Consider the following 144,179-nt stretch of genomic DNA (forward strand, 5'->3'; position numbering starts at 1 on the left):
AAAAATAATATACGTAATAAAAAGTTTAATTTGATTCTCAATCAATAAATATTCTCCATAATTAAAATCTTATACTAAAAATACATTATCCAGGCACATGAAAGTAGAAGAAAAAAGTGTGTTTATGTGCCTTTATACTCATAATAAACAAAGATCTATCTGCTCTTACTTACTCTCCTCTATCTATTTCTCTCCTTTTCTCTCCCTCCCTTTCTCTATATCCCCACTCCCTTCATCTCTCCATCTCTACATCTATCTCCCCTCTCTATCTCTAGTGATGTCTCCCTCTCTCTATCCATCCATCTCTCTCCCTCCCTCCATGCCTCTCCCTCTTCCTAGACCTCTATATCTGTCTAATTCCCTCTTTATTTCTCTATCTCTTTGTCTCCATCTTCTTCTATCTCTCCCTCTATATTTATCTTCTCATCTCTCCATCTTTTTACTTATTTCTGTATATAACTTCCTATCTTTATCTTTCTATTTAGATATCCCCTCTCTTTTTTATCTTTTTCTTTACCTCTCTTATCCATATCCCTCTCCTTATTCAACTCCATCTCTATATCCATTTCCTTACCCACCCTCTCTTGCTCTTCCCACATCTATCTCTCCCTCTTTATATCCCCATCTCTCCCTATCACAAACAAAACATGATTTTGTTGGTAACGGAGCCTTATTATGGTTTGGTATGTTCTTGACCTTTGATTTGATTGTATGTTGTCTAAAATCCTTGACATCATTAGTAAAAGATTTATCAACATACTTGTGCCTGCTTTTTAGTTTCATGATTAAGAGAATGGGTTGTTAACTTTCTATAAAACCCAAGTTTTGATGTATGATGCTTTACTTTGTATCCTCAAACTAGAAGGGATTTGTGTATTGACATAAAAGAGAGATGGTACAACAATGAGACAAACAATGAGATTTTGTTTTCATGAGTGTTGGATCACTTAAGTATGCTAAATCATATCATCTAATGATAGGATTGTATTTATGATATCCTATCAAAATAGTATGAAACAAGATGGAAAAATGTGAGGGTATCACTTTTGACCTTTACTAATATCATTGTTAGATATTGAAGTTAAAGTATATATATTCATAAATGAGTAATTACATTTTAAAAAACAAATAAATAAAATAGATATAAATAGGTAGGCTATTATAGTCTGATGAAACATACACACAAATCATTAGAAGGGAATTTTGTTAGATATTATAGATGCAATTTAAACTATTAATCTGTCTTCTCTCATCATCTCTTATCTCCATCTCTTTATCTCTTGGTCTCTCCATCTCTTTGTATCTATCTATATCTTTATCTCCATTTCCCTCTCTCAATATGTTTGTTTATCTCTCTATCTCCCTCTTCCCTGTTTGTATGTTTTTTATGTCTTATTCTATTTTTTTCCCTATCTCCTTACCCCCCCCCCCTCTCTCTCTCTCTCTCTCTCTCTCTCTCTCTCTCTCTCTCTCTCTCTCTCTCTCTCTCTCTCTCTCCTCTACTTGTGTCTCTCTCTCTCATTTGCCTATCTCTCCCTTTCTCTCCCTCCCAGTCTCTGTCGCTCCCCATCTCTCCCTATCCCCCTATCTATCTATTTATCTCTACCTCTCTCCCTTTCTCTTCCCATGTATATCTCTCTCATTCTCTTTCCATAAATCTATATCTCTCCCCCTTTCTTTCGCCCTCTCTTTATCTGCCCTCTCTCTATCTCTCCCTCTCTCTATTTCTATCTGTCTATCTCTATTTCTCTCTATTTTTCTATCTCTTGATCTATATCTCTATCCCTATCTCTTCTTCTCACCCTCTCTATATCTCATTATCTCTATCTCTCTATCACTCTATCTCGCCATATTTATCTAGCTTTGTCTCTCCCTCTCCCTCTTAGTCGATACTCTCTATCTCTATCTCCCTATCTCTATATTTTTATCTCTCCCTTTCCCTCTACCTCTTCCTCTCTCCTTCCATCTTCATCTCAATCTCTATCTTTAAACATCTCTCTCTCTCTCACACACACACACAAATTTGCCTCTTTATTTTTATCTCTCCATATTTCATCTTCCATCTCTTACTATCTTGTTATCACCATCTCTTTCTATCCCCCACCTCTCTCTTCTACAAACAACATGCACATTTGTATGAAAAAAGACCAAATGTTTTCTTAATTGACCGTCCACACCTCTTCGTGTACCCATTGTACACCTTGAGATGCAATTGCTAGTGTTCATTTCTATGTGAGGTCTTTTTTTGGCATGTTGTGTTTGATATGTGTATCGAACGTACAAGAAATAACATTAAAACGATAGGAGGTAATATGGTAAAATAATTATTTCGGCAGACGTAAAGAAGAGAGAAACCTTGCAATTGGCGGCGCCCTAACAGATGGACTGTTCAGACACGAATAGAGGCCCCCATTGATGTGATGTGATTTGGCAGATGCCTTTGTGTATTGGGCATCTTCTCCTCCTTTTTCAAATTTGTTAAAAAGTATTACGGTGGCGATTACCCATTATTAGAATGTTTACCGTATTTTAATACTGTTCTTAGTTTACTGAAACATGTCATATAAACGAGAAAGTTAATTGAAATATAACTCATAATGGATAACATATGCGTCTGCATCAGGAGCAGGAGAAGGCAGAGGATGACCACCAAGGAAATTTTTTTAATAAAGAAGATCAGAGACATCCCAATTGGACGGCACATTTCAGCTTACAATGAAAAGGTAAGATAGAAATGACAGACGGCGCAGTTTCCATTTACTTTCAAAAAATTGAAGTGATCAGCGCACAAAAGGGTTCCTGAAAACTCTCATAGCTATTGCCACTGTGCTTAAATAGTCTATATATTCTGCTTTTTGCTTGGTCTGAACAGAATTATGGGCTGTTCAATACGAGTAAGATAGATTTTTTCAAACTAAAGATCGGTTGGGTAATAGAAACTTACATTTTTACAGTCGTCTCAGCACAACTAACTTGTCTGAGAAAAACAAATATAGCTGGAAGACACAGAATACGTTTCACGTACAATACATAAATACTACCATTATTTTTACTAGCAGAAACTGAAATTCATACTTTACTACGTCCTAATCATATTTTATTGCCTTTTTGTTGTTTGATAATTGAATTTTATTGCACTTATGACACAAGATGAATTTTATTGCCTTTAATGATTCCCATTAAGACTCCTTAAAAGTTACACAAATTTACAAACCTGAAAGATGGAGATTCAAACCAGAGAGTTTGGAGTGCATTCCATAGAACTCAATTGCATGCACAGCTTCCGTACAATATTTCTGACTAAGGAAGTTTAACTTCAATCTCTTCCATTGACATTTTAAGTGCAAAGTCAAAGGGAAGCAGATCGTATTAAACTATCATCTCGTAAACGAAAATGGAAATTTCTTGGCATTTCAGAAAGTATACTGAAGCATCCTTTTCATGGAGGATGGAGACAGAAATTGAGATAACCAAGTGAGTGCAGTGCAGAAAAGAGACGTATGAGAAATGAATATGCCCAAGTAGGCAGTCCACTGGATTTAGCTATTCCTCCATTTCCAAATAAAATACTCCTGTCCGAGGAATCACTTAATATAGAAAGTGGTCTGCAGGGCAATCATTTGGTCAATTAGGTTGCTTCTTTCCGTTTTCTGTTTGCAGTCACTCTCCTTACAAACCAACAAAGTTGGTAATTGCTGGTGGGCATCTTTACTCTTCATTCTTCTCCATCTATAAATTCAATAGCACTCTATTAGAGCTTACATAATAAAATGCTTGTGTCTTACAAGTGGGAAACATGGAGAAAGCCTGTTTGAAGCAGGAGCAACAGCTCAAGAAAGGGCCTTGGACGGTAGAGGAGGATCAGAAGCTTGTTTCTTACATTCGTAAGCATGGCCATTCCAGTGGCACCTGCTTCCCATGCAAGCAGGTAAATCGTTTATAGTTCATGTAGCATTCAAAAGAGTGTTTCTAAATAGAATGTATGCTTCGGATCTATCATAAGGAAGAAGATAATGAAGAATTGGATTGCGAAAAAATTCTGAACACTATCCTCTTGCAATTCAACTCTTCACTATCCTCTTTCTAATGATAGATAATTCAGCGTATCGATTAAAAAACATAGGCCAATTATTTCCAAAGCAATCTTCATTCTTCACTATCCTCTTGCAATTCAACTCTTCACTATCCTCTTTCTAATGATAGATAATTCAGCGTATCGATTAAAAAACATAGGCCAATTATTTCCAAAGCAATCTTGTGAAGAGAACAAACTTGTTTAAATGTAGCATTCATTCATCTAAGTTTCAAGTATTTTTTTAGTTAGGGACTGAATTTTTTGGAATATTAAGGACACGTTATAGTTGGGAGCAGGATTACAGAGATGTGGGAAAAGCTGCAGACTACGCTGGACCAACTACCTGAGGCCCGATATTAAACGAGGAAATTTTTCTTGGGAAGAAGATCAAACAATAGTAGAGCTCCATGCCCTACTGGGAAACAAGTAATTCACACAACCATTTCCATTGTATGTGAATGACTGCTTTATAAGTTACGTAGTGATAAACGGTTTTTAGTTGTAAATTTTTTTTCAACATTTTTCATCTATTTTGTGATTCATCATTAGAATGATATGTTCAGGTGGTCTACAATAGCTGCCCATCTGAAAGGAAGGACAGACAACGAGATCAAGAACCACTGGAATACTCGACTGAAAAGGAATTTGCTACGAATGGGAATCGACCCCATGACTCACATACATCTTTCACAACACCCTGCCTCTTCACTCAACTATAGTTACATTGCCTATCCCAGGCTAAGGCTTGAGAGTGAAGCCCACTATCTCAACCAGAGTGCTGCTCACAATACCAATATTAACCTACACTATAATATGCTAACATCTGCACGAGCTTCTATAGCATCTCCCTATGTACAACAGTACCACTATTTTGGAGCGCCCCAACTTAATGCCTTAAGATCAGATGAACATTTGCTCCAAAGCCTTGCACCTCAAAATGAGCACAACATATACTCTTCTCCATTGCACATGTGTGAGATAAAGAGTTCTTCTACTTATGAGTGCTTCAACTAACAGAAAGAAATGGCTACCATCTTCAACAGTGAAAACAATAACAACGTGGTGGAGGATGATAGAGTAAGGATGCCGATGCTTAATCCCCATGTCAATATGCCTTCACTGTCAGGAGATTCTAGCATTTTGGATACACTTCCCCCATTTACTTGTCCTAATGGCTATCAAGGTCCTCTCTTGTTAGAGGACAACAATGCTCATACAGATGCTAGTGGTGGATTCATAAGAGGGATTTCAGAAGGGTCAAAGAGTAATCGCAATGATTTAACTTCCCTCTAAATCTAGTTGGCGCAACATCTGTATTTCAGATTGGCTTTATTCTTCACTTCATTCTTACGCACAAGGCTGACGTGTTAGATAGTTCTTATTCGCAATGGTGATTCTAGTTTGTTGAAGACTGGTTATGTTTATAGTGATGTGTGGTAAACTATGTAATATGTAATGTATACTTTTTGACGTGATTGTTGAATAAAATCTAATGTGTGTTGGAATGAAATCCAGAAGTGATGGGGTTTCTAATTAAATAGTATAATTTAATCTGTATATATTATTTTTTATGGTTTAATATTTTGTTGTTGAATAAAATCCAATGTGTGTTGGAATGAAATCTAGAAGTGATGGAGTTTCTAATTAAATAGTATAATTTAATCTGTATATATTATTTTTTATGGTTTAATATTTTTTAACAAAACATGTTTGTTCATTTATAAATTTTTGTTGGTGTAAATAATTATTCATTTTGGATATTATTACACCTTACTTAAGTTTACTTAGAAAATGCATTTCATAGTAGTTTGGGTATGAGACACTTGGGTGTTTGTGCCACATTGGGATAGTGTGTGTAGGAGAATTTTCACCTTTTATGGTGTGATCTTGTTGTTACACTCCACATTGAGTGGGTGATCCACCTCATGTGGAACATTATATTGTTTCTCCTACCTACCCACACCTATTTCCTACCTACCCTTGTTTCTTATTGAGCCACATGTCATGTTTGTGTGCTCACATATCCATATAGCCTTGCCTATATAAGCAGGCTCATATTCATTGTATAAAAAATATCGCTTGATGATCCAGTTGATCAGTATTTTCATCTTGATAGAATACAGTTTATTTCTATCATATATTTTATCTCTCTTATTTGTGCTTTCTATTGCCTCTTGATCTTGGCAAAATCTCACATGGTATCAGAGTTGGTCCATGTCTCACATGGTATCAGAGTCATTAGAGTGTCATTGGTTTGCTAATTGAGAGAAATTTGATGCTATTTGGGGTTTGCATTTTGGATCTTTCTATTGCAAATTTTTATTGAAGCTTGATGGGTCAAATATGAGGTCACCATTGGATTGAAAAGATCCAAGAAAAGCAGTTTTGCCTTTTGTTTCATCCAAATCGGACTTCGGAGGCCAAATCTAGAGGCATTTGAAGTTTGACGTTGCGGCGGAAATTTTCCAGAAATTATAATTTTGCAGGCATTTTTCAAATAGCGATATCTCACTCATCCGGACTCGTTTTTTCGAGCAATTTTTTTTGTTTTGGGGTAGAATTTTGTGATCTATACAATGGTGTAGAATTTTCTGATTTTCGAATACAAGTTTTTCAGAAATCGCGAAATCCTGATTTTTTACAACTTTGGAGGCTTCGTTTGGGCTCATATGGACTCCTTTTCAGGTGCCATTTTTTTTTTAAAGTGCATATTTTTTCATCTACTTTCATAATCTGCCATCTATTTGCAGTGATTTTAAGTAGAAATTGTACTTTCAATATTTGGTCATTATTGACATATTTGGTACTTGCATTTTGCTTGAATCTCAGTTTAGATCACTAGCAGTATTTGTTGAAGTCTTTTAGATCTCATTTTGAGAAGTTGTAAATTGAAATCAGAAGTCCACTTTGTCTTGTTTTGCAAGTGGCCCATTGTATACGCACTAAGTATAAAGTGCCAAAATCACCATTTTGGGGGGATTTCTTAATTGAGTATTTTGGGGGGGTGTCTTGTGTGATTGTGCCTCTCTATCTTGTGTTTTTTTGTTTTGGTGCTATGGGTTCTCCTAAATTTCCACTTTTAACTCCTCATAATTATGCATCATGGAAAATTAAGGCATGGAGTAAACTAATGGAAAAATGACTCATTCATTATGTAAATGAAACTATTACAGCACCACCTGATCCTAAGGCTGATCCTAATGCTCAAATTGAATGGCTTACTAAAAATGCTATGGCACTTGGAACACTTAGAAAGTATGTTTTAGATGACCTCATTTTTCACATTGATAAGTGTACAACAATTAAAGAGGCTTGGGATATTTTTAAGAAATTGTATGGTCAAGTTGATGAGATTAAGGGCTACAAGCTTGATAGTGAACTCACAACTTTGGATCCCAAGGATTTTGATACTGTAGTCACATAAATCTATCCAGTTTAATTAAATGAATATTTTCTATTTATTTGAATAAAAATCCACTAAGCCATCTGTTAATTGAATTAATATTTAATTAATTCATCTTCAAACATTCTCCTATTAATTAAATAAATTATTCAATTTATTTTAATTAATTCATTAAACCAAATTCACAATCAATTAAATGAATAAATACTATTTATTTAATTTAATTCCCCTATTCCTCTTTTAAATAAATTAAAATCAAACATTTATTTAAATCATTATCCCCCCACTTGCATTTTCCTACAAATGCAACTTGCACACACAAATTGAAATAAATTAATTTTATTTTAATAAAATCTTATTTTCCCTCACCCACCAAACCCACTTGCAAATCTAATCCCCTTCTAGGTTCTTCTAACCCCTTCCTAATTAACCTAATCCATCCCCTAATTATTGTCACATTCCTAAACAACTTTAAGTCACTTCTCAAAGACTCCAAAGTATTTGAAAAGCATTTAATGCTTTGTGTGTTCAACAATTTAACCTCCAAAGTTTTCCAAAACCATTAATGGCTCTTACATGACCATTAATGGCTCTTACATAACCATTTATGGTTATTTCAACTTGCACTCATGTGTCTCCTCAAGCATTTATTGCTTTGACCATGTTTATCCCTTTTGTCTTTGCAGGAGAGTTTATCCATTGGATAAAAGCTTTATTCTTTGGATAAAGAGTTTATTCATTCAACTAACCTTGATCTTAACTCCCAAGGCCATGTCAAGCATTTAATGCTTATTCCCTCTCCTCTAAACCTATCTCACATTGATACTTGTCATCCTGGGATTGGGTTGAAAGCCCTCACATGGATCTCAAATCATTCAATCCTGACCCTTGTTGAGATTGTTCAATCTCAACCATCCATTGCTCCATTCTTCCTATAAATAGAGTCCATTTCTTCATAATCCAGATCCTGAAAACTTGTATGCATTTAAGCTATAGACATTTTGAGAGAGCATTTTAGCATAATCCACTAATATCTTGTCATTTTGGTTAAAATAAATCATTTTAGTATCAATAGCATAGTATTAGCTTTTTATTCACATTTAGAGCAAATACTTCAATCTCAAACCTCCATAAGCATCCATAGTGCAAAAAGTTGTTGAGAGCTACACTATTTTGGAACTTGGAGAGGAGAGCAACAAAGGAGAAGAAGTCAAGAGCATGCTAGGAGGCATTCGGAGATGCCTCATCATATTTACCTTCTTAGTTAGATATTTTGTCATGCTTTTGATATCTCTTTTGATATGCTTGTGTAGAAAAGTATTTTGTTTGTGATTTCTGACACTAACAGTTTGTCTTTTCTTCTTGTTTGTGTTTTGTTATCATTGACTAACCTTCCCTTTTTGCAAAGCATCAGATACAATCCAAGATTATGTCACAAAAGCAACTGAGCTAAGAGCAAAGCTAAAGGATTGTGAAATTGACAAAAAGGATGCTCAATTGGTTTATAACTTGTTGGACAAGCTTCCTTCAAAGTATGCAGCCTTTGTATCTAGCTTTCACACCCATAGGTTAGCTCAAGGTTCCTCGTACACTTCTCTTTCATTTGATTCATTCATGGAGATGTTGATACTTGAGCAATCTAAGTTGACCATGACGGGGATTCTCAAATCTTCAAAGTCACAAGCTTTGGTGGCTAACAAAGGGAATCAAAGTAATCAAGGAAAATGCAAGAATCAAAAATAACCTAACTCAAAACCATATCAAGATGGAGCACAATCTTCCTCTCCACAACAAGGTGATTCACCATTCTCGCCTAAGAGGAAATCATATAAGGACAATCTTTTTGTGGATATTGCAAGAAGTCAAGGCATGATGAACATCATTGTTATAAGAAGGATATTGATGAGTTGAAGAATCTTATTGAGAAGAATAGAATCAACCTACCTTCTAGAATGTCTACATCGGCTTCTTCTTCCAAGGATAAAGGAAATGATCACTCTTTTGGGACAGATAAAGGAAAGGGACAAGCTCTTTGTGCTACTACAAGTTATGATTCAAGGAGATGGCTTCTAGATTCAAGGGTTTCTCATCATATGGCATCTTCGCAGTCTATGTTTTCTACATTTGAGCCTTGCCACATGTCGCAGATTTTGATGGGCAATCATACATACATGGATGTGATTGGGAAAGGATCTATTGCCATTGGGGATAACTCCTTCAATGATGTGTTGTGTATACCCCACTTGACAAATAATCTTCTTTCCATCTATCAAATCACACATGGGGCAACTAGGAAAACTATGGAGTTCACACCTGATTCAGTTATCATTAGAGACTTGGAGAGTGGAGCTATCATTGCGACTGGGGTGGTTGATCATGCATCTCGGTTGTACTCTTTTTCAGATTTTGGTCCTATTGATAAGGTTGGTTCTTCCTATGTTGAAGATTCATATTTTGAGGAGAACTTTGGGCATTTGAACTTGGGGATTCTCACATGTGACCCCGTTCTTGAGCCTTACATTTCATCTGCTCCTATTGATATCACACCACCTATTGCACCTGATGATGTAGCTAGTGCAACAGTTTTGCCTTCTTATGATTCAGTGCAGCGAGATATTTCATGTCTTCCAACTTCAGTTGATTGGGATGCCTACTTGACATACATTGCAGGCTTGTTTGTGGACTCCTACATTGCAGATTTGGGAGAAACCATTCATGACATTCATCTTCTCTTTGATGAAGATGATCCTTCTTTGATTGTTGTGAGGGATAACTCTTACCCTCTTGTGCATTCTCTACATGATCAATCTTTAGAGGTTGACATGATTGTGGATACTTTTGTACAACACTTGGAGGAGGTCTCTTTATCTTTTGAGGAGACATATGAGTCTTTGGATATTGTTCTACATTCATTTCCACTAGATCTTGGAGTGCCTTTTTCAGCAGTGTGGCACAGTTTACCACCTTTGGAGGGGGTACCTTTCAACATCGACATGGGGACACTTGAGCAGTTTTCAGAGATTTCTTTCATCATGGGTGTTTTTGCTTCATCTTCCCTTCATGGTTGGGGAGACTTCATGGATACACCTTTGGTTTTGTTTCTTCCTAAGGGGAGGAATGTTGTTCGACGTTCATGGAGCAGTTTCTTCATTCATCTTCAAGCTTCTATCATTGGTGTAGATTCCAGATTGAGGGGGGGCTTCCTACTCTCTCTTTTTCTTCTCTCATATGGGGGGGACTTTTTCCTCACACGGGGTTTTTTCCTTCACATACTTCTATGAGAGTTCTTTGTATCTAGTTTTCATCTCTCTTTTGGGGGAGGGTTTTTTCCCATTGGGTTTTTCTCTCTTTCCCCGCTTTGTGAGAGATTTCCTTGCATTGGTTTTCATGCATTTGCATTTGTACATGGGTACCTAACATGGCCTCATAGCCGGGACCCATCTTGTATTGCTTAGTTGCATTGTAGACTTAAGTGCATTCCCCTAAGTTGCACTTAAGGGGGGGTGTTGGTGTAAATAATTATTCATCTTGGATATTATTACACCTTACTTAAGTTTACTTAGGAAATGCATTTCATAGTAGTTTGGGTATGAGACACTTGGGTGTTTTTGCCACATTGGGATAGTGTGTGTAGGAGAATTTCCACCTTTTATGGTGTGATCTTGTTGTTACACTCCACATTGAGTGGGTGATCCACCTCATGTGGAATATTATATTGTTTCTCCTACCTACCCACACCTATTTCCTACCTACCCTTGTTTCTTATTGAGCCACATGTCATGTTTGTGTGCTCACATATCCATATAGCCTTGCCTATATAAGCAAGCTCATATTCATTGTATAAAAAACATCGCTTGATGATCCAATTGATCAGTATTTTCATCTTGATAGAATACAGTTTATTTCTATCATATATTTTATCTCTCTTATTTGTGGTTTCCATTGCCTCTTGATCTTGGCAAAATCTCACATGGTATCAGAGCTGGTCCATGTCTCACAATTTTTATTATGTTTTGTCTTATAATTTATTTGGTATAATGTTGTAATCATAATATTTGTACATTCATATCATTTATCATGTTTAGTTTTGTGTCTATTTTGAAGAAATATCTTGATACGTATATTTGTGAAATTAATAAATATAATAATCTTGCATGAAGTTAGTTTCATTCCTCTAACATGTTATTCATCTCTATACACATATGTTCATTTACACTTAGCACCTATCCTATCCACACACGCATACTCTTCTATTCATTCACCTTACCTATCCACACACACATACTCTTCTATGCATTCATCTTACCTATCCACTTATGCCATTTAGTTGTACACCTACCTCCATGTATTTATTTGCCTCATTATTTAATCATTTCCTACACTATGACATTTTTGAAGTAGTGGACATTTCCTTTCCTTTACAAAATTTAAAATTCTAATTTTGTCGACTTGCCAAATTAATCTTCTTGTGTTGAGTCGACTAAACATGTATGTTTGGTGTAATTTAATGCTATGTGCTAGTATTTGAAGATATTTAATTGAAATTATTTGACACATCAAGCAATTATTGAAAATCCTTTCATTCTAGAGCATTGAAGGGGCGAGAACTAGAAATACACTTGGATTTGGTGCTTTAAAAGAAGTAAAATATATACGTCATACATCATTGTAGGGATCTTTCTTACTATCTTCAAATCCTTGTACACATTTTTAAGGGTTGATCTAGAAGAACTTGTCTCCTTGCAACAAATAAAAAGCCCTTCCAAGGAACTTTCAAATACCACCACCCCTTATATTAGAAAAAGAAATATAATAGAAAAATATTTATCAAGAGAGTTGCAGAGTAGAATTTCATTATATGTAGGGACATTTTGAACTCAAATGAAAAGTCCACAATTTTGAGCACATCCCAAAGTTGCAAATTTGTCCTCTTAAATAGGGCATGGATCTAGTACAATTTCTAAGTGACTTTTAACTAACAAGGAGAAACCATTTCTAGAGCACATTCAAGTTTGATATAAAAATCTTCCCCATTTGAATGCATGCTCCTTTGTCATGGAATTAAGCACCACCTTCTATAAATACATTTAATTTCCTAAATTAGTTGTTACAAATTGTAATGGTGAAAATTAGGGTTTCACCAAATAAGGTAATAAAACCAATAAAACCACTAATTTTGCTTAAAATGCCATCACATTGAAAGAGGAAGGGACCTAATAGATCTAGGTTTGATCCCTCTAAGGTAAAAATTATGAAATATTGATTAGGTTCCACCTATGTTAGGGTTTGATTCCCTCTTTCTAAGTTGAATTGTAAAAATGTTGAAATTAGGGTAAATGGGTGAATATTGAAGAGATCGGGCATAAACAGTGAGCTACAGTCGTCGTACGGAGACACCAACCTTGATTTGAGTAGAAGATAATCTGGATCTGTTCCCAAAAGTTCGACCTAATTTTTCAAGACCTGGCTACTCCTCACTCTGGTCCTCTAAATTTCTCGCCATCAAAAGGTGAACCTATTCATCTTTGCAAATCATGTCGATCCTCCCAAATGCAACTTTGTACATATTTCCTGCACATAAAAAGAAGGGGGAAATTGTTGGGAATAGGGGTTTTCCTGAGTTAAACCTTGGTTTAGCAATTAACCTAAAATGAATAAACATTGTACACATCTAAAATTGTCCTATCTAATTAAGTATACTGCCTTTTCTTTACCCTCATCAACCTGTTGTGCTAAGAGTGCCCCCAATGCTGTTGAAGTAGCTGATATGTATAGTAATAGAGGTTGATCTGGAACTGGTGGCATCAAAACTGGCAGATTCAGAAGATAATCTTTCAGTGTCTGGAAAGCTCATTGACAATTATCATCCCATTTGAATTTAATGTTTTTGTGTAGCAGGTGCTGAAAAGGATTACATTTATCTGCAAGTTGTGATATGAATCTTCTTATGGACTGAAGTCTCCCTTGCAAAGATCAAAGTTGACTGATATTTCTTGGTGGTTGCATCTCTAGGATGGCCTTGAATTTTGTTGGATCGGCTTCAATTCCTCTTTTTGAGACAATGAATCCCAGGAGCTTCCCAGAGGTTACTCCAAAGACACATTTCTTGGGGTTTTATCTTACTTTACACTTTTCCAACCAATCAAAGACGATTGAAAGTATGTCCAAATGTGTATCTCTATCTATTGATTTGCCCAAGAGGTCATCAACATAATATTCCATAGTAACGTGCATGAGATCATGAAAGATAGTAGTCATGGCTCTTTGATATGTAGCGCTGCATTTTTTAGCCCAAAGGGCATGACATTCTAGCAGAAAGTTCCCCAAGGACAAGTAAATGTCATTTTGTGTTGATCCTCGGATGCGATTTTTATTTGGTTATAACCAGAGAATCCATCCATCAGAGATAACATGGCATGACCTGCTATGAGATCTACAATCAGGTCAATGTTTGGTAATGGAAAGTCATCCTTCGGACAAGCTTTGTTGATATCTCTGAAGTATGTACATATTCTGATGCTACGATCTAGTTTACTGGTAGGCACTAAGTTGGAGATCCATTCAGGATAATCAATTGGGCGTATGAATCTGACATCCAATAATTTTTCAAGATTTGTCTTGACTAATAATGCCACTTATGGATGCATCTTTCTTAATTTTTGTTTCACTAGTTTTGCCTTCGGTTTAACTGTCAAATGATGCATTACCAAATCCGGATCCAATCCAAGCATATTAGCGTATGACCATGCAAAATTGATTTATTGCTCTGTGAAGAATTTAATGAATTTTGATCTTTCTGTCTCCATCAGAGATTGACCCAGGAATATGTTATGTGGACTTTCTTCTATACCAATGTAAATGTTTTGATAGTCTCCTCTACCAACATGGATGACTTTTCCTCATATGATGCTAGGAGAATGTCGAGCCTTCCATCTTCGAGTGCCTCAGAGAGGTTTTTGCCCTCAGATATGTCCTTTCTTTTTACTTTTTTGGGATCAGACAGTGCCACAACATGGTTTTCGCCATAAGACCCTTGATTTGTTTTTATTTTTATATTTTTGCGACTGGAAGGCCCGACACCCTCACCAAAATATGCCACATTGTTGAGTTCTATAGTGTATCCCACTTTATGGTCCCCAGGGGGAAGATCATCTCATATGCCTAGATAATCAATAAAAGCTTCATCATTTCGAAATGTGTCAAACTGTGCAGGTCCTTCATGGTCCCAGTCAATGAGTTGGTGGTGAACAAGGGGAAGGCCTTTGATGTCTTCGAAGTTAGCGGGGCTAAGAGTGAAAATGCAGTTATACTCAGGTGTGTTGAGGTAGTTATCAAGGTCATTGTTGGCACTCTCCTCATTAGTCTCGATCGCGAATGAATCCAAATTATCATCACTAGTAGCACATTCTGGGACAAGTGTTCTCATTCTATGTGATTTTGACCTAGAACCTAGAAGCAAGGACTATGTGGGATCCTCAGGGGTTGTTTCTTGACCAACCTTGAATTTTCTATAAAATTCCTCTTCTTCTGTGGGTTCATCTGGTTCTTTGAATGTCTCGGTGAGTTCATAGTCACTGGAGGATTTGTCTAAATCCCATTCCCATTCATTGGAGTCTGTGGAGTAGCGATTCTCTTGTTGAATTTTGGCAGCTTTGATTTGTAATGCTTCTTCTATCTTTTGAGTGATTACCTTGGAAGAAATGAAACCAAGTCCTTTAGAGCGTTCCTTTTTGAATGTTAATTTAGGTTGTAAAGGTTCAATGATGCCTTCCTTTCTTAAGCCAAGAGAACTTTTGCCATCATACCCAAATTTTTATAGGATCTTGAATCCTTTGCCATACTTTTCACATGGTATGCTGATGTGATCTTGTGTATCATTTTCAAGGTCTTTGTAAAGCATTTTGTATAAGTCTTCTTCTTCCAGTTCACCCCATCTTTGAAAGATAGTAGGGTCCCATTTGAGTATAATGATAGATACCTGCTTATTAGGATGTGGTCTTCCATATTCTTTTGGTGATCTCATAACTTGTTGTAAGCACATGGTTTGATTCAAAGTGTATTCACCCATGCCCTTGTCCTAAGATTTCCCTTTAAGTTCACCTTGTTTTGATGTCGAAGGTTTTAATGATTCAGGATCAATGTATGCAGAAGAAGGGACAGCTTTCCTATTACTTGGAATGTTCGTCTCAATTTTCGGTATCAAGTTATTGCAGTATATGAATGGATTAGGATCACCATTAACGGTTATTTCAACTCTGTCAGGAGGAAACTTAATGTATTGGTGATATGTAGATGGGATTGCCCTCATTTCATGAATCCAAGGACGTCCTAGTAATATATTGTATGTGAGATCCAGGTCTAGGACTTGACAAACCACATCCTTTGTAACTGGCCCAACTCTGAGAGGCAAGGTGACTGTGCCTTTGGATGAACACTCTTCATCATCATATGCCTTGATAGTAATTTTGTTTGTAGAATTCACAGCTTTATTAGAATATCCCAATTGTTTAATAGTGCTCAATGTACAAATGTTCCGACCTACTCCTCCATCTATCAAGACTCGTTTTATTCGATGTTTGTGTATGAAGGCTTCAATGTGTAAAGGTGCATTATGTGGTTGGCTCACAGAGGCGTCATTAGCTTCTGTGAATGTAAGGGAGTGTGGAATGGAAAGATATCCCATCATGGCTTGAAAGTGTTCCACATTCTGATCAATAGGGACAGCAGTGTCTCTTAAGATTTTGTCAAGAATAGCTTTATGTGCGGGGGATATGCGTAAGAGCTCAAGGATTGAGATAAGTGTGGGTGTCTTCCTTAACTGTTCTACAAGGTCATACTCAGGTTTGGTTGATGAGGAAGTAGTGTTTTTAGCTGGAGCACCTTGCAAGGTGAATTTACCTCGACGATTTGTAACATTACATTTAGAGGTAGGTTCAGAAGAAAATCCAATGCCTTTTAGGACAATCTTGGGTCTTTGGGTAGAATTCTTAAGCGTTTTGTCTGTGATGATAATGGTAGAGACATAATTGTCCATCGAAATGTGATTGATAGTGGAATCATAGTTATAGGATGCTCTGGTATAGTTGATCTGATCATTTGTGGCTTTAGCTTTTCCCTTGTCGTGTTTTGGGAATGGTTCCTTAAACACCTCATGTTCTTGATTGGATGACTGTCCTTCAATCTCAATGTCACCTCTATCAATGAGATCTTGTATGATGTTCTTTAGTTGATGGCAATTTCCTATTTTATGACCTTTTCTCTTATGAAATTCACAATATTCATCATCATTCCACCAATTTTGTTTGACCTTTGGCTCATATGGAGGAAAATCTAGAATTGTGATTATCTTGTTTGCCACTAGCTTCTTGAAAACTGACTCAAGTGGTTCTCCCAATGGAGTGTACTTCCTTCGTTTGATTATTCACTTGATTGTTAGAGCTTGATCCTGAAAAAATGATTTTGGGTTGTACTGTATTGGCATCCACAACACCATCATTGACTGTGTTCTTGTTTTTATTCCAAAATCTTGGCTTGTCTTTTCCTTTAAAGTCATCTTTGTTTTCTTTGAATATCTTGATAATACCTTGCTCAATTAGGACTTTCTTTGTCGCTAATCCTTTTTCAATGACGTCCTTGAAGGTGGAAAAACAAGCTTTTCTTAGGTCATAACCAATGTCTTTGTTAACATTCTGAGTGAACATCTCTACCATTTGAATCTGTGGAATTTCACAAGAGCATCTGCTGGCTAAATTCCTCCATATTTGTAAAAATGATGAAAAGGATTCTCCCTCCCTTTTCTTGGTGTTGCACAAAGTAGTGATTGAAATGTGTGTCTCTATGTTGTATGAGAAATGTTGAATAAATGCCTCTGCTAAGTCACCCCATGACTTAATACCAGGTGGAAGTTGGGAGAACCATTCCATAGCTTGATCACCTAAGCTCTATGGGAATAATCTCATCAAATATGTCTCTTCTGCTGCTACCTCAATGCAAGCTGTGAAAAATTGTCTTATGTGTGCCTTAGGATCCCCTTTTCCTCTATACTTATCAAACTTAGGTGTCACAAAGTGTGTAGGAAATGGAGGCATTGGAATGCTTTTGTCAAATGGATAGGGACATATATCTCTCATTGTGTAAGTTGGCTTTGGTATATTTATGTCCTCCATTTTCTTTTGTAAATCCTTAATTTGTTGTTCCAAATTGTTCTTAGGTGGAAACCAACTTCTTGAACCACACCCCATGCCTAAACTAATGTGTGGAGGAGGAGCATGTTGCATATATGGATGGTATTGATCATACACATGTTCATATGGAGGAGGTCTATAATGATGTTGCGTATATGGACCACTTGGTATAGAGTTATGATGAGGAATAGAATATCTGTTTTGTCCATGTATACCATACTCTATAGGAATGTCATGAGTTTGTTCTAGTGTGTTGCCCCCAAATTTGACGCGGGGTTTCCTTGTGTCCAAATTTTGAGCATGCCTTTGGCTATCCAATTGCTTTGGTGGTTGATACTTAGCATTGGTATGTGATTGAGTATATTTTTCTGCATAAGACTTCCATAATGGTCTGCGAAGGTGAGTATCATATGCTTAACCGTGTGTGTATGGGACCTCTGGTTTTTGAAACAAAGATGTTGGTGATTCAGGCACAAGAAGTGGTCCTCTATTTCCTCCACTATTAGGCCTCCTTTGATCCATATTGAGGTGAGGTTGTTGCAAAGGTCGATTTTCCATTATTTGAGATATGTCAAAATCATGAGGGATCTTGGCTCCATTTTGAGCCATCACTTGTAAGAAATATTGTCTATCCCTTCTCATTATTTCCTCAACCAATCTGTTGAAACGGGGATCCATAATGGTGTCTTCCACTTCTATTGAATGTATGGAAAAGTTGTCCATATTGTCATTGTGTGTATCATTGTTGTTTGTAGTGTCCATGTGCTCAACATTTGGAATGTTTCTATAAGCATCCATGTCAGATAATGTAGTATGATCAGAATTGAAAAAGATATCATTGTCATATTCATAGGAACTCATGTTTGCGGACTCTTGAGCCTCTTTAGTTTCTCTCCTAGATTTTTGGGAATGGGTTTCAACCATGAACTAGGTATTGACCAAGATGTGTGAGACTAGATGAAAATGGAAAGATTATGGAAGACCAAGAGTTGGATGGAATGTAAATTAATCTGAGGTGTTCTTGCAATGTCAAAAGTGTAAGACCAAGTATGTATGTAGTGGAGTAGGTGTGGCTTCCAAAGAGATGATGATTTCTCTTGATGAGGTAAGTTGACCTTGACTCTAAGTAAGAGAAAATGAGACCCAAAGGTGAGAGACCTTGATGAGGGACCACTTAGCAAAATGTTCTTGTATGTAGTATGTTGACAAAGTATGATGAGGACAAGCAAGTGACCTTTTGACTCAAGTTTAGACAAATGTGAATGTAATGCAAGGTGTAAAGCAATGATGGACTTTGTGAGACCCAAAGACAGGTTGAATGCTAGATGAAAACCCCAGAGAGATAACCTAGGAAGCTCAATAAGTCTTTAACTGACTGTTCTTGTTTGCTGAATTATGAAAGTTTTCAATCCTGAACACAGACGTGCCTGTATACTTCACAAACGCGCTTAGACGACACAAACGCTATTCTATCAGACACAGATGCATTTCTGAGATGTTGAAAATGCAAAGTTGCTCAAAAGACACAGACGCGTTTTTGCCCTTCACAGACGCGGTTATATGACACAGACGTGGTTTTGTCAGACACAGACGCGTTTCTGAAAACTTTGTGCAATTTTTTCCAATCTGTGAAGTTGTTTTGTTGTGACCAAATCTGAATGTTTGACTTTTTTTTTGTGACAAGAGGACACAATGTTGATGAAGACTCAATGTTTGCAAGTGTTTAGACTCAAAATGATTCCAAAGAAAAGTGTGTTTGTTTAATGTAAAATTGTTTTGCATACACTGGAAGACACAAAAGACACAATGTTTTAATGTTTGATCTTGAATTTTTGAATGTTTAAAATAAGTCAAGCACAATTCTGATGGCTGGCCAAGACAATAGTTGTTGATCCCACATGGAGTTTCCCCCGAGGCTACGCTATTCAGAGCAGATACTTAGATGCTTGGCGCCACTGGCTCCACCCTCAGCACTCACTTCTCAGGGCAGCCAAGCATCAGTCCCCATGAAAACTCCTCGTGGTGAACTTTATATCTCTACTAAGAACCGTATGTGTGTGGGCCGCTACCAGAGGTCCGACCTCCTGCCCCAACTACTAGAAGGATTTTGGCTTCTAAAACAAAAAGGTGCTAGTAAGGGCATCTACTCATGTGGCCATACATGTGACACTTTCAGCTCTGTAAATATAGAAGGCTCCCAGTCGGTAGGGGTTACGCCCTACAAATGATCAAATAAATTTGATCAAACGGGTTTATGGGGAGACATAGTATCGGTATGAACTAATCAGCACACGTTATCCATGGTTTTCACCATGAATACAATTGTTTATAGTGGTTCAGAAGAGGTGGGTTTTTCTCGCTACCACTTGGGTCATTCTCTCCTCACTAGTAGTCCTAATGACCACACGGGGAGATAGGCCCTCTAAAGATTAAATTGGTGAGGGCCTGTCTCCTCGTGTGGTCATGAGGACTACTAGCGAGGAGAGAACGACCCAACTGGTAGCGAGGAAAACCCACCTATTCCGAACCGCTATAAACAATTGTATTCATGGTGAAAACCATGGATAACGTGTGCTGATTAGTTCATACCAACGTTGTGTCTCCCCATAAACCCGTTTGATCAAATTTATTTGATCATTTATAGTGTGTAACCCCTACCGGCTGTGAGCCTTCTGTATTTATAGAGGTAAAAGTGCCACATGTATGGCCACATGAGCGGATGCCCTTACTAGCACCTTTTTGTTTTAGAAGCCAAAATCCTTCTAGTTGTTGGGGCAGGAGGTCAGACCTCTGGTAGAGGCCCACACACATACGGTTCTTAGTAGAGATACAAGGTTCGCCACGAGGAGTTTTTGTGGGGACTGATGCTTGGCTACCCCAAGAAGTGAGTGTCGAGGGTGGAGCTAGTGGGGTCAAGCATCTAAGTATCCGCTCTAAATAGCGTAGCCTCGGGGGAAACTCCATGTGGGATCAACAACTATTGTCTTGGCCAGCCATAAGAATTGTGCTTGACTTATTTTAAACATTCAAACATTCAAGACCAAACATTAAAACATTGTGTCTTTTGTGTCTTCAAGTGCATGCAAAACAATTTTACATCAAACAAACACACTTTTCTTTGGAGTCATTTTGAGTCTAAACACTTGCAAACATTGAGTCTTCATCAACATTGTGTCCTCTTGTTATGAAAAACAGCCAAACATTCAGATTTGGTCACAACAAAACAACTTCACAGATTGGAAAAAATCACACAGTTTTCAGAAACGCATCTGTGTCTGACAAAACCATGTCTGTGTCATATAACCGCGTCTGTGAAGGGCAGAAACGTGTCTATGTCTTTTGAGAAACTTTGCATTTTCAACATCTCAGAAACACGTCTGTGTATGACAGAATAGCGTCTGTGTCGTCTAAGCGCGTCTGTGAAGTATACAGGCACGTCTGTGTTCAGGATTGAAAACTTTCATAATTCAGCAAATAAGAACAGTCAATTTTAGACTTATTGAGCTTCCTAGGTTATCTCTCTGGGGTTTTCATCTAGCATTCAACCTGTCTTTGGGTCTCACAAAGTCCATCATTGCTTTACACCTTGCATTACATTCACATTTGTCTAAACTTGAGTCAAAAGGTCAATTGCTTGTCCTCATCATACTTTGTCAACATACTACATACGAGAACATTTTGCTAAGTGGTCCCTCATCAAGGTCTCTCACCTTTGGGTCTCATTTGGTCTTACTTAGAGACAAGGTCAACTTACCTCATCAAGAGAAACCACCATCTCTTTGGAAGCCACACCTACTCTACTACATACATACTTGGTCTTACACTTTGGAATTTGCAAGAACACCTCAGATTAATTTACATTCCATCCAACTCTTGGTCTTCCATAATCTTTCCATTTTCATCTAGTCTCACACATCTTGGTCAATACCTAGTTCATTGTTGAAACCCGTTCCCAAAAATCTAGGAGAGAAACTAAAGAGGCTCAAGAGTCCGCAAACATGAGTTCCTATGAATATGAAAATGATATCTTTTTCAATTCTGATCATACTACATTACCTGACATAGATGCTTATAGAAACATTCCAAATGTTGAGCACATGGACACTACAAACAATAATGATACACACAATGAAAATATGGACAACTTTTTCATACATTCAATAGAAGTGGAAGACACCATTATGGATCCCCATTTCAACAGATTGGTTGAGGAAATAATGAGAAGGGATAGACAATATTTCTTACAAGTGATGGCACAAAGTGGAGCCAAGATCCCTCATGATTTTGACATGTCTCAAATAATGGAAAATAGACCTTTGCAAAAACCTCACCTCAATATGGATCAAAGGAGGCCTAATAGTGGAGGAAATAGAGGACCACATCTTGTACCTGAATCACCATCATCTTTGTTTCAAAAACCAGAGGTCCCATACACACACGGTCAAGCATATGATACTCACCTTCGCAGACCATTATGGAAGTCTTATGCAGAAAAATATACTCAATCACATACCAATGCTAAGTATCAACCACCAAAGCAATTGGATATCCAAAGGCATGCTCAAAAATTGGACACAAGGAAACCCTGCGTCAAATTTGGGGGCAACACACTAGAACATACTCATGACATTCCTGTAGAGTATGGTATACATGGACAAAACAGATATTATATTCCTCATCATGACTCTATACCAAGTGGTCCATATACGTAGCATCATTATAGACCTCCTCCATATGAACATGTGTATGATCAATACCATCCATATATGCAACATGCTCCTCCTCCGCACATTGGTTCAGGCATGGGGTATGGTTCAAGAAGTCGGTCTCCACCTAAGAACAATTTGGAACAGCAAATTAAGGATTTACAAAAGAAAATGAGGACATAAATACACCAAAGCCAACTTACACAATGAGAGACATATGTCCCTATCCATTTGACAAAAGCATTCCAATGCCTCCATTTCCTACACACTTTGTGACACCTAAGTTTGATAAGTATAGAGGAAAAGGGGATCCTAAGGCACACATAAGACAGTTTTTCACAGCTTGCATTGAGGTAGCAGCAGAAGAGACATATTTGATGAGATTATTCCCACAGAGCTTAGGTGATCAAGCTATGGAATGGTTCTCCCAACTTCCACCTGGTATTAAGTCATGGGGTGACTTAGCAGAGGCATTTATTCAACATTTCTCATACAACATAGAGACACACATATCAGTCACTACTTTGTGCAACACCATGCAAAGGGAGGGAGAATCTTTTTCATCATTTTTACAAAGATGGAGGAATTTAGCCAGCAGATGCTCTTGTGAAATTCCACAGAAACAAATGGTAGAGATGTTCACTCAGAATGTTAACAAAGACATTGGTTATGACCTAAGAAAAGCTTGTTTGTCCACCTTCAAGGACGTCATTGAAAAAGGATTAGCAACAGAGAAAGTCCTAATTGAGCAAGGCATCATCAAGATATTCAAAGAAAACAAAGATGACTTTAAAGGAAAAGACAAGCCAAGATTTTGGAATAAAAACAAGAACACAGTCAATGATGGTGTTGTGGACGCCAACACAATATGACCCAAAATCATTTTTTCGGCATCAAGCTCTAACAATCAAGTGAATAATCAAACGAAGGAAGTACACTCCATTGGGAGAACTACTTGAGTCAGTTTTCAAGAAGCTAGTGGCAAACAAGATAATCACAATTCCAGATTTTCCTCCATATGAGCCAAAGGTCAAACCAAATTGGTGGAATGATGATGAATATTGTGAATTTTATAAGAGCAAAGGTCATAAAAGAGGAAATTTCCATCGACTGAAGAACATCATAGAAGATCTCATTGATAGAGGTGACATTGAGATTGAAGGACACTCATCCAATTAAGAACATGAGATGTTTAAGGAACCATTCCCAAAACATGACAAGGGAAAAGCTAAAGCCACGGATGATCAGATCAACTATACCAGAGCATCCTATAACTATGATTCCACTATCAATCACATTTCAATGGATAATTATGTCTCTACCATTATCATCAAGGACAAAATGCCTGAGAATTCTACCCAAAGACCCAAGATTGTCCTAAAAGGCATTGGATCTTCTTCCGAACCTACCTCTAAATGTAATGTTACAACTCGTCAAGGTAAATTCACTTTGCAAGGTGCTCTAGCTAAAAACACTACTTCCTCATCAACCAAACCTGAGCATGACCTTGTAGAACAGTTAGGGAAGACACCCGCGCTTATCTCAATCCTTGAGCTCTTACACATATCTCTCGCACATAAAGCTATTCTTGACAAAATCTTAAGAGACATTGTTGTCCCTGGTGATCTGAACATGGACCACTTTCAAGCCATGGTGGGATATCTTTCCATTCCACACTCCCTTACATTCACAGAAGTTGATGACGCCTCCATGAGCCAACCACATAATGCACCTTTACACATTGAAGCCTTCATACACAAACATCGAATAAAACGAGTCCTGATAGATGGAGGAGCAGGTCTGAACATTTGTACACTGAACACTATTAAACAATTGGGATATTCTGATAAAGTTATGAATTCTACAAACAAAATTACCATCAAGGCATATGATGATGAAGAGCATTCATCCAAAGGCACAGTCACCTTGCCTCTCAGAGTTGGGCCAGTTACAAAGGATGTGGTTTGTCAAGTCCTAGACTTGGATCTCACATATAATATATTACTAGGACGTCCTTGGATTCATGAAATGAGGGCAATCCCATCTACATATCACCAATGCATTAAGTTTCCTCACAACGGAGTTGAAATAACAGTTAATGGTGATCCCAATCCATTCATATACAGCAATAACTTGAGACCGAAAACTGAGACGATCATTCCAAGTAATAGGGAAGTTGTCCCTTCTTCTGCATACATTGATCCTGAATCATTAAAACCTTCGACATCAAAACAAGGTGAACTTAAAGGGAAATTTCAGGACAAGGGCATGGGTGAATACACTTTGAATCAAACCATGTGCTTACAACAAATTATGAGTTCACCAAAAGAATATGGAAGACCACATCCTAATAAGCAGGTATCTATCATTATACTCAAATGGGACCCTACTATCTTTCAAAGATGGGGTGAACTGGAAGAAGAAGACTTATACAAAATGCTTTACAAAGACCTTGAAAATGATACACAAGATCACATCAGCATACCATGTGAAAAGTTTGGCAAAGGATTCAAGATCCTATAAAAATTTGGGTATGATGGCAAAATTCCTCTTGGCTTAAGAAAGGAAGGCATCATTGAACCTTTACAACCTGAATTAACATTCAAAAAGGAATGCTCTAAATGACTTGGTTTCATTTCTTCCAAGGTAAACACTCAAAAGACAGGAGAAGCATTATAAATCAAAGCTGCCAAAATTCAACAAGAGAATCGCTACTCCACAGACTCCAATGAATGGGAATGGGATTTAGACAAATCCTCCAATGACTATGAACTCACCGAGACATTCAAAGAACCAAATGAACCCACAAAAGAAGAGGAATTTTATAGAAAATTCAAGGTTAGTCAAGAAACAACCCCTGAGGATCCCACACAGTCCTTGCTTCTAGGTTCTAGGTCAAAATCACATAGAATGAGAACACCTGTCCCAGAATGCGCTACTAGTGATGATAATTTGGATTCGTTCACGGTCGAGACTGATGAGGAGAGTGCCAACGATGACCTCGATAACTACCTCGACACACCTGAGTATAACTGCATTTTCACTCTTAGCCCCGCTAACTTCTAAGACATCAAAGGCCTTTCCCTTGTTCACCACCAACTCATTGACTGGGACCATGAAGGACCTGCATAGTTTGACACATTTCAAAATGATGAAGCTTTTATTGATTATCTAGGCATACGAGATGATCTTCCCCTGGGGACCATAAAGCGGGATACACTATAGAACTCAACAACGTGGCATGTTTTGGTGAGGGTGTCAGGCCTTCCAGTCGCAAAAATATAAAAATAAAAACAATTCAAGGGTTTTATGGCGAAAACCACGTTGTGGCACTGTCTGAATCCAAAAAAGTAAAAATAAAGGACGTAGCTGAGGGCGAAAACCTCTCCGAGGCACCCAAAGATGGAAGGCTCGACATTCTCCCAGCATCATATGAGGAAAAGTCATCCATGTTGGTAGAGGAGACTATCAAAACAAACATTGGTACAGAAGAAAGTCCATATAACATATTCCTAGCTCAATCTCTGATGGAGACAGAAAGATCAAAATTCATTAAATTCTTCACAGAGCGACAAATCAATTTTGCATGGTCATATGCTGATATGCCTGGATTGGATCCGGATTTGGTAATGCATCATTTGACAGTTAAATCGGGGGCAAAACCAGTGAAACAAAAATTAAGAAAGATGCATCCACAAGTGGCATTATTAGTCAAGACAGAGCTTGAAAATTTATTGGATGTTGGATTCATACGCCCAATGGATTATCCTGAATGGATCTCCAACTTAGTGCCTGTTAGTAGACCAGATCGTAGCATCAGAATATGTACAGACTTCAGAGATATCAACAAAGCTTGTCCGAAGGATGACTTTCCATTACCAAACATTGACCTGATTGTAGATCTCATTGTAGGTCATGCAATGTTATCTCTGATGGATGGATTTTCTACTTATAACCAAATAAAAATCGCATCCGAGGATCAACACAAAACAACATTTACTTGTCCTTAGGGAACTTTCTGCTAGAATGTCATGCCCTTTGGGCTAAAAAATGTAGGCGCTACATATCAAAGAGCCATGACTACTATCTTTCATGATCTCATGCACGTTACTGTGGAAGATTATGTTGATGACCTCTTGGGCAAATCAATAGACAGAGATACACATTTGGACATACTTTCAGTCATCTTTGATTGGTTGGAAAAATATAAAGTAAGATTAAACCCCAAGAAATGTGTCTTTGGAGTAACCTCCGGGAAGCTCCTAGGATTCATTGTCTCAAAAAGAGGAATTGAAGCCGATCTAGCAAAAGTCAAGGCCATCCTAGAGATGCAACCACCAAGAAATATCAGTCAACTTTGATCTTTGCAAGGGAGACTTCGGTCAATAAGAAGATTCATATCACAACTTGCAGATAAATGTAATCCTTTTCAGCACTTGCTACACAAAAACATCAAATTCAAATGGGATGATAATTGTCAACGAGCTTTCTAGACACTCAAAGATTATCTTCTGAATCCACCAGTTTTGATGCCACTAGTTCCAGATCAACCTCTATTACTATACATATCAGCTACTTCAACAACACTGGGGGCGCTCTTAGCACAACAGGTTGATGAGGGTAAAGAAAAGGCAATATACTACATCAGTCACACCTTGGTGGGATATGAGCTAAATTACACAACAATTGAGCATGCATGTCTTTTTGTGGTCTTTGCTTCGCAAAAATTATGAAATTACATGCTAACTCATAAAACTAAGTTGGTTGCAAGGATCGATCCATTGAAATACCTTCTCAATAAAGCAACACTTATTGGGCGACTAGCTAAATGGGTGATGCTCCTGAGTGAATTCGACATCGAGTATGTGGATAGAAAAGCAATAAAAGGACAAGCTATTGCAGATCAGTTAGTAGATGCTCCCATGTTAGATGATGTTCCTCTAATTTCATAATTTCCAGATGAATCCATTTTAACAGTGTCACATGCAAAGCCTTGGCAACTATACTTTGACGGCTCATACACACAGCATGGGGCAAGAGCTGGCATCCTCTTCATAACTCCTCAAGGGGACTCTATACCAAAATCATATCGATTATCATTTCCCTGCACTAATAACATAGCGGAGTACGAGGCATTAACAACTGGATTACGGATTGCAGTTCAGTGGAAGATCCAAGAACTTCATGCTTTTGGGGACTTTCAACTTGTAATTCGTCAAGCAACTGATGACTACCAAACAAAGGATGAGAAATTAATGCCTTACAAAAGATTGGTGGATGACTTGAAACAACATTTCATGAAGTTAGACTTTGAGCAGATACCAAGAGAGCAGAATCAAGCCGCATATGCTATGGCTACAATTGCTTCACTAATCGATCTACCACCGAATGAGACCCGCTAAGAGTTCTTGGTGGATAACCTTTTGGTTCCCTCATATGAGATCACTCCTACTAACATGATATGTGTCATTGATCCTGAGTCCCCATCATATGGTCCCATTTTCACATACCTTCGTGACAATACCCTTCCTCCTGACCTATCGAATAACCAACGTCGCACTTTCATTCGCCAATCTTCTCGATACGTCATTTTAGCCGATATCCTATACTGTCGAGGTCTAGATGGCACTCTCCTTAGATGTTTAGAAGGGGATGAAGCTCAGATTGCGTTACGTGAAGTTCATGAAGGGATATGTGGTCCACATTCTTGTGGTCCTTGTAGCATAGGAAATAGGAAATCATCACAAGACAAGATAAACATAATAATTCAATCACAAAAGCATCCATTGCAATGAATCTATCCTAAGACACATTCAATAGAGACATGAAATAAAAACATTCAAAATTAAAGACATATGCAAACCAATAGCAGATTTGAATGCTCCTTCATGCGGCTCCATTGTTCTTCTTTCCTCTTCAAATGGTTTTGGTTGTGGATCTCACCTACAAGTGCACATACACAATTGAAAGCAAGATTGACATTGATTATTGATCAAGAGTACTAGAAGCGTAAATTCAATAGTCTGATTAAGGATTAGGAATCAAGGGGTTTGATTGAAGAAATTCATCCAATTTATAGATAAATTGGAGAAAAGACAAGATTAGCATGATTCAATTCAAATGGAAATTGCAAATCAATTATGTCAATTATGACAAATTTATGACAAATTATGCACCTTCTATGCAAAATTTGATTGATTGATAATTTATGACAAATTATGACAACTTCTATGTCAAAAATTGATTGATTGTCAATTATGACAAATTTATGACAAATTGACATGTCATTTCCATGAATTTAGGAGAGAAATAGAAGGAAAATTGAAATTAGGAATTAGAAAATTAGGAAATTAGAAAATGAGGAATTTAGGAATTAGGAAATTGATGAAAATTAGAAATTAGGTAAATTAAATAATAATTTGTCATTTATTAATTAATTCACAAAGAAGAATAATTAGCCAATTAAATGAACATTTAATTGTGACAAGAAAACTTAGGATAAATAAATAATTTATTAATCCTAAAGGAGGAAATAACAAACCAAGGTTAAATGATTAAATCATAAAACCCTAGAAGATGAATTAGCAATGCGAGAATGATAATTAGGTCTTGATAAAAGATAATTGATGTTGATTCGATTATGATCATGATTCTGACTTGATTTGATTGATAAACAATTGAGATTGATTGACAAATTGACCAATATTGATAAAGAGACCAAATTGATATGTGCCAATTGACATGATTTAAGAGGACAAGGATCGATGACGAATCGATCGCAATATGACAAGATTGACAAGGACAAAGATCAACCCAAAATCATGACTGAAGATTGTTGTCGACAAGACCAAATTCGAAAGCGAGACAGATGAAGAAGAAGGACTCGATGCTCGCAAATGATAAAGACCAAGTACGAATCATAGGAGAAATTTTAATGCGACGCAAAAACCTAAAATGAGGCAATGCGCAAATGTTAAAGCATGATTCCGCAAGCGTTGACCATTTTTAGGTGTCTACATTTTGCCCCTCTTTGAGACAATGTGATTTTAAGCGTTGTTTCAAAGAACAATAATAAAAATGCCCCAGACAATGACAATGAACAAAAAGATGTTTGAGTCCTTCTTCCATCCCCTATCATGTGTCCATCTTCTATTGAAAAAGTCAAAATTCAAAAAAAAAAAAAAGAAAAGAAAAAGAAAAAAGTAAAGCAAAAATAATTCGTCCACTGGTGAAAACCTGGTAAACAGGCGCCTTGTGCAAGTACCGTGATGAAAACCTGGCAAACAGGCATCATGCGTAATTTATGAACTTCTTGCACACCACCTTGGGGGCAGGTTTCCTCCTTCATATCCTATTGCCCTTCATTATCCTATCATACCATGTCATTACCCTTCATATCCTATGGTCCCTCAGGTCCATTTCAGGTCCAACATATCTACAGTCCTACCTTAGCCAAGAAACTCATCAGGACTGGATATTACTGGCCCAATATGGAAAAAGACTCATATAAGTTTGTCAAGAAATGTAAGCAGTGTCAAATTCATGGGGACCTCATTCATGCGCCAGCGTAATAACTTCAACCAATTGCGACTCCTTGGCCCTTTTGTCAGTGGGGACTCGACCTCATAGGCAAGATTCACCCTCCTTCCTCCAATGGTCATAATTTCATCATCACTGCCACAAAGTATTTCACAAAATGGATCTAAGTAGTGCCTCTTACACAAGTCACTAGAAAACAAATTTCTACATTCATTCTCAACTATATCATTTATTGATACGGTATTCCTGTTTCCATCATCATCGACAATGGGCGTCCCTTCAAAAACCAGGATGTTCATGAACTCTATGACCGCTTCCATATTACCCATCGTTTCTCCACACCTTATTACCCCCAAGGTAACGATAAAGCTGAGGTGTCTAATAAAACAATCCTTAAAATCCTAAAAAAGACAGTCGATGGTGTTGGCCGTAATTGGCATATCCAACTTAATCCCGCACTTTGGGCCTACCGCACAAGCATCCGCACACCTACAGGAGCTACACCCTATTCACTTGTCTACAACACTGAAGCTATCTTGCCTGTTGAGGTCGAGTTACCCTCTTTACGAGTCTCTTTGCAAAATATTATCAGTGATGAAGACTACAGGGTCTCTCACTTACAAGAACTTGAACTATTGGATGAACGAAGGCAAGCTGCTTTTAATCATCTCAAGGCTTGTCAACAACGAATGAGTCGCAACTACAATCATAAAGTCAAGCCTCGCACATTTGAGGTAGGTGACTTGGTTCTCAGAGAAAATCCTAAAAATCAACAAGACAGAGAGAAGAAGGGCAAGTTCGAACCAAACTGGCTTGGTCCTTACATCATCACAACAACATATGGATCTGGTGGATATCAGCTCTCAACCATAGAGGGTGAACCTTTGGAGGATCCTATCAACAACATGCACCTTCGTAGGTTTTACACATAGCTCTTCAGAGTATCCCAATTCAAAAATACAAAAAAATTAAAAAATATCAAAAATACAAAAAATTCATAAAAATAAAAAAATCGTTACTTGGTGAAAACCTGGCAAACAGGCGCCTTGTGACGCAAAAAAAATTGAAAAAAAACAAGTAAAGAAAAAACATTTTGTCCAACGGTGAAAACCACTTCGGTGGTGCCCTGGGCAAGTACCATGGTGAAAACGGGGTCACCGGTGCCATGCGTAGAGACATTGCTCCTCCCTCCTTGAGGACTCCATTTCATCTTTCACCTTGCACACACTCACAACCTATTCATCCATACTAAACTTACCCATTCCCATCATGGCTTGTTATTGATCTACCCAAGATTGGTTAGCCATTCATAATAATCCCTCCTTTTCACCCCTTTCCATCCATAATAAATCAGCTCCTATCTGTGGCTAAGGAAAATCCTACGTCTAGTGATGGGTGTGGAACTAAGAGCATCACACATTTTGAGGAGTATAGTTTCTTCTACTTTTCTTCAGTCTATCCGCGCACAATCCACAATAAAGCAGCATTTGCATCACATATCCGCAATAAAGTTTCATCTTCTCCGCAATAAAGTATCAGTTTCATGGATTCAATCAGTTTCAGATAAGACACAACAGAAACAATGGACTTCAACAAATCAAATCTTTCAACAGACTCAGACAACATATGGTTCAGTGCTATCTATCCTCTTTATGAAAGTAAACATTGTGACCACAATCAAATCGACTTATGCAAGTGACAAGATACACTAAACTTGAGGACTTCAGTGGATGTTGGTGTCGAGACTTGGTTTTCTTTTGATTTTATCTTTCTAGTGACATGTCTTTTAGCTTTTCCGGGATGTCTCTGACTAGAGATTCTATCTCCAGGATGTCTTGGCTAGAAAGGAGAGGATGGGGTATCGTCGCCTATTTTTCTTTGTTGTTTGTGGATTGTCTCTTAGTAATGGTATGACTTGTCCAAGGATATGAAGACGCTATGAGTCTAGTGTGAACTGGGGCATTCCTTGTTTGCGACTGTCTTATCTCCATGCAAATAGGGACAATGACTTTCCAGGTCAAACATATGCCTCGATTGTCATAACCTACTTGCCATAATAAAGCTCAATGATGATAATGCACGAAAAGCTCTTTTCACTTTCATATATTCTGTCTTCTATCCCTCGTTCTTGATTGACTTCCATCATCCTTCTTGAGTCTGTGTAGCCTGCTATCACATGACTAAGTATAATGACACGCCAAAAACATTTGCATTTCATGTAGTTGCACCTACATTACCACATGTTAGCATTTCATACATACATATAGATATCACAATTGCATCACATCCTGCACAAAACACATGTCAACACATTCTACATTTTCATCACGCATCTCATCATTTACATTATCATATTCATCTACATTTCATACATTCACATTTGCATCATGCATAACATATTAAAAAACACAAAAGAACAAAAATATTGCATTTCATTATGTACATATTTGCATCCATATCATAAGCATCACATAAAAACATCTCATCACATAGGTACACATGCATATAGTTGTCGCAAAGATAAATCATCTCATATATATATAATCATAAGTGTCAGGATACAATGATGTCAAAATCATATGGCTACAATCACCCGAAGGTGTCTACATCATAATACAAAATGGTACAAAACTGATACATAGGGAGCCCTCTAATGCTATGATGAACTCCCTCCCTTGGAGCCGCCTAGCCTCGATGAAGTCTGAGCCCTAGAAGGACCCACCCCAGGATCATCTCTCCTGTCCCCTCTATCTGGTGGTGGTGGAGGACCCATTACCCCACCACTAGACGTCTGTCTCCTGTGACTCCCTCCAGTGGTCGTTGCTATCCGCGATGGTCTGTGGAAGCTCCTTGCCCACTGCTTTGGTGGCACTGGCCCATAGTATAGGTCTCGCCAATAACCTATCTCCTCCCCTGCCCACAGAACATAGGCGTATCCAGCCCCTGTGTCCTCTGTCACCTGCCTCCCAGCCCTCAGTGTTGTCTCAGCATCAGTATAACGCTGGATAGCCTAATCTCGCTCCCTCTCAGTGTCCCTGAGATATCTCCTGAGTCGATCCCTCTCCCTCTCCAGCTCCTAGATCTCATATGCTTGTCCCTGGCAGATCTCCCTTAGCTCTAATAGCTCATCCTCCTCCTCCTCGGCCCCCTATAGTTGTGGCTCTACCTGTGGCTACCCCTGTACTGGTGCCTGTACCTATGCCTGTACCTGTAGCTGCTCATGTGGCTGCCCCTGCCCCTGCCCCATCCCTGTACCTTTCCCTACACCTATCTAGGACCCTGTGCTGCTAGCACCTATAATGGCAACCCACCTTGACCTCTCACCACCCGAGCCTACCTCTCCTCTCCACCCTCTCTCTGCAAAGCCACCCTCCTCTCTCCTACTGCACCCCGCCTCCTCCATCGGCCTCTACCCCCACCATCTCCATCATCATCCTCATCCTCTCTGCCATCTCCATCTATCAGCTCTCCTGGATCTGTCAGGCGTGGAAATGGATGCTCTGCCCAATATGCAGTATACTCTGCATCCTCAATCTCAGACCACATATCCCATGGAAAGGGAGTCATCTCCACCAGCTGCATCACGACCTAATCATATGATAACAATGGCCCAAAGTGTGCTTGGTCTCGCATTGTCCGCGCATACATACCAGAACCCCGTGGCATCCGTTGGATCCTGCCAAACTGCTTGCATACCCTGTCTACCAACTGCCTCTCCAGTACATAGGGCATCTGCCCATTCAAATATCTACTCCTGAAGGTATAGGGTAGCTCTGCTGCATCATCCTCCCACTGCTCGCACTCTCGGTACAGCCTCCATATCACAGTGTCAATCTCATCAAGGACTCGACGCCAATACTCCAACCTGCCAATCCGTGGCTGTGATGTAATCATATCATACAAGTGCACAAAACTGCATCCATGACCCTTGCCCCTGAAATGTATCGGTCATGTCATTGGCAGATGCTTATATGCCCATTGTAGACACCCAAAATTGTCATGTCTAATTAAATAAATATTTTATTTATTTAATTATCTAATCCTAATTCTTCTATTAATTAAATAAATCTTTATTTATTTAATTAATTCATTTATCCTCTTCTAGCCTTATTTCTCATTTAAATAAATACATTTATTTATTTAAATTATCCCTTTCCTAAATTAAATAAATATTTTATTTATTTAATTGTCCTATTTCTTCTATTAATTAAATAAATCTTTATTTATTTAATTAATTCATTATCTTTTTCTACACATGACACATGTCATTCATCTCTTATTTCCTACACTACCTACCTCTTTCATTATTTTGGTATTTCTTATACCTACCCTCTAATCCTAGCCGACCTCTCTTTTTACACCTCTCAATCTTAACCCTCCATTTCTTATTGTGTCTTCTATTTAAGGAGATGCTTTCTTCATTGTCAAGCCCTAATGGCTAATGACATACCCTAATGACTGATTTTGGAGGACTTGGCTACACTACAATTCTACTTGCAACCACATTTCGTTCTTTGTTGAGCTCTTGTGCATACAAAAATCTGAGAGCAAGCATATCAAACAAGATCAATGGAGATAGGAAGAATGGAGATCAAAACCCTAGTGGACATGTGATGGTATAATGTTTGTGATTTTTGAGTTATTTTGCATTGTCTTAGGTTATCTTCATATGTTATGGTGGATCTTTGTTCATTGTTAGGCTAGGGTTTGGTGGTTGAATCCATTTTAGTCTTTCAATATTGTTGTTATTGCTATCCATTTTCACCATATACATTCTCCCAGCATCATACGAGGAAAAATCATCCATGTTGGTAGAGGAGACTATAAAGACAAACATTGGTACAGCAGAGGTTCCACACAACATATTTTTGGCTCAATCATTGACAGAGGCCGAGAGAGCAAGGTTCATAAACTTCTTTAAGGAACGACAAGTCAACTTCGCATGGTCTTATGCTGATATGCCTGGACTAGACCCCAATTTAGTAATGCATCATTTAACAGTCAAACCGGGGGCAAAACCAGTAAAACAGAAATTGAGGAAAATGCATCCACAAGTGGCACTATTAGTCAAGGCAGAGCTGGAGAAATTACTAGATGTCGGATTCATACGCCCAATTGATTATCCTGAATGGATTTCCAATTTAGTACCTGTCAGCAAACCAGATCGCAGCATCCGAATATGTACAGACTTCAGGGATATCAACAAGGCTTGTCCGAAGGACGATTTCCCATTACCAAACATTGATTTAATTGTTGATTTCACAGCAGGCCATGAGATGTTATCTTTAATGGACGGATTTTCTGGATATAATCAGATCAAGATTGCACCTGAAGATCAACATAAAACATCATTCACTTGTCCATGGGGAACCTTCTGCTGGAATGTCATGCCCTTTGGGCTGAAAAATGCAGGTGCCACGTATCAACGAGCCATGACTACTATCTTCCATGATCTCATGCATGTAACGGTGGAAGATTATGTCGACGACCTTTTGGTTAAATCAATAGACAGAAATACACACTTGGACATACTTTCAATTACTTTTGATAGGCTGGAAAAATACAAGGTAAGATTAAACCCAAAGAAATGTGTCTTTGGAGTAACCTCCGGGAAGCTCCTAGGATTCATTGTGTCTAAAAGAGGAATAGAAGCTGATCCAGCAAAAGTCAAGGCTATCTTGGACATGCCGCCACCCAAGAATATCAGTCAACTTCGGTCTTTACAAGGGAGACTCCAGTCTATACGAAGATTCATAGCACAACTTGCAGATAAGTGCAATCCTTTCCAGCACCTACTACACAAAAACATTAAGTTCAAATGGGATGAGAACTGTCAACAGGCTTTTCAGGCACTTAAAGACTATCTTTTGAACCCGCCAGTTTTGATGCCACCAATTCAAGATCAACCATTGCTACTTTACATATCAGCTACTCCAACAGCGCTGGGGGCACTACTAGCACAGCAAATACCTGACGGCAAGGAAAAAGCAGTCTACTATATCAGTCGCACATTGGTGGGATATGAGCTGAACTACACACCAATTGAGCGTGCATGTCTCGCTGTGGTCTTTGCTTCACAAAAATTACGACATTACATGCTTACTCACAAGACCAAGTTGATTGCCAGAATTGATCCACTAAAATATCTGCTCAACAAAGCTACACTTACTGGGCGACTGGCCAAGTGGGTAATGATTTTGAGTGAATTCGACATTGAATACGTGGACAGAAAATCCATAAAAGGACAAGCCATCGCAGATCAACTGGCAGATGCTCCCATGATAGATGATGTTCCTCTACAGTCAGAATTTCCAGATGAGTCCATTCTAACAATATCACCTGCAAAGCCATGGCAACTATACTTTGATGGCTCATACACACAGCATGGGGCAGGAGCGGGTATACTCTTTATAACTCCCCAAGGCGATTCTATACCAAAGTCATACCGCTTATCATTTCCTTGCACCAACAATATAGCGGAATATGAGGCATTAACAACTGGGTTAAGAATTGCAGTTCAGTGGAAGATCCAAGAACTTCGTGTTTTTGGGGATTCTCAACTTGTTATCCGTCAAGCAACTGATGATTATCAAACAAAAGATGAAAAGCTAATGCCTTACAAACAACTGGTAGATGATCTGAAACAGCACTTTGCAAAGATAGAGTTTGAGCAGATACCAAGAGAACAGAATCGTGCTGCTGATGCCATGGCTACAATTGCTTCGCTCATTGACCTACCGCAAAATGAGACCTGCTATGAGTTCCTGGTTGACAACCTGCTGATTCCGTCATATGAGATCACTCCTACGGAAATGATATGTGTTGTTGGTCCTGAATCCCAGTTATATGGTTCCATATTCACATACCTTCGCGACAACATCTTACCTCCCGATTTATCGAACAACCAACGCCGCACTTTCATCCGCCAATCCTCCCGATACGTTATCCTAGCTGATATCCTATATCGACGAGGTCTAGATGGCACCCTCCTTAGATGTTTAGAGAGTGACGAAGCTCAGATTGCGTTACGAGAAGTGCACGAAGGGATATGTGGTCCGCATACTAGTGGTCCTACCTTGGCCAAGAAACTCATCAGGACTGGATACTACTGGCCTACTATGGAAAAAGATGCATATCAGTTTGTCAAGAAGTGTAAGCAGTGTCAAATTCATGGAGACCTCATACATGCACCAGCGCAGGAACTACAGCCACTTGCATCTCCTTGGCCCTTTTGTCAGTGGGGACTCGATCTCATAGGTAAGATTCACCCTCCTTCTTCCAATGGACATAAATTCATTATCACAGCCACAGAGTATTTCACAAAGTGGATTGAAGCCGTGCCTCTCACACAAGTTACTGGGAAACAAATCGTTACTTTCATCCTGAACTATATCATTTGCCGATACGGAATCCCTACTTCCATTATCACCGACAACGGGCGTCCTTTCAAGAACCAGGATGTTCGTGAACTCTGTGAGCGCTTCCATATCTCTCATCATTTCTCCACACCATATTACCCCCAAGGTAATGGCCAAGCTGAGGCGTCTAACAAAACAATTCTCAAAATACTTAAAAAGACAGTCGACGACGCTGGTCGTAACTGGCATGTCCAACTCAATCCCGCACTTTGGGCCTATCGTACCAGTGTCCGCACACCTACAGGAGCTACACCTTACTCACTTGTCTACGGTGCTGAAGCCATCTTGCCTATTGAGGTCGAGTTACCTTCTTTACGGGTCTCCTTGAGAAACATAATCAACGATGAAGACTACAGGGTCTCTCGCTTACAAGAACTAGAACTGCTGGAGGAACGACGACACACTGCTTTTAATCATCTCAAGGCTTACCAACAACGAATGAGTCGCAGTTACAATCACAAGGTCAAGCCTCGCACATTTGCGGTAGGTGACTTAGTCCTCAGAGAGAACCCCAAGAATCAGCAAGATAGAGAAAAGAAGGGCAAATTTGAACCCAACTGGCTTGGTCCTTACATCATCACAGCAATATATGGATCTGGGGCATATCAGCTCTCAACTACAGAAGGGGAATCTTTGGAGGATCCTATCAACAGCATGCACCTTCGCAGGTTCTACACATAAGCTCTTTTTGAGTATCCTAATGCAAAAAATACAAAAAAATCAAAAAATTCAAAAATACAAAAAAATTATAAAAACAAAAAAATCGTTACTTGGTGAAAACCTGGCAAACAGGCGCCTTGTGACAACAAAAAAATTGAAAAATCCAAAAAAGTAAAGAGAAATAATTTCGTCCAACGGTGAAAACCACTTCGGTGGCGCCCTGGGCAAGTACCATGGTGAAAACTGGGTCACCAGCGCCATGCGTAGGGACTTTGCTCCTCCCTCCTTCAGGATTCACTTTCATCCTTTCACTTTGCACACACTCACAACCTATTCACTCACAATAAACTTACCCATTCCCATCATGGCTTGTTATTGATATACCCAAGATTGGTTAGCCATCCATAACCCTCCCCTTTCACTCCCTTTTTCCATCCATAATAAATCAGATCCTATCTGTGACTACGGCCAATTCCTACGTCTAGTAATGGGTGTGGAACTGAGAACATCACATGTTTCGAGGAGTACAGTTTCTTTCAGCTTTCTTCAGTCTATCCGCGCACAATCCGCAATAAAGCAACATTTGCATCGCCAGATCCGCAATAAAGTTTCGTCTTCTCCACAATAAGGTATCAGTTTCATGGATTCAGTCAGTTTCAGATAAGACAAAGCAGCAACAATGAGCTTCAACAAAATCAAATCTTTCAACAGACTCAGACAACATATGGTTCAGTGTTAATCTATCCTTTTTGAGAAAGTAAACATTGTGACCACAATCAAAATTCGACTTATACAAGTGACAAGAGACACTAAACTTGAGGACTACAGTGGATGTTGGTGTCGAGTCTTGGTTTTCTTTTGATTTTATCTTTTTGGTGACATGTCTTTTAGCTTTTCCAGGATGTCTTTGACTAGAGATTCTATCTCCAGGATGTCTTTGACTAGAAAGGCGAGGATGGGGTATCGTCACCTATTTGCATTTGCTGTCTGTGGATTGTCTTTTAGTAATGCTATGACTTGTCCAAGGATATGAGGACACTGTGAGTCTAGTATGAACTGGGGCATTCCTTGTTTGTGACTGTCTTATCTCCATGCAAACAGGTACAATGACTTTCTGGGCCGAACAAATGCCTCGATTGTCATAACCTACCTGCCATAATAAAGCTCAATGATGATAACGCACAAGAAGCTCTTTCTCGTTCATATCTTCTGTCTTCCATTCCCCTTTCTTGATTGACTTCCATTGTCCTTCTCGAGTCCGTGTAGCCCACTATCACATGACTGAGTATAATGACACACCAAAAACATTTGCATTTCATATAGTTGCACCTGCATCACCACATATAAGCATTTCATACATACATATAGATATTACAACTACATCACATCCTGCATACAACACATGTTAGCACATTTCACATTTTCATTAAGTAAATAATCATTTGCATTATCATATTCATCTGCATTACATACATTCACATTTGCATCATGCATCACATATACAACATAAAAGAACAAAAATATATTGCATTGCATCATATACATATTTACATCCATATCATAAAACATACATTATAAGAACATCTCATCACATAAGGTACACATGCATATAGCTGCCGCAAAAATGGATCATCTCATATATAAAATCAAATGTGTCATAATACAATGATGTCAAAAGAATCATATGGCTACAAAAGAATCACCCGCAGGTGTCTACAATACAATAATGGTACATGTACTGATACAATGGGAGCCCACTATAGCTATGAGGAACTCCCTCCCTCGGAGCCGCCTCGCCTCGACGGAGTCTGAGCTATAGATGGACCCGCCCCTGGATCCCCCTGTCTCTCTGGTGGTGGTGGAGGCCCCATAACCCCACCGCTGGATGCCTGTCTCCTGCGAATCCCTCCCGTAGCCGTCGCTGTGCGCGACGATCTATGGAAGCTCCTAGCCCGCTGATCTGCTGGCACGGCTGCGTAGTATAGATCCGTCCAGTAGGCGATCTCCTCTCCGGCTCGCAAAACATATGCGTAGCCTGCCCCTGCATCCTCTGCTGCCCGCCTACCTGCCCTCAGAGCTGTCTCGGCCTCGATGTATCTCTGGATGGCCTGATCCCTCTCCCGCTCTGTATCTCGGACCCTGATCCTGAGGTGGTTCCTCTCTCGAACCAAATCCTCAATCTCATCTGCCTGGCCCTGGCAGATCTCCTGCAGCCTAGGCACCTCATCCTCCTCAGAGTCTCCGCTCTCCGTCCCTGCCTGTGGCTCCTCCTCTACAGGTGCCTGTCCCTGTGCCTCTGCCTGCACCTGTCCCTGTGCCTGTATAGGTACCTGTGGCTGTACCTGTCTCTGTCCCTCTGGCTGCACCTGTCTTTGTCCCTCTCTGGGACCCTGTGCTGCTGGCACCTGTAGGGGCAGTCCACCCCGTCCTCTCACCACTGGAGCTGCTCTCTCCTGTCCTCCCTCCCCCCGAGGTGCTACCCGTCTCTCTCCCACCACTCCCCTCCGCCTCTGCCGGCCCCTACCTCCATCCCCTCCTCCATCATCATCCTCTCCTCCACCCTCTCCATCCACTGGCTCTGCTGGATCTGTCAATCTAGGAAATGGATGCTCTGCCCAGTACGCAGAGTACTCTGCGTCCATCCCTGCATCATCTACCTCTGGCCACATGTCCCATGGCATCGGCATCATCTCCGCTAGCTGCATCACTGCCTGATCATATGATAGCAGTGGGCCAAACTGCACCTGGTCTCTGACCGTACGGGCATACATGCCCGAGCCTCGTGGCATCCGCTGGATCCTGCCATACTGCCTGCATACCCTGTCCACCAGCTGTCTCTCTAATATATAGGGCGTCCGCCCAATCAGGTACCTGCTCCGGAAGGTGTAGGGCAGCTCCAGTGCATCGTCCTCCCACTCCTCGCACCCCAGGTACGACCTCCAGATCACCAGGTCAATGTCATCAATGACTCTCCTCCAGTGCTCCAATCTCCCAATCCGAGGCTGGGATGTAATCATGGCATACAGGTGCACAAAACTCTATCCCTGTCCTCTGCCTCTGAAGTGAATCGGCCGTGTGATGGGAAGGTGCTCATAGGCCCACACCTGCAAGAGAGTCACACCGCAGCCCAACCCCACTGATCCATGGTATACAAACTGATGCAGCTCATAATACAAATGTGATAGGACACATGGCCCCCATGCATACCTAGTATGCTCTGCCATCAGCGTCTCCAAGGCCCCTCCCCAACCCACTGCCAATCCTCGTGTGGCCCTGTCTGGACACAAGTATCCACTGATGACTCCCCCAACAACTGTCGGCAATGCTAATCCTGTGGCAGTCATGGTGTCCCAGGCTACATGACCTGCTCGCATTTCCAACTCAGGATCCTGAAAAACCCATCTCAAGGCCTCCCTGTCACCGTCACGATCGTAGGGGATCAACTCTCCATCAATGGGAACATGTAATATCCTGTATACATCCTCCAGTGTCACTGTCATCTCACCCATCGGCAGGTGAAACGTGCATGTCTCTGAGTGCCATCTCTCGGCCAACGCAGTCAGCAACCCCATGTTTGCCCGAAACTCGGGCACATAGAGCATATGTGTGAGACCCATCTCCTCAATGGAAATCATGTCCTGGATAGACAACTCTGGGCGCAGTCTCTGAGTCGATGGGAATCTCTCCCGTGACTCCAACATCGGCAAATACTCCTGCAGTCAAGCAAATCAATCTTGTCAGTTATCGTGGCATTCACTGTTTATCACAAAATGCTACTCGCTACCTAAATGCATATGGTTATCTACCCTAGTGACACTCACTGTTCATCACAAAGTGTTGCTATTTATCCTAGTAGTGCTCCCTGTTCATCACAAAGTACTACGTGTGTGACATTCCCTGTTCATCACAAAGTGTCACTCACATTCGCACTCCCTGTTCATCACAAAGTGCTGCCTATCCTGGTGCTCCCTGTTCATCACAAAGTTCCTTGATCTATCCTAATCTTCCTAGAGGACCTGCTTGAGTGTATCCTCTCAGCAGCTTATCCAATCGACAGCGTATGTTCATCACAGAACTGCCGATTTGACCTAAAGGACTAAAACCATGCATTTAAACACACAAACGTACTGTTTCAACACACACGCGCTTTTAACTCATAAACGCGCTTATAGACTGCATACACGCGCCTCTGCAACACAGACGCGCTTTCTGAACACAAACGTCCCTATGTCAGACACAAACGCGACCAGGGAACACAAACGTCCCTGCATGACATAAACGCTATTAAAAATCACAGACGCTGCTACATTTCACAAACGCGTCCGCATTCAACACAAACGCGGTTCAAGGCACAGACGCGCCTGGATCCGACACAGACGCGCCTGTTGGACACAGACGCGCCTGGCGCTGACACAGACGCGGTTGCGCGTTTTTGCACTTTTAAACTATCCTATTCCTAGCGCATTTATTGCTCCTAAACATGCATTTATGACAAAACTCGAAATGCGTGAAAGTACGAGGAGGTTTTCGGGTACTTACCGGCTCTCCTGCATCGGCTGGTCGCTGGAATCGGCGGACACGGTCGAATCTATGAACGAATGCCATCGCTGCTGACTGCTGCTGCTCTTTTCTCGCTCTGCACTGTGATCTTCTAAGGGTGTGGATGACAATGAGGATGTCTTTTGCCCGTGGCCTATCTTATAGCCTACCCTAGCCCTGGCCTTCATTTCTCGAGTCAGTCTTTCTCATCCCGTGACTTTGTCACTTCATTCGCTCAACCCATTCTATCCCATCTTTCTTATCGAGAGATTGTCTGCAATCTTTTCAGACATTTTCATCCAATCTCTCGAGGGGGCATATTATTCCCATTCTGGGGCAACTTTGTATCAGTTCATCTTATCTTCTTTGAAACAACGCGACAAGCCGCATTGTCTCAAAGAGGGGCAAAATGTAGACACCCAAAATTGTCATGTCTAATTAAATAAATATTTTATTTATTTAATTATCTAATCCTAATTCTTCTATTAATTAAATAAATCTTTATTTATTTAATTAATTCATTTATCCTCTTCTAGCCTTATTTCTCATTTAAATAAATACATTTATTTATTTAAATTATCCCTTTCCTAAATTAAATAAATATTTTATTTATTTAATTGTCCTATTTCTTCTATTAATTAAATAAATCTTTATTTATTTAATTAATTCATTATCTTTTTCTACACATGACACATGTCATTCATCTCTTATTTCCTACACTACCTACCTCTTTCATTATTTTGGTATTTCTTATACCTACCCTCTAATCCTAGCCGACCTCTCTTTTTACACCTCTCAATCTTAACCCTCCATTTCTTATTGTGTCTTCTATTTAAGGAGATGCTTTCTTCATTGTCAAGCCCTAATGGCTAATGACATACCCTAATGACTGATTTTGGAGGACTTGGCTACACTACAATTCTACTTGCAACCACATTCCGTTCTTTGTTGAGCTCTTGTGCATACAAAAATCTGAGAGCAAGCATATCAAACAAGATCAATGGAGATAGGAAGAATGGAGATCAAAACCCTAGTGGACATGTGATGGTATAATGTTTGTGATTTTTGAGTTATTTTGCATTGTCTTAGGTTATCTTCATATGTTATGGTGGATCTTTGTTCATTGTTAGGCTAGGGTTTGGTGGTTGAATCCATTTTAGTCTTTCAATATTGTTGTTATTGCTATCCATTTTCACCATATACACCCATACCTGTAACAATGTCACTCCGTAGCCCAATCCTACAGATCTATGGTAGATGAACTGATGGAGCTCATAGTACAAATGTACCAGCACACACGGTCCCCAGGCATATCTAGTCTGTTGTGTCACCAACGTCTCCAAGGTGCTCCCCAGCCCATAGCCAACCCTCGTGTCACCCTATCCGGACACAGGAACCCACTGATCACTCCTCCTAACACTGCTGGTAGCGCTAGTCTTGTCCCTGTCATGGTGTCCCAGGCGACATGTCCTGCCTTTATCTCCAGTCTCGGATCCCGGAACACTCATCTCAATGCCTCCCTATCTCCATCTCTATCATAGGGTATCAACTCCCCATCAATTAGTATCCTCAGAATCCTGAACACATCCTCTAAGGTGACTGTCATCTCACCCATCGGCAAATGGAATGTGCATGTCTTAGAATGCCATCTTTCAGCAAGTGTAGTCAGCAACCCCGTGTTTGCCCGAAACTCAGGCACATACAAAATAAATCTCAAACCCATAACCTCAATGGCAGCTCGGTCCTCAAATGTCAGCTCCAGTCATAACCTCTGAGTCGACGGAAATCTCTCTCGTGACTCCAGCATAGGTAAGTACTCCTGCAGTCAAGCAAATCAATTGTGTCAATTAAAGTGGCATTCACTGTTCATCACAAAATGTTGCTTATTATCCTAGTGCTTATATTTATCATATGATACTCTATCCTAGTGACACTCATTGTTCATCATAAAGTGTTGCTTCTATCCTAGTGACATTCATTGTTCATCACAAAGTGTTGCTTCTATCCTAGTGGTACTCCCTGTCCATCACAAAGTACTACGTGTTCTTGCACTCCCTGTTCATCACAAAGTGCTGCTCATATTTGCACTCCTTGTTCATCACAAAGTGCTGCTCTTTTTAGTACTCCATGTTCATCACAAAGTACTATGTCTTGGTACTCACTGTTCATCACAAAGTGCCTTGATCTATCCTATCCTAGGGCCTCTGCTTGAGTGTATCCTCTTGAGTAGTTTCCTAATTGGTAACGTATGTTCTATCACAAAATTGTCAATCCTAGCCCTATCTGCTATCCTAGTCTTCCCTAGAGGACCTTCTTGAGTGTATCCTCTTAGCAGCTTATCCAATCGACAGCGTATGTTCATCACAGAACTGCCAATTTGACCTAGAAGACATAAATGCATATTTTGACATAAACGCGCTTACATACTACATAAACGCGCCTGAAATACATAGACGTGCCTATGCTCTGCACAAACGTGCCTGCTCTGCACAGACGTGCCCACATAGCACAAACGTGCCTGTACAATGTAGACGCTTTTTCTGGCACAGACGCAGTTGGCACAAACACAGACGCACCTGGCACCAACGCATACGTGCCTCAATGTTTTTTGACATTTTTTTATATTACCTAAAAGCGCATTTATTGCACTACCTAAGATGCATTAATGAAAACAATTAATGCGACAAAGTACAAAGAGGTTTTGTGGTACTCACCGACTCTCCTACGTCGCCTGGCCTCTGAAATCGGCAAACGCGATTGAATCTATGCACCAATGCCATTGCTGCTGACTGTTGCTACTCTATTCTCTCTCTGCACTCTGATCTCTTGGATGTGTGGATGACAATGAGGATGTATTCCCCTCGTGGTCTATTTTATAGACTACCCTCGCCCTAGCCCTAGTCCTAGTCTCCCGAGTCAATCTTCTTTATCCCGTGACTCTGTCACTCTATCCGGTCAGTCCATTCTAGCCTTTCTTTCTTATCGAGAGATTGTCTGTGATCTTTTCAGACATTTTCATCCAATCTCTCGAGGGGGCATATCATTCCTATGTTGGGGCAACTTTGTATCAGTTTATCTTATCTTCTTTGAAACAACACGACAAGTTGCATTATCTCAAAGAGGGGCAAAATGTAGACACCTAAAATTGTCCTATCTAATTAAATAAATATCTTTATTTATTTAATTATTTTAGCCTGATTCTTCTATTAATTAAATAAATCTTTATTTATTTAATTAATTCATTTATCCTCTTCTAACCTTATTTCTCGTTTAAATAAATACCTTTATTTATTTAAATTATCCTTTTCCTAAATTAAATAAATATCTTATTTATTTAATTGATCCCACTTCTTCTATTAATTAAATAAATATTTATTTATTTAATTAATTCATTAGACTTTTCTACCTATGACACATGTCATTCATCTCTTAATTCCTACACTATCTACCCTCTTATTATTTTATTATTTCCTTTACCTGCCCTTTAATCATAGCCGACCATTTATCTTTTACACCTCTCAATCTTATCCCTCCATTTCATATAGTGTCTTCTATATAAGAGGATACTTCCTTCATTATCAACCCTAATCAATCTATGCATCTCGATCAATTGACTACACTCTTTCATATGTGATCAAGCCTACTTGCAACCACACTTCCGTTCTTTGTTGAGCTCTTGTGCACATAAAATCTGAGAGCAAATATATCAAGCAAGATCAATGGAGATAGGAAGAATGGAGATCCAAACCTTATTGGACATGTGATGGTATAATCTTTGTGATTTCATTTGATTTGCATTGTCTTAGGTAATCTTCATATGTTATGGTGGATCTTTGTTGTTGTTAGGCTAGGGTTTTGTGGTTGGATTCATTTAGCCTTTCAATATTATTGTTGTTATCCATTTTCACCATATACAAACGCAAATACTAAAATAAATACTAGAAAGATATACCTCGTATCTACAATTGTTGATGATGATGCTTTGTTCTTTGAATGTTATCACATATGTTGTATGAAATGGCATGAACATGAAAAAACCCTAATCACACATACATGCTTTTCATAGGAATGATGTATTTTTCCTCCACAATGGTTGAATAATGAATATGCAAGAGTGCTAGGAATTGATTGCTTAGATTGTTGACAGGAAAATAAGTTGATAAAATGTCTTTATATAGGAGGATCTAGGTAAATTACCGATTAGACTGACCTCCAATGGTCATGCAAAGCCATAAGGATCAAATCTTATCAGGGAGATACAACACCTACCCCATTTTAAATTGGGGCCAAATTAGGAGGGACCATGCCATTTTGAGGCACCATGGTCCAAACTAGGGCACTCCATGCCTTGGTACCTCTCCATTTAGGGTCGTAACAATGTTAAAATAAGGTGGGTGTCCCATAGTAGGACCCACAAAAAGCTTTCCATGGCCTCAAAGCTGGATAATAGGCACAAAACACACCTAGAAAGGTGATGATGATAGGATACCCTAAAGTAGGGGCACAAACATGAGGTGTAAATTGGCCTAGTGATAATGTATGATGCTACATTTATCCCCCACTTTAACGGGAGTATGAGCCTATGCAAATACTCGTGGTAAAATAGATGAAAGATGATAGAAAAAGAGAGAGAGGATCAATTAAGAGCACAATCACAAGGAGATAAGACATCACTAATTTTGAGGAACCAATCCCCCAATCTTAGGATCTTAACTCACTCAATCGCATGAAAGGACACACAAAACAAGAAAAAAATAAAAATGCAACCAAACAAAGACAAAAAAGGCGAAAGACACAACACGTAAAAGCTAAAAACCAAAAACAAAACCTCAAGTCAACTAACCAAAGAGACCTCGATATCAAAATATCTTAACCATTAATATCATTCTTGAAAATGCCATCTCAGGAACACAAGTGATCACAAAAAAAAACAAAATGCATCAAAAATGAAATACAAATAGAAAAATCTATAAGCTCATGAGAAGAGAGGGGGAAGCATGGATACACATTCTAGATGTGTTTTTCTAGGTGATCCATGAGAAGAAGAGTGAGAGAAGACATGGATACACATTCTAGTTGTATTTTTATAGGTGATCCATGTTGGAGGGGAGAGTAGGAATAGTCTAGCTATATTTTGCTAGTTCCACTCATCTTGTTGTGTGTGTAATTGATGTCTAGTTTTCGGTGTTAAGCATCTCATATAAAAGTTTTTTTCTCTGGTTTCAAGCATGAAGCAACCTATGTAAGACATGAAATGAAAATGCAAATGTGTGTCTGGTATCAGGAACATCTCGTGTAAGAGTTTATTTGCTTTGGTTTTGAGTATGTGTAACCCCATGCAAGACAAATATATGTCTGGTTTAGAGGACATCTAGTGTAAGAGTTTGTTTTCTCTAATTTCGATAAAGTGCACCCCGTATAAGACATATATGAATGCTACGTCTAAATTCGGGCATAAAGCATCTCATGTAAGAGTTTGTTTTATCTAGTTTTTAAGAATGAACGCCCCATTTAAGACATGCTAAAATATAGTACAAATATAGTACAAAGAGGATGATTTTTATGCCCCCCCATAAGATATCAACATAGCCATATGTTGATGTATTATGAAATCTAGAAACAAGGATACCCACCTTCAACACGAAGGACATATCCTTTTAGGCAACAATGTTCATAAATCCAAGACAAAGAGACAATACTCTTACGAGCAAGGATAAGATAGTTGAAAAAGAGATATCTTACAACAAGTGTAAAGGGAATCCTTGGAGGAGAAGAGATATTTACTCAAAAGACATCTACCTCCAAGAGGAGTTTTTGAATAAACATAGCATCTTCTACCAAAAGAAAGGAAGGAGAACAAGCATGCCTACCTTCCTCCTATTTCTAAGTGAAAGGGATTCTTGATGAAGGATCACACACTTTTGACCCTGAGTAAAGGGTTTATTTGTAATAGATATACATTGCCAAGTGTAAAAGAGGTTGTATTCAGTGATACACACCTCTTGCATAAGAGAGAAAGGTTGAGAAAACAATAACTTCACACAAGGAATGACATCAAATCATAAGCAAACACCACCTAAACAAGGAAAAGTGGATCCTTAGAAAGGATAGAAGAGATCAATGCCCCCCAAGTGTAGAGATAATGAGAAGAATTACACAACCTCTAAGGAGAGATTATACATAATAAAATGCACAATGTACTCACATGAAGGAATAATCAATGCAAGAAAAGACATCAATATATGTAAAAATGCAACTCTAAAGAAGAGGTAATCTTCAAAGAGAAATTAAGATGAAGGATCACAAACTCCCCTAAGGATAAATTAATCATAAGAGACATACCATTCCATGCAAGAAATGATATCAGAGTATGAAAAATGCAACCCCTAAAGGGAATAGTGAAACCTTAGATAGAGAGAAGAGATAAGATAATATTCTTGCCCCCCATGCATAAAGGCAAGAATGAATTATGTTGCTATCGGGTATGTGCAGGATCATGGTGTGCCAAAACAGGCCCTTAAGTGGCAATGAAATTTCAGAAAATCAGAGTTATGCAACTTGACATGAAAATTTGAATAAGTTTTGAACATTATTTTAAAAATATGCAAGAAGAGAATATATAGAAAATTTAATGTAGTTTCTAAGCTACTAGTTGTATTTTGGAAAAAAAAATCCTATTTGATGAAAATTTCAAATTTCAATGTAGTGGTACTAAAATTTCAGGAAAAAGATAAGAAGTAGACATATGTCTGACCACCCTAATCATAATCAAATCATAATATTTTTTTATAATATTTATAATATAAGTATTAGACTCATGTCCGGATATAACACATTTTTATTTTTATTTTTTATAAAGTAAATAATTATTTATGAATTTTTTACTACAGCTTTTCAGAAATTCAGAAACTCCTACGTCTAACCACCTTAAATTGGTCAAAACCTTATGAAATTTTATTTTATTTTATTTTTCCCTATAGTAGACGAAGCATAGGATGTGATTCAGGTTTTGGATTCAAAAAATGTTATACCGTTTAAAAGTTATGAGTGTTTTTCAATCAGTCTATCAATCATGACTGTTGTCAAAATTCAATTAGAAAATAAATAATAATTATTTATTAAAGTTGAAATAAGACAAGCCTTATATTGTTGGAAAACTGAGAATGTCCTTAAAAAACCCTTTTCGTTTTATCAATTTTGGCTACAAAAAAAAGTCGTCAGCCACCAATGTAAAGTCTGGAAAATCAAGGAATACTGAAAAACACGTTTTTTCAATTGACTTTCCAGGCTTGTCACTTCCAAGCCAAATCCCAAAGCATTCCCAAGCCGAAATTTGAAATTTGAAAATTTTACAACACAAATCGGATATCCGATTTTAATAAGTAAATTCAGTAACTAAATTTGCACATAATTAATCTAATGTTTATTAATATATTAATATATAATATTTTAATATAATATATGATATTAGGGAGAGGGAGAGGGGGTTGAGAGAGAGAGAGAGGGGGGGGAAGGGAGAGAGCTAAAGAGATTAGCGGAGAGAGAGAGAGAGGGAGAGAGAGATTAGGGGATAGGGGGGGAGAGAGAGAGAGATTGAGATACCAAATTGTGTCGTCATGGGTCATATGGTGTCCTAAGGGGTCATAGGACACTTGATACGGCCCCTTAGGACACCATAGGACCCAAAGCGACCCAATATGGTGTCATAAGGGGTCATATTATGTCCTAAGGGGTCATATGATGTCTTAAAGGGGTCATATGACATAATATGACCCATTAGGACACAATATGACCCATAACGACCCAATATGGTGTCATAAGGGGTCATATGGTGTCCCAATGGGTCCTAGGACACCATATGACCCCTATGGACACCATATGACCCCTTATGACACCATATGACACCATATTGGGTCATTATGGGTCATATTGTGTCCTAATGGGTCGTATTATGTCATATGACCCCTTCAAGACATCATATGACCCCTCAGGACACAATATGACCCCTTATGACACCATATTGGGTCACTTTGGGTCCTATGGTGTCCTAAGGGGTCGTAGGACACAATATGACCCCTTAGGACACCATAGGATCCCTTATGACACCATATGGTGTCATTAGGGGTCATATGGTGTCCTGAGGGGTCATAGGACATAATACGACCCCTATGGACACCATAGTACCCATAGCAACCCAATATGGTGTCTCAAGGGGTCATATGGTGTCCTAAGGGGTCGTAGGACACCATAGGACCCCTTATGACACCATATGGTGTCATTAGGGGTCATATGGTGTCCTGAGGGGTCGTAGGACATAATATGACCCCTTAGGACACCATAGGACCCATGACGACCCAATATGGTGTCATAACGGGTCGTATGGTGTCCTAAGGGATCATAAGGGTTCATGGGACACCATGTGACCCCTAAGGACAATATACGACCCCTTATGACACCATATGGTGTCATTAGGGGTCATATTGTGTCTTAGGACATCATGGGGCCCTTTAGGACCCCGAATGACCCATAACGATATAATATGACCCATCTCTCTCTCTCTCTCTAAAATATGACTAATAAAATCGGATATCGAATATCCGATTTCCGCCATTGCCATTAATGTGGCAACAGTAAAAAAAAGGCGGCAACGAGAAAAAAAATTGGGACCACAAATTTATACATTAAAATAGGATATCCGATTTTTGTAAATAAAAAAGAGCCTTGTGGGCCATTTTGTGGATTCCAATGGCCCACAGTCTACATATTCTATTTTTTGTCGACGATCACGGGTTTTTAGACATGTTGAGACAAATTTATGCTTTTGGGAGATTCTTAAAGTCAAATCTTACATTGCCAATCATTTAGGAGCATCTGTGTGGAGGTAAATGGGGAGTAGTAGTCGTCGGAAGTCTAAACACAAAAGAAAACTTTCAAATGACCAAATTGATTTGTATAAAGAAAGAGATAGAGAATGTCATAGGAGGAGAAGACAAGGTATGTTAAATATTGCTAATGTTACTTCAAGTGAAGAGGAAATTGAATTTGAAAATGAAAAATGTAGATTTTGAAAATGAAAAATGTAGATTTTGAAAGTGAAAATTTTGAAAATGTTGAAAGTGATAATGAAAATGCTCAACATGTGGAAAATTTTGACATAGGAGGTGAAAATGTGGAAAACTTTGACATTGAAGGTGGAATTGCTCAGCCAAGTGAACCATATGTAACACCTAATCACTTTAGAAATGAAGACCCTCTCATGGATGAAAGACAAATTCCAAATCCAAGGCCTTCAAGAACCCCAAAATGGTTATTTGAAATCGATGAGAATATTATTGTGAATCTTGAAGGCAAGAGATCAACAAGAACCGTTTGGTTGTGGGCTACACAACTTTTCAACCAAAATTTTTGCAATGACATTGACCGAGAAATGCCAACTCTTTGTTCAATTGATAAAGATGATAAAGATGAGACCATTGCTAAACAAATTGAAGATTCGTATGAACAAGAAGATGGAGAGAAATTCTATTATTGCAAAAAATCTATTTGACGCTCTCAATTCTATTGAAAAAATAGCAAAGAAAGAGATAAGAGAGCTGCTCAAAGAGTGATTACAACCTCCTTAGTAAGCCATCAATTGAGGAAGGCTCGTCAAATGAGACAAACTTGTGTTGATTTTAACATAAACCGTAAAACTTTGGATAGAGCACTTGCACGAAGACAAAGAATTGACGATCCACTTCAACAAGATACATGGGCTTTTGGTGGGAGGCTTCCACGTGTTGATAGAAAGTTGACTGACAATGTGAAGGAAGAGATTCAACAATTTTGGCACTCTAATTCTAGAGTGTCACCCAATTTAAAGGACATTTTGAAATTAAGAATCGACAACCGAGACCGCACACCGCATCCCAAACATTTCTTGGAATCAAGCCAAACAATGTTGTACAATTTTTTTGGTGAAGTACATCCAACTTTGCAAATATCACAAAGGGCCTTTGAATCTTTGAAACCATTTTATTTTGCTCCTCTTAAGATTCACAATACTTCTTGTTGCAAGTACCATGTGGAGTTTTCAATGTACCATGAACTTTTATGTCATGTTCATTCTACGATGCATACTAATGAGATGCTGTAGGAGTGTGACGCAATGCTATTTCTAAGATCATCAAGAGACTTGCAAGATCTATTTTTATGTCCTAGAGATGATGGCTGCTATTTCTATAGAAATGATTGTTTGAATGAGAAGTGCTCAGAATGTGGTGGGTTGTCAAAGTTTGTTTCATGTTTTCGTGAGGATAGCAAACACGAGTTTGGAAAGAATTATGTTGAGAAAAAAATATATGAGACAACGAAATATACTTTGAAGTGTGGAGGTGAAGGTTCTAGATGCGAATTAGTCTCAAGAGAAGTGAGTATTGCTGATTTTATTTTGGATTTTAAGGAAAATCTTTTCTACAAGTATGCAAGACACACCTATAGGTCTCAGTGGTTGGATCAACAGTTCAGGATGTGTAAGAACTCTTTCCCGATTGACACTATTGTATCGGTGGTTGATTTTGCAGAGAACTATACATTGCAACCACAGAATGAGGTACAATCTCAGTACTACAATTTAGTTCAGATTGCTAATTTTATTTACATTACATATAGACATGCTCTTGATAGTATAGAAGAGGACAAGAAGATAATCAAGGAGTATCATTTTTATATGAGTGATGATAGATCACACTCCTCTGAGTATGTGCAACATTCTTTCGAGAATTTTTTTGAGTTCTTGCATGAGAAAGATATTGCAATTGACCGACATATAATATGGTCAGATAACTATACGGGTCAATTCAAGAATGCCCGTATGTTTTATTGGTTGAGTAGAATGCATGTAGAGAGGCGTATACCTCATATTTGGTGTTTTTTTGAGGCAGGGCATGGGAAGGGGGAGCATGATGGAGTAGGTGCATGTTTGAAGAGAGCTCTAGTTAAGGAGCAATTGAGGATTTCAGGTGCAAATTTCTCTGATGCATATTCTATTATTGATTGGTGTAGTTCAACATTGTCACATGGAGGTACTCTTGATTCAGCAATGACCAGATTCTTTTGGTTGGTTGAGGAGGGAACGATGGGAGATAGATTGGATTGTCAAAAAATTAAAGATTCTTCAAAGGTGCATTCATTTCTCAGCTTAGAGGGAAGTACATGGACCATTTGGACACGAACGTTGGCTTGTTTTTGTCAGATTTGTGTTTGGTGTGATGCGGATCAGTGCGAGTCAAGTGAGTGGGTTGATACTTGGGTTCCCCAATATCTAACTCCTTTATCTCAAACAGTATCCTTGTCAAACGATGACATGGAAAGTTCACTTCAGTATGACCATCTATCAGATCTTGTACAACCAGGACATGTTTTTGCAGTTGTTGCATCGCAAGGGCATGAAGAGAGATCAGAATATTGGTTGGCATGATGTGTACAAGGAAAACAAAAGCTAACACAACCAGTGACAGATGATGACGGGTTCACTTATCCTACAGGTTCAGTTGTTGTTGTGGAAACTTGGTTGCAAACATACATGATTAGAAAGAATGGCATACCTACATTTGAAGACTATGAGAAACACAAAACCATTATAATGTATTCACACCTTATTATAGCTACAAATGTCAAGTTGTTGAAGAATCAAGCAAAAATGAAGACCAAAGAGCTATGGAAAGTGACTACTACTGATCACGAAGCAATATTGGATACTCTTAAGCAAAGAGATGACCCTTCAGGCACACTTGAGTAGTAGGTCTTTAATGGTGCCTTATTTTTTTTTATCATGCATTTCATTTCAAACAATTGATCATTAAACCTTAATGTTCAAGTTTGTTACGTGTATATTAAGGATGTGTTCAAAATGCAGGTCTATTGATGAACGTTTTTTTTTGGCAACACGGTATTTGCATGCACATAGCGGGTACACTTGATATAATTGGAAGGGGCGTATTTTTGCAGTTACATGACTTATTATCATGCATTTGATGAGCTTTACAATTTTTGTTATTAGAGAACACTATTTGATAATTTTTGATGATATAATTATTGCAAAACCCTTATGCTCATGCAGGTCTTTTTTGATGGTATACAACAATATCACATTATGATTTTTGTGTCAACATAGTGGGTTCTGTTGATATAATTTGAAGGGACGTATTTTTATGGTATATAATCCCACCTTTTCATTTATTATCATGCATTTTAGTTGAAGTGATTATCATAAAGCCTTTATGTTCATCCATGCATTTTATGTGTAGACTAAGAATTCTTAAAAATACAGGTTCATGCTAGATCATTCGCCGTTGACAAGACCCTCTCTCGGTGATGGTACATATTCCTTTGTGCATTAATGAGATAAAATTTTGGCATAAACATTAAGTCAAGTGAATGTATTGCTATTTAGAAATGACCATATCTACCATCATCTTTAACCATGCAGAGAATTGCAATGAGAAGGGCTTTAATCAACATGTGTCTTTCTTCAAAGTTATGCTTGTATACTTTGCAGATAAACTGGTAAGTTTCGTAATTATACAATCTTGTACGTCTTAAAAATGTTTCAAATGGTCTATTTATAATTTGACAAACTAATTTGTACTAAGTGTTATAATTTGTTTCTTGTAGCACATTCATTCCGCATAAAAAGGTTATTTTGGTCTTCATTTATATGCAGGCATTGTTGTACGTAAGCTTTTCTCATAGGACATGAGGATGTCTGATGCAGATGAAGTGGGATGTTGTATTTGTATATGGATGTGAATTGATATAACTTTGTTATGATGATATATAATGTCCATGAGCAAATTGGTTTAGTTATATTGATGATATACAATGTATCTGTACATGAGTACATTGGTGTAGTTGTATTGATAATGGAAAAAAAATCATGTTTGCATATCCCTTCATGGATGTCACGTGCAAGTATAATGGTAATTATGTGTATACAATACATGGAAATATTGATGATCATTATGTGTCTATAGTGTAATGCTTGTTTATCTATATTTTTCATTGAACAAGTTAGGGCCATGGATTTCGAGATAGGATTTTGTAGGGACCCCTCTTGTGGCCTCGTAGGTTCAAATGGATCATTCGTAGGTGCCACGGATTCTGAGTTAGGGCCTGTCAAAGTTTGACAATTTTTAGCACTTAGGATGCTCAAGGGACGACGCCAGTAGGGTATGACTCTGAGTGTTCGACCGAGTGGGGGGGGGGGGGGGGGGGGAATAGGAGCATGCATAAGGTAATAATGCCTAACTGGACATGTTGGAGGCGACGATTCATCATTGAGACGAGCAAAACGAGAAATTGGCCACGAGACAACATTCGATTGAATGAGACTGATGATTTTTTTGCCCACCGAAAAATTGCTGCCCTAATAAAACCATAGGGAAAATTGAAAAACCAAGATAGGATTTTGTAGGGACCCCACTTGTGGCCCCGTAGGTTTAAACGAATTGTTCGCAGGTGCCACAGATTTCGAGTTAGGGCCCGTCAAAGTTTGACAATTTTTAGCACTTAGGGCGCTCAAGGGACGACGTCGGTAGGGTATGACCCCGAGCATTCGACCGAGTGGGGGGGGAAAATAGGAGCATGCATAGGGTAATAATGCCTAACTAGACATGTCAGAGCCGACGGTTTGTCATCGTGATGAGAAGAACGAGAAATTGGCCACGAGATAACATTCGAATGAATGAGACTGACGATTTTTTTGCCAACCGGAAATTGTTGCCCTAATAAAATCGTAGGGAAAATTGAAAAACCGAGATAGGCTTTTGTAGGGACCCCTCTTGTGGCCCCATAGGTTCAAACAAATTGTTCATAGGTACCACAGATTCTGAGTTAGGGCCAATCAAATTTTGACAATTTTTAGCACTTAGGGAGCTCAAGGGACAACCTCGATAGGGTATGATCCTAAGCGTTCAACCGAGTGGGGGAGGGGGGGGAATGGAGCATGCATAGGGTAATAATGCCTAACTAGACATGTTCGAGTGGACGGTTCGTCATCGTGATGAGCAGAACGAGAAATTGGCCACGAGACAACATTTGAATGAACGAGACTGACAATTTTTTTGCCCACCGAAAAATTGTTGCCCTAATAAAACCGTAGGGAAACTTGAAAAACCAAGATAGGATTTTGTAGGGACCCCTCTAGTGGCCCCGTAGGTTCAAACAGATCATTTGCAGGTGCCACGGATTCTGAGTTAGGGCCCGTCAAAGTTTGATAATTTTTAGCACTTAGGGCACTCAAGGGATGATGTCGGTAGGGTATGACCCCGAGCGTTCGACTGAGTGGGGGGGGGGGGGAAATAGGAGAATTCATAGGGTAATAATTCCTAATTGGACATGTCGGAGCCGATGGTTCATCATTGCGACAAGCGAGAAATTGGCCATGAGACAACATTCGAATGAATGAGATTGACGATTTTTTTGCCAACCAAAAAATTGCTGCCCTAATAAAACCGTAGGGAAAATTGAAAAATCGAGATAGGCTTTTGTAGGAACCCCTCTCGTGGCCTCGTAGGTTCAAACAAATTGTTCACAGGTGCCACAGATTCCGAGTTAGGGCCCATCAAAGTTTGACAATTTTTAGCACTTAGGGCACTCAAGGGACGACGTTGGTAGGGTATGACCCCGAGTGTTCGACCGAGTGGGGGGAAAAATAGGAGCATGCATAGGGTAATAATGTATAACTAGACATGTAGGATCTGATGGTTCATCATCGCAACGAGCAGAACGAGAAATTGGCCACGAAATAACATTCGAATGAATGAGACTGACGATTTTTTCGCCAACCAAAAAATTGTTTCCCTAATAAAACCATAGGGAAAATTGAAAAAATAACATAGGATTTTGTAGGTACCCCTCTCATGGCCTTATAGGTTCAAACAGATCGTTTGCAGGTGCCACGGATTCCGAGTTAGGGCCCGTCAAAGTTTGACAATTTTTAGCACTTAGGGCACTCAAGGGACGACACCGGTAGGGTATGACCCCGAGCGTTTGACTGAGTGGGGGGGAAAAATAAGAGCATGCATAGGGTAATAATGCCTAACTGGACATATCAGAGCTGACGGTTCATCATCGCGATGAGCAGAATGAGAAATTGGCCACGAGACAACATACGAATGAATGAGACTAATGATTTTTTTGCCAACCGAAAAATTGTTACCCTAATAAAACCATAGGGAAACTTGAAAAACCGACATAGGATTTTATAGGGACCCCTCTCATGGCCTCATAGGTTCAAACCAATCATTCGCAGATGCCATAGATTCTGAGTTAGGGCCCGTCAAAGTTTGACAATTTTTAGCACTTAGAGCGCTCAAGGGACGATGTCGGTAGGGTATGACCCCAAGTGTTCGATTGAGTGGGGGGGAAAATAGGACCATGCATAGGGTAATAATGCCTAAATGGACATGTCAGAGCTGACAGTTCGTCATCACGATGAGCTGAACGAGAAATTGGCCACGCGACAACATTCGAATGAATGAGATTGATGATTTTTTTGCCATCCGAAAAATTGCTGCCCTAATAAAACCGTAGGGAAACTTGAAAAACTGAGATAGGCTTTTGTAGGGACCCCTCTCATGGCCTCATAGGTTCAAACCGATCATTCGCAGGTGCCACAAATTTTGAGTTAGGGACCATCAAAGTTTGACAATTTTAGCACTTAGGGTGCTCAAGGGACGACGTCGGTAGGGTATGACCCCGAGTGTTCGATCGAGGTGGGGGGAAAAATAGGACCATGCATAGGGTAATAATGAATTGTATCAAGTATTGTTCATTGAATTAATTGTATTGTATTGTTCATTAAATGAATTGTATTGTTCATTATACAAACAACACTTACGATGAAATGAAATGAATTGTATTGTTCATTAAATAACCATTATTAACCATTGCTAATTATTGGAATGAAGATTAAATATTTCCTTGATAACACCATGCACAGATGAGCAACAATTTATATGATCGAATATCAACTTCTGTATATATAAAAATGTCAAATGATTACAATGTATGTCCATACACAAATATGGCATAAACGCCAACTCAAACAAAATGTATGTCTAAATATGTGAATGTATGTCCATATACAAAATATACATGCCAACTAGACATGTAAGCATCCCAAAACTATCTATAACATCCTAAGCTGTTGATGGGTCATCAAAATCGATCCTCTTCGCCACATTGCTTGGCTCTGAAGGATCCTGCACAAGAAAAACAAACCACGATTAATATTAGTTATATTATATAATTCACATTCAAAAAGTTAACATAAAAATGAACGATAATTGAACTATTCATGTTTACCTCATCTCCACATCTTCTCTTCGGCTTTGCAGGACTCTTGATGTATGTCTTCGGTAGAGGAGGTATGTTTTCAATATTTTCATACACAACCTACATATGTTCAAAAACATGACATTGATACAAGTTAGCATATAATTGTCACTGATAATAATAAATTATATTTACTAAACACAAAATAAAATAAACACACATCTACTCGAGGCATCTCTTCTTCTTCTTCATCTTTAGGTATACTAGGTGTAGTCATTAAGGATGTGAAGCCAAGAATTCTCTATACATATACACAACAAGTATATGAAACTATCAATCTATGTCTAGACGTGTATAATCACTATAAGTTATTTAAACTATTTATTCAATCATATTTGCATTCAATTACCTTTCCCTTGTCTCCAACTGCACTACCAGATCCTAAATCACACTGCCTCGCACTCGTGTTGCTCATGCCCAACAAGAGTAAAATAAGATATACATGCAAGTTACTACATAATCTAATCAATACCAATATAAATGATGAGCATTTATGTACAATAAAATACAAATGACTAGGTACAATAATATATGTACCGTCAAGCTATCAAGGCCAAATGAAATGGCCGACAAGGTGCCCTCCTAAATCTGTCTCAACTCCTCCTCGGTCGTCAACTGTTAAATAGACCATGTAAATAAAAATTAGTACTTAATATTATCTAGATTATAAATATTCATTTAAAATATAACAGGAACTGTGAAAATACAAATCTTACCACTACATCATCAATGTATGATGACAGTGCCTCCTTGCCTAAAGCATGCGAGGACTCCCCAAGGTATCCTCCAGTCTGTGTCATAACATTTGGTGCATCATGCATCTCATGCACCTCATAATCTGCACTGTCTGCAGGAGGATCAAAAGGTTGTCCAATTGGACCCAAGAATACGTGCCCACACATGACACAACTATGGGGCACACATATGTGTGGAGCCAAGGATGATGTGTCAGCGCCACCGGATGCACTGCTACCATCAAAAGTAGGTTGAGCTACTGACCCAGCTTGAGAAACCAAAAGGCTACTCAAAGAGTGAATAGCCAATATGGGTTGTGAAGCTGCCTCACAAATGATATTTGGATGCTGCACTGGAGTGGGGGATCAACAGGAGGAGGGGGGACATATGGGCCCTGGACTACTCTGACTACCCCAGGTCTATTTTGGGGCATACCTAAACCCACACCTTGGAAAGGTTGGATGTCAAAGTAGTTCACATGTTTGCATAAAACAAACTCAGCATACATTTTTTTTATGAAGTAGAAGGGGACATCAAGATTGTTGTTGGGTGGTTTGTCGAAAACCATCCACCAACGATCCCAAAAGTTTTTCACAATACCATCATTTGTGCACCATTTAATAGAAAGTTTTATTTTTTTGGGGTCTACGGGTTGACCAATGCGGGGATTCACAAACAATGAGGCGATATTGGCTTTCGATATCTCGAGATCCTTGATCTCCTTATACGACAAGCCATATGCATATTGTTCTCTCATAGAATCTTGCCACAAAAGGGCGACATTGTTCTCCTCAGTCATGGTTTCCATACTCTTTATGATCGACGTGAGAGGATCAAACATTGGGTTTAGACGAGGGATCTTATGATATACATCTGCAATCCCCCTCAATTCATTCAAATTTTGTGCAATCAAATCCTGAATTGAGGGGGGGTTTGGCAAAGGAGGGTTTGGTTGTTGCGGTTGTGGTTGATCAATGTTTTCATTGTTATCACCCATTTTTAACCCAATTGAATGTTAACAATTGAGTTTATTTAACAAATTTAAACAATTTTGTATTTGATTTAAAAAAACCTAGTTTTCATGAAAAAAACCATATTTTCAATGAAAAATCAAATAAACATTAAAAAAATACAAAAATTGAATTGAAATGATTGAAAACAATAAAAATCTTACCTTTCAATCTATTTTTTAGCAATTTTTGGGCAAAACACTAGATATCGGATTTCTATAAAATCTCGCAGCCCGTGGGTTAAAAATGACTCACGGGCTATCACAATCGAAATATATTGTCTCAGAAAATCAGATATCCAATTTTTATACTTAAATTATTTTAAAATAACATTATATTATATAATATAATAAATATATATTATTATATTATATAATACAAATTATATTATATTATAAAATATAATTATATAATAGTATATTATATAATTATATAATATATTATTACATTATATAATATATAATATAATATTATATGCTAGGATGCTAATTCTTGGGGGTGAATTTGTCCTGTCCATTCCTATCCGGTCGAGTGCTTGCTCTCTTCTCTCCAAGTCTGGTTGGAAAGGAAGGAGGTTGAGTCATTGGGGAACTATAGTTTATTTCTATAGTTTAGTTTGTTGGAAGCATGCTACGTTTTGATTCAAAGGGGGGAGGGTCTTCACATACCTCAACATAATATGTGATAATATAATATAATATTTTATAATCTAATACCTTCACTCAGACTCTGAGGATGATGAAGAGAGTGAAGGAGATGACATGCAGGAAGAAGAGGACATAGTGGACAACGATGCTGGAGAGGAGGATTCTGTGAGAAGTGAGGAGGTATGATAAATGGTCTGTAAAGAAGTGTGGAGGGAAGAGCGGGAGAGACTGAAGATATTTGGGGAAGAGGCATGGGAGATATTCAGATGCGCAGTCTTTAATGAAAACATGGAACCATTTCGAAGGACAACTGAATCAGACGTCTGGTGGCTTCCGGAGAATTCCACCCGCAATGCAATTGCGATTGGTGAGTATGCTGCTGTAATATATCAAACCATTGGGGGACAGGTGTAAACCGGGGGTATGCAGGTCTAGTTGTGGTGTACTTCTGGCTTAAGTAGGAGCAATATCTTTATATTTCTCTTATGTAAAGTTTAGTAAAACGTAGTTGGTAAGATGTTTTGGTTTTAGAGGGTCCATGATGGTTAATTTCAATGTAATCTCTAAAATTTTCAAGCAATATAGGGAGCTATCCCCATAAAAGATAGCACTTAACAATAAACAAAATAAAAATTTATAATCTAATATTATATTATATATTATGTATTATATAATATATAATATAATATAATAATATATTATATATTATATAATATGAAATATATAATATTACATTATATATTATATAATATATTTTTTAATTTAAAATTACAAATAAAAATCGAATATCTGATTTTATCTGATATCCGATTTTCTTAGGTAATTACCATGCCAAGGTGTACTGACACCCAGGCCAAGCAAAAAGCCAACACGGATTTTCATATTTTTAGGCGAGTAGAGAAGGCTATTTTTTTCACATCGCCACTTTTTGGCCCCCCATGATCCTGCACTAACCCTACCCCAAGATGATTGATATGAAAAAGCATCGCCTCTTATGACAAAGAGCCCCCGATAGAGTTAACTACTAGCGTCATAGGGTGAGGAGAAACATGAAGGGTGGATGGACTGTTAAGGCACTAAACCTCTTCACCAAGGAAGAGTGCAAGATCGGTTGTAAGAGCTATGCAAGCTCTATCATATTGGCCTTGAAGAAATATTTTAAATGCTTTACAATTTCTAAGAGAATGAGAATAACTGCGATGAAAAAGACAATGTTCATCACCTTCCTTATGCTTATAATTGTAATTAAGTCTAATGAAAGGAAAAACAACATTCTTATCATATTTCAATCTCCAAAAGATTCTAGTAGCTAATTTCTTTTGGTCATCAATAGTATTAAGTCTTGTCTCTTGTCATATAGGATAAGGGTTATTAGAATAAGATGGATTGCCATCTATGATTTTAATAGTTTCATTATCAACTAGTTCTTGCATACTTTTTTTAAAATCCAGATAATCATTAACATGATCGTCGTGAGTTTGATGATATGAATAAAAAGGAATGTTTGAGGAAGAAGCACCTTTAGATGGACAATAGTTCTATGTCTTGCAAAATACTCCTTAAAGTTTTGAATTTTAAGAAGATTATCCATGTGATTGACGAGGATGTCCTATACCTTCGATACTAGTTTGTGTAGGAGGGTTTATAGGGACTTTGATTCCTTGTTCAAATTTTCCAAGTCCTTGTCCTCTAAAACCTTGTTTTGATATTATGTTATAGTCACTCCTATAAGAGCTTTTTATTTGAGAAGGAGTATTATAATGGATTCCTTTAAAATTTATAGTGTAAGTATATTTAGAAGGAACACAACAAGAAGTAGATGAAGAGGGAATATCTTTGTAAGGTTATTTTCCTTTCTATCATCATGCATATCCTCTTTGATAGTTTGGGAAGGAAGATCCTTATCATGTAAGGCCTCATCTTTACTTAATATTACATGGTGAGATAGATCATGAATGAAATGTTGAACATCATTTTCTCTACAAATATTTTGATGGTTAAGATAGGCTCTAGGAGAATAAGGTGGATCTAGAGAGATTAAAACACCAATATTTTGACCTTGCCCCCATTGCACTAGGGTATGTGTATGAGAAGAAGATGGTGCCATATTTCTCTTCAATGCTTTCTCTCCATTGGAGAGATCATTGATAGGAGTATTAGCTCTTTCTTCACTCACATTGGATACCCTAGGAGAGGTACAAGTATTAGTTTTTTCATTAGCATCTCTAGTATTATGATCTACAAAAGCCTTTATGTGATCTACATATGTAATGCATTTTTCTAAAAATATCATCATAAAACAACATGCATCATAGATAAAAGTTTTGATATTTAATTGATTAATAGGAAGCATTTTAGAAATTCTAAACATGCAATATGCCAAAGTGTTATGAATGAAAAGAAGCAATGTGAAGTGAAAGAAACCATTATCCAACACATGATTTTGATAGATATAAGTGAAAAGCATTGTATTCATATGTGAAATTACAAATAAATTAGATCTAATAAGTGTCATTATGAATGTCTAAGATCAAATCTGAAAATAAAAGTTACAAATTATACAACCCACAAATCAAATTAACTAAAATAAATTAAGGTTTTTATGAATTTAACCTATAAATTTATGTAATTTGATTAAATTTAAAATCTATGAGTGCAAATTCGGAAATTAAAATGCAACCAAATCAGATCTGAGAACACAAATCAGAAATAGTGGTGTAAGGAGTCGGATTCACAAAAATGTAATGGTGAAAATTAGGGTTTCACCAATTAAGGTAATAAAACCATGCTAATTTTGTTGAAAAGACCATCACATTGAAAGTGGGAGTGACCTAATAGGTCTAGGCTTGATCCCTCTAAGGAAATAGCTCTGAAATATTGATTAGGTTCCACTCGTGTTACATTTCAATTCCCTCTCTCTAAGTTGAATTGTAAAAATATTGAAATTAAGGTAAATAAGTGAATATTGAAGAGATTGGGCATAAACAGTGAGCTACAATACCCGTATGGAGACACCAACCTAGATCTGACCAGAAGAAGACGATTTGGATATGTTCCTAGAAATTCGACCTGATTTTTTTGGACCATGCTGCTCCTCGCCTTGGTCCTCCAAATTTCTCATCGTCAAAAGGTGAACCTATTCGTCTCTGTGAATCCTGTCGATCCTTTCGAATGCAGCTTTGTACCTATTTCCTGCACATTAAAAGGGGTGAAATTTTTGGAAATAGGGGTTTTCCTAAGTCAAACCCAGTTTAGGAATTAAGCTTGAATGAATAAATGCAAATTCTAAAATAAATACTAGAAAGATATACCTCAAATCTATATTTGCTAATGATGATGCTTTGTTCTTTGAATATATTCATATATGTTTTATGAAATGGCATGAACGTGACAAAACCCTAATCACACACACATGCTTTGCATAGGAATGATGCAATTTTTCTCCACAATGGTTGAATTATGAATATGTAGCCTTGAAGATCTCTGAAAAATGATTGATAATGAATATTTCATAGATGTAAGAGTGCTAAGAATTGATTGCTTAGATTGTTGGGGGGGAAATAAGTTGATAAAATGTATTTATATAGGGGTATCTAGGTAAATTACCGATTAGGTCAAACTCCAATTGTCATGTGAAGCCACAGGGATCAAATCTTACCAGAGAGATATAGCACCTACCCCATTTTAAGTTGGAGCCAAATTAGGAAGGACAATGGCATTTTGATGTGACATGGTCTAAACTAGGGCACTCCATGCCATGGTCCCTCTGTAATCAGGACCCCAAAATGTTAAAATAAGGTGGGTATCCCACAATAGGACTCACAAAAGGTTGTTCATGGCCTCAAAACTAGAGAATAGGCACAAAAGGGACTTAGAAAAGGTGATGAGGATAGGACAAGCTGAAGTAAGGACACAAACACGAGGTGTAAATTGTCCCGACAATAATTTAAGACACTACACAAATTATCAAACTATTAATCCCAACTCAGTTCTAGTTAATCTATGTCATTTTTATCTTAACTAATTGCATTTTCCTATTTAGCCTATGTTAACCATAAAAAAATATTATTTTTATATTTGTTTATGAAACCTTGTACATCCTACATGACCTAGTCTTCTAGGTTTTATCATGAATTTGCTTGGTTTCTAGTCCCATAATTCTACATACTCACATCTATTTTGTAGTGAATGCGAGGCCCTCCATCCCTTGTATTCCTTTTTCCTTCCATGTCTCCCACTTGAGCTTTTATAGTAAAAATTGAGCCCAAGGAACTTGTATTTTTTCAATATTTCTAGCAAGCTTCCTTCATAAAAGGAAGTTCATTTATTTCTCTTTTCTTTGTAATGAAAATATCATGAATTTATTTTTATTTGTGTTCACTTGTATCCCAAAATCTTGGTAGAAGAGATCTAAATCCCTAAGACATTCTCTAAAACTATGAGTTATTTTTGTGATTAGGATAAAATTATTTGTATATAAGAACTGTAGTCACACAAATCTGTCCAGCTTAATTAAATAAATATTTGTTATTTATTTGATTAAAAATCCACTAGCCAGGAGTTAATTAGATTAATATTTAATTAATTCATCTTCAAACATTCTCCTATTAATTAAGTAAATTATTCAATTTATTTTAATTATTTCATTAAAACCAAGTTCACAAATCAATTAAATAAATAAAATCTATTTATTTAATTAAATCCCCCTATTCCTCTTTTAAATAAATTAAATTAAACATTTATTTAAATCATTATTCCCCCCCACTTGCATTTTCCTACAAATGCAACTTGCACACATTTATTGAAATAAGTGAATTTTTATTTTAATAAAATCCTATTTTCCCTCACCCACCAAATCCACTTACAAATCTAATCCCCTTCTAGATTCTTCTAACCCCTTCCTAATTAACCTAATCCATCCCCTAATTATTGTCACAATCCTAAGCAAAATGGAGTCACTTCTCAAAGACTTCAAAAGTCTTTGAAAAGCATTTAATGCTTTGTGTGTTCAACAATTTAACCTCCAAAGTCTTCCAAGACCACTAATGGCTCTTACATGACCATTTATGGCTCTTACATAACCATTTATGGTTATTTCAAACTTGTCTCCCCAAACATTTATTGCTTTGACCATGTTTATCCCTCTTGCCTTTTGCACAAGAGTTTATCCATTGGATAAAAGCTTTATTCTTTGAATAAAGAGTTTATTCATTCAACTAACCTTGACCTTAACTCCCAAGGTCATGTCAAGCATTTAATGCTTATTCCCTCTCCTCTCAACCAATCTCACATTGACACTTGTCATCCTGGGATTGGGTTGAAAGCCATCACATGAATTAAAAATCATTCAATCCTGACCCTTGTTAAGATTACTCAATCTCAACCATCCATTGCTCCATTTTCCCTATAAATAGAGCCCATTTCTTCATAATCCAGATCCTGAAAACTTGTATGTATTTAACCTATAGGAATTTTAGAGAGCATTTAGCATAGCAAACTAATATCTTGTTATTTTGGTTAAAATCAATCATTTTAATAGCATCTAGTATTTTAGCTTTTCATTTTACATTTAGAGCAAAATACTCAAATCTCAATCCTCCATAAGCATCCATAGTGCAAAAAACTGCTGAGAGCTACACTATTTTGGAACTTGGAGAGGAGAGGAACAAGGGAGAAGGAGCTGAGAGCATGCTAAGAGGCATTTGGAGATGCCTTATTATCTTTGTTTCATTTGTTAGACATATTAGCATGATTTTAGTATATCTTTTGATATGCCTGTTTAGATTAGCTTTTGGTTAACTAACACTAACGATTTCTTGTGTCTTGTGTTGTTTGTCATTTGCTAATCTTTGTCCATTTTGCAGAGCATCATTTGGTGAACCCGACGTGAATCCAAACACTCAAGAGATCATTTTTTTTAACCAATAGCATGTTTGAATGTTGAAATTGTCACACAGGTTGCGCTTTAGCGCTATTGATCACGTTATAGCGCTATTGATACTTGTTGTTCTAGCGTTATTGTTCTTACAATAACGCTATTGTATCAAGTTTAGCGCTTTTGACATGGTTTGAGCGCTTTTGGCCCTGTTTTGGCGCTATTGACCATGTTTAAGCGCTTTTGCCTTCTTTGTCTTTCTTTTTCTTGTAGCGCGTTTGTGTTAAATAGCGCTTCTGTTCAAACACAGACTAGCGCTATTGTAACAGAACCTTGTAAAAAAGACATTGTAACCAAAAAAGTGAAATTTTTTAGGCTTGTGGAAGCCCCCCTTAGATATGGATTTTACTAACTGGTTGTTGTTTGTGCAGGTTTAAAAACTCACCTTTTAAAATCAAAAACTTCATTTTGGTGTTTTAAAACTTGAACAAACAAACTTTCCCTTGCTTTCTAGTTAGGATCACTTGTTATCTTTGGTGCATTGAAACTGAACAAGACAACATTTGTTTTCTTGCAAGTTAGGAAACACACTTTATTTGGTGCTTAAAATCAACAATTCCATTTTCTTGCATCAAACTAAAGAATTTACAATCCACACTTCAATTTTCAGTGCACATAAAATACACAATCAACTTGTTTAAAACCTTTTGCAAAGCGATTTTTCTTCATGCATACGTGCTTCAATTTCAGTTGACCAGGATTTCCAAAATTCTAGTTTACTCAAAACCTTTGCATTTGAAGTTAAAAAAGAACACCATGAATGTTGGAGCAACATCTCCAAATAGTTAGATCACATTGCAATGGCAAATTAAAAAGAACAATTGTTTTTCGTGCTTGGCACACTTGTGCAAAAAGTTGGTCGAGTGGTTCCACCTCTAACACACACTATCCTCTCCCTTGGCTTTCGTGGTCCTAGGTGCAAGAGAAAAGTGTTAGTAACACTCAATTTTTTTTATCTTTTTAAGAGAGGCCTACCAAGAGACACATCACTCTTGGGAATGACCTTGCGCGGTAAATCCTTCGAGCCGCTATAAAAATCAGGTGAGAGCGAAAGCTGTAGCCTTGGGTATAGTTGTTCCTACAGTGTAACTGGCTGAAAGGACAAACGGGCCCCACCACTAGTTACAAGGCTCTTAAGTGAGTCACTGCAGAATGAACTTATGTCCAAAAACATCGAACATGACTAAACACCTTTAAGTAGTAGCCCACCCGTTCTATTGATTGAGGATATTTGCGATATAATTTAGTGCAAGAGCATAGATAGTTTTGCTCCCAAGATACTCACCATACATATTTCCTTGAGTAGAAACATGGCTTTTTGAAAAGTCACTTGTGGCTTGATAAAAGTGGTGACTCCCCCATCATAGGGATCATCTATTTGTTATGCTTGTGCAAGACTTAGTATATCACATCTTTACCTGCCATGGTGAGATTCATAAGGTATGTAGTACCAAAGTCGAAGAAATATCAAGAAGTGGGCTAAATTTATCACAACTGGCCATTTGACCTTAGGGATAAAAAGTGTTTGAAGTGTGTTCATTTTAGTCAAGACCAAGTGCAAATTGAGCCGACTTCAGGCTTTGGAAATACACCTTAAAATACATCTAAAGGAAGGGTCATATAAAAGTCCAAGGATTGAGTTGATCTAGACCCATACTCATTTGTGTCTTTTAGGAAACATTCTTGTGTTTGTGTGCTTGCGTTGTTTTCTTGTCAAAGAAACATCAAAAGAAAAATCACCTCCAAAAACAAAGTATTCATCCAACCAAACATCTTTCAAAACAACCAAAAATACCAAAAACAAAGTGCAAACAATAAAGTATCAAACTTTATGACCATTCTTCACATCTTGCGAAAGAAGAAGCGTCATCAGAATATCAACTTGAAAAAAAGACCATTGAGCTCGAAGGCTTTGATCAAAAGGAGGAAATTCTTCTATCTAAATAGACAAATCTTTGTCTCCCATAGATTTTTTCTGCGTCACATGCGTCTCTACCTTCAAGGCAAAACAAACGAATTTGATTTAGAATCATTGAACTGCAGAGCTTTTATGCAATATAGAGCTCTGAGTTATCACAAAAACCAAGGAGGTAAGATTAATCCCAACTTTTTCCCAAACGTCTGTATCACATACATCGTAGCTCGAGAAATACCACCAACACCCGAAAGGGAAGAGGTAGAGTTTATCCCATTTGTGACACAAAGCTTTTATTGAAGTTAAAAACACTTTCATCCATTATCTTACTCATACATCATCACTTCATCATCAATTCATTTCCAACTCTCAAAACATTAAGAGGTTCTTGTCCCAAGTTCTCTTTTTAGATATTGCTTGAATCAAACACATCACATCACTTTTTAGATTGTTTCTACATCGAAGATAAGCTCATCCTAAGAGACACATCTACGCAAGTTAAAACTAGTTCATGAGTGAATCCTCTCATTACTAGGTAGTTAAATCTGTAACACATCTCAGATTTCTCTATACCTTATCACATCCAACCTTATCAAAAACAAACAAGCAATTCAAAAAAAGGAATTTCGGTTACATCTACCTTTAAGTGCTAGAGATCCACATGCAATACAATTCACTAATCATCAATCTCTCATTTCATAAAAAACTCATCATCATTTTCACACAACTTCAACAAAAGCTTGTAAACAAAATGACCCAAACCCGATCATAGTCAAGGCAACGAGAAATAGAAATGGAAGAAGAAGAAGAAGAGGAAAATCTCAATGAATTTCAAGAAGCACTTGGAGGAAATGCGAATGACGAAAACCCAAGTACTCCTACTCCTACAACAATAGAAAGGGCCCAACATAACCCTCTCTTTAACAGACTTTTTGACGAAATACTCAAGAGCAATGTGGACGCTCACTTTTTAAAGCTCCCTCAAGAAGGAGCAAAACTCCCCTCTGACTTTGATCTGGCCCAATTAAGACAAGCATCAGAATGACAAAGTCGCCATGAAGAGGAAAGAGGTAGAGATCCCATCAGATATAACATTCCTTGAGGTAACCCACCACCTCCTCCTCCAAATGAAATGGAGATGTTGCGGCAACAAGTCGAGAATCTCGCCCAACAACTTCATAGTGGTATCAAAACTAACCAATTCTCACTCAATGACATCTATCCCTATCCTTTTGATAGGAATATTTATATGCCACCCTTTCCACGAGGATTCGAAACACCCAAATTCAAAAAATATAGAGGAAAGGGAGATCCTCGCGATCATATCAGAGAATTTCATTTTGCTTGTCTCGAAGTGGCATATGAAGACACATACCTAATGCGCCTTTTTCCCCAAAGCTTGGCAACCACATCATGGTTTTCTCGACTATCAGGTGGCATTAGAACATTTGAGGAACTCATCCAGAAATTCCTCGCTCATTACTCTCATAACATTGAACGCGACATCACCATGGCTGATCTGTGCAACACTAAACAAAAACCAGGTGAACTATTCTCAGTATTCCTGCAACGATGGCGTCAAATGTCTAACAAACATTCTCTTCAGTTACCTGAATGAGAACTAGTGGAAATATTCATTTCCAACTTAAATGAAGAAATGGAATTTCACCTGGATGTCAAAGACACGAACTCTTTTAATGATATAATCACCAAGGGTTTGAAATGTGAACGGGCACTCATCAAGAAAGGACTTATCAAAATCTATAATGAACCAAAGGATAGTCCTCGCCCACGCTTCAATAGTGATAAACCAAGCTTCTGGAACAAAAACAAGAATATCGTCAACGATGGGGTTGTGGATGCCAAGACTATAAAAAGTGCACAACCTGTGGTTGGGTTTGTAGGACAGAATCCTCCACCTCAGAATAACACAAATGTTCCTTCCAATCAAGGTCACATCACATCTCACGATGAACCAAGACCTCGTCAGCAAAAACAAAAACGAACATACACTCCCTTAGGGGAACCCATTGAAACAGTATTGCGACAACTCATTTCTCAAAATTTGGTCACTTTACCTAAAACATCAAACTATGAGCCTCAAGTCAAACCCACATGGTGGCAAGATACTGAACACTGTGATTTCCACCAAGGGAGAGGACACGAGACAAGTAATTGTCACCGATTGAAAGATCTTATTCAGGATCTTATTGACCGAGGTATAATTGAAATCGAAGGACATGACCCAAAAACAACAAACAATGATCATCTGATGTTCAAAAATCCACTTCCATCACAAGATCAAAGGGGTCCTTCCACTTCCAGGCGAGGCATTGATACCACAGATTATATGCAGGCTGCATATAATTACACTGTAAATCATCTGTATGATGCCAATGAACAAGTTGCAGCTATAACCATCAAAAATCCCAACTCCAATTGCAATGTTGTTACACGACGTGGCAAGGTCACCATAAAAGCAGCTCCACAAGGCACCACCTCCATCCCAAAGCAGTACAATCTTGTGGAACAATTAGACAAAACGCCTGCGCTTATATCCATTTTAGAGCTATTGCGCCTATCGCCATCTCATAAAACAATCTTGGATCAAGCACTCCAAGAGGCGTTAGTCCCTGCAAACCTTAATACAGACCAATTTCAAGCCATGGTTGGAAGTCTAAAGTCATCACCTTGTCTCACTTTTTCCGAAAGTGACAACTCTTCCTTCTAGCAACCTCATAACGCTTCGCTACACATTGAAGGCTTTATCAACCAGCATAGGATCAAGCGAGTCTTGATCGATAATGGAGCAGGCTTAAATATTTGTACACTACAGTTGGTCATAGAATTGGGATATGCCATAGAATCAGTGGATCCCCGTAAGAAGATCACAATCAAAGCCTATGACGATGCAAAGCGTTCATCCAAAGGAGCTGTGGTACTACCAATCCGAGTGGGCCCTATGGTAAAACACATCATTTGTCAGGTTCTGGACCTTCCTCTGCCATACAATCTATTGTTAGGAAGACCTTGGATACATGCCATGCAAATCGTTCCATCTACCTACCATCAATGTATCAAGTTCCCACGTAACGGTGTAGAGATCACAATCTTGGGCGATGCAAATCCCTTTGCATATTGCCATAATATCAACCATCAACCAGAGATTACCGTTCCTAATAATAGAGAAGCCATTTCCTCCACATCATATATACGTCCTGCCTCTCTTGCCAGTTCGAACACCACTATACCAAAGCAAGAAAAGCTTAAAATGAAAATAGTAGAGGAAGGTCCTGGGGAATACAACTTGAGTCAACTCTTTTGTGTGGGACAAATGCCCACTTCTCCTAGAACACATGGTAAACCACAACAGTTACTCCAGCAACCACTAATCATGCCAGCATGTGCTTTGACGCCTTTCATCCTTGGAAAGAGTCAAGAAGAAGAAGAAACCCAAGATGAGGACTTAGCGGAATGGATCTATAAAGATCCCATCACCGCTGATATATTGCAAGTTAAGCTTCCTACGGATCAGTATGGCAAAGGTCTCCTCATTATGCAAAGAATGGGGTATAATGGTCAGAGTGCTTTGGGATATTGCAAACAAGGACGACATGAACCTCTACTGCTGAAATTCAAACCCAAAGGTATTACAGGCCTAGGCTTTGAAAAAGAGATCTTTCCTAAGCTCAAATTCAAAGGAAAACCCAGCAAACCATTATGTCAGCCTACTGCAAAAAGGACACCTTTCATTATCAAAGCAGCATCAAACACTATCACAACTGCCCCACCGAGGCTCAAAATCCCAACACAACCATCACCAATGCCAATCATCCCACCAATCAAACCGGTAATCCCATCTGCAGCAGCCATCACATCAACAATACCATTAGCAGCAACAACTGTATCAGAGCCCGCAATAGCATCTATGGCACCAGCAGTTCCAGCAGAAGCAACTGAGTCAACACTACCGATACTCCCCGTATTGGATTCCTTAATCCCCATCGACCTTCCTGCAGCACCGATCATTTCATCTACAAAGGTACATCAACCAATCACACCTGCAGTATTTAACTCAAAGGACATCCCAGTATGGTATAGTAATCAGATGCTGGAAAGTGACTCAGAGACCGACTCACATGAGTGGGAATTTGATTCTGTATAGCTTAACACTTCAGATGAGGAAGACACATCACTACCTCCACCACGCAAAGACATCCCTATTTATGGAGAAGCACAGATAAAGACTTCTTGGGTTCCTGAGCTGGAAACATCTTCCACAGACCCTACGTCTCATCCTACGCCTGATTCTGACAGGGAGAGTACCATCAACGACCTTCACCATAACATCTTAACCCTCACTGATACCTCTAATGAACTTAACCTAATCGATGAAGTAATGCCCATTATCCATCTTGAACTCATCGAATGGGACCAATCAAATTCTCCATGTCTTGACCTCTTCCAAAATGATGAGGCCACCATTGACTTTTTGGAATTAAGGGATAACCTACCAAGCGGGGATCACAAAGCTGGATTCGCCATAGAACTAAATAACACAACATACTTCGGGGCAGATGCCAAATCTTTCAGCTGCAAAAATATAACAATAAAACATGGATCTTCCAGTGAAAACCACACTGTGGCACTGTTTGATTCAACAAAAGTAAAAAGAAAGAGCGTATCCAATGGTGAAAACCTCTCTGAGGCACCTGAGGATGAAGGGTTTGACATTCTCCCTGCTAGTACACAACAGGAACGATCAACGATTCTCATCGAGGAAACCAAAGAATACAATGTGGGGACTCCTAAAACTCCTCATCTCATACATCTGGCATCTCTTCTCACTCCAAAATAACAGTCTAAATTTATAGAGTTCTTTCAATAGCGTCAGATCAACTTTGCATGGTTATATGCAGACATGCCTGGGCTTGATCCTGATTTAGTCATGCATCACCTCACCGTAGCAGAAGGAGCCAAACCTGTCAAGCAGAAGCTTCGTAAGATGCATCCTCAAATTGCAGTGCTAGTCAAAGCAGAACTCAAGAAACTCCTAGATGTTGGATTCATTAGACCAATTGATTATGCAGAATGGATCTCCAACATTGTGCTTGTCGGCAAACCAAAAGGGGGCATTCGCATTTGTACTGACTTTAGAGATCTGAATAAGGCATGTCCTAAGGATGACTTCCCCCTACCAAATATTGACATCATAGTGGATCTGACAGCAGGATATGCCATGCTTTCACTTATGGATGGCTTTTCAGGATACAATCAGATAAAGATTGCACCAGAAGATCAACATAAGACAACCTTCACATGTCCATGGGGCACATATTGCTGGAATGTAATGCCTTTCGACCTAAAGAATGCAGGAGCGACCTATCAAAGAGAAATGACCACCATTTTCCATGACATGATGCATACTATGATGGAAGATTATGTTGATGACTTACTAGCAAAATCACTCACCAGAGAAGGGCATCTCCACATCTTAGATAAAATCTTTGATAGACTGGAACAATACCATGTTCGACTCAACCCAAAGAAATGTGTCTTTGGAGTAACCTCCGGGAAGCTTCTAGGATACATTGTCTCAAGCAAAGGTATTGAGGTCGACCCAGCAAAGGTAAAAGCAATCATGGACATGCCACCACCAAAGAATATTAGTCAGCTAAGGACATTACAAGGGCGGCTTCAATCCATTCGAAGATTCATTGCACAATTGGCTGATAAGTGTCACCCATTCACACACCTGCTACACAAGAATATCCGCTTTCAATGGGATGCCAAATGCCAGCAAGCATTTCAGATGCTCAAAGACTATCTCATGAATACATCATTGCTGATCCCACCAGATCCAGGTAGACCATTATTACTCTATATCCCAGCAACAAGTACAACATTAGGTGTACTACTGGCACAACATAATGCAGAAGGAAAAGAGTGTGTTGTTTACTACATCTCTCGAACACTGGTTGGCTATGAACTCAATTACACACCTATTGAGTGAGCTTGCCTAATAGTAATCTTAGTAGCCACTAAACTAAGACATTATCTTTTAACACACAAAGTACAACTCATTGCAAAGATTGATCCACTCAAGTATTTACTCAGCAAAGCAGCATTGATAGGCCGCTTGGCCAAATGGGTGATGATTCTGAGTGAATTTGACACCGAGTACGTGGATCGTAAAGCTATCAAAGGACAAGTTATTGCAAATCAGTTGGTCGATGCACCCCTCATAGGCGATCATCCTCTCATTTCCAATTTTCCAGATGAAGAGATATTCATGATCACAACAACCCAACCATGGAAACTATACTTTGATGGTTCATACACTAGGCATGGCTCGAGGGTAGGCATTCTGTTTATCACACCTCAAGGTGATAGCATCCCGAAGTCTTACAGGCTCACATTTCCATGCACCAACAACATAGCAGAGTATGAGGCCTTGATCACAGGACTCAGGCTAGCCGTACAATGGAAATTACAAGAATTACAAGTATATGGCGACTCATAACTGGTCATTCGATAAGCAACTAATGAATATCAGACCAAGGATGATAAACTCATGCCATATAAGCAAATGGTGGACAAACTAAAAGCATCATTTACTACAATTACCTTTGAGCAGATACCAAGAGATCAAAATTGAGCTGCTGATGCTATGGCTACCATCGCATCTCTCCTAGATCTTCCACAAAATTCAACACGCTACGAGTTTTTGGTAGAATAGCTTTGGATCCCTGCTTATGATATCCCCGAATCCGAAATGATATGTTGCCTTATCGGTTCTGAATCCCCATGGTACGGTGAGTTCTACACCTATCTTCGCGATCACACCCTTCCTCCCAACCAATCGAATAATCAACGTAAAACCTTCATTCGCCAAACTGCTTGATATACCATTATTGCTGAAACCCTATACCGACGCAGTCTTGATGGTACTCTCCTTCGATGTCTGAAACAAGATGAGATAACAAAGGCCTTGGAAGAGGTACATGAAGGGATTTGTGGAACCCATGCAAGTGGTCCGTCACTAGCCAAGAAACTCCTGCGCACTGGGTACTATTGGCCATCTATGGAAAAAGACTCCTACTACTTTGTCAGAAAATGCAAGAAATGCCAAGTTCATGGCGACCTGATACATGCACCAGCACAGGAACTGCAACCAATCACGACACCATGGCCTTTTTGTCAATGGGGCCTTGACCTTGTGGGTAAAATCCATCCATCTTCCTCCAACGGCCACAAATTCTTTATTACCGCCACTGAATATTTCACAAAGTGGATCGAAGTTGTTCCACTTACCCAAGTCACCGTCAAGCAGATCGCCTCATTCATCCTCAATTACATCATCTGCCGGTATGGTGTACCCGTGTCCATCATCACAGATAATGGTCTTCCTTTCAAAAATCAGGATGTTCGTGAACTTTGTGAGAAATTTCATATCCAACACCGCTTTTCAACTCCCTATTACCCATAAGGCAATGGTCAAGCCAAAGCATCAAATAAAAACATATTAAGAATCCTCGAGAAGATAGTCAATGATGTTGGTCGTGATTGGCATGTTCAACTAAATCCAGCACTATGGGCATATCGAACTAGCATTCGAACCCCTACAGGTGCAACTCCTTATTCATTGGTCTATGGTGTAGAAGCTATCTTGCCTATTGAGGTCGAGATACCATCACTACGGGTTTCCTTGCATAATCTCATTGATGACGAAGCCTATAGAGTATCTCGTCTTTAGGACTTAGAGTTACTTGATGAGAAGCGACAAGCTGCATACAACCATCTCAAAGCCTATCAGCAGCACATGAGTAGAAGCTACAATCACCGGGTTAGACCTCGTACATTTGAGGTAGGTGATCTTGTTCTTCGAGAGAATCCTCGCAACCAACTGAACAGAGAACCTCAGGGCAAGTTTGAATCAAACTGGTTGGGTCCATATGTTGTTACTGTTGTATTTGGGTCCGGGGCATATCAGTTGGCTACATCAGAAGGAGAACCGCTCGCAGATCCAATCAACAACATGCACCTTAAATGGTTTTATACCTAAGTTGTACATCAGGCTCCTCTGCATACCGGCGAAAATACCAAAAACATCCAGATAAATGTCCTGAAGAAAATTCAAAAATGTCAAAAGAATAAAGAAACATCATGCATCCAAACGGTGAACAAAACACTCTGGTGGCACCTTGGGTAAGTACGATGGAGAAAACCTGGCAAACAGGTGCCACTCATAAAGACTATGGCTCCAGTATCTTTCAAGCTCGTTGTGATCACATTCATACATACACACATCCATCCATCTAAACCATGGCTTGTTATTTGATTCGTAATCAAAGAAAGTACTTCATACGTCTTGCATCCCGCTTTTTCATAGTCATGTCTAAACTTGGGGGCAATGCCCTTAAATCTAGTTGATGGAAGTGGATTCTACAATACTGGTGATTCATTGGGTAAAACATTCAAAACGTCTCACAAAATCCAAAAAACATTCAAAACGTCTCACAAACTCCAAAAAACATTCAAAAATGTCTCACAAAATCCAAAAACATTCAAAAACGTCTCACAAAATCCAAAAACATTAAAAAATGTCTCACAAAATCCAAAAACATTCAAAACAACACAAAATCCAAAAACATTCAAAACAACACAAAATCTAAAAACAACGGAAAACATCGGAAATCACACAAAAACATGGCAACACCTTGTACATACTCATCCAAGCAGACACCAAAACAAACATTGACAAATATTCGCACAATGATCACTTATCAAAAATTGACCAACACAATCGACATCAACAATCAAACTGTCTTCAACAAGGATGCATCCTTCCTTACCAAAACAAAGACAAAAATGACATTTTCTTTGACAAGAAAATTATGTTAAGCTATCAAATACTTGATTGATTTGTGAGTAATTCATTTGTTTATCTGTATCAGGATCTTTCAGCATTATTTTGTATCGTCTGCACATTATTTCCAATGAAGTTCTGGGGCATGTACTAATGGTGTCTACGTGGGAAGTTCACCAAGCTACGTGATCTTATGCAAAATGCAGTCATAGATCATTACGGCTTGCTGACTATAGCGTATACCTCGATCATATGAGCATGAACCATTACCAAGGATCCCTATTCTTTATTCTTTATGTATATACTATTTGTTTGCAGGTACAATGCTCCTTCTTTGGTTCCTCCTCATCCAATTTGGATAAAGGTTTTTATCTCTTAGTAAGGTATGCACTTGTCTCAGGATATGATCAGCCTAAGATCAAGGAGGACGATCCAAGTCATGCATGAACGAAGATAATCCTTGTCTGTTCCGCAAGCAATATTCTGGTCGACTTAACCCTTATATCAAGTCGTTTGTATTAACTTGCTATATAAAATCCATGTAAGAAATACTCAGGTCATCTTGAATCATTATGTCAAGATGCTTGTATTCTCTTCCAACATTTTAAAAGCTCAACGATGAAAATAGAGCACTATGGATCGTCATTTCATCTCATCTGTTTATATATTGCATTCCGTTGCATATCACCCATCCATTCACTCATTCATATGTAGGCTTTATATGCAAATGTGACCATTAAGCTGGTCTTGGATACAATCACGACCGAGTACTCTGATACATCATCAATGCATCATGCAAAGTCTCAAAAACCTTGCATTCCTCATAATCATATCATTGTCACATTTAGTTGCATTTTCTATTAAGTACATTCATGTCATTTTTAATTAAAATTTGCATATAGTTCATTTAGTTTATTGACATTAGTTTTCATTAAACATTTGCAACATTGCATAATCATAAATAATTAGATTCATTCATGGGATCAAATTGTCCTTGATTATATTAAAACCATTTACTATGCATTTATTTAGTATCATTTATCCATCATTATTTCATTTTCTTCATCATTTATCATTGTATGCATTCATTTATCTATTCATTAGTGAAAAGGTGCATTCATTCATCCATTATTAAGTATCTTATTATGCTCGTTTTAGGATTCATTCACATTGCATTCATTATCCTTTTTTAATTGCATTAAGGTGCAGTTATTAAAACCATGAGTTGCATTATCATCACATTATCATTTTTACTTAATCATATTTAAGCATTTAGAATCATAAAACCATTTGTTTCCAAAACACATTAGTTCATACCATTTTATATATATCCATTTTACATATGCATTCATTTAGGCATCATCATATAAACATTTGTACTTTACATTTTGTTTATCCATATTACATTCATTTCAAAACATCTAGATGCATATCCATACATAACATCATTCATTCAAACATTGCATTAACATCATCGCATAAATTACCTCATCATTTTATCAAAATAGGAAACACCAAAATCCTGTTCATAACTCATCATCAACATACATCATCATCATGGCATTACATACATAAAGCATTACATTAAAATAAAAACATGCACACATGTATAAACCTGCATTCATATGTCAGTATCCAACATCATAAAATCATCATAAAAACATGCATATAAGAAACATCTTATCAAATGGATACATGTACACATATCCATATAAGCAATAACTCATCATCCTGCATAAACATCCATATAAATCAAATGCATATCATCAAAATATGGGATCTCCTCATATATATCATCTCATATATCAAAGTACAATGAAGTCTACAAAATCGGCTACCAAGAGCCATCCAAGATACAATGATACAATACATATATGCAAAAATGCTCTCTCAGATGCCGCTCTGGCCAGATGCTGTACCACCATTGCCACCTGCTCCCCCACTAGTCCTAGCACCACTTGATCTATCTCTCCGTGGAGGCCCCATCAAACCCCCACTCACTTCTGCATCCCCTGATCTCTCCCTCCGTAGAGGACCCATCACACCCCCACTGCTCTACACCCTCTGTGATCGCTCTGATCTGGCCTGCTGCATCTGTGAATAGTTAAGTGCTCGCTGACTAGCTAGCACCACCTACTCATATAAACCTCGCTAGTAGTCTATCTCAGCCTGTGCTCGCTGCATCTCCCTCATCACCTCCTCCGTAGGCCCCTATGCTCCTGCTCCAACCCAGACTCTCTCCTGCAGCTCTGCTAATCTCTCCACCGCACTATCCCTCTCCTGCAGCACTACAACCAGCTCTGACTCCCGTGCAAATAGCTGGACATCTCTAGCTACCACCTCCGCCTCCAAATCCTCTACCTGAGTCTACAAATGTGCTATCATATGATCCCTAAGATCTCCAGTGGCTCCCTCCTCGGTATGCATAGCAGCCTCACCTGTACCACCCTCTCCAGTAGCTCTCTCCCCTTTGTCCATCGGGATCTCCCTCTCCATACCCCTACCACCTAGTCTAACTCCTCCCTGTATCAGTGGTCCCTGTACTATCTGTAATGGCAGTCCACCTCTCCCTCTTCGTTGAATCCGAATCCCCAACCCACCACCTCCACCACCACCTCCTCCTTCGTCTCCACCATCTCCTCTCCCTCCTCCACCTGCCCTCGGTCATTGACCTCCTGCCCTCCTCCGTCTCCGTCCCCTCTCATCCTCAAAATCGGGCACCGACTCTGTTGGATCAGATATCCGTAGAATCGGATGTGCCACCCGGTACTGTGTGTACTCGTCTGATACTCCTGCATCTACGACCCTCGCCTGTAGCGTCCGAAACTCCGCCAGTGCCTGGTCATATGACAACACTGGCCCCCATGCATATCTCTCTCGAATCACCCATGCATACTCCCCTGATCCACTAGATAGTCCCTGTTGTCGTCCAAACTGCCTCATCACTCTCCCCGGCACCTATCTCTCTACATGGTACGAGGTCCTCCCAATAAGGAATCGGGTCATGAATACACAAGGTAGTGCCTCTGCATCATCATCCCAAGGCTCGCACTCCAGGTATGGTCGCCATATGACTGCATCTAGATCATCTAATGCCCGTCGCCACCACTCTAACTTCCCCAGGTGGCGCTGACTCATCATACCGCTATACATAAACATATACGACTGATCCACTGCGCGGAACCTCAGAATCATTGGTCGAGTCACTGGTAGATGCTCCCACGCCCAGATATGTAGCAACGTCACTCCCACTGCTAAGGAACCCCTCCCCCGGTAAACCACCTCATGCAACTCCTGATATAGGTGCGCCAGCACGCACGACCCCCAAGCAAATCAGGTCCCCTCGGTAATCATCATCTCGATCACCTGCCCCCACCCCACGACCAAACCATGTGATCGCCTGTCTGAACACAGAAGTCCTCCCACAATGCCTGATAGAACTGTTGGTAGAGGCTCGTATAATGCAGCTATCTCCTCCCATGCAATAGAGCCATCATCAATGAACACATCCTCATCAAAGAACCTCTGTACTGCAAGGGTCCCTCAGGATCTGTCATATGTCACCAGCTCCCCCGAATCGGAACACGTAGGATGCGCCACACATCCTCCAGGGTCACTGTCATCTCCCCCTGTGCCAGGTGAAAGGTGCACGTCTCGCTCTGCCACCGCTTTGCTAAGGCTGTAATCAATCCGTGATTCATCAAAATCACGGGTATGTGCATCACATCATATAGTCCCGTTGCAGCAATGTAATCAATCTCGACCTTTGTCAGTTGATCCCGCAACCCCTGTGTCGTCGAATGTCTCTCGCCTAACTGCAACACGCCTAGATCCTCCTGCACATGGGCATCCATCAATCATCATCAATTGTTTTGTTTTCAAACTTTTTTAAGTTTAAACCTAAGACTATCAACAGATACTTTGATCAAGTATCTTCGGGTCTCAACAGGTAAGCAATCATGGCAACCTAGACTTCAAACAAACATTTATCCTATAAATGACCTAAGTCTCATCAGGGTGCTATGGTTCAAAACAACTCCCACTTCACATCGCCATCCATCCATCATTGGCATGGAGAGATTTTATTCACACAAACTGGGGCATCTATTTATCCTAAAACAACAATGCTATTCTACCAACAAAAGCGCTAGTTTATCAACAATAGCGCTAAACCCCTAACAAAGGTGCTCAATCAGCTAACCAACAACGCTCAAACTCCAAACGCGCTCAAACAACCTCGCAATAGCACTAATCAAGAGCAATAGCGCTCAATTAAGCACTCAATAGCACTTATTAATCAATAGCGCCTAAACATGCATGCAATAGCGCTAAAACATTTCAAAAGCGCTCAAACAATAGGCCAATAACGCCATTGCGACATAGTAGCGCTAGTTAATTGGGCAATAGCGCCAAAAACATAGTTTCAACGCTATTGCTTCGACTCAACTTGGACTCAGCAAAAAGCGTATAAAAAATGCATAAAAATTCAAAATTCAAATTTACGTACCGCTGGTCCGTAGTCGTCTGGTTGCTGGAACCGACGGACTCGCTCAAATCAGTGCTTTGTAATAAGTACCGACATCTTGACTGCTGCTCGCTCCTCCAAAATGTCACTATCAGAGCTCTGGTTTCACACTGGTCGCGGTCACAAATGATCCCGTTTTCACCCCTTTCACCCCATTTAAACCTTTCACCGTCACCATAACTTCCCCCCCGATCACCGCCGTGGTCCTCGTAAACTTCCCGAACCTCCCATTTCTCCATTTTACTCCTGATTTCTTCTATTTTTCACCCATTTTCCTAATTTCTTCTCTGCTAACACCCTGCAAATTTTCATTCTTTTTCGAGAGATCACTCGATTTTTCAAATTTTTTTGGCCCATCTCTCAAGGGGGCATACCACCCATTAAATTAATATTTTATGGGGCATTTCTTCACACCAGTTTTTTTTTCTTTGAAACGACGCGATAAACCGCACCGTCTCAAAGAGGGGCAAATGTAGTCACACAAATCTGTCCAGCTTAATTAAATAAATATTTGCTATTTATTTGATTAAAAATCCACTAGCCAGGAGTTAATTAAATTAATATTTAATTAATTGATCTTCAAACATTCTTCTATTAATTAAGTAAATTATTCAATTTATTTTAATTAATTAATTAAAACCAAGTTCACAAATCAATTAAATAAATAAAATCTATTTATTTAATTTAATCCCCCTATTCCTCTTTTAAATAAATTAAATTAAACATTTATTTAAATCATTATTCCCCCCACTTGCATTTTCCTACAAATGCAACTTGCACATATTTGTTGAAATAAATGAATTTTTATTTTAATAAAATCCTATTTTCCCTCACCCACCAAATCCACTTGCAAATCTAACCCCCTTCTAGATTCTTCTAACCCCTTCCTAATTAACCTAATCCATCCCCTAATTATTGTCACATTCCTAAACAAAATGGAGTCACTTCTCAAAGATTTTTGAAGTCTTTGAGAAGCATTTAATGCTTTGTGTGTTCAACAATTTAACCTCCAAAGTCTTCCAAGACCACTAATGGCTCTTACATGACCATTTATGGCTCTTACATAACCATTTATGGTTATTTCAAACTTGTCTTCCCAAATATTTATTGCTTTGACCATGTTTATCCCTCTTGCCTTTTGCACAAGAGTTTATCCATTGGATAAAAGCTTTATTCTTTGAATAAAGAGTTTATTCATTCAACTAACCTTGACCTTAACTCCCAAGGTCATGTCAAGAATTTAATGCTTATTCCCTCTCCTCTCAACCTATCTCACATTGACACTTGTCATCTTGGGATTGGGTTGAAAGCCATCACATGGATTGAAAATCATTCAATCCCGACCTTTGTTGAGATTACTCAATCTCAACCTTCCATTGCTCCATTTTCTCTATAAATAGAGCCCATTTCTTCATAATCCAGATCCTAAAAACTTGTATGCATTTAACCTATAGGCATTTTAGAGAGCATTTAGCATAGCAAACTAATATCTTGTTATTTTGGTTAAAATCAATCATTTTAATAGCATCTAGTATTTTAGCTTTTCATTTTACATTTGGAGCAAAATACTCAAATCTCAATCCTCCATAAGCATCCATAGTGTAAAAAGCTGCTGAGAGCTACACTATTTTGGAACTTGTAGAGGAGAGGAACAAGGGAGAAGGAGCTAAGAGCATGCTAAAAGGCATTTGGAGATGCCTTATTATCTTTGTTTCATTTGTTAGACATATTAGCATTATTTTAGTATCTCTTTTGATATGCCTGTTTAGATTAGCTTTTGGTTAACTAACACTAACGATTTCTTATGTCTTGTGTTGTTTGTCATTTGCTAACCTTGTCCATTTTGCAGAGCATCAAGAACCACTTTACTATGTATCCAAAATGTTGAACACTTCCTCCACCAACTTTATTTATCCACTCTTTGAATTGGTCAATATAGAGCCCAAATAATGTGAGGGAGAGCAAACAACCCTAGTCGACGCTAATGTTGCTTTCAAATCATTCTAACATTTCTCAATTTATTTTGATTTTAGCCTTGTTTAGCTCATAAAGTCTATGAGTTGTTGCTCTATACTCATCCACAATCATGGGTTCATCCTATTCCAAAGTTTGTCTCTAGGCATCCTGTTAAATGCCTTTCTCAAAATCAACGAGCAACATAAAACTTATTCTCCTTGGGTGTCTCACCTTTTTCAATCAAGTATCTAAGGGTGATGTAGTGGTCCATAGTGTAGTATATTGGCTCAAAACTTGCTTGCCCTTTTGCCCCCCTTTCCTCTTTTTTTGCTCAATTGCTAATTCAACACTTTATCATGTTCTCACATTTTATTTAAAGAAGAGGTTTGACCGTAATAGTGTGGTGGTTTGATAGATTATTAATATCTTTTCTTTTATAGAGAGGGCTAACAATATTAGTTGTCCATTTCATAGGGAAGCCTTCTTGAATGACACATTTAAAATATTTTTGATGTGTAGTGTGAGGACCTCTATTCCCCATTTTAAATATTCTACTTGAAGCACATCTATGTCTTGCACTAAGCAACTATTAGAATCCTTATATCTTGATTGATATCCTTTGTAGATAAGAACTCAATTGTTGCATTGATTAAAAGAGAGTATCTTTATCATGAACCTCCTTAGAAAATATAATTTTACATAATTTAACCATTAAATATCTATAACATTATCTTCTCTTTCAAGTATACTTTTTCTTAATTTTTTTTCCCATATTAAAAGAAAAACTCTAACATATATATATATATTTCATAAACCTTTCAATTTTCTTTATCTATCCAAAATTCTCTCAAAATTCCCTTTATTCTCCATCATCCGTGGGAAAAGTATTGAAAGTACATATGTATAATTCTCAAACGTCATAGGTATGTACTATATAAAATTCATAGGAGAGTAGAAACAAGATTTTAAAATGTTCGTGAAAAGGGATCGTTCTTATGATTCGGCGGCCAAAATTCCCCGCCAAAATATTGAAAATTTGATGTCTTACAAATAAAGAGAAAGCGAATTTTAGGAAGCGCGGGTCTTTCCTCTCCGAACTCTGTGAAGCAAAAACCATGGGGGTGAAGGATCTTCTGAAGCAAATGAAGCCTTACATTCAGACCGCGCATATCAAGAAATATGCAGGGAAAAGGGTAATCAATAGCATCCTCACTATCATTGCCATCGTTTGTTTGTTCGTAAGAATTGTAAACTTGGGTACATTCTAAAATGTTCATATCACATTCTCTCCATGCATCTGTCAAGAGTAGTAGGCTGATTAATTGCCTTATATAATGCTTTACTGTTGAATGCAATGCATATTTATTTTCTCAGACCTATAATGTTGGCTGTTCTCCAACAGGTGGGCATTGATGCTTATTCATGGCTTCATAAAGGAGGTACAATTATTTCTAATTCATTTGTAGTAAATCAGTTTCAAGCTAAGAATTTTGGGTTTTCGGATGAGCTGACTTTGTATTGAATCAGCCTATTCATGCAGCATGGAGATTTGTCAGGGTGGTGCTAATGCAAGGAATTCGAGGCTTCCCTACTTGCAGTATTGCATGAACAGGATCAATATGCTTAGATACTACAATGTCGTTCCAGTAGTCGTTTTTGATGGTGGTAGACTTCCATCAAAAGCTGCCACAGAAGAAGAACGTCAGAGGTCTGTTCACGCTCAAAAGCTATACAAATTGGGACAGCTTTTTCATTTTATTTGAAAGTGCATGCTGTATGTCTTGTCATTGCCCCAATGATTTCTCTGAACCCTTTTGAGTCGACGACCTCATACTGTCAAGAATGCAATACCATAGAGTTCATTGCATCACCAAGCTTAGAACACCGTTTGGATTGAAACCTGTCTTTGGTAAGACTTGGGCTAGTGTGAATATCAAGATTAGATTACCATATAGTTTGAAAACTTGCTTAGTATTTGAGGTGAGTACTAGCAAGAAAATATCGTAGCTGAGTAACTACTCCATGTAATCGCCTACTCTGAGTTCTGTGAGTCAATAAACTTAACAGGTCTTTATTCTTTAATTTTATTAAAAAACATCATTTTTGTTTAAGGATTTGAAACATATTACAATGCTACTTTGTGATCGTGGTATACGTGTAAATATCATTGTAACAGTTAAGGGTTAAGGTTCGAAGAGTATTCATTTTGCCAAAATTTATCGGACAGTCATGTTGGATTTTGAACTGAGCAAGACTTGTTCTTTGTAGGCTATTCCCAAGCAATTCAACTTTGCTAATAAAACAAGATACGATGAACATTTATTTTTAAAATTTGCCCGCTTTTGCCTAGAGTGGGGTCTGCCCAGTTTTGTAGAGTCACAAAGTTTTAAAATATGCCACAGAGTTTAGAAGCCTGGTTCATTGCATGACCAAGCTTATGATATTATTTGGCATAGAAGATATGCCCAAGTGTCATCTGATTTTACAGTGGAGTTTGCCTAGCCTTAGTTCGGCATTATATTACAGCTGTTTGAACATGGGGATCATGCCTAATGGGGTTTGAGCTAGGGATGTTATTAGTGCAAGTGCTCTGCCTCACCTTTAGACCATAACTTGCAGAATCTTGGTTAGATATTGTTATTGATGTATGACCCCAGCTCCACTTTAAGATTTGATTCTCCGCATTGAAATGAATTGGTTTTCCCTCATTGTACATACAGTTTTTTATTTTTAAATGACGACTGCTGTGAGGAGGATTACGACCTAAAAACAACATGGGCAGAGTATAGTTTTATGACACATTTTAACTCACATCTATGGTGAAGGGAGAGAAACAACACCCAAATTGTTCTCCTAATTTTTTATGTTCTTCGCAAGCTATTCTACAAGGGCAGGAAATATGTGTTGAAGGATTTAGGTTTCTAGGTTTTAATATGGGTAGAGCACTAAGTCATGGCAGTTACTACAGCTGCAGTCATTTCCCTTATGTCAACCTTTTTGACGGTAAGTCATTGATTCGTGTATGCAATGAGTGTATATGTGTGTATGAAATCTAAACCCATTCTGACATTAGCTTTCCTTGACTTCTGGCATAGCTGGGCTATATGAAACTATCGGTACAGGTCCACAAAAGCCCTGATCTGATATGCCTTATTAATGGTTTCGTCCACCTTTTTGACGTCTTTGTGATTATTTTGATTAGGGTTTAGATAAATTTCTTGAGTTCTTCAGAAATAGTAACAATATTTTATCAAATTTTCCTCTTGCTCTTCTTTATATATGTACTTGACAGTAAATTTATTATGTAGATGATTATTTTGTTTATTGTCTTCTATTGTTGAGGTAGAATGTTAAAACGTTGAAATCCTATCTGCACAGATAAATGTGAGTACTTTTTTTGTCACGCATATCTTTTATTTACCACAAGATGAACATCATATGATCAGGGAGGAAGAAATAAAGAGTTGGAGACATTGGCTTTACCACATGCCATTTATAACCAACATTTATTTGGACTGGCTTCAAACAATGAAATTTCTAACAGATTTGTTAAACGTAATACCAAATATGCCCAAGTTTTTCCAGCTTGTTAGCGAGGTGTTATTGTCGCTTGGGACTTTTCTTCCATGGGTCTCTTCATGTCGGCCGATGATTTGCATCAGTGGGGATCAATCAGTTACCTTGAATTTAAACAAGTAAGCAGAAGCTTGCAAAAAAATTAAATCCCATTTTCTTAACTGAGGGAAAGCAGCCTGTTGTAAGTAGTGACTGAATAGTATACTAGGCAAGCCGAAGGTAATTTCCAATTGTTGAATGTATTGGCACCGTGTATTGCAAGATATGTACCATGCATTTTATAATTTTATTGATTGGGGCCAGCCAACAACAATATTATACTCGAAAACTGTGTGTTCCTTCTTAATGTTACAAATTTGCCCGAGAAGCTTGTGGAATGAAGTTTAGCCAAAAGTTATAAAAAAGAGGACTAATTAGTAACAGCTTTAAGGATTAATTGATTCCTTGATTTTATCATCATAGGAGAAGAGGTGCCAACCTGGAACAGGCTCAAGCTAAGTTATCAGAGGGAGATATTAATGGTGCTATCGAATTTTTCCAGGTATTTCCTCTTTAGTTTTTCTAGTAACATGTCTAGATTGGAATTGCCTTCAAATCTTCTACTTATATTATTTTCGACGAAGCAAAGCTTTCCTTGCTTAGAAGCTTTATGTTTTAACATCTTATCATTGTAGAGAGCAGTGGAGATTACACCATTCATGGCAGATGAACTTATCCAGGTAGTTCTCCTATTTTGATGAAATAAGCACGGACTCATGTCTGTTCCAGTTCTCATCTGAATGCTTTCCCATTTTAAGGTTCACACTGATGAGCATTTTGTAAACACCCTTGATCTCAGATTCTTAAAACAGAAGGTGTTGAGTTCGTTGTTGCTCCTTATGAAGCTGATTCTCAATTGGCTTATTTGTCCATGTTGGACCCCAAAAAAGGGGGATTAGAAGCAGTCATCAGCGAGGACAGTGATCTAATGGCATATGGCTGCAATGTGGTGTGTATGGTTCCTAAACTCCTGTGCTTGAACATTTATTCTAAGAATTGAGCAAGATGTGGAAAATGTATTTGATTGCACTGATAGCTCTTTCATAGTTATACAGGAATTTCTGCTCTGACAAATTTAACAATCTTGTTCTTAGAAGGTGTTGTAAATAGGTTATATATAAAATGGATAAGTATGGAGATGGTGAAGAAGTTGCGATGAACAAGGTTTTCAACTGGACACATGTACCTGCCGGTAAACTTTCATTCAGAGGCTTCAATCAAGAATTATTTACAGGTTATTTCTAACAAACCACTCATCACAATATCTGCTTTTATCAAATAAGAAGTGCGCCATCATTACTGGTTGGTAGCAATGACACGTCATGCCTCTCATTCTTAACAGTCGTCACTAGTAATGTAATGTGGCTGGCTGTTGAAGTAGAAGAATGCAAAAGGATTTAAACATATCACTCTTCACTTCTGAATAATATAATTAAATTATTTCTGATACATAATCCCTCACTCCTCATTACACACGTGCATGATAAAAGGCTCTGGTCCCCTCCCAAATGGAAGGCCGTAGAATATTTATCCTTGTATTTTGCAGAAAAACAGTTTCTTCAGAGTGAGCTTCAGTCATCTTCTAGGAAGTTCAAATTCCCAGCACATTAGAGCAAAAGTTCCATACAGTAGAGAGAATCGTACCCCTCAGCCTCGATTTGTCTGGGATGCCTTTCGAACTAAAAGATTAATACCATTAATTGTTGCAAAGTCAGCAACTATATTGCCTACCCTTTGGATATGTTGGAGGGCCATGTTGGAGGGCGAAATTGTCAAAATTATAACCATCTTGTTTCCTCACTGATGGCTTTCTATTTCCAAGCTGAAAACTGACAATCTTTCAGGCATTGATGATAAATTGAGAATCTCCTTGTACTGCCATTTTTTGTTAACCTCAAATGATAGCAAGTTGCAGTCCATTGAGCATACTTTAAGCTTGAGCTCGATTCTTTACTTTCTTTTATACATTCTATGCGTAGATCGAATTGGCATCCCAGAGAATGCCTCTTCCACTTGTATGGATTGGATTGCCTTTAGCGGTCCAATCAAGTTAATTTGATTACTCCTCGTGGTGGGGAAAGCGGTTTAATTTTAGGATTCACCAATTTATTCCCTCATGACTCATTATTGAGAGGAAGCGCCTCAAACATTTATGAGAGTGTTCTCACTAATCTTTGATCATCTTTCACATGTTTAAATCTGTTGTGTTTTTTACCCCCTACTACGTTTAAGGGATCATTATCACAGGAAATTCAAAAACATGACATCTAAATGGAACCTATTGGATCCTGGTACATTCATGGAAAATATTAGGTTTCATGCATAGAGCAGCATTAGATTGGGTCTTGACGAACAAGAAATTTGTCCTATCTGGAAATACATAACAATCGATTGTTGGTGGGCATTTATGGCTATCATTTGATCTTTGTCTTGCTTTTCATTGGATAGAGCAGTTAATGTGGATCTCTTATTCTTGGTTCTCTCATGGATCTGAGTTTTCTTTTCTTCAGAGCTTTAGATTCTTGTGGTGTTTAGACAGGCTGGATTTTGGGGTGATGACTCTGATTTATTGGTGGACATTCTTGACTCCATCTTCAGATGCTCCCTGTTAGACTGATTCTTACAGCTTCCTTTATATCTAATGCAGGTGGCAATGCATTGCAATGTATCTGGGGGGTTTTGGTATGCCTATGGGCTTTTTGTAATGGGGTAGACAGGCTTATGTTTTCTTGAGCAATACTGAAAGACTTTTTTACTGGTTCTTTCCCTTCGGTACTCTTTGAACCAGACACATGTAAAATTATATATAATCAATATAATTTTAGTGGTCTCATCCACTTTTATCAAAAAAAAAACAAAACAATCATATAACTAGTTAATCCTAAAACAGAAAGGGGAATATTAATGTTACATTTAGAAAACCATATAAACCAAGGATATGTGGTAGAAAGAATGGGAACTGAATAATATGTCACTTAACACACTTTCTTGATAGTTTCCGCTCAACCTGTTTTTTTTGGACTTGAATATGCCAATGCATCTAATGTTTGTAATAGGTAAATGGTAAGAGGAAATTGAGCAGCCATGCAATACAAAGCGGAAGAGTAAAAGGTTGAATTAGGAAAACTGTCTTTCATATTCTATAATATTTGAGATGCTCCTCGTAGTTGTCAGTTTGTCGACAGTTGAATAGTATATAAATAACTCCAGACTAGCATATGAAGATGATCTTGATAGTTGATACTCCTGAAGCTTAAGATATATTTGAAGCACATATACTAGACATTATCATCTGGTTTAAAATGTGAAACAAAAGGGCATGCTGGAGATACTAATAACAATTCAAAGAGCTATTTGCGAAGCTTAAAATATAAACAAGTGCTTGATACAATGGGTTTCAAGGAAGCAATTGAGTTTTATGGTGCATGTGGACATTTCAGATCTGACAAACTAAAAATACAACCTTCAATGATACAAGGAAATTTCTGCCTTGCTAGTTACTTTACATGCAATCTTATTTTATACCTGAAACTTGGAGAACGGATTCTGACAATTTTAAGAATGAAAATATACGAGGTGATATTTGTTTAATTTTGTGCCTTGCAGGAATGTGTGTCTTAGCTGGTTGTGACTTTCTGTCATCTATCAATGGCATAGGGATCAAGCGAGCACATTCTTTGGTATCGAAGTATAAAAATTTAGATCGGGTATGTCTACTTGAATGAAATGCTGAAAAAGTCTTTGTTGCTGATAAAAGTTATTATCTGAACTGTAGTGCCTTTATTCTCAAGCACCAATATTGGTATCCTATTCTAATTTTAGATCTTGTTGCCAAGCTGTTGCCAAGCTGCTATGAATGACATATATTTAGAGGTCTTGGGTAGTGATGATAATTACTTTCGATTAACATCATAGTTGATATATGATTGGTACTTCAATAAACATTTTTGCTATAAATTTAGAGTAAAAGCGATTGATTGGTAATTTGAACATGGAGATGGAGGTTGTTTATGACAAATGAGTTTTATGTGTAACTATTCCAATACAGGTTCTTTCTGTCTTGCAATTTGATAAAACACATCAGATGCCTGAGGATTATGTCAACTCTTTCAAGAAGGCAACTGCAGTTTTCCGTTATGCAAAAGTGTAAGTTTTTCTAGCGCTTCTTTGGTTGATTTTGAAGAGTAATTTTTAACTTGATTTTCCGTTGGCGTCAAAAAGCATAAGTGTTAGCATAACATCAAAGCTATTTTGATCGTTTTCATAGATATGATGCAAACACGAGATGCCTCTCATTTCTGAGGCCACTACCACAAGGGTTTTTAGAAGCATTTGAAGGCAATGTGGATTTCCTTGGCCCGTATCCTTAATCTGGTTTGTGTTCATTGCTCTTTCAGACTTTCTAAAACTTCAACATGTATAAATAAATCCAAAAACTAAAATGCTTAAAAATCTAAAGTAGGAGTAACCTGCATAGGCCTTTCATAAACTCATTTTTCAAACAAAGTTCCCATAACAGACATTTAGAGATTTGCCTCCTTCAATGGTAATAGCCATCGCTGAAGGGCGAATGGATCCGATATCCATGGAAGCTTTTAACGAGTTTCAACAAATTCCTTCACAAGGACACCATCTACTCTCTACAAATGAGAGTATCACCTCCTGGAACATGTCAAGTAGATTACAGACTGGGAAAGTAAGTTTTCATTCAAAGATCACTTAATATTTTTAGCATGAAAATTGCTGTGCAGTGTGCACCGATTTCATTTGAGTAAACGGCGTTGAATGCCCTATTGTTGTAAGTTGTAATATGGTGTATTTTCATAGCTCAAAATTATTTGTACTAGCAATTATTAACTTTTCCTATTTTTATATGAAAAATTCTTTGGCTTTTTTGTGATCAAGAATGAAGCTTCTTTTGGAGCTGAAGAGAAGGGTTCTCAAATCCTAATACATGCATCATACAGGAATCGAGGCAAGTTAGCAAAATAAGTGTCGTAGTCTAAAAGCAACGCATTTTGATATTTTTAATAAAACAAAAGTTAGAACTCAAATTAATTTCCTGTGTTCACGGCATTTTTTGATGTTTTTATGTGCAGTGAACGAGGAACAAGAGTTGGAAGTTATTTCCGAGGAAAATGCAGAAGCAAATTGTTTATTACAGAGCCAAGACGCTTGCCCTTCCGATCGGGCTATAATGACACATTTCCGACTAATAGCTGAACATTCATCCTTGATTAAGGCATCCCTCGCAAGTGATCATAATGAGGATAATGAAATGGAGAAAAATGCTGGTGTTCTGGAGGTCAAAGGACAAAAAAGGGTTTTTCCTCCCATTCCAGACAACAATCCTTTCAAGAAATCAAAACTAATCGATTCTGTTTCTCTTGGGCATTGCAAATCCTTGTCTCAGAAAGCTTCTCATAATGATTTAGCTGCCACTCATTTGTGTGAGAAAAGTGAAATTCAAGTTGAAGGAATCCACAATGACATAATTTCCAACACGCAATTGGACATAAATGAAAAAGAATTTCCATCTCCAATGAACTTGGGTGATCCTGAAGTTGTTTCACACAATGTTTCTGCCAGCCCAGTTTTAGGATTACAAGTCTCACATGGGACACAAGTGATGAAGCAGACAGCAACCCAGCCACGTGTAAGCAGAGGTCATTCTCAAAACATTAAAGCTCCCTTGATTTCCTCGGCATCTCCTACTCCATTCAGCCAAACATCATCTCGCATCAAGACCAAAACCAACACAAGAGGCAGCAAATCTGGTAGCCAAAGCTTGTCCCCAAGGAGCAGTTGCATAACAAAGTTCTTCACCACAATCTGAATATAATTGATATAGCATAACGAAGTTCTTCACCACAATCTGAATATAATTGTAGTTACACATGGGACTTGTACTAATATTTGAAAACACTTCACCCTTGGTTGTTTTGGCGCAATGTCCACTCATGTCTCACAGATTGGGTGAGAGATTTCAGTCGGGACAATTGTAATTTCATCCGTGGGTTTCATAACATTAATTCATTTATCTCATATTCACAACCAATCTACTTCTTTGCATTGCTATAGATGAATTATTTTTGAATATTTTTCAGTCTTGTTTTTTGTTCTTCTTAATAGTAGTTTTACTCGTTAAAGAGTAAAATATTAGATTTTTTAGATTTCTATGAATCAGTCGCAAATTTGATATTGTAATGGTGAAAAATCCATGCCCATTTTCTAGATGAATTATTTTTGAATATTTTTCAGTCTTGTTTTTTGTTCTTCTTAATAGAAGTTTTACTCGTTAAAGAGTAAAATATTAGATTTTTTAGATTTCTATGAATCAGTCGCAAATTTGATATTGTAATGGTGAAAAATCCATGCCCATGCCCTTGTGTTTTTGGTCCACTTCTAGTTATAGATCTTTATGTAATAACGAATATGAGTGGTATGTTTTCCAGTTGAGAATGAGCACACGATCCAAGTTTGTTTAGTTTCTATTTGGATTTGTTTTTAAGGATTAGTCTTGATCTTTAGCTTATCTCTTACTTTAGGTCAGCTTTGTAGTTGTAATTTGATTGTTTATAAATTCAAATTCAAATGAGGTTGATTTCATCTCTTTTCATGATTGTTATGTGTTGGTCCAAGATATATAAGTATTAAGGAATCCGGATTTCATAAACATCGGGGACAACTTGCATGTTTTAGAGTGTTGTCCACAATTATTTATCGAGCCACTAAATCAATATCCTTACATGGTTTAACACCAAGGAAGCAATTATCCTTGTTCAAATCATCAAATATTACTACTAATTTCTATGTGGGAATAGATTGGATACGTTAAGCGGAGTTGGAATTGATGTTTGGAGATATTTTGTTGAGATTAAATATGCACTTGTGAGATTGAATTTGTACTTGTAAAGTTACCCAGAGCAAAAAACAAAGCATTTGTTTGACCTTCACTAACATTTTTACATTGTTTGGCAAGTCATGTTTTGTTGTTTGTCATTATTTTCTAGCTAAGTAGATTGTGTTTTATTCAAAATTTAAAACATTTTAAGTCATTTACATTTATTACATTTTTAAAAGATTTTTTTTATTCAATGTTAGATTATGAATACTTTTTCATGTACCCTACCTCAATGTAAAAGGAGTTTTCTTCTTCTTCTTGTTAAAGAAAGGAGGGTTTATTTTCTTTTCCAAATATAATTTCTATCTTAAAAGTCTAAAATGCATTGTATTTTCTAGTTGTCATGTGTGTATTAGTCTTGTTAGTGTGGTATTGTCCTTTGTTGATATGGCTTATAGAGATATTTGTACCTTTGCTCTAGACTTGTTTTTAATGAAGGTTGTGTTAAAAATTGTGAAACAAAACGCTTCAAGATAAGAGAGGCCCTAGGCTTGTCACACCAAACATGTGATGAAGATGCAAGCTTGATGTCTTGGTATAAATTAAGTGTTCAAATGTAGGGTCTTGCATTAGATGCTCCAAGATTGTGATTTTAAATGGTCTTACTACCTCCTTGATATTGGTAATAACCTAGGAGATGTTTATAAGTACATGCCCATAGTCACTCAATTTGAGGTTTTTGACATGGAGATTGATTGGTTGTAGAAGGGTTAGCTTAGCAAGGATAAGTTTAGATTTTGAATGAGGTGGACAAGGCGGTGCCATGTATAACTTAGTTCATTTTGGGACTTGGGTGTGTTGTTCACTTGTGGAGAGTTCATGATTTTTTTGTTTTGTTTACAAATTAGTAAGTAGCTAGAAAATGCAATGCGATATGACTAGTGAATTTTAGATGTTGTGGTACATGTATGTGTGCTTACTTGTGGTGATGTTGTGGTAGCAACTTGAAGTCATTTGGAGAACTCTATTGCATAGATTGAATTTAGTAATGACTATTCATGTACACTTGTGGTAGAGTTGGAGTTCATGTGGTAGAATTTAGGGACATGGTAATGTTTAGTAAGCAATTAGAAATGGTTAGATGTTTGTATATGTTATTGCAAGCTTGGTGTTGGTAGTCATTACTATATAAGAAGAAATTTACACATAGATAGTGTCAAATGAGCAATAATTATCTCTTAGTATGTGATGATGGGTATGTATACACAATGATTATCCATGTGGATGCATCACATTTAGTATATGTGCGAGATGTTGAGGTCATGGTACTATTATGATATAGTTGTGTGATTCTTGGTATTTCATGATGATGCCTATATGTATCTTATTGTGTGAAGATGTCAAGGTTGGATAGATAGAAAGTTGATAACTGGAACATTGATTGTAGGAGGGCATGCTGTAATATTGTAGATTAAGACTATAAGAAACGTGTATTAAATCTTTGGGTTTTGAACAATATACATGTAGCGTCCACAATTTACATTGCTTTTTGTGCCCCTGCCTTAGTATGTCCCATTTTAACTCTCATCCAAGCCTATTTCTAGCCTTTTACATCAAATTGATGTCACTTGTCTACATGGTGACCTAGAACTCCGTCTTGCGCTGAGTGCACCCCATTATTGGCTTGTTCACCTTGTTTTGGATGGACAAGAGCATTTGGGTTGCCCTTGTCCTAGGCAAGGGTACCTCGAGCATCCTTGTCCCCCCCAAAAATGGGCCCAAATTTGAACATGTTGGTGCTTGCTTCCCTCCACTCAGTTCTCGATCGCGATGCCTCAATTTTTTCGCTGGAAGTTATCCTAATAGGTGAAATACCTTGAGAACCCTATGTAAGAGCATTCTTCTAATTCATTTTCACATCCTCATCCATCCACCTTCAAGCATCTTCAAGCATCAAGGTGATATCTTATCCCACCATACTCTTCAAGCATTCTTTAAGATCTATACATCATGGAGCTACAAATTATATCAATCTTCATGCAATAATGTGTTTATGATTAGGTCATTTATGTAGAAGTTGAGAAAGCCAACTTCACAAACCCCGAAGATCACCTGCATGCAAATAACCTGTCACAGAAAGAAGAGATGGAGACAAACAAGCAAGGTGATCTTCGGGGTTTGTGAAGTTGGCTTTCTCAACTTCTACATGGTATCAGAGCTCCAGACCTGCTGCTTCCTGTTCATCTTCTAAAGAATTTGGAGCTACAAGGGTTAGATCTGACTTTCAGGTTTTGGTTGCATCAGATCTGTGTTTGTCTTCTGTTTTTTATTTTGGAATAGGGGGGTATTTTTTTTTTCGGTGCACTTTGAGCCCAAACGGACCTCACCGTTGAGCTCGTAGCGCCCAAAAACCCCTATTTCCATATAAAATTCGTCTGATTTGGACACAGTTGCTCCAGAAGGCAAAATTTTTTTGCCCCAAGGCCGTACGGCCCTAGGGCACGCAGACCGAGGCGAAAGTTCAAAAAAATAAATAAAAAAAACAATTCAAAATCGCATTTTTTAAAGCACCGCCGGGCGCAGCCAATTTAACGGCAGGCGCAGCCGGTGCGCAGCCCGGCGGCCACCGCCGCGCTGCCCTGCGACCACCCGCCGCCTGCGCGCCACCAGCCGCTTGCCCGCAGCCCGCGTGCCGCTCGCGCTCCGCCCGCACGCCGCCACCACCACCGTGCCGCTACAGTGCCACCTCACCCCTGCGCCAGCCCCTGGTCACCCAGCGGACCAGGGGCCATTTTTTTTAAGCCCCTGAGGGCTTGCAGGGCCATTTGTTTTTTTTGGAGCTGTTTTTACAAAATCGGGCATAACTCGGGCATTTTAGCTCGGATTTTTGAATGGAAATAGGCGTTGGAAAGCTGGTTCCGAGCCCGATCTAATCGATGGAGGTCTTTTTCTCTGATTTTGCCGTTTTACAGTGTTTTTTGCCAGTCAAAGTCAGAACAAGTTTTTTGCACTCCAGGAGCCATATCTTTTGCATACGGACTCCGTTTTTCGCAAACGAATAGGCGTTGGAAAGGGGTTTCTGTGCTCTTTCCAGATCTATCATTTATTTTTCCAGAATCTATACCAGGTACATTTTATTCAGTACTTTGTGTTTTCACACATCTGTCACTTACTTGGACGTTTCAGACTTGGAAATGATTTGTTTGCATGGGATGGCTTTATTTGATCTGCTTTATCAGTATTAAAGTCATTTAGTCTCAGATTTGTTAATTTGAAGAGTTATCATGGGTTTTTCTACTCACCCTTTAGTTGTATTTCTAGAACGGGGTAATTATGAGTCATGGGCAACGGGCATACTTACACACTGTAGGTGGCTTAATATTTTGCCTTATTTGTATGATCTCATACCTGAACCAACAACTTTAGAGGGAACACTAGCTTGGGATATCATTAGAAATCACATAGTAGGAGTTATTTTGTCTAGTGTTGATTCTGACACTGTGTGGGCTATATCGGGCATTGATTGTCCTCACTCACTGTGGACACGTCTTTGGGAGATCTATGGAGACCCCAGTCTTTCTCCATTCCCAAAGGATCCTGCTTCAGATTGTCTTGTACCCATTGGTTGGAGAGATAACACACCTTTTGATCATGATACTTTAAAGGAACTTCAATATTTAGACACCCTTACATATTCCGATGAATCAGAGGATTGTCTCATAGTTCCTACTCTTCAGACTGAGATTATACATGTATCAACATCATCTCCTTTTGTTCCTGATCAGTTTGATATTGCCTCTTCTTTGGCTCCTATTGATTCAGCTAAGCAGGACATCATACATCTTTCAGACATGGCTACTTGGGATTCTTATCTTGCAGGCATTTCGTCTTTGTTTGTAGAGTCCTATATTGCAGACTTGGAGGATTACTTTGAGGATTTTCAGCTCCTCTTTGTTGACAACCATATTCCAGCTATTAGCCCACCATCATCTGTGCATTCAGAGGTTGCAGTTTTTGAGTCTTCCGTTCAGTTTGGATTTAACATCTTTTGTTTCAGTTCAGATAGAGGGATTCTTCAGCATCCTATTATGGCACACATCTTGAGACAGATTGATTCTTCTCTCTTCACAGGGTTTCTTCATCTTCGTCCTTTGGATCCATTTCTTCCCAAGGGGAGGAATATTATATGCCGCTTCAGGATCTCTTTCTGGATTCTACCTCAGGCATCCATATGTGCGACAGGAGTTTCTTCATTGTGGGGGGGGCTTCTAGTCTCTTTCTTTTTCTCCTATGGAGACCATTGTATATGTACTTATATGATAGAAGTTGTCTATGGGGGGTATCATGTTATCCACCTCCTATCCTTCTGTTATTAGTGCATTTATTTCTTTCATCCCTTTTTGGAGTAGAGTTTTTCCCATGAGGTTTTCTCTATTTCTCCACTTTACAGAGATTTGGTTGTAATTGGGTACCTGATCAGGCCTTGTTGCCAGGACCCAAGTTTACTTTCTTGCATTGTAGTTACCTTTCCTTTCTTGCACATGTTTGTAACTGCACTTTTGCTCATCTTAAGGGGGGGTGTTAGAGTAAAGGTTTTAATTTAATCATGTTGATTAAATTACCTTTATTCCTCTCTTAAGATTTCACTTTAGTTTGCATTTGTGACATTTAATAATTATATTAATTATTAAATGTCTCCCTATTAGGGTTTCTTTTAGGGTTGCACAATATCCTTTTATAAGGATTCATCATTGTAATTTATCTCTCTCTTGGATGAATACATTTTTCAGCTTTCAGAGCACCCTTGCTTGTTTGTCTCCATCTCTTCTTTCTGTGACAGGTTATTTGCATGCAGGTGATCTTCGGGGTCTGTGAAGTTGGCTTTCTCAACTTCTACAATTTATGCCTTGTCATATCATGTCATATTATTGCATCAACACTTGCGATCACATGCAAAGAGAATTGCATCATCAATATTCAACAACTACAATAGATATGAGGTATAACATTCAACATTTTACTTCAGTATTTCAATTCAATTCAAGGGTTAATTCCAAACTCGATGTTTGACCTAGGCAAACCCTTATCCCCAACACGAACGATCTCTTTTTGTGTGTGCAGGCAATAGATTGGAAGCCGCAATTGCAAAATCAAACAAGGTAGATGTAGATGACCAAATCCAGCTTTTGCAAGAGATAAAAGTGGAGGATAAGGTCAGCCCACACACATATGTCCAATAATTTTTGATGAATCTTTAGGAGATCATTCCGGACTGCATTTTGATCTCGAAAAGATATTTGTTGTCTGCATCCAACATTCCAAGGATAGGGTCGCCCAGAGCATCCTTGTCTCACACTTTTAGGCTCATATTCTAGACATAGGTTCTTCTCAACTCCCTTATTCCAAATTTGTATTTGTGTCTACATATCAAATCTGAAACTACTTGTTCATGTTGATTTATGCCAATTTCACATCTTCAACAACATATCTAGCATTCATTTTACATCTTTCCATAGCTCATTTTCAACTCAAACAAAGGAATCAACATTCATCCCTTGGGAGTGAATCTATTGATTTCATCTCTCTAATATAATTAGTTGTGAAAGTAGGCTCATTCTTTGTTTACATAGCTAAACTAGTAAATAACTAGTTTCACCTCATTACAATACTAATGACTTTTTTGTTGGTTGGTTTTCTTTCATATGGTTTTACAAATAAGCATTGGTGTCTCATGTAATCTTGTGTTTGTATGTTGTTCCTTCTTTAGTCAATGTTAGATAGTTTATTTAATAATCTATTATTTATAATTTTTTATTCCACCTTATCAATTGTTTGCAACATGGGTAGTTAATTCCCAATAGTCCACAAATTAGGTTGTACTGCAATTTAGTTTGAGGTGGGAAAAGGCTATAGACGAGGATTGGATTAGACCAAAAGGATTTGTGATAATTATTGGTCAATGGTTTTTGGATTAAGAGTCAATTTATGCACCAAATAAGTCGAATTAAACACTACAATTGTACATCTACAACATATGTACAAATTAATTTCAAAGTGGAGGGTATGTACTTTTATCCCTTAATATACATTTTCTTGATAATATCATTGTAGTTATCACACAAATGATTTGCATTGTAATAACAATCTTGAACATCTACAAATGGAACATGAAATAAAGAATAGTTAAACACCTTCACATAGAAAATATAAATACCTTGAACATATTTGTATAGATATAAAGCACATCTATAAAATGTCCAAGCTTTGATTAAACAATAAATTAGGTAAAACATTTAAACACAACATATAAAGATTTGACATAAAAACATTTAACTGCAAATGCTAATTAAGAGTGGGGGATAGATATAACTTAGCCATTTCATTGGGACTTGCCAAGTCGATGTCCTTGTTGATCATTGAGCTATGATAGAAGCAACTAAACTTATTGAATTGTTATTTTTAATGCAAAGATGAATTATTGTTTGGGTTTCTACTAACCAAAATATAATCACTCTTATAATTTTGTTTGACTTGTGCAATCATATTTGACTATCTCAATCTTATCTTTTGTACCTACAAACCTTAGAAACTTGTTTTCCTTACTCTATACCTACTTTCTAAACAATACAATGCCTAGAATAGTTTTGGGGATTTGTTGTAAGAGTTGTTAAGCATGAAACTTCCTTGAATCCTAGTCAAATAAGGTTCAAAGACACAAAAGACATGTAAAATTGATAAAATTTGGTACATATATAGGTGGAAGTTGAAATAAGTTGATGAAAGGTTGCTTTCAAGTTTCAAGTCATCTTACATGCAAAAATGGATTGAATTAAGTATTGGAATAATATATATTAATAAAAGGTCAAAGTAAGGTAAAATAGATGGTAGAAAGGGTGAAATATGCACTTTTCTCTATATCCCCCCCTCACCCCCCACCCCACCCCACCCCCCCCACTTTGTTGTACATGTGAAACTACATGAATCACAAACGAAAAGTAATAAAGATAATTATTGAAATTGTAGACATATTTAAAAAGATATATAATGGATGGCACTAGCTATTTTTTTTCAAGTTTTTGGTAGAGTTGCATCATTAAATGTGCATACATGTACATGATAAAGCTTTACTACCAACTACACTAAACATAAAGTAATTGTTTCATGTTTTAATTGTAAAGACAACAAAAGTGTGTAGAAATAAGGTTAGATAAAAAGATGGTTTATGACACATGAAAGGGCACCTTGACCTAAAAACAACATATTGGTGTAGTAACCACAAAATAACACTTAACTATTTTGTGTGTATAATGATGGTGTAGGAACCATGGAAGGTGTTAGCAAGAATTAAGGAAAACTACAGTTCAAATATTTCTACCCCAAATAGATCTTAATGTAGTCTTCATACCCTAGAGGACACAATAAAAGAAATCAGAAGATGTAAAAGTAAATTAGAACAATCTAACATTCACACCTCAATAACAAATGAAACACAATCATAACACAATTATCTAGACCAACAACAACATCATTATATTATATTACTAGTTTGCAAGTACATCATATGTTTCAAACTCATCTATCATTCTATATTCTCATACTATGTTCCTATATCTCATACATATCTCACACCTCAATAACAAATGAAACACAATCATAACACAATTATCTAGACCAACAACAACATCATTATATTATATTACCAATTTGCAAGTACATCATATGTTTCAAACTCATCTATCATTCTATATTCTCATACTATGTTTCTATATCTCATACATATCTCTACTACTTCCAGATATCAAATACAATGACATCAATATACACTTCCCAAATTGGGATATTACTCTATGAGTCAACCTAGAGGTTTATTTCTATACTACAAAACCGTATGTAGTAGCCTAAATAGGCTCTATTTATGGTCCTATCTTGCTAACATCATCCCCCCTTTTTAAATGATGTCTTGTCTTTAGGACATAAGACTCAGGGTAGGAGTCCCATATATGCTATCTTTAGTTACTTTAAATTCTTCTACCAGATGCTCTTGACCTGTTGCATCATTGAGACGTGGCCCTCTATCCGAATTATAGTTGTTTCTGCTTTTGCCAGTGTAGTAGGGGTCTATAATTGTTGTTGGACTCCTTGTATCATATCCAGTGTCCCTTGCAGGTGTTAGAGGTGTGTATGAACAATCCCTTTGAGCTTATTGATCTATCTCTTTATCTGCTCCCTCTAGATGTGAGCTTGTTCAACTTCCCATTGAGTGCCTCTATCTTCATCCTTTTGGACTTGTCCCTATCCACTAGTGGGTTGTATGCTATCTCAACCTGGATGATTTGGTCCTCTAATTATGAAATTTGATCCTTGAAACTCTTTGTTGTTGTCAGCCGTTGTACATAGCACTGGTATATTACTTCAGCTTCCAACATTCATTCTTACAGCTTCTTAATGTCTGAATCCAGTTTCAAATGTGTTGTGGTACTCCTTTGCATGTACTCATTTGTTTTCTATTTCAGGATCTCTTCTTGTGCCTCCTTCTAGATGCTTTGTCTTTCAAATGTTACTTCTCCTTTCAAGCTATCTGCCCAAAATTTAAGTTGTTGTGACTGCCTTCTTAGTTGGTATCCTTCCTATCATTGACAAACCTATTACCACATGAATTGCCTCCTTTTTTATTCGGTAGGGCTAATCGAAATAGATAAATTTGTCGTGCACCATACTGAGAGCTATCCTGATCCATTCATGCTTGTCTTCAAAGTTTGGAATGTCCTTCCAGTAGTCAAGTTTCTTAGCCAGATTGTTTTGATATTTCTTTTTGTATCGAAGTCCATCCTTCTTGAGCAACTTCTACCTCAGCTCCTCAAATATTCTGTGACCAATCTCTGAATCTACTCATGGATATACTTGCAGAAGTCATCTGGGTAGATGACACTGATTACTATTCTCGAGGATGCACCATCTTTGTCACTCAAAATATCTTTGAAAGGGTATTTTTTGGCATTTGGGGTGGGATTAGTTTGCAACATTGATAACTCTTGGGGTGGGCATGGTGAAGTGTGGAAAAGGATGGAATGGAATGGTACACAGGTTACAGAGAAAACTAGGGCTTGTTGGGGTTTGCAACGACTTGTGAATGTGTGTGCGAGGGCTCAGAACAAGAATGCAAAATGAATGAGAAAACAAGTGAAGTGGATGTTAATTATGGGTAGCTTGGACAACTGTTCGTCCTTACCCAGAAATAACAACATTAGTTATGGGTAGTTTTGGACAACTGTTCGTCCTGACCTAGAATTAGAAAATGGTTGTTTTTGTCAAACAAGTATTGTTAGGATAAAAACAATTGTTATTTAATAGTGGCTCTTTTTAGGTGACACCTCATAGCCAAAATTAGTTATTGGTTATTGAGTTGTCTTAATCTCAGCCGTTGGTTTGAATTAATCTTGGCCGTTGGTTTTCCAACAGAGTAGTATAAAAAGGGGTCATGGGTCATTTGGAAAATAAGAAGTCTGGAGAAGAACTTGCAGTGATAGCAAATAGTCTTGCAGTGTTAGCAAGAGGCGCAGTGACAGCGTTGATATAGCAGTGGAGGATATCAGCAAGAGATATTAGGAGTTTGTCGGAGTTCTGCCAGTAAGAGGCAAGGAGTTCTTTTGTAATTCTTATATTGCTGAAGATTAATATATTTTCCATCTGTAGAACTGGTTTTCCCTTAGGGGTTTTTCCAGGGACGATTGTCCAAAAATATTGTGTCCTTGTGTTGCTTATTTCTTTCCGTATTTTTAGTGAAGCTGCAGTTGTGTTATTTTTCGATATTCAACTGTAAATTTATTTTCAGCAGTTAAATAATTATTATGAGATAGGAGATTAATAATCAGTGACTGCAATAGAATTTCTACAGTGGAGTGAATGGGAATGGGCTATTAAATAGGTGAATGTGTAGGCAGACATCAATTACAGTGTCTATTGGTAGGGAAGTCCAGCCGTTAATTCCTAATTTTAGCATTTTGCTTTTGTGGTTTATATTTTTTTGGTTTATTAGTATGCAAAATATACTATAATACATATTGTAGAAGATTTGATCTAATTTCTTACTCACTTTTGAGTTGGCGGTAACTTGTAGTGCTTGACTGTCATGCCATTAATGTGGTCTAGTATCAGATTGCCATCCAACTATTTTAGCCTGGCTACTCTAGAATCGTTGATATCATGGATGTCATAGGGTCCTAAAAAACACACCTTCAACTTTCCTTATTTCTTAAACTTGCTATCATAAATCAACATTAGGTCTCTTATCTTAAATGTCTTCAATCTCAGGTTTCAATCAGGCTATGCCTTTTGTCTCTACTACTCTTACTAATGATTGTATGTTGCAATCTGTTGAAATTCATCCAATTTACTCAAATCATCTACCCTTTGTGCCAAAGACTGATCATCCTCCATCCACAAGGTCATTGTAGTCCTTGGTTGGATATAATGAAGTCCATTGAAACCATGGCATCCAAACCATATACTAGCTAAAATGGGGTGAACTTACTAGTCCTATTGTAGATAGTAGAGTAGGCCCAAAATACTGTAGGTACTTTTATATCCCAATCTATTATGTTTGCATCACACAACTTGGTCAATGCCTTTCCTATTATTTTGTCCAATGCTTCACTGGCTCTATTAGCTTGTTGATGATATGGGAAATTCTTATTATGTATAATCATGAAATTTTGAAGTAACTACTTGATCATATTATTGATAAAATGCTTCCCTTGATCACTAACAATACTTAATAGAGAACCATACCTTGTAATGATATTCTCATATAGGAACTTGGTGGCATTCTTTGTTGTACAATCCTTTGTTGGTTCTTCTTCCACCCACTTTGTTAGTTGCTCCATTCCAGTATAGCCTTTGGATGTATTAGAGGTGGGTCAATTGGTTCGATAAAATATACTGCCCACTTCTCAAATGGATTCTATGCTAACATTGGTCTTAGTGGAATCTCATTCATTATAGTAGGACTTCCTAACCTCTAACAAATGTCACACCCTTTTTCATATTCCTTAGTATCTTTCTTTAATGTAGGCCACCATAATTTGGAAAGTAGCACTTCTAGATGTTGTTTCTCCGTCATTATGTCCTTCGGCAATGCCTTCATGGGCCTCCTTCATGATGGATTCTCTTTCATGCTTTTAGACCACCCTCCTCAAAATATTATCTCTCCTAAAATAATGTAATTCTCCTTCAATGAGTGAATATGGTGCTACCCTCTGCACAAGTGACTGTTTATCTTGCAATGAGATATCTTGTGGAAATTCTCCTGTGGAAATTAGTATTTCAATGCCTCCTAGTTCTTCTGGTACCACCTTAATGTGAAATAGATGTGCTCCTGATAGATCCTCTTCTTTGGCCTCTAGGTTCCTCCAGGTGTGTTTGGTACTTTTTGGAGGACCCTAGACCCTGTAAGTGCATATGACATTTTTGAATCATCATTTGGTGCTATCGGTTGTACATTTTTGTATGTTTTCTTGCTTTTTCACAATTGAACAGATCATGTTTAACCTGACCACAAAATCCATGTGTGTTTGTCTCTTCTCCCTAGCATTCTGTTGCATAATGGCCTTTCTTACCACAATTGAAGCAAGTAGCAGTAGAAATTTGGTCCCTTCCTTAGTCTCAACATCTTCCTCCTCGATAGGATCCATTGTTGAAAGTTTTTTGGCTTTGTATTGTGTTGATCTTCCTATGGTTCTACTATTGTAGCATCATAGATTGTACACCTTTATCAATGTGTCCAATTTCACTCTCTCCTAGCACTCATTTTAGTACTTCCCATTCCTCTATGCATTATAGGACCTTTAATGCAATTAATTAATATTTAACTCAATATTATGGGTCTTATTCCACTTTATTACATCAACACTCTATTATTTGGGCCCTTACATCTAGGTGTGCCCTTTATCTTTTTATCCTGATTGATCCTTAATCCTACCCTAATTTCAACTTCCAAAATATATTTTGCATATCTATACATCATGTTTTGAGCCATCAAGTTGGAATAAGCATTATAACCCCATTATCTTACATCCTTAAAAATTTAGGATAAAGTTGTCAGGACCAAGATGGTCACACCCCCTTGGCCCTGCACTTTTTGCCTCGAATTTTGGGAGGATAATAAGGCACTCCTACCCTATTCAAATCTATCTCTGTGAAAAGATACACCACATTTATGTTGGCCTAAAGGTGATTTTAATTATGAAATCCATATATAAGTCATACTCCTCAAGTCATTTTGATCATCTAATCTCATTCTAGCATTATCATCCAATTCAAGAGCAACTATTCTTCCTCAAGAGTAGATCTGATTCAAGGAGCAACAAACTACATCAAGACATCTACATGTTATGTTTAAATTATGATTTCATGATGGATTTTATGTGATTTATCATGTCATTACATTAACACATAGAGGACTTATCCTAAGAGAAATGCACCACCTATTGAAGTTATAATGACTTACATTTAAGCATTTCAATTTAAGATCTAGCCTTGCCCTCAAAAGGAAAGCTTTCCAATTCAATTCAAATTTAATTTATATTTCAATTAGGGTTAATTCCAAACCTGTGGTTACCTAGGAAAACCCCTATCCTCAACACCCTTTCTCTCCCCTGAGTGCAACTATAGGTACTTAATGGAGCCAAGAAGATCAAAAAGCAACTAGGACCCATAAGTGGAGCACCCGAACAAATTTCATCAAAAAGTGCTTGGACCGGGGTGCTTGGGGTACCATGGTCTTCGACTAGGGTGATCTAGGTGTCATGCAGAACAAGTTCAAATTTGATTGGGAGCATTTACAATGCCTCAAAGACCTAGTTTCAAACCCGTGTTCAAAATTTCAACTACTTGGACATGGATATGCCTCAAGCACTGCCATTACATCAATTTCAACTCAATTATTAGGAAAAGGTGCACTTTTGAATTTCCTTTTCATTCCCATATACATTTTGATGTTTCTATTTGAGTATTAGGTAGCATAATCAATCCAAATTTCTAGTTCATGCATTTACCTTCTTACCCTGATTTGGCATTCGATTTACATCCTTTCAATTGCATTTCAACTCAAACAAAATGAATATAATCCAATTAGTATTAAACTCTTTTCCTAATAGAATTGAGGTTGGATCTATTGGATTCTCTTTCCTTTTAATGTGATGTATGTGAAAGTTAGGTCATTTCATAGTTTACAAAGCTTAACTTGTGAAACTCTAAAATTTCCCTACCTTACCGTTGCCATGGTGGTACTATGTATCTAGCCTCCTTTGTATATAACTTTCTTTTAGCTATTCCCTTTCTGTATGTCATATCTTTATCAAAATTGGGCTCCTCCACCCAGAATTAGAAGGAAGGAGAATCTGCTATCTCATGATCATCCCATTGTCCACAAGTGCCATAATACACAGTATTGGGCTTCTGCACCGTCCAAAAATTAATCTTCAAATCATTTACCTTCTTTTCCCCAATCTCCTCAGTGCACTCATTCCACATGTGGCCTTCTCTATTGCAATACAAACACCAAATGTTTAGCCTTTGAGGGTCTATCTCTCGCTTCATGATCTTATGCCACAATCGTAGTTGTTAGAATTCTAATTGTAATTGTTTGATCTTTCAGCTTTTTCCTTCTCCGCCTTTGCCATGATTGACTTTATATCTTGCAAGCTAATGTTACCAATTTAGAATATGTAGCAAAGTACCTAGCTTTTAGGACCATTTGCAGCTTTGGGGTCAACACCAAAATAAACCATTACAACTTACAACTTTTGTTTATTGTTGAGAGATTCCTCCAGTCTTCTTATGATTTCCTTGAATCTTCTATCAAATTCAGTAATCAAATCATCCTCTTGTTGTGATAATTCCCTCAATTTGGTTACTCCTATTGGGAGTTTCAGATTGTTAAAATTCTCCAAAAAGGCTTGCTTCACTTCGTCCTATTCTTTGTCATTTAGTAGATATGCTTTGCGATACCACTTCAACGATTTGTGCCTCAATTATTTGACAAAATAAAACCGTTTAATATTATCCTAGGTTTCATTCTGGGCCTGACATGTTGTATCGAGTAAGATAATATGTTCTGCAACAATGGTTGTATCCTTTTCAAAGATGGGCATTTTCTGCATTCTACCCATGGTGTCATATTCATTGGAGGTATTGGCTCCTTGGCATCTAGAGTGATTTGAATTTGTAGGTGTGATGCTTCCTGGGTTGGAGCCCTGTACAATTTCCTAATTATCGACTCCAATATTATCCCAATCCTCCACAAATAATGTTTGTATTCACTTCTCTCATTTTCTTCTTCAATTGTTGTATTTCTATCAATTGTAATTGGCATAGGGTATGGCTCTTGGTCTGGGGGTGGTGACTGTTTGCGGTACCGAGTGAGCTCTAGAAATGATGACTTCTAATATTTTCTCAGGATTAAGACTACTTTCTTTTGCAACTCCATGTTCTTCCTCAACAATTTCGTTTTCTTCCTTTGCGACAATGTTGGAACCTGGTATCTTTGCTTTCCCTTTTCTATCCTTGGTTGAACCCATGTCCGTATGCTCAGTTGCACCCACCTTGGCGTGCTCAACTACATCCTCCTTGGTGTGCTTACTCTTCCCTTTAAATTTTCTTTCTAACAACATGCCGAGTCTTTCCTTATATCTCTTTTTCGATCTCTTTTAACCTTCTATAGTGTCTTTCCTCTCTTTCCTGAGCTTGTTTTTCTCTTGTTTTACTGGTGTTGATACCCATTTCTTTCGTGATCAATTCTCAAGTCTCTCTTTTTCTCTTACTCTTTGCTCTTTTCATATTATTTTGTTTCGATTTTCTTCATGTCTACATTTATATACCTTTTCATCTTCCAAAACTTGGACAGTCGTGCATTTTTAGGGGTCCTATTTCTTGCGTTTTTTGCTTCTTTGATCTTCTCTGCAATCATGTCTCCTCTTCTTGGTCTTCTTCTTCTTGCTCCATGTTGTGTATCTCCATCTTTTTAGGTGTGGATGGCGGTGATCTCTTTGCTTGCTGCTTTGTTCTCCAAGGCTTTGGTGGTGTTCTGCCCCTATTTTGTGTCTGCATTGTGGGTGCGAAGGAAGTTGCATCTTTTGGTAGTCTTGGTAGGGTCATGTGAAATGTTCTAGATCTTTCGGCTGGAGTGGTGGTGGTAGAAGAAGCAGTGGCGAATATAGTGACAGATGGATTGCGAAAGGTGTGGGTGGGGTGGTGGTGGAGAGGGGAGTTCCTACAAAAAGGACATGTAAACTGTTGCATATGTAATGAGGGTGTGACACCCATGAAGTGACACTTAACTTAAAAAAAATCAATGTTAGTGTAGGACCTATAAATCCTCACTTCATCTAAATGTAGTGCAATGAGATATGTCCTTATAAAATTCGATTCATAATAACATCCTAAAAAGGATAGGAGATTGTAAAAATGACTACAATTGTCAATTTAGCATAATTTTATAATGGCAAGGTACTTTCTTATCCGTTTAAGAAAAAAAAAAAAGGTTTAATGTGGAGATTGTAAAAATGACTACAATTGTCAATTTAGCATAATTTTATAATGGCAAGGTACTTTCTTATCCGTCTAAGAAAAAACAAGAAAAAGGTTTGATGTGGAGATTGTAAAAATGACTACAATTGTCAATTTAGCATAATTTTATAATGGCAAGGTACTTTCTTATCCGTCTAAGAAAAAAAAAAAGGTTTGATGTGGAGATTGTAAAAATTAAAAGATTTGATGTGAACAATTTTTAGAAGATTTGAAAGTGTTCAAAGTAAAAAGTGTAGCACAAAAGCATTGTTCTTAAAATTGGTTAATTTATTTTTTTCATTTTTATTATTTTGTTAATTGTTTGGAAGGCATATTTTTTATTTTATTTTTATGGGATTTGTTGCCACATGATCTTTATCTTGATTTTTTAAGAAAAAGAGAAAATGAGTACACTAGATAAAGATTACTTTCTTTGTTTTAATTTTATTTCTAAAATTTGATATCTATCAACATATTTAACATAGATTTTTAAAAATACAGGTATACTAGTCTTAAACATAAGTGTACAAGATAACATTATTAGGGCTAATGTAGTGGGAGGCAAAATAATCTACCACATATTTCACCCTCGATGTGGGAACAAGTCTCATATGAAAGATTAAGTGTTAAATTATAAAAATGCAAATATGTCATGTATGATATAAGCATGCAAAATGACACGTAGACAATCATGAAAAAATGATACCATTGTATAAAAGTAGTGACATGAAGACATACCAAATTGTGTGTAAGTATTGAAACTATATAACACACAAAGTATAAACATATGTGGTATCATAACTAAAACAAAATAAAGTACATATAATACCTTGAATGATATTAATTATAACTAACAATTAGAGATTCCAAACAACATGTATTTTAGGTAGAAAAAATATGTGATCATGAAGATATTATCAAAATAGCCATCATACCTCTTAAGATGTCATCGTGCAAGAACAATGCATGTAATAGACATATAAATTGTTGTAGGACAGTGTGTGCATGAAAGTGCCTCTATGTATTCATAATGTATTTCTTACGACAAGTGGAAGGTGGATTGAAATAAATCTTTGGAAAAAGTATGATTGTTTGGCTTCAAAATTTTGTGCAATAATATCACAGACACATTGTTCCAACACTCATTGTAGTTACAAAGAGAATATTTATTTTATATGGATTCACCATAAACATCATAATGCTGCAACAATGAGCCTTTGTGGACCATTGGGTAGGTAAGATTTTGTGAGGGGACTTCCATTGATATGGAGTCCAATCAACTAAGGATTTTTTTCTCATTTTCAGTAATTTTTTTTAAATTTAAAACTTGCTCATTTTTGTGAGAATTTAGGAGGGTATTGTTGGTGTAAATAACTATTCATCTTGGATATTATTACACCTTACTTAAGTTTACTTAGGTACATGCATTTCATAGTAGTTTGGGTATGAGACACTTGGGTGTTTGTGCCACATTGGGATAATGTGTGTAGGAGAATTTCCACCTTTTATGGTGTGATCTTGTTGTTACACTCCACATTGAGTGGGTGATCCACCTCATGTGGAATATTATATTGTTTCTCCTACCTACCCACACCTATTTCCTACCTACCCTTGTTTCTTATTGAGCCACATGTCATGTTTGTGTGCTCACATATCCATATAGCCTTGCCTATATAAGCAGACTCATATTCATTGTATGTAACGATTGATGATCCAGTTGATCAGTATTTTCATCTTGATAGAATACAGTTTATTTCTATTATATATTTTGTCTCTCTTATTTGTGCTTTCCATTGCCTCTTGATCTTGGCAAAATCTCACATGGTATCAGAGCCATTAGAATGTCATTGGTTTGCTAATTGAGAGAAATTTGATGCTATTTGGGTTGTGTATTTTGGAGTTTTCTATTGCAGGTTATTATTGAAGCTTGATGGGTCAAATCTGAGGTTACCATTGGATTGAGAAGGACCAAGAAAGTTAGTTTTGCCTTTTGTTTCATCCAAATCGGACTTCGGAGGCCAAATCTAGAGGCATTTGAAGTTTGACGCTGCGGCGGAAATTTTCCAGAAATTATAATTTTGCAAGCATTTTTCAAATAGTGATATCTCACTCATCCAGACTCGTTTTTTCGAGCAATATTTTTTGTTTTGGGGTAGAATTTTGTGATCTGTACATTGGTGCAGGAGTTTTCTAATTTTTGGATACAGGTTTTTCGAAAATCGTGAAATCCCAATTTTTACAACTTTGGAGGCTTCGTTTTGGCTCATATGGACTCCTTTTCAGGTGCCGTTTTTTTTGAAAGTGCATATTTTTTTATCTACTTTCATAATATGCCATCTGTTTGCAGTGATTTTAAGTAGAAATTGTACTTTCAGTATTTGGCCATTTTTGGCATATTTGGTTCTTGCATTTTGCTTGGATCTCAGTTTAGATCACTAGCAGTATTTGTTGAAGTCTCTTAGATCTCATTTTGAGAAGTTGTAAATTGAAATCAGAAGTCCACTTTGCCTTGTTTTGCAAGTGGCCCATTGTATATGAACTAAGTATAAAGTGCCAAAATCACCATTTTGGGGGGATTTCTTGATTGAGTATTTTGGGGGGGTGTCTTGTGTGATTGTGCCTCTCTCTATCTTGTGTTTTTTCATTTTGGTGCTATGGGTTCTCCTAAATTTCCACTTTTAACTCCTTATAATTATGCATCATGGAAGATTGAGGCATGGAATAAACTAATGGAAAAAGGACTCATTCATTATGTAAATGAAACTATTACAACACCACCTGATCCTAAGGCTAATCCTAATGCTCAAATTGAATGGCTTACTAAGAATGCTATGGAACTTGGAACACTTAGAAAGTATGTATCAGATACCTCATTTTTCACATTGATAAGTGCACAACAATTAAAGAGGCTTGGGATATTTTTAAGAAATTGTATGGTCAAGTTGATGAGATTAAGGGCTACAAGCTTGATAGTGAACTCACAACTTTGGATCCCAAGGATTTTGATACAATCCAAGATTATGTCACAAAATCAACCGAGTTAAGAGAAAAGCTAAAGGATTGTGGAATTGACAAAAAAAATGCTCAACTGGTTTATAACTTGTTGGACAAGCTTCCTTCATAGTATGCAGCCTTTGTATCTAGCTTTCACACCCATAGGTTAGCTCAAGGTTCCTCATACACTTCTCCCTCATTTGATTCATTCACGGAGATGTTGATACTTGAGCAATCTAAGTTGACCACGATGGGGATTCTCAAATCTTCAAAGTCACAAGCTTTGGTGGCTAACAAAGGGAATCAAAGTAATCAAGGAAAAGGCAAGAGTCAAAAACAACCTAAGTCTAAACCACAACAAGATGGAGCACAATCTTCCTCTCCACAACAAGGTGATTCACCATTCTCACCTAAGAGGAAATCATATAAGGACAATCTTTTTTGTGGATATTGCAAGGAGTCAGGACATGATGAATATCATTATTATAAGAAGGATATTGATGAGTTGAAGAATCTTCTTGAGAAGAATAGAATCAACCTACCTTCTAGAATGTCTACATCGGCTTCTTCTTCCAAGGATAAAGGAAAGGATCACTCTTTTGGGACAGATAAAGGAAAGGGACAAGCTCTTTGTGCTACTACAAGTCATGATTCGGGGAGATGGCTTCTAGATTTAGGGGCTTCTCATCATATGGCATCTTCGTAGTCTATGTTTTCTACATTTGAGCGTTTCCACATGCCGCAAATTTTGATGGGCAATCATACATACATGGATGTGATTGGGAAAGGATCTATTGCCATTGGGGATAACTCCTTAAATGAGTGTTGTGTGTACCCCACTTGACAAATAATCTTCTTTCCATCTATCAAATCACACATGGGACAACTAGGAAAACTGTGGAGTTCACACCTGATTCAGTTATGATTAGAGACTTGGAGAGTGGAGCTATCATTGCGACTGGGGTGGTCGATCATGCATCTCGGTTGTACTCTTTTTCAGATTTTGGTCATATTGATAAGGTTGGTTCTTCCTATGTTGATGATTCATATTTTGAGGAGAACTTTGGGCATTTGAACTTGGGGATTCTCACCTGTGACCCCGTTCTTGAGCCTTGCATTTCATCTGCTCCTATTGATATCACACCACCTATTGCACCTGATGATGTAGCTAGTGCGACAGTTTTGCCTTCTTATGATTCAGTGTAGCAGGATATTTCATGTCTTCCAGCTTCAGTTGATTGGGATGCCTACTTGACAGACATTGCAGGTTTTTTTGTGGAGTCCTACATTACAGATTTGGGAGACATCATTGATGACATTCATCTTCTCTTTGATGAAGATGACCCTTCTTTGATTGTTGTGAGGGATCATTCTCACCCTCTTGTGCATTCTCTACATGATCAATCTTTAGAGGTTGACATGATTGTGGATACTTTTGTACAACACTTGGAGGAGGTCTCTTTATCTTTTGAGGAGACATATGAGTCTTTGGATATTGTTCTACATTCATCTCCACTAGCTCTTGGAGTTCCTTTTTCAGCAGTGTGGCACAGTTTACCACCTTTGGAGGAGGTTACTTTCAGCATCGACATGGGGACACTTGAGCAGTTTTCAGAGATTCATTTCATCATGAGTATTTTTGCTTCATCTTCCCTTCATGGTTGGGGAGACTTTTCTGGATACACCTTTGGTTTTGTTTCTTCCTAAGGGGAGGAATGTTGTTCGACATTCATGGAGCAGTTTCTTCATTCGTCTTCGAGCTTCTATCATTGGTGCAGATTCCAAATTGAGGGGGGGCTTCCTAGTCTCTCTTCTTCTTCTCTCATATGGGGGGGGACTTTTTCCTCACATGGGGTTTTGTCCTTCACATACTTCTATGAGAGTTCTTTGTATCTATTTTTCATCTCTCTTTTGGGGGAGGGTTTTTTCCCATTGGGTTTTTCTCTCTTTCCCCGCTTTGTGAGAGATTTCCTTGCATTGGTTTTCATGCATTTGCATTTGTACATGGGTACCTAACATGACCTCGTAGCCGGGACCCATCTTGCATTGCTTAGTTGCATTGCAGACTTAAGTGCATTCCCCTAAGTTGCACTTAAGGGGGGGTGTTGGTGTAAATAATTATTCATCTTGGATATTATTACACCTTACTTAAGTTTACTTAGGTACATGCATTTCATAGTAGTTTGTGTATGAGACACTTGGGTGTTTGTGCCACATTGGGATAGTGTGTGTAGGAGAATTTCCACCTTTTATGTCGTGATCTTGTTGTTACACTCCACATTGAGTGGGTGATCCACCTCATGTGGAATATTATATTGTTTCTCCTACCTACCCACACCTATTTCCTACCTACCCTTGTTTCTTATTGAGCCACATGTCATGTTTGTGTGCTCACATATCCATATAGCCTTGCCTATATAAGCAGGCTCATATTCATTGTATGTAACGATTGATGATCCGGTTGATCAGTATTTTCATCTTGATATAATACAGTTTATTTCTATTATATATTTTGTCTCTCTTATTTGTGCTTTCCATTGCCTCTTGATCTTGGCAAAATCTCACAGGTATTTTGATTCATTTTTCATTATATTAGATCATGTCCCATTTTTCTTGATGTTTGTCATTGATCACGACCTTCAACTTGGGGAAATGACATGCAATTTAATGGATATTGTTTGAGATAATTTTTCATCTAATAATATTGTAGTGTCTCATTTTTATATATACCATGCTTTGTTTGAAAATGGATCGATTTGAATATAAGCTAGAGAGGAGTGTGATGATAGGCACTTTAATGTAGTGTTTCTCATTTGAGCTATTGTAGTTGCTTAGCCATTAGGAATTTAATTAGAGGTGACAAAGGATATTCCTTGTGCATTTCAGTGGAATGCACACTTAATTACGGACTAGATAGGTGTTGGATTGGATCATTAGAAAAATGAAAATGGATATGGACATTATTTGGTAGGCATGTAGATTTCTCCTAAGGTGGCTTGATTATTAGATACAATTATGAAGGATGAGGTGGATTAGGTGATGTGTCGACAAACATATCATAGTTTTAGAGAGGTTCAACTATGAGCTCATGTGTTGTTATATTATGGTGCTTAGCATAGTGTTCCTTCATGAACTTTGGTATGAAAGTGAAATGCGTGATCCACATCACAAGAAAGGGATATTATTAGGCCTCATTTTGAGACACATACTCACATAGATGATGAGGAAGATGAGATTATAAATGAGTGCAATCAAGAAGTTGCAGGGTTAACCATTATATTGAGAGAGTGTTGGACAATGGTATTCCGAGTTAATTTATCCACTCCAAGCGCTTAAAGTGGTGACTTATGGGAGGTTATCCCCATTAGTGGGAAAGACAAAGAGAGAGGTTCCCATGGACATATCACCCCTAAGATAGATAGGTGATAAAGACTAAGAGTCAAGAGTACCCCAATAATCATAGTAATTTAGTTGTTGTCCATGTTATATAATTATCTTGCATATATGAATCTAATGCACATGTTATTTTGTGTAGAGAGTGTTGCGTGACAAAATAATCTCATCTCATCTACCATGGAGAAGCCTATTTTGGATGTGCCAGTTTTTCTTTTAGACATAATTGAGCATGCATATAATGAGGTGATATGTTTCACACATTTATTTGGTCTTTTTAACTAGGTTTTGTGCCACTTACATTGGACCTAGTGAAAATAAAATCTATTTGTAATTGACAGAATTGAGAAATAATAAAATGATTGAGACACAATTAAGAATCATTCAGGGGATAAATATCACACAAATATTCTCCCATCCTTAGGGAGGTTGATATAGATGTTTTTTGTTATGTCTATTGATAACACCTTAGAGGGAGAATGCTTGTCCTAGGGAGAAGAGAGGGAGTCTACAAGGGGAGTGAGTGACCTATAGCAAATATCATTGTACCTGACAAGGTCTCCCTCTAGGGTGAGATCTAAATCATTCATGAGACAACAAAGGAATGGTCTTAGAGAGGGTTATTCTAGGCCACCTCATTAGTTGACATTGCATACTAATTTTTGAATATAAAAATATATGATTTTTCCTTTGTCTTGTTTATGTTTTTGCATGATGTAATGATGAAATAAAATATATAACTATGTGTGCGTGCTAGTAGCGAACCTATAATTTATTGGAATATAATATGCATCATCTAATAATAATTAAAGAACCCAAATGATAGTATTTATAAAATCTCTACAATAAACATGTTCATTCAACACATGTAGAGAACCCTAACTATATTGAGATAATAATGAACAATCATCGCAAATACAAATAAATTGTAAGCATGATTCACCTTGAGACATGGTACCCATAAACCAGTGGTCCTTTGCATACCTTATTATTGAAGTGGCCCTACCCCTCATGAGAGTAGTAGATCCAAGGAAGCTCCAAGTTTATCAAGCTATTTGAGAACTGTTGGTGTAAATAAATATTCATTATGGATATTATTACACTTTACTTAAGTTAACTTAGGATAATGCATCTTTTCGTAGTTTGGATTTGAGACACTTAGGGAAGCGTGCACATAGGGATAGGGCTTGTAGGAGAAATTCCACCTTTTATGGTCTTGTTTTGTTGTTACACTCCACATTCGGTGGGTCATCCACCTCTTGTGGAATATTATATTATTTCTCCTACCTACCCCTAGTATTTCTTACCTACCCTTATTTCTCATTGAGCCACATGTCATGATTGTGTGCTCGTACATCCATATGGCCTTGCCTATATAAGCAAGCTTATATTCATTGTATTGGTTAATCCAGTTGATCATTTGCATATTGATGAGAATACAATTTGTTCTTGTCATTCTTTTGTCTCTATTTTATACTTTTCATTATGCCCTTGATCTTGGCAAAATCTCACATGGTATCAGAGCCATTGGGGCTTCATTGATTGGTTTTTGGAGACATCGTGGAAGGTTTCTATTTTTGGATATGAGGAACTGCACTTTTTGGAGGCATCTTGGAGCATTTTCGACCTCACCATTGCGTCCGGGAGGCCGTTTCCATAAAAATCGAGTATAAATTCGACCTATTTTGGCGAAAATCAATTTTTGGGTGTGGAGGAAATTTTCTGCCCAATTTGGGCAGTACCGTACGAAATTTTTGGATTTTTTTAAAATAAAATAAAATAAAATAATTTTCCAGTTTGAAAAGTTTTTTTTGAGAAAAAAAAAAAATTGAAAATTGTTTTTGGGATCCGTACCTTCTTCTCAGTCAACAACGCACAGTCAGTGCCCAGTCAGCAATGCCTAGTCAGCATTTTCTTTGGAAATTTTTAGACCCCTCTCCGTTGAGCAGTTTGGATTTTTGGGTAAACTTTAGAGGCCCATAACTTGCTCAATTTTGCTCCTTTTTGGGTGCAAGTTTTTTTGATTTGGGATAATTTTTCGTTCTCTTTGTAGTGGTGTGGTTATTTTCTGGTTTTGGTGCACAAGTTTTTCAAAATTTTCAGATTCTCTCAGTCGTACCTATCCAATCCTCAATTCTGCAACTTCAAAGGCCTCATTTGAGCTCATACAACCTCCTTTTCATGTGCCATTTTTTTTGAAAGTGCATATTTTTTCATCTACTTTCATTATCTATGATCAGATTTCAGAGATTTTAAGTGGAAATTGTACTTTCAGATATTGGTCTTATTTGGCCTATTTGGTACTTATAAATTGCTTGGATCTTAGTTTAGATCTCTTGCACTATTAGTTTGAGTCTCTTTTGGCCTTATTGAGGCAATTGTAAAATTGAAATTAGAAGTCCACTTTGTCATTTTTTGCAAGTGGCCCATTGTACACACACAAAGTATAAAGTGCCAAATCATCACTTTTGGGGGGGGGGGGGGTTGTTTGATTGAGTGAATTTTGGTTGGGGGGGGTGTCTTGTGTGATTGTGCCTCTCTTTCCTTTTTCTTTTTCATTTTTTTTGCAATGAGTCCTCATAAATTTCCACCTTTAACTCCACATAATTATGCATCATGGAAAATTAAAGTATGGAGCAAATTAATAGAAAAAAGATCTCACGCATTACATAGATGGAACAATAGCAGCACCACCTGATCCTAAGGCTGATCCTAATGCTCAGTTAGAATGGCTCACTAAGAATTGCATGACTCTTGGAACTTTGCGCAAGTATGTATCAGATGACCTCATCTTTCATATTGAGAAGTGTACTACAATCAAAGATGCCTGGGATATGTTTCAGAAATTGTATGGTCAAGTTGATGAAATCAGAGGTTATAAGATTGACAATGAGCTCACCAACTTGGATCCCAAGAGTTTTGATACAATCCAAGATTATGTCACCAAAGGAAATAAGCTAAGAGAAAAGCTTAAGGATTGTGGAATTGACAAAAAGGATGCTTAGTTGATATTCAACTTGTTGGACAAGCTTGCACCAGAATATGTAGCATTTGTGTCTAGCTTCCAAACTCATCATTTGACAGTGGGGAGTTCCTATGTTATGCCTTCATTTGATGCTTTCACATAAATGTTGATATTGGAACAATCTAAGTTGTTGAACATGGGGCTTCTCAAGTCTTCAAAGTCCCAGGCTTTGGTGGCTAATCAAGGGAATCAAGGAAGTCAAGGAAAAGATTCCAAGAAGAAGAAGAAGCAATCTAAGTCAAAGCCACAACAGGAAAAAGGACAATCATCCTCTCCATCAAAAGGCGATTTTTCATCCTCTTCCAAGAAGGGGACACCACCTAAGAAGGATAAACCAACTTGTGCATATTGCAAGAAGTATGGTCATGATGAGCATCGATGCCACACAAAGCAAGTTGATGAGTTAACTTATCTTCTTAAGAAAAACAACATCAACTTGCCATCCACCTACACAAAGAAGGATTCATCTCCTTCCTCTTCCTCTTATTCTAAGGGAAAAGGGCAAGCATTTGTGGCTACAACAGGTTCTTCACAGCAGTGGATACTTGACTCAGGTGCCTCATATCACATGGGTTCTACAAAGGAGCAATTTTCTTCATTGGAGCCATCTAAGGTACCTCACATTTACATAGTTGATGATACACAAGTAGAGGTTGAAGGGAAAGGTTTAGTTGACATGGATGATGGAACATTTGAAAATGTTCTCTATGTTCCTAACTTGTCTACCAACCTTCTCTCTATCTACCAAATCACTCACTATGGGAACAGGAAAAAGGTTGAGTTTACACCAGATTCAGTTGTGGTAAAGGAACTTGATGATGATGCCCTGGTTGTAGTGGGACAAGTCAATGACAACTCAAGGCTTTATTCATTCTCCCACTTTGTGCCAAGTTTTCCTTCTAGGGCCTTGCTTACTCATTTAAATTTAGAAAGTAAGCTATGGCATGAGCGGTTTGGTCACCTCAATTACCGCTATCTTCAACAGCTCAACACTAAAGACATGGTCACAGGTCTACCTCGAATTAGTTTTTCAGAGGGTGTATGTTCAGGTTGTTCCATGGGCAAGCATCCCGAGGAGAATTTTGATAAGGGGAAAGCTTGGAGAGCTTTGGAAGTTCTTCAACTTGTTCACAACGATGTAGCAGGTCCATTTCCAACACCTTCATTTAGCAAGGCCCGCTATATCCTCACCTTCATTGATGACTACTCCCGCTTCACTTGGGTCTACTTTCTCATTCATAAGAGTGAAGTATTTGATAGGTTTCAGGACTTCAGGACTCGTGTGGAGAAGCAATCCGGGAAAGTGGTCAAGATCTTCGCACAGATAATGGAAGGGAATATGTGAACAAGAGACTTGAGGATTTTTGTAAATTTGAGGGGATTGATCTTCAACATTTTGTAGCATACACTCCACAATAGAACATAGTTGCAGAATGCAAGAATAGAACTCTCAAAGAAATGGCTAGTTGTATGATTCATGCACGATCTCTTGATCCCGCCTTTTGGGCAGAGGCTATCAGTTGTGCCACACACATCCAGAATCGGGTTTCTCACAAAGCTTTGGAAGGTATTACTCCTTTTGAAGCTTGGGCTGGTAGGAAACTGATTGTGAGACATTTCAAAGTCTTTGGGTGTCTAGCATGGGCTTGCATACTTGCGCAGAAATGTAAGGCATTGGAACCACAAAGTCGGCCTTGTATATTTGTTGGATATCTTGAGGGTGTTAAGGCACACATATTGATGGATCCTGAGACACATGAGGTGTTCATTGAGAGGAGTGTTCACTTTGAGGAAAGCTCTCCTAGCTTAGCCTCTCTACCTCCTCCACCTCTCTCCATTGTGGATAGTGATGCTAGTGATTCAGATGATGAGACTCCTTCAACTCTGACTCGCAGGGTTACACCTCCGCAAGGTCCACTTGTAGTTGAGGAGCCTCATTCTCCACCTCCCCCTAGACCTCGTTGGGCTTGACAGACACTTGAGTCCGCAGGTTCTCTTGTTGGGGATCCTTCAGATACATAGAGAACTCGATCACAACATCAAGATCTTCCACATGCATTCATTGCTACCACTTCTGATCCACATACATTTAGGGAAGCATCAAGGGTTCCTAAGTGGGACCAAGCTATGGAGGAAGAGTTTAGCTCCTTGATGAGGAACAACACATGGGATTTAGTCCATCTCCCTAAGGGCAGAAAGATGGTTCGATGTAAGTGGATCTATCGGACCAAGTTTGCAGCGGATGGTAGTGTGGATAAGTATAAGGCTTGACTTGTTGCGAAAGGGTTCTCTTAGGTTGCAGGTTTTGACTATACTGAGACCTTTGCACCCGTAGCCAAGATGAACTCCATTCGCTTGACACTTGCTATTGCTGCAGCTCATGGTTGGGCTGTACATCAGATGGATGTGAAGAGTGCTTTTCTTCATGGTGATCTTGATGAGGAGATTTATATGGAGCAGCCACAGGGTTTCATCCAGCATACTTCCTTGGTTTGCAAACTAAGGAAATCCATCTATGGCCTTAAGCAGCCCCCCAGGGCTTGGTACGCCAAGATGGATTCCTTTCTTCTCTCCGCAGGGTTCACCAGGTGTCATTCCGGTCTGAATGTCTACAATTTGCGATAGGATGACTCTCACTTGATACTTGTGCTCTATGTTGATGACTTGATCATTACAAGGAGTACCACATCCATCATTAGCAGGGTCGAATATGCTTTGCATGACAAATTTGCTATGACTGACTTGGGTCTTTTGCACTACTTTCTCGGGATCAAGATTTCACAGTCACCTTCCGGGATTACACTTTCACAACCCAAGTATGCTCTTGATCTACTTGTACGCTTTCATATGGCTGATTGTAAGCCTGCACCGACTCCCTTTCTTTCAGGAGTCAAGCTTGAGGCTCATTGTTCTTCTCCACCAGTTGATGGCACTTTGTATCATCAGCTTGTGGGTAGTCTCATCTACTTGACCCATACACGCCCTGATATTTCATTTGTAGTTGGCATGGTTTCCCGCTTCATGCAGAAACCACATGAGCTTCATTGGAAAGCCGCCAAATGCATTCTTCATTACATCCAGGGTACACATCACTATGGGATTCACTATGCAGCAGGCACAAGGCTTGGCTTGGTTGGTTACATAGACTCCGATTGGGCTGGCGATCTTGATGATCGTAAGTCTACTTCAGGTTACAGTTTTCACCTTGGTTCAGGCCCCATTTGTTGGCAGAGCAAGAAGCAACATGCTATTGCTCTCTCTTCAACTGAGGCAGAGTATCGAGGAGCTGTTAACGCAGCGACTGAGACCATTTGGCTTCAGCAGATTCTCACAGAGTTTGGGTTCACCACTCCACGACCGACAGTTCTACATTGTGACAATCAGAGTGCTATTGTAATCTCAAAGAACCCAGTCTAGCACTAGTGAACCAAACACATCGAGATTCATATGGACTATATCCGAGAGCTGATTCAGAAGTAGGTAATTGATTTGCATTATTGTCCTACAGTGGAGCAAGTTGCTGACATATTCACCAAACCTTACACAGAGAGTAAGTTCCAGCAGTTGCGAGCTCTCTTGGGGGTGCGGGATGTGTCATTAGGGGGGGTCAGTTGACTTCTCTTTCCTCTCTTATGGGGGGGAATTTTTCCTCTTTGAGGTTTTGTCCTTCTTCTTTGAGAGTCTTTTGTACATTCGTCTCTCTTTTGGGGGGGAGTTTTTTCCCACTGGGTTTTCTCCCTTTCTCCGTTTGTGAGAGATTTCATTGCATAGTTTTGCTTGCATTTGCATATTGTACATGGGTACCTATCATGGCCCAGTATCTAGGACCCATCTTGCATTGTTGACTTGAGTCTTCATTCCCCTAAGTTGCACTTAAGGGGGGGTGTTGGTGTAAATAAATATTCATTATTGATATTATTACACTTTACTTAAGTTAACTTAGGATAATGCATCTCTTCGTAGTTTGGATTTGAGACACTTAGGGAAGTGTGCACATAGGGATAGAGCTTGTAGGAGAAATTCCACCTTTTGTGGTCTTGTTTTGTTGTTACACTCCACATTCCGTGGGTCATCCACCTCTTGTGGAATATTATATTATTTCTCCTACCTACCCCTAGTATTTCTTACCTACCCTTGTTTCTCATTGAGCCACATGTCATGATTGTGTGCTCGTACATCCACATGGCCTTGCCTATATAAGCAGGCCTATATTCATTGTATTGGTTAATCCAGTTGATCATTTGCATATTAATGAGAATACAGTTTGTTCTTGTCATTCTTTTGTCTCTATTTTATACTTTTCATTGTGCCCTTGATCTTGGCAAAATCTCACAAGAACTAGTTCTCTGTGTTAATAGAAATGATCTATGATACAATTAAGTACTTGTACATATACTGTTAATTGTTATAATTGGAATTCTTAGAATATTTCACCATTTGGATCAAATAGTCATTAACATGGTCTTTAGTCAAGTCCGAGCACTTGCAAGAGGTTGAAAATTCTCTCATAAGGTAAATTTTAGTGTAAAAGGTAAACTTTAGTGAAGTTTATTGTTCATATTTCAAGGTTAAGTTGTCTTTAACCTTTCAATAGAGAAGTTAGCATTTATTAATGATTTAAGAATATCTTATTGTTGTAAAAAAGTGTTCAAAATCCTTATCATCTTTCCAAAGCCACATGCATGAACATAGGAGGGTTGTTCTTTGACAAGTGTGTGAGTTTAATGAGAACAAGTTAAGCATTTTAGGGTTTTGGTCATGTTTAGGACTCTTAGCATGAGTTTTGCAGGTTTCCATAATGCACCCAAGATTGTTAACGAGGGATAAAAGGAGATCATACTGATATTTAGTCTTTAGTTATAAGTTTCAAAATCCATTTAGTAGTGTTACAAATGAGTTGGACACGAAAGTATCCCTATTTTGTGGGAAATGAAGTTTAAAATGGTTGCAAGGTTTTTGTATATCTTCATATTCCTTCAATGCAAGGGTATGCAAGAGGATGCCTATAGTTTTCATGGGAGTCCAAGTAGGTCCATCATAAAGAAACCATTGCATCATTATCATTCTCATAAAGGATTCCCATTCTTTTCATGGAGGATACTTTTTGTGGTGACGATTTTCTATTATTTTGATGGATAAATGTATTTATTATAGTTTTCATGGGAATTGCATAAAGAAGAATTAGTTTAAATAGTCCATGACAGTCAATCTAAGGGTTTAATATTGCTCTAGAAATAGATATATCGTTGGAAAGGTTTTTTAACATGATTTGGGGCATTCAACCAAGCAAACAAGTAAGTAAAAGGTAAAAGAGTTGTATAAGATTGTTTAAGATCTATTGTATGAGTGTCTTCTTATCATGGAAATCCTATGCAACTTGGGCTTGTGAAAATAATGGTGGTGCATTGTCTTTTGCTGATGCTTGCGAGTCATGAAAATGTCTCCAATTTTACTTGATTTATGCTACTTTATCAGACTTTATTAGACCATTATCAAACTTATTATATATATTAATCTTCCTCATGCTACATTATCATCCAATTATAATATATAAATGACATGTTGATATGAAATGTTTTAAGAGATTTAATGATTGATATGTTGTACAATGTTATGGATGATAATTTGTGTGGATTATTATTTGTTGTAAAGAACTAATATGCAACTTGAAGGGAGCCGAAAGCCACCCATAGCCAAAGGAGACATACTTTGTTAGCTCACGTGGAAAAAATCAAGAAATGATAGGAGAGTTGTGGTCATGTTGGAGTTCTTGTTGAATTTGTCTCTTTAAGTGTACATGGAGGATCTCTAACATTATGGAGCATGAGGAGATTATGCCTCATTAAATCAGATTCAATGCAGTGAACCACATCCCTAATTCTAAATAAAGGAGTTCATTTTAGAATGAGACTTTGTATCTTAGTCGTTGTTTCTATTTTTCCTTAGTTAATAAGCTGCCTCAGTGTTAAGGAGATATGACGTCTGTTCAGGATTAGTTAGAAGAAGTAATGATCCACATGCTCTGAATCAATTTAAAAGGAGGAAGTGTTGTGTCAGTTTGGATTTTATTTAGTTAGCGTTAAGTTGTTTTTAGTTTTACCAGATGATGAATGTTAGAATTATGAACAATATAGACAATGGTTGTAGTTATATTTTCTGTGCATTTGTAATCCTTTTATTTTGGAAATGCATCATGAATGTGAATATATGATGATTGTTATCTTTTGAGTTAAGTGTACTGTTACTTCTTAGAGATTACACTCCTCAAGCAAGGGGTACTTGAGGCAATATAATCCTCTTTCTTATTTTCTATTAATTAATTTATTTATGAATATAGTAGTTAGTTTACTATTAGTTTTTAATTACTGTTTATGTATTCATTTTATGCTTTGATAATTAAAGTCTTGGTTGCCTAGTCTTGAAATACAAGAAGCTGAAAAGTGTTTAATTTTGGGCCTGAACCTCTCGGACTCAGTCTGGAGTTCAAAATCAGCTAATAGTGATTTAAATGCTTCTAGAACCCCTAACTGGGGAAATGGAGAAGAAATTTCCAAAATCCTAAACAACCCGATAGCGGCTCCTGAGATAGACGCTGAATGGAAAATACCAAAGCCAAGGAATAAGAAAGGAACTACTCCCTCGACTTCTCTTCTTAGGAAATCTAGCAGAATAACTCAAGTGGATGTCAGGTATACCTCCTCCTCCCCAGGTCGTCCCTCTAATCACACAGTTAGAATCAAGGAGGCCAGCAAGAACATTGCAGATGGAACCCAGAAGACTCTTAAGGAGTTAGGAATTGGTAAGTATCTATGAAGATTATTTCTTGGAATATTAGGGGTCTTAATGACCCCCATAAGCATGACATTATCAGGAATATAATAAGGGATAGTAAACTTGATATCTTTCTAATTCAAGAAACCAAAATGAGTAAAGAGAAAGTTGAATCACTGAAGTTTTTCAAAAACAGAAATGTCAGTGGTGGCATCTCTGAAGGTGCTTCAGGAGGCATAGCAACTATTTGGAATCTTAATTCTGTCAAAGGGCAAGTTATCATCCAGGACAACAATTTCTCGTGTATCAAATTTGAGCACCTAAAAGATGGTACTTCATGGGTCCTCACCAACATTTATGCTCCCAACACCTTGAAGGCTAGAAATTCCTTCTGGAAAAAACTCATTCAAGCTAGGGACAACTTCAGGAATCTTAGCTGGCTGGTTATGGGAGACTTCAATACTCCTTTGAGAGAGGAGGAAAAATATGGAGGAAGCCCCCCTCAGCTGGAAAGCAGGTTGGCCCTTATGGATTTCATTCTCTCAGGCCCTCACTGACTTGGAAATACAGGGATGTAATTATACTTAGACTAATAGGAGAACTGGTATTGATCTTATCCAAGTTCGTCTTGATAGGACTCTCATTTCTGATGACTGGTTTAGTCATTATTTCTTTTCTCTGTCTGCCCACATTCGGGTTGGTTCAGATCATTTTCCCATCACCTTTATTGCTGAATCCATCAACAGAAGGAGAAACTTCCCATTCAGATTTGAAAAAATGTGGACCCTCCACCCAGACATCAAAAGTAATATCTAGAATTGGTGGAGAATTCAAGTTGAGGGAACTGCTATGTATAGAGTTGTTAAGAAGCTTAAGAGTGTAAAGGACAACATAAGAATCTGGAATAAATCCAGCTTTGGGAACATTTTTGAGGCCAAAAGAAAAGTCCAGGAAGACCTCAAAGAAATACAAACTCAAATCCAGAAAGATGGTTTGAGAACTGTGTCCATTGCTGATGAAAATGAGACTCTCAAAAAATATCATGATATCATTGCCAAAGAGGAATCCTTTTGGAAGCAGAGATCAAGATGCATCTGGCTTAAGGAAGGAGATAGGAACACAAGATTCTTCCACATGTCGACTATCAAGCATAAAGCAATTAATAGGGTTACCAAACTCATGGTGGATAAAGGGGAGATTATCAAGGAGGAGGAAATTAGAAAGGAAGCTAAAAGGTTTTTTTCGGAACTACTAATGAGGGATATTAGATTGGATGCTAAAGCTCAAACTTATTTTCTTCTTAACATCCCTTGTCTCATTGATAATCATAAGAATGCCTCCCTTTCTTCCATTCTTTCTAATCAGGAAATCAAAAATGCTATCTTCTCCTTTGATGGTAACAAAGCCCTGGCTCAGATGGTTTTCCAATGTTCTTTTTTCAAGATTTCTGGAACATTGTCAAGAAAGATGTTACCAATGGAGTCAAGGAATTTTTCGGGGCTAGGGAACTTTTGAAAGAAATGAATGACACTTTTCTGGCTCTCATTCCAAAATCTCAAGGCGCTGACTCTATGGACAAATTTAGACCTATCAGTCTTTGCAATTCATTTTATAAGATTATCTCTAAGGTTCTTACTTCTAGATTGCTTTCTGTCCTTCCTGCTCTTATTAATCACCAGCAAAATGGTTTTGTCCCTAGTCGTCAAATTCTTGACTCTATTATTACTGTCCATGAGAACATCCACTCTCTTGTTAAAGATAAGAAGCAGGGTCTCATCCTTAAGCTTGATCTCTCCAAAGCCTATGATAGGGTTGACTAGTCTTTTCTCTTGAAGGTTCTCATGTCTTTTGGTTTCTCACCCAGAGTTTTGGATCTCATCACCCAACTTATCACCTCTGCTTATTTTGTTGTAATTATCAATGGTTCACCTTCTCCTTTTTTCCAAGCTTCTAGAGGTCTTAGGCAAGGGGATCCTATTTCCCCCATCCTCTTCATTATTATGGCAGAATGTTTTGGAAGGAGTATGGAAAATTTGGTTTTGCAAGGCTCCTTTAAGGGTCTCCACCCTTCCTTTGCGGATCTTGTTTGTTCTCATCAACAATTTGTCGATGATACTATTATCATGGGGGAATCTAGTATTTCTGAAGCTAAAATTTTGAAGAGTGCTCTTTGTAAGTTTGCCTCTGCGTCGGGTCAGCTTATCAATTGGACTAAAAGTGAAGTTTTTTTCATCAATACCCCGGAGAGAAGACAACAGAGAATCAGTAGAATCCTGGAGTGTAGGATTGCTGATCTTCCTGCAAACTACCTTGGTCTCCCTATGGGCACTGCTCCTCCTGACTCCTTCTGGAGTTCTCTAGTGGACAAATTCCAGAAAAAGTTAGCTGGATGGAAAGGAGCCCTCCTAAGTCAGGCTGGAAAGCTCCAACTTCTTAAAGCATCTCTTCTAAGTATTCCGATATATGCTCTTAACCTTTTCAGAATTCCAGTTAAGTATGCTGATGCTATCGAGAAAATCCAAAGAAGATTCCTTTGGTTTGGAGTTGAGGACAAGAAAAGAATGTCCTTGGTGGCTTGGGACCAGGTCTGCAAACCGAAGAGCCATGGCGGTCTGGGCCTGAGGAGGATCTGAACCCTAAATGAAGCTCTTCTATCCAAACAAGTTTGGAGAATGTTTCATCTTGATACCAAATGGTGTAAAATTTGGTGAAGTAAGTACTCTCTTTAGTCCTCTTCCCTTTCTTCTTTTATCAATTCGGATATTAGTATTAATGGTTCCCACATATGGAATTATGCCTCTAAATGTAAAGAAAGTATAGCTAAAGGAGTGATCTGGAAAGTTGGAAATGGTAGGAAAGTTAAATTCTGGGAGGATCCCTGGCTTTTTGATAAATATTTGATAGAAATAAATGAATGGGCCCCCTATGCTCCCTCTTGTATAAGATCTTTTGGCTCCTTAGTCCCTGAGTACTGGACTGGTAACGAATGGCAAAATATTGAAAGCATCCACCCAAGCCTCTCTAAGCTCAAGATCCATTTGTTTGCGGTTTGGTTGAACAAAGAGGTTGACTCCCTGATTTGGAAACATGATCCCAAAGGTACCCTTACTGTTTCCTCTATGTATTGTGTTCTGTCCCCTGATCCTTTAGGTAATCCCTTTTGGTCTAAAGTTTGGATTAGAGGCCTTACCCTCAAGATCAATTTCTTCTTCTAGACCATCCTCCATAATAAAATCTTGACCCTTGACAACCTGAAATGCAGAGGCTTTGCTATCCCTAATATATGTGCTCTATGCCTTCAGGAAGAAGAGTCCATGGACCACCTTGCCATTCACTGCCCCTTCTCAGCCTCAATCTGGGAAAGATTTCTCAATAGTTTTAGCATTGCCTGGGTGTTTCCCAACACCATCATAGATCTATTTTCCTCCTGGAACATAAAATGGACTAATTCTATTTTGAGATCTTTGTGGCAGCTCTCGCTTCCACACATCCTATGGGGACTATGGAAAGAAAGAAATAATCGAATCTTCAGGGATGTTTCCCTCAATCAGGATATTATGTTCTAGAAAATCCAATGGGCGATTCAGGAAAATATAGAGATCATTGAGGGTCCTTGTTTTTCGAACAATTCAATGGAAGCAAATATTTTAAGGGTGTTGAACATGAAGAGTACCGATAGTCCAAACCTCAATCATAATAAAAGGCTTGAAGCCAAATGGCAAACCCCCCCTCATGGTTGGTTCAAAGTTAATTTTGACGGTGCTGCCAAAGGTAACCCGGGTCCTTCAGGCTGTGGAGCCTTTCTAAGAGATGACAAAGGAATGTGCAAGGAAATGGTTGTTGTCCCTATTGGAATTCAAACTAATCATAAAGCCGAAGCTATGGCTGCTCTCCAAGGTATCCTCCTAGCAAAAAAATGGAATTGTCCCCACATATGGATTGAAGGGGACTCAAACAATATTATAAATTGTCTTAAGGGGGTCTCAAAACCTTCATGGTCAATCAACAACATTATCATCTCTGCTAGAGACCTTATTAGTACCTGTATATGGTGAAAATGGAAAAACAATAATAGCAATATTGAAAGGCTAAATGAATTCAACCACAAAACCCTAGCCTAACAACAGCAAAGATCCACCATAACATATGAAGATTACCTAAGACAATGCAAATCAAATGAAATCACAAAGATTATACCATCACATGTCCAATAGGGTTTGGATCTCCATTCTTCCTATCTCCATTGATTTTGCTTGATATATTTGCTCTCAGATTTTATGTGCACAAGAGCTCAACAAAGAACAGAATGTGGTTGCAAGTAGGATCGCATATGCCAAGTAGTCAATTGATCAAATAGTCAGGTCATTAGGATGATTGATTAGGGTTTGATAATGAAGGAAGCATCTCCTTATATAGAAGACACTATATGAAATGGAGGGATAAGATTGAGAGGTGTAAAAGGAGGTCGGCTATGATTAGAGGGTAGGTAAAAGAAATAATAAAATAATGAAAGGGGTAGGTAGTGTATGAATTAAGAGATGAATGACATGTGTCATTGGTAGAAAAGGTTAATGAATTAATTAAATAAATAAAGATTTATTTAATTAATAGGAGTGAGATCAATTAAATAAATAAGATATTTATTTAATTTAGGAAAATGATAATTTAAATAAATAAATGTATTTATTTAAATGAGAAATAAGGCTAGAAGAGGATAAATGAATGAATTAAATAAATAAAGATTCATTTAATTAATAGAAGAATTAGGCTAAAGATAATTAAATAAATAAAGATATTTATTTAATTAGACAAGACAATTTTGGGTGTCTACATTTTGCCCCTCTTTGAGACAATGTGGCTTGTCGCGTTGTTTCAAAGAAGATAATATGAACTAATACAAAGTTGCCCCAAGATGGGAATGATATGCCCCCTCGAGAGATTGGATAAAAAAATGTCTGAAAAGATCACAGACAATCTCTCGATAAAAAAGACGGGATAGAATGGACTGACCGGATAAAGTGACAGAGTCACGGGATACTGAAGACTGGCTCGGGAGACGAGGGCTAGGGCTAGGGTAGTCTATAAGATAGATCACGAGGGAAAATACATCCTCACTGTCATCCACACATCCACGAGAGCAGAGTGCAGAGCGAAAATAGAGCAGTAGCAGTCAGCAGCGATGGCTTTTGTTCACAGATTCGACCGCGTTCGCCGATTCCAGAGGCCAGCAGAGGCAGGAGAGCCGGTAAGTACCACAAAACCGCCTCGTACTTTGTTGCATTTATTGTTGTCATTAATGCATGCTAGATACGGTAATAAATGCGCTCTAGGTTAGGGTCCAAAAAATGTCAAAAACGTCCAGGCGCATTTGCGTTGGTGCCAGGCGCGTCTGTGTTTGTGCTAGGCGCGTCTGTGCTGGAAAACGCGTCTGTGCAAAATGCGGCCGCGTCTGTGTTGTGTAGGCGCATCTATGCTAGGCAGGTATGTTTGTGTTGTCCGGGCACGTCTATGCAGAGCATAGGCACGTATGTGTAAAATAGGCGCGTTTATGCAGTCTCTAAGCGCGTTTATGTCAGGAAAGTGCGTTTGTGTCCAAAAATGTGAATTTGTGTCTTCTAGGTCAAATCGACAGTTCTGTGATGAACATACGCTGTCGATTGGATAAGCTGCTAAGAGGATACACTCAAGCAGGTCCTCTAAGGAAGACTAGGATTGCAAATAGGGCTAGGATTGACAATTATGTGATAGAACATACGTTGCCAATTAGGAAACTACTCAAGAGGATTCACTCAAGTAGAGGCCCTAGGATAGGATAGATCAAGGCACTTTGTGATGAATAGTGAGTACCAAGATATAGTACTTTGTGATGAACAGGGAGTACTAAAATATGGGCAACATTTTGTGATGAACAGTGAGTGCAAATGTGAGCAACACTTTGTGATGAACAGGGAGTGCAAATGTGAGCAGCACTTTGTGATGAAAAGGGAGTGCAAATGTGAGCAGCACTTTGTGATGAACAGTGAGTGCCATACACATAGTACTTTGTGATGAATAGGGAGTACCACTAGGATAGAAGCAACACTTTGTGATGAATAGGGAGTGTCACTAGGATAGAATACCATATGCACTTAGATAAAAAGTAGCATTTTGTGATGAACAGTGAATGCCACTAAGACTGACATGATTGATTTGCTTGACTGCAGGAGTATGTGCCTATGTTGGAGTCACGGGAGAGATTCTCATCGACGCAGAGATTGCGACTTGAGTTGACGTTCGAGGAGAGAGCTGCTATTGAGGCTATGGGTCTGAGACATATTCTGTATGTGCCTGAGTTTCGGGCGAACATGGGACTGCTAACTACACTGGCTGAGAGATGGCACTCTGAGACTTGTACGTTTCATTTGTCGATGGGGGAGATGACAGTCACCCTAGAGGATGTATACAAGATTCTGCGGATACCGATCGATGGGGAGCTGATTCCGTACGATCGAGATGGAGATAGGGAGGCCCTGAGACGAGTGTTTCAGGATCCAGGACTAGAGGTGAGGGCTGGACACGTGGCATGGGACACGATGACATGGACAGGATTAGCACTACCAACAGTGTTGGCAGGAGTTATCAGTGGGTTCCTCTGTCCAGATAGGGCGACATGAGGGGTGGCTGTAGAGGACATAGGGGCTAGGAGAGATGATCTTGGGGCAGGTCCTTCTAGGGCTCAGACTCCATCGAGGCCAGCCAACTCTGAGGGAGGGAGTTCATCATAGCCGTAGAGGGCTCCCTATGTATCAATATTGTACCATTTTTGTATGATGATGTAGACACCTTTGGATGATTGTACCCATATGATTTTGACATCATTGTATCATGACACTTTATATATATATGAGATTATTCATCTTTGCGGCAGCTATATGCATGTGTACCTATGTGATGAGATGTTTCATGATGTATGTTTTTATGATATGGATGCAAATATGTATATGGTGCAATGCAATAGATTTTTTTGTTCTTTTATGTTTTATATGTGTATGCATGATGCAAATGTGAATGTATGTAATGCAGATGAATATGATAATGCAAATGTAAATTGTGCTAATAGGTGTTGTGTGCAGGATGCGATGCAGTTGTGATATCTATATGTATGTATGAAATGCTTATATGTGGTAATGCAGGTGCAACTACATGAAATGCAAATGTTTTTGGTGTGTCATTATACTCAGTCATGTGATAGCAGGCTACGCGGACTCGAGAAGGATGATGGAAGTCAATCAAGAAAGGGGGATGAAAGACAAAAGATATGAAAGTGAAAGAGCTTCTTATGCGTTATCATCATTGAGCTTTATTATGGCAAGTAGGTTATGACAATCGAGGCATATGTTCGACCCAGAAAGTCATTGTACCCGTTTGCATGGAGATAAGACAGTCACAAACAAGGAATGCCCCAGTTCATACTAGACTCACAGTGTCCTCATATCCTTGGACAAGTCATAGCATTACTAAGAGACAATCCACAGACAGCAAATACAAATAGGTGATGATACCCCATCCTCGCCTTTCTAGTCAAAGACATCCTGGAGATAGAATATCTAGTCAGAGACATCCTGGAAAAGCTAAAAGACATGTCACCAAAAGATAAAATCAAAAGAAAACCAAGACTCGACACCAACATCCACTGTAGTCCTCAAGTTTAGTGTCTCTTGTCATTTGTATAAGTCTTATTTGATTGCGGTCACAATGTTTACTTTCACAGAAAGGATAGATAGCACTAAACCATATGTTGTTTGAGTTTGTCGAAAGATTTGATTTGTTGAATCGCATTGTTGCTGCTGTGTCTCATCTGAAACTGACTGAATCCATGAAACTGATACTTTATTGTAGAGAAGATGAAACTTTATTGCAGATTGTGTGCAGATAGATTGAAGAAAGCTGGAAGAAACTGTACTCCTCGAAACATGTGATGCTCTCAGTTCCACGCCCATCACTAGACGTAGGATTTGCCTTAGCCACAGATAGGATCTGATTTATTATGGATGGAAAGGGAGGTGAAAAGGAATGATTATTATGAATGGCTAACCAATCTTGGGTAGATCAATAACAAGCCATGATGGGAATGGGTAAGTTTATTATGAACGAATAGGTTGTGAGTGTGTGCAAAGTGAAAGGATGAAAGTGAATCCTGAAGGAGGGAGGAGCAATGTCTCTACACATGGCGCTGGTGACCCAATTTTCACAATGGTACTTGCCCAGGGCGCCACCGAAGTGGTTTTCACCATTTGGACAAAATTATTTCTCTTTACTTTTTTTGATTTTTCAATGTTTTTTTTTTTTTTTGTGTGTCACAAGGCGCTTGTTCACTAGGTTTTCACCAAGTAACGATTTTTTTTGTTTTATAATTTTTTTTTGTATTTTTGAAATTTTTGAATTTTTTTGTATTTTTTGAATTAGGATACTCTGAAGAGCTATGTGTAAAACCTGCGAAGGTGCATGCTGTTGATAGGATCCTCCAAAGGTTCACCCTCTATGGTTGAGAGCTGATATGCACCAGATCCATATGCTATTGTGATGATGTAAGGACCAAGCCAGTTTGGTTCAAACTTGCCCTTCTTCTCTCTATCTTGCTGATTTTTAGGATTTTGTCTGAGAACCAAGGCACCCACCTCAAATGTGCGAGGCTTGACTTTATGATTGTAGCTGCGACATTCCTTGACTGAATGATGTGTAGCTCGAGTGACTGTCTTCCTTGATAAAGGAACTGAGATAGAATTACTAGTGTGTGGACTACGTAGGCCCATATGCGTGTCACCTAAAGAATTTTGGGCACCCTTGACAACAAAGTCCTGCGAGGAAGCTCCTTTAAAGGTCCATGATGTATCGCCAAAAGGGAAAGGATGTGTGGAACAAGTAGATGAGTGATGAGGGCTTATGATTGTGAAAAGAAGTGAAAGTATCATGACATGATGGAGACTTAGGATCAACAAGTATTCTTTTTGGCTTGAAATTATGGAACTTTTGCCCCCAGTTATTTTGATAGTAGGGGAGATCACCTCTTGTTATTTTTCGTTCATAGGATTTTTATCCTTGACTTTGATTTTTGCAGAGTCCAATAGCTTTAGATTTTGATTTGGACTAAAGGACTTTTCTTTATTTTTGACTTTTAGATTTTTCTTTTCAAAGCTTGATTTTTGATCCCCAATTAGTAAGGGCTTTTGTGATTCTTGTTGATCCAAGTTTGGGAGAGGACTGGAAATGGAAGGAGTCGATGAAATGGTAAGGCTATGTGAGTTCTCAAGAGGGCTGGCGATATGCTCGATAGATTCTTTGTTGGATCCACTCTTAGGACTATTGATATCAAGAGTTGCTTGCACCACTAGAGGAGATTTGCATTTAGACTCAGTAGCCACAACACTAGGTGGTTCATACCCAATTCCTTGCAAATTGTTTATAGATTGTTCCTGTTGACTGAATGTCTTAGGAGATAGTGGGAGTTGGTCAACATGAAAGATATACTCACCACATCCCATGTCTTTAAACTTGAAATTTTCTTTGTGCTCTTCTTGTTTTGATGTAGAAGCTTTCAATGATTCTGGATCCACATATCCTGAAGATGGAACAACTTCTTGATTGACTGGTATTATTATTTCTGATCTATGTCATAGGTTATTGCAATATATGAATGGGTTTGGATCAGCTTTGATGGTCACTTCAACTCCATTGTGAGGGAACTTGATACATCGATGATATGTAGATGGGACTGCGCTCATCTCATGAATCCATGGACGTCCTAGCAATATCTTGTATGTGAGATTGAGGTCTAGGACTTGACAAACCACATCTTTTGTAACTAGCCCAACTCTGAGAGGCAAGGTGACTGTGCCTTTGGATGAATTTTCTTCATCATCATATGCTTTGATGGTAATTTTGTTTGTAGAACTCACAGCTTCATCGGAATAGCCCAATTGTTTAATAGTGCTCAATGTACATATGTTAAGACCTACTCCTCCATCTATCAGGACTCGTTTGATTCTATGTTTGTGTATGAAGGCTTCAATGTGTAAAGGTGCGTTATGTGGCTGACTCATGGAGGCGTCATCGGCTTCTGTGAATGTAAGGGAGTGTGGAATGGAAAGGTATCCCACCATGGCTTGAAACTGGTCCACGTTCAGATCAATAGGAATGACAGTGTCTCTCAAGATTTTGTCAAGAATAGATTTATGTGCGGGGGATATGCGTAAGAGCTCAAGGATGGAGATGAGCGTGGGTGTCTTCCCTAACTGTTCTACAAGGTCGTACTCAGGCTTGGTTGATGAAGAAGTGGTGTTTTTAGTTGGAGCACCTTGCAAAGTGATTTTACCTCGATGAGTTGTGACATGACATTCAGAGGTAGGTTCGGAAGAAGAGCCAACACCTTTTAGGACAATCTTGGGTCTCTGGGTAGAATTCTCAGGGGTTTTGTCCTTGATGATAATAGTAGAGACATAGTTGTCCATCGAGATGTGATTGATGGTTGAATCATAGCTATAAGATGCTCTGGTATAGTTGGTTTGGTTATCTATGGCTGCGGCTTTTCCCTTGTCATGCTTTGGGAATGGTTCCTTAAACATTTCATGTTCTTGATTGGATAAGTGTCCTTCAATCTCAATGTCACCTCTATCAATGAGATCTTGTATGATGTTCTTTAGTCGATGACAATTTCCTGTCTTGTGACCCTTGCTCTTATGAAATTCACAATATTCATCATCATTCCAATTTGGTTTGACCTTTGGCTCATATGGAGGAAAATCTGGAATTGTGATTACCTTGTTTGCCACTAGCTTCTTGAAGACTGACTCAAGTGGTTCTCCCAATGGAGTATACTTCCTTCATGATCTAGAATTTGTTTGAGTATTCACTTGGTTGTTTGTAGAGCTTGATTCGGAAAAAATGAATTTGGGTCGCACTGTATTGGCATCAACAACACCATCATTGACTGTATTCTTGTTTTTATTCTAAAATATTGGCTTATCTTTTCCTTTAAAGTCATCTTTGTTTTCCTTGAATATCTTAATGACTCCTTGTTCAATTAGGACTTTTTCTATCACTAAGCCTTTTTCAATGACGTCCTTGAAGGTGGACAAACAAGCTTTCCTTAGATCATAGCCAATCTCTTTGTTAACATTTTGGGTGAACATTTCTACCATTTGTTTTTGTGGAATTTCACAAGAGCATCTGCTGGCTAGATTCCTCCATCTTTGTAAAAATGATGCAAAAGACTCTCCATCTTTTTGCTTGGTGTTGCACAAAGTAGTGATTGATATGTCTGTCTCTATGTTGTAGGAGAAATGTTGAATAAATGCCTCTGCTAAGTCACCCCATGACTTAATTCCAGGTGGGAGTTGGGAGAACCATTCCATAGCTTGATCACCTAGGCTTTGTGGGAATAATCTCATCAAATATGTCTCTTCTGCTGCTACCTCAATGCAAGCTGTGAAAAACTGTCTTATGTGTGCCTTAGGATCCCCTTTTCCTCTATACTTATCAAATTTAGGCGTCACAAAGTGTGTAGGAAATGGAGGCGTTGGAATGCTCTTGTCAAATGGATAGGGGCATATGTCTCTCATTGTGTATGTTGGCTTTGGTGTATTTATGTCCTCCATTTTCTTTTGTAAGTCCTTGATTTGTTGCTCCAAATTGCTTTTAGGTGGTGATCGACTCCTTGGACCATATCCCATGCTTGAGGCACCAATTGGAGGAGGAGCATGTTGCATATATGGATGATATTGATCATACACATGTTCATATAGAGGAGGTCTATAATGATGCTGCATATATTGACCACTTGGTATAAAGTCATGTTGAGGAACGAAATATCTATTTTGTCCATGTATACCATACTTTACAGGCATGTCATGTTCTAATGTGTTGCCCCCAAATTTGACACGGGGTTTCCTTGTGTCCAAATTTTGAGCATGCCTTTGAATATCCAATTGCTTTGGTGGTTGATCCTTAGCATTGGTATGTGATTGAGCATATCTTTCTGCATAAGACTTCCATAGTGGTCTGCGAAGGTGAGTATCACATGGTTGACCCTGTGTATGTGGGACCTCTGGTTTTTGAAACAAAGATGATGGTGATTCAGGTACCATATATGGTCCTCTATTGCCCCACTATTAGGCCTCCTTTGATCCATGTTGGAGTGAGGTTGTTGCAAAGGTCGATTTTCCATTATTTGAGACATGTCAAAATCATGAGGTATCTTGGCTCCACTTTGTGCCATCATTTGTAAGAATTATTGTCTATCCCTCCTCATTATTTCCTCAATCAATCGATTAAAACGGGGATCCATAATGGATTCTTCCACATCTGTTGAATGTACGGAAAAGTTGTCCATATTGTCATTGTGTGTATCATTGTTGTTTGTAGTGTCCATGTTCTCAACATTTGGAATGTTTCTATGGGCATCCATGTTAGGTAATGTGTTATGATCAGTATTGAAAAAGACATCATTGTCATACTCATAGACACTCATGTTTGCGGACTCTTGAGCCTCTTTAGTTTCTCTCCTAGATTTTTGAAGACGGGTTTCAATCATGAACTAGGTATTGACTGAGATGTGTGAGACTAGATGAAATGAAAAAAGTATGGAAGACCAAGAGTTGGATGGAATGTAAATGAATCTAAAGCGTACTTGCAATGTCCAAAGTGTAAGACTAAGTATGTATGTAGTAGAGTAGGTGTGACTTCCAAAGAGAGGATAGTTTCTCTTGAAGAGGTAAGTTGACCTTGACTCTAAGTAAGACCAAATGAGACCCAAAGGTGATAGACCTTGATGAGGGACCACTTAGCAAAATGTTGTTGTATGTAGTGTGTTGACAAAGTATGATGAGGACAAGCAAGTGACCTTTTGACTCAAGTTTAGACAGATGTGAATGTAATGTAAGGTGTAAAGAAATGATGGACTTTGTGAGACCCAAAGACAGGTTTAATGCTAAATGAAACCCTGGAGAAATGACCTAGGAAGCTCAAGAATTCTGAAACTGACTGTGTTTGTTTGCTGGACTGTACAAGTTTTTCAATTCTGAACACAGACGCGCCTGTATACTGCACAGACGTGATTTCCTGACACAGACGTGGTTCTGTTTAACATAGACGCGTTTCTGAGATTTTTGTAAAATGCAATGTTGGTTCTGAAAACATGGACGCGTTTCTGCCCTTCACAGACGCGGTTATACGACACAGACGCTATTATGTCAGACACAGACGCGTTTCTGCAAAATTTGTGCAATTTTTTCCAATCTGTGAAGTTGTTTTGTTGTGACCAAATCTGATTGTTTGACTTTTTTTTTTTGTGACAAGAGGACGCAGTGTTGATGAGGACTCAATGTTTGCAAGTGTCTAGACCCAAAAATGCGACTCCAAGAAAAGTGTGTTGTTTGATGTAAAAATGTTTTGCATTCACTTGAAGACACAAAAGACACAATGTTTTGCATTCACTTGAAGACACAAAAGACACAATGTTTTGCTGTTTGGTCTTGAATGTTTGATTGTTCAAAATAAGTCAAGCACAATTCTTATGGCTGGCCAAGACAATAGTTGTTGATCCCACATGGGGTTTTACCCCCGAGGCTACGCTATTCAGAGCGGATATTTAGGATGTTTGATCTCACTGGCTCCACCCTCGGCACTCACTTCTCGGGTCAGCCAAGCATCAGTCCCCACGAAAACTCCTCATGGTGAACTTTGTATCTCTACTAAGAACCGTATGTGTGTGGGCCGCTACCAGAGGTCCGACCTCCTGCCTCAACAACTAGAAGGATTTTGGCTTCTAAAACAAAAAGGTGCTAGTAAGGGCATCCGCTCGTGTGGCCATACATGCGGCACTTTTAGCTCTGTAAATACAGAAGGCTCCCAGCTGGTAGGGGTTATGCCCTACAACTGATCAAATAAATTTGATCAATCGGGTTTATGGAGAGACATAGTGTCAGTATGAACTAATCAGCACACGTTATCCATAGTTTTCACCATGAATACAGTTGTTTATAGTGGTTCGAAAGAGGTGGGTTTTCCTCGCTACCACTTGGGTCGTTCTCTTCTCACTAGTAGTCCTAATGACCACACGGGAAGACAGACCCTCTAAAGATTAAACAAAAAGAGCCTATTGCTCAAGACACAAAAGACAATGATTCAATTTTAGTGCACCAATTGAAGTGTTTGCTAGTCTATGAAAACAAAGCACACAATAAAAATCCAAAAAACCTTTGCCCAGGACTTGCACCAAAGAGTTGTTAGTAGTTTGGATTGTTTCAAATAATCACCCCTTCCTGCAAGCACACAAGTTAGGTAAATTTTAAATCCAAAAGACTTTGTGAAAATAGGGGCCTTCAACAAAACGATTTTGCTTTCCAGACAAGCTGCACCAATTTCGTTAGCTAGATCTGAAAATGTTAGGTCAAAATAAACTGGATCTGAAGCCTTAAATGCAAGACCCAAAACTAAATCAATAAACTCGAAAAAAATGAAACCAATGCACACAGATGCGGTTACCTTCGACACAGACGTGACTCCTTGACGTAGACGCGCTTTTGTGAGACATAGACGCGGCTCCAGAACCCAGACACGACTTTTGGACCCAGACGCGTCTAAAAACACCGCAGACGCGACTGAGGAACACAGACGCGGTTTCCAGAATCTGCAAAATAAAATACTGTTGAGGACATAGACGCGATTCCAGATGTCATAGACGCGCTAGAAAATAAAAAACGCGATCCGAAAGTACGCAGACGCGAAAATATCAAAATGCTGTCGAAAATGTCAGATCTGCAACTTCAAAACACAAAATTTGCAACAAGGATGTTAAATGCAAAAAGGGACAAGTGTCCCACCGGGCGTGCCAAAATGTATATGGTGAAAATGGATAAACAATAATAGCAATATTGAAAGGCTAAATGAATTCAACCACAAAACCCTAGCCTAACAACAACAAAGATCCACCATAACATATGAAGATTACCTAAGACAATGCAAATCAAATGAAATCACAAAGATTATACCATCACATGTCCAATAGGGTTTGGATCTCCATTCTTCCTATCTCCATTGATCTTGCTTGATATATTTGCTCTCAGATTTTATGTGCACAAGAGCTCAACAAAGAACGAAATGTGGTTGCAAGTAGGATCACATATGCCAAGTAGTCAATTGATCAAATAGTCAGGTCATTAGGATGATTGATTAGGGTTTGATAATGAAGGAAGCATCTCCTTATATAGAAGACACTATATGAAATGGAGGGATAAGATTGAGAGGTGTAAAAGGAGGTCAGCTATGATTAGAGGGTAGGTAAAAGAAATAATAAAATAATGAAAGGGGTAGGCAGTGTATGAATTAAGAGATGAATGACATGTGTCATTGGTAGAAAAGGTTAATGAATTAATTTAATAAATAAAGATTTATTTAATTAATAGAAGGAGTGAGATCAATTAAATAAATAAGATATTTATTTAATTTAGGAAAATGATAATTTAAATAAATAAATGTATTTATTTAAATGAGAAATAAGGCTAGAAGAGGATAAATGAATTAATTAAATAAATAAAGATTTATTTAATTAATAGAAGAATTAGGCTAAAGATAATTAAATAAATAAAGATATTTATTTAATTAGACAAGACAATTTTGGGTGTCTACATTACCTTTAAAAAAAGCTACATTTCCCACATTTATCGGGAGGCGAATGGCTTTGCTGACTGGGCTGCCACTGCGGCGGTTAATAAGGAAGCAATTACCACGTGGATGGAAGAACAAGGACTCCCCGAAGATGTCAGGCAAATCATTTGCTATGATCGTTATAGAAGTACTCCTAAGATACTTGATGGATAGGATAATTATGAAAAGAACTGACTTGAGTACTTCGAGTCATTATAATAATAAGAGACTCACTTATTATATTACCAATGCCATAAGTTCCCACGCTTTCTAGGTGACTTTGATAGTTCTGAAAAGCTCACTGGTTAATCTGCTCGGCAAGTTTCAAAATTTGGTGTTGAACAACGACAATATGGGTGGTAATAGGAGGCGGTATGAACCAAGTAGTTGTAAAGAATGGAAACAGAAGGAGGAGGTTTGGGGTATTTTGCAGAAGGGTGGCTTCTCAAAATTCATGGAGAGACTCCATGATCGAGACGACATGGTCACTAGTTTTTTCTGTAAAAATTGGAAAAAGGGCATGCTGAAAATGGGAGACCAAACTGTAGAAATCGATGAAGATTTAATTGCTCAAGCTACGTGCCTCACAAGAGAAGGGTGCAACTTCTAGAGAGATAGGAAAGTCAGTAGGGAAGCTATTGAAAGATACCCAGACACCGAGAAAGAGAAAAAATGACTGGTAAAGTTGAGCAAAACCTACTACCCGCCTAGGGCTTTTTCCAAACCCTGGTGGGAAGTTCTCTTTGTTTTAATGTGATACATCACTCTAGATGGTAGGTTCACTAAAGTTTATGGTTATCACTTTGTTCTACTGAATCACTTTAGGCACAATGATAAGGTTAACTTCCCTTATTTTTTGCTCTGTTTGATGAATGCATCCCTCAAGGCCTACAAAGAGAACCCACGGGGTGATACGACCATGCACCAAGGCCTTATGGTATTAATCTATGACCATCTTAAGGCCAACCAAATTGCTCAGATGCAACCCTCTGTGGATTCTGAGGATGAGGGGTCTAACCCTGCCTTCTCAGAGGATGAGGAGTCTGAAAGTGACCCTTCAATTGATACTGACGACATCATGGATGTCTCGGATTATGAAAGTGGGAAGAAGAGGAAATACATCAAAACCAGACCCTCATCCTCTAAGGGCAAAAAGCCTAAAGGTATACCCCTGATTATCATTTCTTTGGAAGAGGAGACTTCAGACGACTCTGAGGAGGAGTACCCTCATGGGCAGCTGAAGAAGAAGACAAAAGCTCACACGTAGGCCAGGAAAATGCTCAAGAAGAAAGAGGAGACTGTTAAGGAACCAGAAGCCCACAAGCAGGTAAGGGCCCTGGAAGATGATCAGAATATGGAAAAGGAGACCATGGAAGAGGCTCTTAGGGATGTTGACACAACCATCCAACACACCCCTAAAGAGGAAAAGGCAACCCCTGGAAAAGTTGATCCCCCCTCTAACCCTCCCCCCGAGGGTTTGCAAGGTTTCATGGAAACTATGGAGTGGCTCATCAATGGTTACAAGAAAGTTGTGGACGAAAATAAAAAACTTTGTAACAAAATCTTGATCCTGGAAACCATCAATACAGGGGAAGGGAAGACCATGGCCAACTTCATAGAGGACCTGAAAAGCACCATTGCCAAAGCTGAAGACATAAGAGATGCTTTCAACCCCAGGTTCAAAAAAATTGAGAAGGATTTTCTGGAAAGAAAGAATCTTGTTGACACTAACGACCACACTCTGACGGAAACTGTCAACAAAATTGGTAAAACTGAGGAGTGTCTGAAGAACATTGCTG

The 144,179-nt window shown here is 38.2% G+C and overlaps 2 protein-coding genes across 2 annotated transcripts; both read left to right on the top strand.

Moving 5' to 3' along the window:
- The first annotated feature begins 3,796 nt into the window (after positions 1–3,796).
- On the top strand, positions 3,797–61,479 carry LOC131053252 (transcription factor MYB16-like). Its single transcript, XM_057987870.2, has 5 exons — positions 3,797–3,928; positions 4,362–4,501; positions 4,639–4,927; positions 5,093–5,339; positions 61,373–61,479. Exons 1-5 carry the CDS (start codon positions 3,797–3,799, stop codon positions 61,477–61,479), a joined length of 915 nt encoding a protein of 304 aa, XP_057843853.2.
- A 24,033-nt stretch (positions 61,480–85,512) lies between these two features.
- Positions 85,513–94,163, top strand: LOC131053254 (exonuclease 1). Its single transcript, XM_057987872.2, has 13 exons — positions 85,513–85,686; positions 85,896–85,932; positions 86,021–86,201; positions 88,532–88,610; positions 88,744–88,788; positions 88,908–89,057; positions 89,219–89,342; positions 91,715–91,815; positions 92,157–92,254; positions 92,376–92,468; positions 92,636–92,804; positions 93,014–93,083; positions 93,208–94,163. Exons 1-13 carry the CDS (start codon positions 85,609–85,611, stop codon positions 93,942–93,944), a joined length of 1,962 nt encoding a protein of 653 aa, XP_057843855.2. The 5' UTR covers positions 85,513–85,608; the 3' UTR covers positions 93,945–94,163.
- Positions 94,164–144,179: the final 50,016 nt, after the last annotated feature.

The sequence above is a fragment of the Cryptomeria japonica genome, chromosome 9 (genome assembly GCF_030272615.1).
Source record: "Cryptomeria japonica chromosome 9, Sugi_1.0, whole genome shotgun sequence".
Classification (NCBI taxonomy): domain Eukaryota; kingdom Viridiplantae; phylum Streptophyta; class Pinopsida; order Cupressales; family Cupressaceae; genus Cryptomeria; species Cryptomeria japonica.

Excerpts from the sequence above, each read along its gene's own strand:
- LOC131053252 (XM_057987870.2), top strand. The coding sequence starts at position 3,797 with ATGGAGAAAGCCTGTTTGAAGCAGGAGCAACAGCTCAAGAAAGGGCCT. Across the intron at positions 3,929-4,361 it reads CCTGCTTCCCATGCAAGCAG|TTGGGAGCAGGATTACAGAG; the intron begins GTAAATCGTTTA and ends GACACGTTATAG. Across the intron at positions 5,340-61,372 it reads GATTTCAGAAGGGTCAAAGA|ACTCTGAGGATGATGAAGAG; the intron begins GTAATCGCAATG and ends ACCTTCACTCAG.
- LOC131053254 (XM_057987872.2), top strand. The coding sequence starts at position 85,609 with ATGGGGGTGAAGGATCTTCTGAAGCAAATGAAGCCTTACATTCAGACC. Across the intron at positions 92,255-92,375 it reads GTTTTCCGTTATGCAAAAGT|ATATGATGCAAACACGAGAT; the intron begins GTAAGTTTTTCT and ends TCGTTTTCATAG. Across the intron at positions 93,084-93,207 it reads TGCATCATACAGGAATCGAG|TGAACGAGGAACAAGAGTTG; the intron begins GCAAGTTAGCAA and ends TTTTATGTGCAG.